At 40.5% G+C, this 144,179-nt stretch overlaps 1 protein-coding gene across 3 annotated transcripts; it reads left to right on the top strand.

Moving 5' to 3' along the window:
- The first annotated feature begins 25,678 nt into the window (after positions 1-25,678).
- LOC124555178 (CCR4-NOT transcription complex subunit 2) lies at positions 25,679-127,826 on the top strand. Of its 3 annotated transcripts, none has more exons than XM_047129007.1 (8): positions 25,679-25,844; positions 69,674-69,888; positions 104,888-105,010; positions 106,476-106,607; positions 108,365-108,601; positions 110,717-110,978; positions 123,234-123,341; positions 126,174-127,826. In XM_047129007.1, coding segments are annotated over exons 1-8 (1,305 nt in total). In that variant the 5' UTR covers positions 25,679-25,842; the 3' UTR covers positions 126,400-127,826. The 3 variants fall into 3 exon arrangements, with proteins under 3 accessions (XP_046984963.1, XP_046984964.1, XP_046984962.1); XM_047129008.1 differs by having other exon boundaries at positions 25,679-25,898; XM_047129006.1 differs by lacking the exon at positions 25,679-25,844 and adding an exon at positions 25,913-26,370.
- Positions 127,827-144,179: the final 16,353 nt, after the last annotated feature.

Below are 144,179 nucleotides of genomic sequence, written 5' to 3'. Positions count from 1 at the left end.
GAAATTAAAATCTGGTGAGATAGGAATGAATGTGCCTGTTCTGTTGTCAATAAATCCAGCAGAAGATCAGTTTAACGCTCCTTTGTTTGTTTTTCCTTGTGTAAAAACTGCAATGACTTAAAAAACGACGCTCCACTAGGAAGCACTTTTGCTGGACAGATGAGTTGGTGGATGACCAAAGATGGACTCCTGAAATGGATGAAAGTATTTTGAACATGTAAAGCCTACTGAGAAGAGCCCAGTGTTATTCATCAGAGATGTCCACTCTAGTCAGGAGGATCTTGACATAATCCTCTATTCGAAACAAAATCATATTCACATGATAAGTGTGCCACCTCACACTTTCCGTTAGGTGCAACCACTGGATTAGTCAATAATGAAACCATTTAACAATTCATATAATGAAACATACGATTTTTGTATGATGAAGTATCCTACATGAAACTAACCCTGAGAGATGGAGCTGGGCTGGTGAACTCTGCTCTTTCCAGAGTCTGCAGAATGGAATTAGCACAGTGTGTGTTCGAGAGCACTGGGATTTATCCACTGAATCGAAATGTGCGTTCTAACTTAGACTTTGTGGGTTTACAGATGAGCTAAACTCCAGAATCAGAAAAGTGACAAAAAACTCAAATTCCGACATCAACCAATCCCGATCACAAGGAACTTCATCAGTTAGCTAATATTTCAGACTTGCCTGATAGGCATGAGCCTGCTTCAGACAGTGCTGTCGATGAAAGCCCAAGGCTCAACTAGCCTTCAAAAGGGGGACCCTTTCACGCTTCCAAGTTGCCTGAGTCTCCAACCCAAACCTGTGGCCAACACCAAGCAGCAGCTACTTTGCTGTCACCCGAATACTCAACAGATATTGGCTGACATTCACCATTAGCAAACACTTCACGTGTAAAGCACAAAATAAGAGAAGCTCGCAATGTGAAGAGTGAGACCCTAACATCTACACCCTGCAAAAATATGCTTTTGGGGAGAAAAGCCCTTATCGAACAGAAGAAAACTACAGCACAGCTAATGGAGATAAAACAAAAAATAAAAAAAGCAGAAAGCCAGTGCTCGTAAAAATAACGCCGATAAGCAGAAAATTAAGCATCCCGAAACGAGGAACTGACTTCAAATGCAACAAAACTAGTTCCAAGAACACGACTTAAGTTTAATGGATGTAGCATTCCATCTTCTTCAAGCAACAGATCTCCATCTTTTTCAACTGTCCCAACATCTTCTTCACAGATCACAAACTATATAATCCGCATGAAGTATTTCGATGAAGACTGGATTGAGTGCAACACATGTGAAGGCTGATTTCATGAACAATCCGCCAATGTTGAGGACCCGCTCTTTTTTATCGCTGTGACTTGTGTAAGAATGAAAAATCCGAATTTTAATATCTAACTATTTTTTCCTTTTTACGTTTACTTTATGCTGTATTTCAAAGCCAAACAAAACTTTATTTTGTGTGTTTAAGAACTCTAGTAAGTAAACAGTTAGCATTAATGACACGTTCTGTTATTTAATATACCTCAAAAGACTAATTTTCTATAGTTTTTTGTCTGTCTGCTACCACCCTCCACTTGTAAGGACGCTTATTTCTGTTACCCTTTATTTATTTACAGAAATACATATTATTAGTTCTCACCTGTCAAATCACCTTTGTCTTGTTGTATACAGGGTGAAAAGTATTTAAACCGACAGACTCTGGGAGGTTGTAGGGGACATCGAAACAAATATTTTTCCCTAATGTCATTTTTTCCTATGAGGACTTGCGCGTCGATGAGGATGAAATGATGATGATTAGGACAACACAACACCCAGCCCCTGAGCGGAGAAAATCTCCGACCCAGCCGGGAATCGAACCCGGGCCCTTTGGATTGACAGTCTGTCGCGCTTACCACGCAGCTACCAGGGGCGGACAACTACTACTAACAGCGACGAACACTCCACCACCGGTTCTAAACACCGTCTGTACCTTTGTAAAAATTTCGGCAGAATTTATCTCTGGCTTCAGCCAGCTTTCTGTACCTATAACGATTTCAGCTTCGGTGCTTTCTATCAGCGCTTGAAGTTCCGGTACTTTACCAACGCAGCTTCGACAGTTTACAATTACAATACCGATTGCTGCTTGGTCCCCGCATGTCCTGACTTTGCCCCGCACCCGTTGAGGCTGTTGCCCTTTCTGTACTTTCCCAAGGCCATCTAACCTAAAAAACCGCCCAGCCCACGCCACACAACCCCTGCTACCCGTGTAGCCGCTTGTTGCGTGTAGTGGACTCCTGACCTATCCAGCGGAGCCCGAAACCCCACCACCCTATGGCGCAAGTCGAGGAATCTGCAGCCCACACGGTCGCAGAACCGTCTCAGCCTCAGATTCAGACCCTCCACTCGGCTCTGTACCAAAGGTCCGCAGTCAGTCCTGTCGACGATGCTGTAGATGGTGAGCTCTGCTTTCATCCCGCTAGCGAGACTGGCAGTCTTCACCAAATCAGATAGCCGCCGGAAGCCAGAGAGGATTTCCTCCGATCCATAGCGACACACATCATTGGTGCTGACATGAGCGACCACCTGCAGATGGGTGCACCCTGTACCCTTCATTGCATCTGGAAGGACCATTTCCACATCTGGAATGACTCCCCCCGGTATGCACACGGAGTGCACATTGGTTTTCTTCCCCTCTCTTGCTGCCATATCCCTAAGGGGCCCCATTACGCGCCTGACGTTGGAGCTCCCAACTACCAGTAAGCCCACCCTCTGCGACCGCCCAGATCTTGCAGACTGAGGGGGCAACCTCTGGAACAGGACAAGCAGCCATGTCCGGCCGAAGATCAGTATCAGCCTGAGACAGAGCCTGAAACCGGTTCGTCAGACAAACTGGAGAGGCCTTCCATTCAGCCCTCCGGAATGTCTTTCGCCCCCTGCCACACCTTGAGACAACCTCCCACTCTACCACAGGTGAGGGATCAGCCTCAATGCGGGCAGTATCCCGGGCAACCACAGTCGTAGTCCGATCGGGGGATGCGTGGGACGAGCTGGCCGTCCCCGACAAACCCCCATCCGGACCCCCACAGTCATGCCCATCGGCAACAGCCTCAAGCTGTGTGACCGAAGCCAACACTGCCTGAAGCTGGGAGCGAAGGGATGCCAACTCAGCCTGCATCCGAACACAGCAGTTGCAGTCCCTATCCATGCTAAAAACTGCTGTGCAAAGAACGTCTGAACTAATCTACAGAGAGCGCAAAAATCGACACAAAATTTAAACGGTTATTAAAATACAAGATTGCCTAGTAAATGCAGTAATGCTGCTACTTGCGCACTGCTGACACACTGCTCGGCGGCGGAAGGAGACTACGCAATTTTACACTATTCAGGTACTAAAACGCGATGCTACAACTCTCAAATACTATAATACGCCCGACATTTATGAATTAAACAATGCAAGTACCAAAAACACGCAAAGAAATTAAGAATTAAACTATATAGCAAATGAGTGAGCTAGGAGTATACGACTTGCTGCTGCAGCTGCTTATCCAACGGCGGCAGGGAGCACACTGGCTGTGACCAACCGACACTGGCCGTTCAAAACAAAAACAGAAGACAGACGACTACGCGAATTTACACTATTCAGGTACTAAAACGCGATGCTACAACTCTCAAATACTATAATACATCTAGTCTCTGCCCTTTTCCCTCTTTGCGCAGAATTACGGAATCCTCTAAATTACTCAGAGAATGATCAGCAAAAATTAAATGTTCTGTGAAGGTACTCTGTACAGTCTTAGACATAAAAACCAGCCATCGACCAGCCGCCACAGAGATCAAGTCAGAGTCGTTCACTTAAGGCAACACTGTAAGACGCGGACGTAAATGGAAGACATGCTGTTGCACTTCACGAAATGCTACAATGCTGTATCTGCTCATGGTCTACACTTAGGCGTCGCGTAATGTAGACATAATGTCTGGGGTTCGAGGTCCATACATGCAATACTTTTTAAAATCATACTTCGAGTGTCTGCTAAAGGTTTGTCTGATAGAACCTCAAAGATAATTCGCTTCACTGTATAACGAACCAGAAGCAAAAACAATTCCGTCAAACAGCTCGTGGCTGCATCAATATCAGAACAGTACACGCTCGAGATTTTACGTGCTCTACACTTGCTACCGGCCATATGCTAACCCCACCTAACGCCAGGCGCTGTCCGAAGAGGTGAACTGGGCGCGGCGCTACGACTATATTATCAATCGTCATTTTCTTACTAGTATTCATTTTGGAGTTACATATGCATTTTTCATGCTTGAAATTGATGAACGTTGTTCAAGTATTGGAAAACTGAGTCGAGACTGGAAAAAGGTCTAACATGTGAGACATACACTCAAGCGCCAAAGAAACGAGTATAGGCTTGTGTATTCAAATACAGAGACATGTGAACAACCAGAACACGGTGCTGCGGTCGGCAACGCCTTTATAAGATAAGTGTCTGGCGCAGTTGTTAATCGGTTACTGATGCTACAATGGCAGCTGATCAAGACTTAAGTGAGTCTCAACGTGGTGTTATAGTTAGCGCACGAGCGATGGGACACAGCATCTCTGAGGTAGCGATGAAGTGGGGATTTTCCCGTACGATCATTTCATGAGCCTACCATGAATATCAGGAATCCGGTAAAACATCAAATCTCCGACATCGTTGCGGCCGGAAAAAGATCCTGCAAGAATGGGAACAAAGATGACTAAAGAGAATTGTTTAACGTGACAGAAGCGCAGCACATTTCAGTGCTGGGCCATCCACAAGTGTCAGTGTGCGAACCATTCAACGAAACATGGTCGATGTGGGCTTTTCGAGCCGAAGGCCCACTCTTGTATCCTTGATGACTGTACGACACAAAGCTTTACGCCTCGCCTGCGCTCGTCAACACCGACATTGGGCTGTTGATGACTGGAAACATGTTGCCTGGTCGGACGAGTCTCGATTCAAATTGTCCCGAGCAGATGGACGTGCACGGGTATGGAGACAATCTCATGAATCCACAGACGCTGCATGTCGGCAGCGGAGTGTTCAAGCTGATGGGGGCTCTGTAATTGTGTGGGGCGTGAGCAGTTGGAGTGATATGGGACCCTGTTACGTCCATATACGATTCTGACAGGTGGCGTGTACGAAGGCATCCTGTCTGATCATTTGCATCCACATCCACTCATGTCCATTGTGCATTCCGGCGGACTTGAGCAATTCCAGCAGGACAATGCGACACCCCACACGTCCAGAATTGCTACAGAGTGGCTCCAAGAACACTCTTTTGAATTTAAACAGTACTGCTGGCCACCAAACTCCCCAGACATGAACATTATTTAACATATTTGGGATGCCTTGCAACATGCTGATCAGAAAAGGTCTCCACCCCTCATACTCTTACGGATCTATGAGCAGCCCTGCAGGATTCATGGTGTCAGTTTCCTCCAGTATTACTTCAGACATTAGTCGAGTCCATACTACCTCGTGTAGCGGCACCTGTGTGTGTTAGCGGGGCCCGTACACGATATAGGCAAGTGCACGAGTTTCTTTGGCTCTTCAGTGTATTATTCGCTATGGCTTTAATAGAGGGGTGACGGCAACAGAGACAGCTCTAAACCTTTTTATTGTGTATGGGGTGAGTGCTTTTGGGAAACCAAGACGTAAAATGATTTTCTCGTTTCAAGATAGATCGTTCTGGCATGAATGATTTTTCACTGTCAGGAAGTCTCAATAACAGACACATGTGATGAACTGCGACCATTTCAACGCTGTGCAACATTTGCATTCAATCGGCAAGGATCGAAAGTCGGGAGTAGGAATACTGCATGCTCTAATTCAAAGTAACAAAAGTCAAAGTGATGACTACTGCTGCATTTTTGCTTGAACTTCCATCATCAGTTCGCTCATTGAGAATTCCTAGGCAGTACTGTTACTGGTGATGTGTTATGATCCCTTTACGTTAACTTCTTAAGAAGAAATTAATGACTGAGCTCTAACAAACGATAAATATTCCAGCAAAGGACAGTCTCAACATTATATTTTGCATCCAGTGGTTCAAAAATGGTGTTGTGCTCTACGAACTCTTCCCTAGGGGTGTACCTAACTCAGCTGATATTTGTTGCTGGCAATTAAGACACCTTTCGATCGCAGTGTAAGAAGAACAATGATGGTTAATGGCTTGGTTTTTAGAAGTATAGCCTTCCGTAACAGCAATACAGTCGATCGTCTGATAATCAGCCAAGCATTGCTTTAAGATGCTCATCGGGAAAAAAAAACATCCATTATCTTTTCTCATTCTCACAAATCTCGCACTGCCATGTCACTGAGAAATCTCAGTCAGATGACGGCAATTAAGGAATGAATTGGTGCATATGTGTCCGAACCCTAAATTCTTGGTGGGTGTATTACGACTGAATTATACTTATCATAGAGAGCGCGTTCTTGAGGTCGTGGTTCGTGACAAGTGCAGCAATAAAAGCAGTGCCCAATTTCTTTATATTGGCTCACTGACCGGACTGCAGCAGATGCTACAATATAAACAGAAAGACATCATATTGGCTCTGACTGCAGTGTGCAGACATCACTACCTGCACGTTCGTCGAGCAACCAACGTTTAACTCTTTTCACAGATTCGATGAAGCAAGAGGAACCACCATCACGTCATTAGTTATCAGGATATTAACCAGCGATAGACTGTCCACTCACTTTTGATCCCAAGAAAAAAAGATTCATCACACAAAGTAAAATGGGGTGATACCAAGATTTACGCTTCATACAAAAAAAGAATTACGGAGCTTTTCTGCACTCACTATTATTACACAAGTAAATATTTTTTCTCAGAAGCATTTAACTCATTTTCGCATCTCATATCATAATACATGTTTTCGTTTGAAGAGAGAAAATAAAGAAATTAAGGTTCTTAAACAAAATATGATATGATATTCTTATCGTAGTCCCAATATGGAACTTTGCAAAAACCAGGGACTTCTGCATTCATTCGTCCAACAGGTGGTTTCCTTTGATGCATTACTACTGTTCGCAGATTCTTATTTAGGGACTTGTGGACATCGAGTCTTTCATCACAAAGAGCCTTTTGTTATTTTACTAATTACGGTATGGGGAACATGCAGCAAAGGGGAGTATCCCCTACAACAGCGAAGATCTTAGTGCATATCTGCATTCAGAAATCACTACCGGATGCCACAACTCTCTAAAATTCAGGCGACAGGCAACACAATTGTCACAACAGTTCAGATATAATTCCTTAAGTCGTCAGGAAATGGAATGAAAGTCAAATTAGCGTCGCATTCTGAATAATATGCAACATCTTCACAACAATTCTACATTATTCCGCTCTCGAATAGCGCACGAAAATGCTAACACTTATATCTTTCCGTGCGAGCTTGGCTTTCCCTTACTTTATTATGATGATCATTTCTCCCTACGTTGGTTGGCGCCAACAAAATATTTTCGCATTCGGAGGAGAAAGTTGGTGACTGAAATTTCCTAAGAGATCCCGCAGCAACGAGAAACGCTTAACTTTTAATGATGTCCACCCCAAATCCTGTATCATGTCCGTGGCACCCTCTCCCATATTTCTCGATAATACAAAACGAGCTACCCTTCTTTGAACTTTCTCGTCTCCGTTAATACTGTCTGGTAAGGATCCCACACCACATAGCAGTACTCTAAAACAGGACGGACAAGTGTAGTGTAGGCAGTCTCTTCAGTAAATCTGTTGCATCTTCTATGGGTTCTTCCAATAACAAGCAGTCTTTGGTTCGCCTTCCCCACAATATTTTGTGTGTGCTCTTTTCAATTTAAGTTGTTTGTAATTGTAATTCGTAGGTATTAAGTTGAATTTGTTGCCTTTAAATCTGACTGATTTATCGTATAACCTTTTAGTCCAAATGGCTCTGAGCACTATGGGACTCAACATCTTAGGTCATAAGTCCCCTAGAACTTAGAACTACTTAAACCTAACTAACCTAAGGACATCACACACATCCATGCCCGAGGCAGGATTCGAACCTGCGACCGTAGCAGTCGCGCGGTTCCGGACTGAGCGCCTAGAACCGCTAGACCACCGCGGCCGGCGAATTCAGTCTCCTGGAGGACATAATGCGGAACTTTTTCGCAATAGGAAATCATATTTTCCCTTTAACTGGCAAACCATAACTGATCACAATTTGTTAATAAGAGATATTGTCGATCGATGGCCGGACTCTGTGCACGACAGCAGTAATAGGTACCGAGGTACTTATATACACTTCTGCTTGTCGACGGAAAACAGCAAAGAAAAAATGTGATAAGAAATTAACTCACCAGCGATTATCTGTGCAATTTCATGTTTACTAACATCTTTGCGTCGCCAGGGCACGTTCCATTGCAATGTACAGATTTTACCGCGGTCAAATCCACGGTTGGCTGTCGACGGTTTGCTGAACAGCGATTAACGTTGGTGAACTGCAGAAACATTTTAAACACGATTTAATTTTAACCATGATCGCAGGACCTTGGTTATCATGCTTTTTGGCTGGGGTTGGTGCACTCGGCCATGAATGTTATTGCATCCCATATCATGAGATCAGTGTCAAAGTTGCGACAACTACACTTAAATTTACACTTCCTACCCATGCCCGTTAATTCTGTGTACCACAGGCGATACGTTGTTCCGGATTTTTCTGCTAGCGAAAGAACTGATATCTAGCTGCAGCTACTTGAACTTGCTGTCATAATATTTAGTTAACGCAGCGATCACTTGGTCATAGCTGAGTTCGTCGGGAGACGCAGTTGAGAATAGTTTTTTTATTAACCTAAATGCTGGGGACTTCGCAATCGAAAGAAAATATTGTAACTTCACAGTACCTTGAACATGATGAACTTGACAATGTGATTGGAACTGAGTCAGGTATTCAGTCCATTCCGTTTCTGTGTCCTTAAATTGCCGGAACGTTGGTTATCTGGTCGCGGCACGTGTTGGGCTGGTTGGTTGGTCGGCTGTGGTTGTGCGACCGATGCACCTTGTGCAACCAGTAGTTGTACTGTCCTCAGCAAGGCAGCAATTTGTTGGTTCTGAAACTCAAAAACATATGCTAGATCCATTACATTGGCTGTCAACGGCTGAGGCGTGGAGGCAATTGATGGAAGGGGCGGGGAATTCATGATTTACAAACTACGTTATATCAAAAAGCAAGCAATGCCTCTGAAAAGAGAAATTTGATTTGTTCTGCTACTCCCCTCCTGGAATACATGCAAGAACACAACAACAAACTAGCAAACACTTGAACACGATTATCTCTGCAAGCTAAAACAGAAGAGAAGCAAAAAAAGTCTTTGACCAAGTTGATTAACTTCGATCGCCACTGAATTATCCCCGTCGCCACTGTAGTATCCTGGTCGCCACTGTAGTGCCCTCGTTACCGCTGTAGAGCCTTGTACCTCAAGAAGCAATGGAGACGATGTTGTTATGGGTGGCTGGTATCCTTTTTCTACAACACAAATACACACGTGGATTAATACTGTTTTTTAATTACTTGTACTGGATACTTAACTTGAACGGAGTCCCTGATCATGGTACAAGTTTATCAGTAATAGTCCCCTTGCAGACAATATCGGTAATCTTGCTATTACACTAATCTGGTCGCTATGTACTGTTGTAGTCCAAGACGTGAACAGAGCCCACGCTACAGTTAACTGACAGACGCGAAACTGGAGTGTGAGTCAGTGAGGCCTTCCAGTCAGCGGCAGTAGCCTAAATACTTGCTGTCGAGAGAGTGTTAGTGGCACGTTGCTTGTCGGTGTGTCTCTGGCCTCTCTCGTGATAGGTGTGCTTGGTCCAGCACCTACTATTTATCTCCTCACTACATCTTTGCCGACCAGTGTGCTGGCGACAGCTTACACGAGCGCAGTATGTAATCGAGATGCCATGTTGATCCACATTCCATCTAACATGCGTTTTTATGAATAAATCTGTTATGATATTTATTTATTTATTTCGTATGAGTTCACAAGCCCCATGGTCTCCTTAATAATTTTATTTACTAATATGGGAGATAATTGGAGTAGTCTTGTAATGAAAAATACAGCATGTCATCTTCATTATCACTTCATACGACCACCTTTTATAGTCATTTGCACTGACATCCTTTTGTGCACACCGTGCGAGGTGGCGCAGTGGTTAGCACTCTGGACTCGCATTCGGGAGGACGACGGTTCAATCCCGTCTCCGGCCATCCTGATTTAGGTTTTCCGTGATTTCCCTAAATCGCTTCAGGCAAATGCCGGGATGGTTCCTTTGAAAGGGCACGGCCGATTTCCTTCCCCATCCTTCCCTCACCCGAGCTTGCGCTCCGTCTCTAATGACCTCGTTGTCGACGGGACGTTAAACACTAATATCCTCCTCCTCCTTTTGTGCATAGTTTTCATAGTAATGATGGTGAAGTGGTAATTCTGTGTCTTGGCATTGTTGAGAGGCTGAGACTGATTAGAGGGAACGTGTTCCAGCTTGACACTGCCTACTTCAATGGATCAGGCTGACAGACAAATTACATCAAATGGTTGTAGCGTCAGTAGTTGCTGCTAAAAAAAGGTCATTTTGCGTATTGTTTGATCACACCTCGTAGGTATACATCTCCAAGCACCTAACTGTCTTCCTGGCAAAGATGTAGATACCAGTAGTAGGAAATGTGTCGAGCAGACGAATGCATTGACCATTTAGAGCTCGTAAGCTGGTCACAAGAAGATTAAATCGCTTTTCGTTCCTTTGTGGCAATTGTCTACGCCATTTACTACGTTTTTCAATCCTTGACTTTAATGTCCTACGTTTCCAGCTTTTTCACAACACATTAACGGTGGTTTTATGGGACTATTGCCCTAATAGACTAGCTGCAAAACACCGTGAAAGAAATCAATTACTGATGAATACTTGGAAAGAAACTGCTTATCATGGCAGGGTGAGCTAAATGAAAGCAGTCTATTAATAATGAACATGCACCTCATAGAATAATTATTCACTGCCACCAAAGTCTGCACAGAAATACTAATTCTAATAAAAAACCTCACTGCAAAACACTACTTCATCAGATCTCATTAACCAAACCTTCCCTGAGTCACAATTTAAGAAATCCACCAAAATGAACCTGGAAACTAGTTTATAGGCTAACTGAAATTTCTCTGTCTCATAACACATTCATCAGAAACTCCAAACTTTTGCAACTATCTGAACAGTCACATGGGTGCACATTTATACCTTCACACCACTTCCACATCAAGCACACCAACAGTAAGAGATGCACTCTCATTTATATACAACAACACAAGAAAAAGAAACAATACAAGAAATGATCACACAATGTAGGCTTTCACAGCTGGTACAGACTTCACTTGAAACTACTGTGCTGACAGGCCATGCTCAACTTATAAAACTTTCTCCTAACGTTTCATCTCCGACTGCGGTAGACTTCTTCAGAGGTAAAGTGCTGAACTGTAACCAGAACACGAGTGAGAGCTGAATGTGAAGATAGTTTAGAGAGCATCCCATCCCATCACACGATGTCGGCTACGAGATTATCTCTGGTTATATCTGCTGGAAAAATATTCGGTACGCGTGAGATAATTTCGTTCACTGGAATCATGGGAAATAACAACGCAAGAACAAAATTCATATCAGTTCATTGGCAAATTAACAGACATGCACGTGGACCCACGTGATATCCGTGTTTATTTTGATGTCGTGTTGTTATTTACCATGATTCGAGTGAACGAAGTAATCTCATACATAGTGGGTATTTTTCCAGCAGATTTAGAGGAGTTATTCAGACACTTCCTCATCACAACCTACTTTCAGTACAATAATGCCTTTTACGAAAAGATTGACAGGGTGGCTATGGGCAGTCCTCTTAGACCGGCCATGGTCTATTTGTTTATAGAGATCTTTAAACAATGGGCATCGCAAAACACCAGTAAAAGACCAGGAAAGTGGTACCACCATGTCAATGATACTATTGTAGTATGAACACATAGTGCAGGCGGGTTGGATGCCTTTCCGGTACATCTCAACAATATCAATCCGAAAACCCATTTTAGTATGGAGACAGGGAATAATGGCCAACTCAGTTTTTTGGATGTGTCGTTGGGCTACATAGTTTGTAGAAAAGCCACACATACTGACAGTTACCTTCATAAAGATTCTAACCACCACACCAGACAAAAAGGAGGTGTGATTAAAACCTTGGTAGATAGCGCAGACAAAATCTGTGAACCAACTTATTTAAAAGATGAGGCTGAACCTCTCTGGTCGACATTCAAGAAGAATGGTTATTCTAACAAGGGCACAGATCGAGCATTTCGCCCTAGGGAGACGATAAGTGTCAATGAGGAACAATGGTCGCCCAAGGGGAAAGTTTTCCTACCATTCATTAGCAAAACTACAGATCGCATTGGGGAAGTGTTGAGCAAGCATGCTATGGAAACTACCTTCAGACCCACCAGGAAGATAAAAGTGTGTTTGAGATCGTCAAAAGATATACGATATCCTTCGGCTACACTGGATGTACACTACTGGCTATTAAACCTGCTACACCAAGAAGAAATGCAGGTGATAAACGGGTATTCATTGGACAAATATATTACACACGAACTGACATGTGATTACATTTTCACGCAATTTGGGTGCATAGATCCTGAGAAATCAGTACCCAGGACAACCACCTCTGGCCGTAATAACGGCCTTGATACACCTGGGCATTGAGTCAAACAGAGCTTGGATGGCGTGTACAGGTACAGCTGCCCATGCAGCTTTAACACGATACCACAGTTCATCAAGAGTAATGACTGGCGTATTGTGACGAGCCAGTTGCTCACGTACCAATGCGAGGCTGGCTCGTTTCTTGATTCTCTTAGCTGCTGCAGAATCGATGTGATGCATAACCTACAAAGAAGGTGGAGAACAAGACGAGGTCGCTTCTCAAGGACGCAGATTTACCGGAGGGTGACGCTAAGAAATTGTTACCTCAAGGTCCGGTACCGCCTAGACTATATGGACTCCCGAAGGTTCACAAAGAGGGGGTACCATTACGCCCCATTGTCAGCAACATCAGGGCACCTACATATTTGTTGGCCAAATACCTGACGGCAATATTAAGTCCTTATGTGGGTAACTGCCCTCATCACATCCGTAATTCCGTGGATTTTGTTAAACGCCTTGATAGCTTCAGGTTGGATGAGTCAGATATCATGGTGAGTTTTGACGTCGTTTGTTTGTTTACGAGGGTACCCCTGCGAGAGTCACTAGAATTGATTAGTCAGAAGTTTGACGAGAAGACCACTGAACTTTTTAGGCATGTCTTGAATTCCACGTATTTTCTTTTTAATGGAGAATACTACGAACAAACGGAGGGAGTCGCCATGGGTAGCCCACTCTCACCGGTGGTAGCGAATTTGTACATGGAGAACTTCGAGGAGGAAGCCCTGTCGTCATCCGAATAGAAATCTACTTGCTTTTTCCGTTACGTGGACGACACGTGCGTCATCTGGCCACATGGTATGGATAAACTCCTTGACTTCCCTACACATCTAAACTCCATACACCCCAACATCAAATTCACTATGGAGACTGAAACGGAGGGTAAATTACCTTTCCTTGACGCCTTGGTCAAGAGAAGGGCTGACGGCATCCTAGGTCATGGGGTGTATCGGAAGACAACGCACACTGTTCTGTATTTGCACGCAGACAGCTGGCACCACCCTTCACAGAGGAATGGGGTACTAAAAACTCTAGTACACAGGGGGCGCGCTATCTCTGATGCAGAGAGTCAACACCAGGAATTGGAACATCTGAGAACTGTATTTCGAAAAAATGGGTACTCAGAGTGGCAGATTCAACGTGCTCTCCGCACAACCACTACAGCACAACCTGTGGAGATGGATGAAATCACGAGGGAGGAGGTAGGCACTGCGTTTACTCCATATACAGGCGCACTCTCGGGGAAAATCGCCAGCATTTTGAAGAAACACCGGGTCGGAACTGTGTTTTGTGCTCCGAATAAAACTCGTGCACTGGTGGGGAGCGCCAAAGATGACCTCGGTTTGAGGAAGGCCGGCGTGTACCAGATTCCGTGTCAATTTGGTAAGTCGTATATTGGTCAGACGATGCGTACCGTCGAGGATCGATGCCGTGAACACCAGAGGCACACTCGACTGATGTATCCGAGCAAGTCGGCGGTCGCTGAACATTGTTTGTCGGAAAATCACGCTATGGAGTATGACCGCACGAGGATTCTGGCACAGACGTCGAGATACTGGGACAGCGTTGTTAAAGAGGCCATCGAAATTCGCACCAATGACGACCTCATAAACCGTGACTGTGGCTATAATCTCAGCAAGGCTTGGGAACCAGCGATTGGGTTAATCATGAGTAAATCGAGCAAACGTATAGTTGTGACGACCACGGCGGACAGAGGCATCACACCGACTTCATCTCAGACGCTGTCGCAATCTGTTCCACCGCGTGACCGTGGCGCGGGGCGCGGACGGCGGAGGGAGTGCGTCGCGGGCGGAGGGTATTTAAATCGGCCGCCGCAGCGACCGAACCCAGTTCCCCCTGAGCAGCCATAGCGTACGGATCTCCGTACCGGCACGTTCAGAGGAGCTCAGTCCGTCAGTTCACCTGATGATGGCGACAAGTATGATCGCCGAAATATTGTGCCCGTTGGACAATGTAGACTGGCAGTACACCTGTGGATATTTTGATTTCGTATGGAGATGGGATAGAGAGAGAACTTCATTCCGAGATGTGATGGCATATGAGTGGCTAGCAGTATCAAATACTTTAAAACTTATTCAGGTATGCCTAAAAGAACTTTGACGTGACTTACTTGCTGTTCTGGGATTATTTGTGTCTAATGGATCTGTTTTTTGACGAACTAGCGATCATTTGTTGATTTATGGGGAGTCTACTACCATTCTCATTATGCAGATTTAAATTGTCTTAACTACAATTGAAATTTTGTCAATTTGTATATTATACATTAAATTATTATGGGATCACCATTTATAGATGTTCTTTCATGTCAGTGATTGAATAAATTATCACTTTATTCAACACAGATTTGTGGTGCCGTCTACATCAACTTATTATCAGCAGAAAATGACCTTTTATTGGCATTTATTATTATTCATTTAATTGCAATTTGTGTTTATTTAAAATTTCACTTAACTTGCCACTACTTTAGCTGTTTAACCACAGGATTATAATCTGTAACTGCTACTTCACCCATCTTAGCTAATGATCATGAAAGCAAACGTAACCAGCTGGACCCTATGACAACATTGAGGCGTATTTTCTGAACAGAGACATGCATAGCCCAAATACTAACCAACCACTGGCTAAATTTTATATGTCACAAATACGGTTTCTAATCAGAAAATCTCATTAGAAAATCTATGTGTATGATTCAACGGTTGGACTGTCATAAATGGGGTTTTTCTCGTCCAGATTTGAATCTAACCCCTTTTTCAAATGCAAAGGTGATTTAAGTAGCATTACAAACATTTCGCGATGCAGGTCCAGAATCTGAAGCATAGTGGACAGTTTTGTGTGGGGGCTCTCACTTGACATTTTGTAGCAGTTGTGTGCGTATGAATGTATAGCAGAAGTTAGGAATGGAGAAAAGTAGATGTGAAATGGTATAAGAGGAAAGAAGATGGCAGCAACACGAAGGTGTGCTGACTATGAGACTTTGGCAGCCAGCAGTAGAGACATAGACAGCAGAGCAGATTTCATCATCAATTACAGCATCAGAGGGCTATGGGAGTGACTTTGAGATCTTCATTATCGACATCATCAACGGTTTCAAATGGCAGCAAGAATTTTACCTTCAGCTACAGCAGCACAGCAGAGGCAGTCAACATGACTGATAAGCTAAGTGCTAATGATGAAAGTATGAATATGTATGATTTCGCAGGGCTGCCATTGGGATTGGAGAATCTTATGATGAAACAGTCACCGGTTCTATGTGGGACAGAACAAGTTAGCAAGTCAGATAGTTCAATATCAGTGTAGGGAAGCAAATTTGGTTCAAGGTAGGAGTGGGAATGGATATTTTAAATGGTGTCATAAATAAATTCTCACCTTGAGGAAATGGTGCCAGTGTGGACTATCAGGAGATGGGGCTGTACTAGGCATGATCAGCACCTCAACGGGTTTGGGAAAGGGAGGTTGGTGGGTTTGACTAGTGAAAAGTATGGTGGGTGGATGTGGGAGCACACATGGCCAAATACCTGTTGCCATGAATAGGAGACTAGGCCTTTCTTAGTATAAACCAGGATAACATGCTCCCCCCCTGTTAACAGTATTTCAACCAGATTGGAGACTTTTACACTTTGTATGCGAAAAATAGAATGTACCACACTGGAGTGTGCAAGCTCAGAATGATCTATTATTCATTAAAATGTGCACTCCATTAAAAATAAAGTACATCATCTGGAAGACGAACTGCAATCTTTGAGCAGCACAGTAGCATGCATTACAGAGTACTGGTGTAGAGATGATGAACTGCAGCATACAGTGTTATCAACATATGAATGTGCAAAATGCTACTGTCAGTCTACCTTAAGGGGATATGCTCGTGAAAATGACCAAACATCTGAAAAAATGTTCTTGGTCTACAGAAAAGAGCATTTCTTGTTGATTTCAAAAATGTATAGTTTATGGACATTATCATTTTCCGTTTGTTCTAAAATTGAGGTTGAACGTAATGTTGCACAAGGGCCACACCCATCTGTCAGTTTGAAGTGCGTCGGAATACGTGATGCATTATTTTGTTCTTCCGTTTTTTTCCGTCGTTAGTTACAGATTGTTAATACAGGTATATTCTAAAAGGCACTGACTCCCAGAACCAAAGTACAGGCGTGTCTAGAAGGCTATGGTTCGAATATAAACAAAGATCTGAGAATATACGATTTCGGAATTTCATGTGCGTGTTGTTTTGTAGTTATTGTGTGTTGTTTTGTTCCTGTGTGTGTGTTTCCTGTGCTACAAATGCCGAGAGTAAAGAAATTTAGCCCCATACGAAAGTTTCGCGGCAACCAGTTCCAAACACAATCGAATAATACATATCAGTTGCTTCAAAAGTCACCCACAGAGACTGTGTCTACAGGCAGTGCTTATAGATGTAAACTTTCACTTTCTGAATGTAATAAGAACAAGCCTAGTATAATTGTGAGCAGCAGTAACGACTGAAATGTCATTGCGAACCTAAATATGCTGTCAAGACTTTTGAAGAGAGCCGTTAAATGTAAGTCCTGCAATTGTGAAGATAGTATTGACGTTTCTGAGGACATTTCAGCAAGGAAGGGTTTTTCAAGTCTGTTAGTGATTGCCTGTAGCTCGAGTAAGACACACAGTGATACTATGACATTGCCAGTAACTGATAATCGACATTACAGTGTAAATATTCAGCTTGATTCTGCGATTCGATGCATTGGTAGGGGAAGGAGAGCTTCTCAGACTTTTTGTGCAGAGATAGATTTGCCTCCACTTCCACTGAGGTTTGACAGATACAATAAATTAATACATTATGCTTTATGTGGTGTAAGTGAACATTCAATGAAAAGAGCAACAGAAAAAGCAGTAGCCTTGTCTGAGAATACAGACATTGTAGCAGCATTTGCTGGATCCTGGCAGAAGAAAGGTCATACTTCTCTGGATGAGGTTGTAACTGCCACATTTACTGAAACTGGTAAGATACTAAATTATGAATGTCTAACAAAGCACTGCCAGGGTTGTTTAAGTAAATTTATTGCCACCCATGTCTGTGTAAAGAACTTTGATGGCCCAATTGGAAACATGAAAACAAAAGGAGTTTTAAACATTTTTAGAAGATCACAGGTCAGTTGTGGTGTGAGGTATGTAGGTTACCTTGGCGATGGAGACTGTAAAGGACACACTACTGTTGTTAATGACAGACCATATGGGGACACTGACAGAGAAGCTAGAATGTGTTGGACATGTACAAAAAAGAATGGGATGTTGACTGAGAAAATTATGTAAAGACTTCAGTGGAAAAAAACTGTCAGACAGAAAACACAGAGGTGGTCCAGGTCGTCTTACAAAAAGTGAAACTGATTCTTTGACTCAATATTATGGACTAGCAATAAGGAGAAATCTAGGATATTTGGAGAACGTGAGATGAGCTGTTAGGGCAACATGGTTTCACAGGGTGTCAGCAGATGAAACCCCACAGCATTGTTTGTGTCCAAAAGGCGAAGATTCGTAGTGCAAGTACCGTTTGGGCAATGCTACAGGCATACAATATACCCACATGCATTCCTTACTACTTGCTGTAATGGAGGCAATTTGGCCTACATATATAGGGACCTGGCAAATAAAAATCTACTTACGAAATGTATGCATGGTCTCTGTCAGAATGCAAATGAAAGCTTCAGCAGCTGTATACTGGAGAGAATAGCCAGAACTGTATTTGTTGCGATGACAGTGCTGAATCTGGCACTGCAGCAGTTTGTTGATCATTTGAATGGTATACACCAGAACATAAGATTTACAGTGGAAATGGAGATGGATGGGAAGTTACCCTTCTTAGATGTGCTAGTGGAGCCAAAATCAGATGGACATCTCATACATTCTGTGTAAAGAAAACTGACACATACAGATTTATATCTAACCGCACATAGTTTTCACCACCCAGCTCAGAAGAGAGCTATGCTGAATACCTTGGTACACAGAGCAAGGACTATTTCGGACAAGGGTCATCTCAGCTCCGAGATTAACCATCTGACGACGGTATTCAGAAAAAATGAATATTCTGATCTTGATATCAGATCTACTGTGGCGAAGAAACCTAGGAAGGATGCTGTTAAAACAGATAAAAAGGACCAACACATCACACGGCTACCATTCTGCAGTGCAAGGACCAGCAAGATCGGTAGAGTCCGGAGCCGGCAGGGAATCAGACCAGTCTTCCGGCCACCCAGAAAGATTGAGGAAATGTTGTGACCCATGAAAGATAATCTCGGCCTGAGAGTACCGGGAATTTACAGCATTCCTTGCGAGTGTGGCAAAAATTATGTAGGCCAGTCTATAAGAACTGTTGCCGATCACTGTGTGGAACACCAGCGTCACCTGAAATACAGGTATTTGGAAAAATCGGCGGTGACTGAGCACAGTTTGTTAAATAAACATAAGATTCTGTTCGATGAAACAAGAATACTTGCTCATGCTTCAAACTATTAGGACTCTGTCATCAGGGAAGCAGTTGAAAATAGACTATATGAAAATAATTTCAACAATGACTCCAGATATGAACTTAGCAAAGCATGGAAGCGCACAATTGATAAAGAAAGAGTGCAGAGGAGACCTCTTAGATTCCTCGCAGTTCTGCACCTGTTGCAATGGATGGCACAGCAAGCAACGCTGGATAAAGTGCGCAAACAAAATCTATGGACATAGAGGCCACCACCTCCACATGCTCCGTTTTCACTGTGATGTCATCCAGCCAATGAGAAGCCATCCACTGCTTATAAAAGCAGAAGCCTCACCGGCCCACAACAGTCAGTTTTAGCCCTGAAAAAGATGACGGAGGTAGTCATCGAAAGCTCGGAATTTTATCCAAATTCGATACGGCAAGTAAACCAAGAACTTTTTATGCAACAATCAGCATAGCTAAACATTTTGAATTGTCAGCCACTGAAGCAACAAAGCTAGATTCTCATAAGAAGCTAAATATTTTGTGTGTTTACCACTCACCTAGTGGCGATGTGGATACCTTCTTCGAAAAATTAAGTGAAATCTTGGAAAGGGTCTCCACTGTTAAAACTAGGATAATAATATGTGGAGACATGAATGTTCATACAGTTGTTGAGGGTGAAGTTAGTAATAACTTCCTAAAAATTTTGAGCACATTTGGCACTTGGTATGGCACTTCTATAAGGGTTTCCAAAAGTTCAGCGTCAGTTTTAGTCCATATGGTTACGAATATTGACAGGAGAAATTGTAATGCACTTATTAGAGAGCTTGGCATTTCAGGTCATCACTGTCAAATCATAAAGCTAAAGATAAGTTCGGTGAAACCTAAAACACTGTAAGCCTATAAAAGGATTTTCTCATCTTATAAAATACATACTAGAGGAACAACTGTGGGTATTAGAAAGTACTCACAAGCACTTACATTTCTCAGTTCCTTGCAAAAGTACTGCACCAATCCACAGTTCCTTGAGTACTATCACAGGTATAAGAAAATAATCAGGGGGTACTACTTAAGGTAAAAAAACCTTCCATTATAAATTAATATATAACGCACAGAACTAAAAAAATTGGTGAGGGATGTTGTAAAACAGGGAACTGGGAAAGGAGGACACGAGTATAACAACATACAACTCAAAATGGGGACAGGATAAGAGAAAGTCCTCAGGAATTAGCAAATTTTGTAAATTATTACTCATCTGTATTGCGTAAAAGCTGCAGCTAAATTGTCCCAAAAGACATATAACACCCACAACGATTTATACAGCAAGCACAATCATGATGTTTCCTACAACAGATCTTGAAGTTAAGAAGACAGTACAACAATTAAAATTCAATGAACTGTGGGTAAAGCCCGACCAACAGCCATTACATGCATTGATCAAAAATGATAGTGCATTGAGAATGGATAGTTTTTAGCTGAAATCTAGATCTGCCAATAAAATTTCAAAAGGACGACTGATAGCTGGAATCTATTTTTTACAAATCTATATAAGTCGCTGCGTGTGACAGCCTTAGGAATGGAAAGTAACCTGAGAAAAAATATTCTTTCAGCAGGCACAGATGAGATTCCTCTCTCTGTTCTAAAAGCATGCATAGATCGCATGTAAGCCCCATTAACAAACATAATAAATGAATGCTTTAGTTCAGGTGTTTTCCCAGAGTACATAAAGTATGCAAGAGTAGTGTCCTTAGTTAAGCAAGGTAATGTGGAAAGCATTGAAAACTACAGGCCAGTTTAACTGCTGTCTTTATTCTCAAAAATAATTTAAGCTACCATAAAAGAGAGACTGGTAAGTTATGTGAACAAATACAATCTCTTTAATGAAGTACAGTTTGGTTTTAGAAGTAGGAAAAGTGCAACATCAGCCATTGCAGAGTTCACAAAAGTGGTACTTGAAGCTCTTTCTATGGATGATTGCGTTACAGGCATTTTCTTAGACTTCTCCAAGGCTTTTGACACTGTTGACCATAAAATACTACTGAGCAAGCCAGGAGCACTAGGTACAGTGAATGTTTGATTTCAGTTTTCGAAAACAGAATACAAAAGGTGAACAGCGCTCACATGTCTGTTGATGATAAATTTTCAGTAAAACAAACATCAGACAAGAAATATACAAACACAAGTGTTCCTCAAGTTACTGTATTCGATACAGTCCTGTCCATAATGCTTATCAATGACTTTCGATGTTGTGTAAGACATGGAGAAAAGTGTTCTTTGGTAATGACAGCAACATCATAGTCGCTAATAAAACATCAGAACTCCTATAAGGGAAAGTAAATGAAATTTACTATAAAGAGAATAAACAGTATGCAGTTCAGCATAAAGAGAGGAAGCAACTCTGTCACTTTAAGGATCGAAAATAAATCTGTGGGCACAAAGTCATTAGCGATGATCATTGTTTGTCAGTTAACATGCAGTAAACATAGAAAGGTACTAGCAAAAAGAATGTCATCATCATACTACGCTCTTAGGATGTTAGCATCAGTTTGTATCAGCCAATGCCTTGTGGTGGCATACTATTCCTACAGACACTCAGTTCATAGCTGTGCGATTCTTTTCTAGGGATCGAAGGCACAAATGTGGACCTGGTGTTTAAACAAAGAATACTTATTTACAGAATATCTCGCGCTAGAAGAATTGCAAAGAATGTTTTGGAATATTATCAGCAGTTTTTCGGTGTCTTCGAGCAACTATGCACTTAAGACCTTGAAAAAGAAGCATTAGTCACTTCTGCAGCTGTGTCTTTGCACAATTTTCTTAGACTAAATAAAGTGCCACAGTTTACTCACCATGTGACAGTTTTGATGTGGAAGATCCAGAAACAGGCAGGGTTCAGATGACAGTTGGAGGATGTCTCCGCAAAATAAATTTTCAGGCTGGCCGTTGTGGCCGAGCTGTTCTAGGCACTTCAGTCTGGAACCGCGCGACCTCTATGGTCGCAGGTTCGAATCCTGCCTCGGGCATGGATGTGTGTGATGTCCTTAGGTTGGTTAGGTTTAAGTAGCTCTAAGTTCTAGGGGACTGATGACCTCAGATATTAAGTCCCATAGTGCTCAGAGCCATTTGTACCAAATGTCTTCAGGGAAAGGGAGGCAATATGGGAAGAGCTGCAAAGAATACAAGGGATGAACTTGCAATCTATTTTGTGTCGGATGCTGGTAAAGCGAAATGACAAGAGAAATATGCATAAATAAATATCCAGCGAAAAGACAAATGTAATTAAAAACTTCTGAACAAAACCCTTGTAGCTTTAATCATTGACAGTATAAGCCTTTAATTTGCAAACTACTTTGTATCAGATGTTGACAAAGAGCTATGACAAGAGAAATACATAAATGTCTAACGAATTTACAAATGAGGTTACAAAATTTTCGACAAAAAATCTTACAGCTTCAGTTACACTAATGAATGACATTTTACTTACGATTGTAAATATTTTTCTCCCTGGCCTGTTCACGCCTTCCAAAATCTTCATATTCTCGTAAACTATCCATTTGGGAATCTAGATCTCAGTTGTCCCAGACCCACTTTTAGTTTTGACCATTTTACAATCTTCATGATTCTACTGTCTTTTCATATTTGTCCATTTCCTTTCACACTCCTCAAGTGGCACACCAACTTTATCCAAAATTTCTTTCAGCAAATCATTCCTTTTATATCTGTCTTTATATGCAGAATCAGATGGTTCCCACAGAGGTTTCCTCATTTCAGTTCTAACAAAAACTTAATTGTTAGATCTGTTGACCACTTGTAAGTTGCCATTGTCAAAAGAAACACAGCAGACGCTCTGGCATGTTTTTGCTCACTGACAATAAACTACAAACTCGAGACAAAACTTCCCTCAACTAGTCGTTGAAACTTGCTACTCCAGGCAACTGTTGAAAACTAAGCCAAACTTCGAGCTGAAACCAGTTGCCAACCAAGTTTGTTGGAGTTGGTTTTCAGTGTGAAGGTACCTTTAGTGTGAGTGGTAGTGAACAGTGGAATTATGTTTTACATAGAAAGTGACTAGAAACAGTCCAAGAGTCGTCTGGGGGTGTCTTCAGTGTGGGCAGTGAAGAAAAAGAGTTTTGTTTATATTGCAAGTTACATGAAACAATTTGTGTGTAAATGACGAAATTTTATTGATTAGAATTACAACAATGGACAGTGCAACCTTTAGGACACTGACTTCTATTTGGGAGGATGGAGGTGCTCTGTGCAGCTGTTCTGACTTGGGTTTTCCTGGCTCGCTAAGGCAAACACCTGGATGGTTCCTTAATCAAGACCACAGCCAACTACCCATCCTATCCCCATAGGCTAACTGTCCTATTCTCTTAAAACATGTTATGTATGCTGTGTGTTATATTTTGTCCCATTGATTGGCACTGTATTTCCTTGATATACCCTATGTCACTGTCAGATGATCCCTGGATGAATACATAAATAAATAAGTCGCTTCAAAGTGGCATGTAGTATACAGCACTAGATAAAATTACATGAAGACACATTTTTGTCTTCGTTATGTGCACAAACAATGAAAATCTTATGTTCTAATTTACATCTCATCACCTCTAGCATTAATGTCTATTCACACTGACCTTCATGGGACTAACATATTAAGGTGTATTCACACTATCTGCCATGTCACGGCATGTAAAGTCAATTTAAGTTGTGATCACAACTTACATGGTTGACCTCAACTGGTGTTTCACAGGAATTGTGACCTTTGCAAGATGATTTTCAACTGTTTTTATGAATGGAGTTTACACATGTACATGGATGCCGGAGTCCACATTCATATCAAAATGATATTTATTGGATGCAAATGGTTTGCAATTTACACAGATAGCTTGTATATTAGAGAAGGCAGACAGAAGTTCAAAACAATTCAAGAAAATGAGAGTGGATCAGAAAAATGTCATTGCCATCTATAAATGGGAATTTCTTTCACACACTATGTGAGTAGTTCGAGGAAGAGGAATCCGCATTTTATAATTATTTTAGAAAGTTGAAGTACTGGTTTTATCATTTGTTACATGGAAGTGCACCCATAATTACTAAAAGGAACACAGTATCATGAGTTGTAATCACTTCCCATGAATAACTGGTTTGTTTAAAATTAACTTGCCAGTCCAGTACAAATTTTGATGCAATAATCATATATCCCTCAATACCTTTCCCTTCGAGATTTATAGTTTATTTTTTGCATCTTGTATCTGGATTTCAATAGTTCAAGTGCATTATCTGTACTGGGGTTACTAGTGATATCACATAATAATGACCACTGACACTTGCAAAACCTTCACATAGAGTTTATAGAGTGCTACTTAACAATAAATACACCTACAAATAAATTCCACTTACTAATCAATCAGAGTCTACCCACAGTATTTTTTCACTTAGAGTTGCATCCAAATTGCAATCCATTTCATTGTAAATTACTGAATACTTTACCAGTATGTACAAAAACCCACTTTACAAATGTAGTAAATGGAAAGTAATTCAGTACTCTAATGTCACAGAATTCAGACTGCTTAAATTAATCTTTCGCCATCTTTTATTACATTATAAATTTTAACAAAACGAATAACGAAATGAAACAATTTATAACAAATACCAAACACAACGAACAACATCCATATCCATATTCCGTTTCATCGTGTATCATGAGGAAATGAGCTTGTTGGTCATGTGATCAATGGACGGATGATATCAGCCCATAAAAACTTTCTTCCCGAAAAACCATGACGGTGCCGTAACGTGACGAGATGGGACGGCCAGTGTAGATGTCGCCATTTGAAATGCATTGCACAATGTTTTGACGGGGCGTGACGTAACTGACAAGGTCTGTTTTCTGTTCCTTTATGAAATAAAATATAAATAAATAAAGAAGACAGAATTTTATTCAAGTATTTATTGTGATATATACATGTAACAGTAAAACCACTTTGTTCAAACTACATTATAAATGTAATGCTCTTCGAAAAGCACACTTCAACTTCTGTTACTATTTACTATGACTGTTCATTTATTTCGCTTACTTTGGAAATTATAACACTCAATATAAAGTTTTCGTTACCATGCACGCTGAAGTTTTCAGAATTTGAACACTTTTACACGTTATTACAAGTTATATTTCCAGAACAACCAATCTTACAGCACATTTGCGCCATCGGTAAATCATGTTTTTGATATATTCTCACATATGTAACTCTGTATATTGTTACTTACCATACTAGGTGTCACTGTTACAAAAGGTATTTCTAAAATTCCGTGCGTTCATGTTGCGGTACCATTCTACTCTTAACCTTTCCAAACGTTAAGTTACGCCGCTGACTTGTAGCTGCATCGTAGACTGTGGCTACATTAAATACCTTGCAGTGGGTGCAACGTATTTTGATCGTTGATCTTTGAAGTTGTTAACGTCCGCACTCAATTGTCTCTATGAAGCGCAACTGTTTGTGCTAGAGAAGCCAAAGCATTTTAAGTTAAAAGTGTTTGTGATAGTGAAATTGTGATCTCTACGAACTGAATTGTGCAGTGACACATTCCCGTAACGTGCCCAGTGTTCGACAGAACATAAAATGTGCGTTGCTGTAGTTGGAACATAAAGTTGTTTTTATATTTTAACTGCTAACATGTACGTTTTTAGTGCAACTAGTACATACACTGAGTTATACTGCCTATGTAGTGTTCCTATGAAGACGTGTGTATGAATAAGTGAGCGAAACATAATTGTTGAATGTTTCCTAGATATGTATCAGGACTCTATAAAGTATACGTATGTGACAAACGGTAGGGTGTTTAATGAATTGTACATTTGTGAATAGCACAAAAAATTCGCGGGTGAGAAGTTTATGCGTTAGACAACATCCCATAAACACGAATGCTTCAAAATTCATGGAATCAAAGGCATGGTGGGACGGGGTGGGTGGTAGAGAATTAGAAAATTGTTACAACCCTGTGCTAGAAACAGTGGAAAGTGTATATAGAAATCGCTTGAATATGTTAATTATGTTACGGCTTGCTGTTAAGATACCAGTTTTATAAAATTTTAAGGCGTCTACTGGTGTTATGGAAGAAACTAATATGACACCCAGGAACAAATTGCGGTAAGACAACTTGCAGATAAAATTGCTTAACACTGTTGATATGAGCAAATGAATAACTTCGCTATAAGAAGAACTTTGAGTACTATTTCGTGTATGCACTGCGGATTGGAAGATAACATTAAAAGTTATCATAAGGAAAAAGCTGAAATTAGTATGAACTAACCTAAAAACTGGTACATCTACCAAGAAAATATTGGAGAAACTTACATATCCATAGCACTGCACCTACTGCCCTTCTTATCCCATTATGTAGGTAACCTCTAGTGGTGGCAACTTGGATAGTATGGGACTAGTATTTAATGAGTTATTTTGTTTCTCTTGTTTTCGTTAGGGTTTCTAATCTATTCGTGGGAATGGTCTTCTAATAGACACGGAAGTGTCTTTTGTTCGTTCCAGTTTCTCGCAGCTGTTTCTCCCCTTTAATGGAATATAAGTGGATAATAAGTCAGCTGTGTCCAAGCCATTGTGATACAATTTGCCACGAAAAGTATGGCCCACCACACCATATCTGCCATCTGTTTCCCCTTGTCAATTACGAATACTACATAGTCACAACATAGTACACCATATTGTTAGGTAATTTAACTGCATATGTATCTTAAGACAAAGTTTTATAAGACACATTCGATAGATTATTATTTCTAGTCGGGGTGTACCGAAACGTTTCAACGTCTGTGTAAATTTCGAATTTTCTTATGGCTCCTGATAAATATTTCTGTAGTGCCTATCATTTCGAATTTCTGATAACAATACTTACTAACAGGTCAGGTAAGGGGATAAAATTCGTGGGATTTTGGTGAATGGAACGATGGTTCTCCTAAATTGCTCAAGGAAAATGTGGGATAATTCTTTTGAAAGAACACCTAGCCAATTTCCTTCCACAGTGTTAGTCCGTGCTCGTTTGGACCTCATTATTAGTGGGGCATTAAATATTAAAAATGAGCATTCGACGTACCTACCTAGCAAAACGCTTTACTTTCTTACTGCTCACGATTTCAAGCAAAATTAGTATGTTAGATGCGCCTCAGCAGAACTTGCAAACATTTAAACATTTTAATAACGTAAGTTAAAGTATCCAAAACACCAATATTATATGAATAATTAATTAAACTCTGCGATCAATATCAAAGGAGGGTGTGATATCAACCGGCCACTGTCCCAGCCTCTACAGATGTCAAATTGGGCTGGGATTTGTGGCATAGTGGGTGGGGGGGGGGGGGGGGGGGGGAATCGGCGGCAATCGGCGGCGGCGGTTGGTTTACGTGTCAGGGAAAATTCATGATTTCACTTTTTATATATTTAGAAGATATCTTACATAAATGGTATCGAAATTTTCATATTTTAGATCATCATTGTTAGAGGATACTACAGTGACTGCTATTTATATTCATTACAAACAGTCTGACCTTAACCCTACGCAAAAACTCGTATACAGGAACCATAAACAAACATCCTTAGCCCCCCCCCCCCCTCCCCTTACATGAAACTCACTGTATTAATTTATTGTGGGAAGCACAAGGGACATAAGTAAAAACAAACTAAAAGGAAAACAATACATTGATAATACTATGAAAAAAAATATTAAAGCTAGTTAGGTTTTCTTCTGCACACACAAATGCTACCAAAATTTTCATTGTTAACGAACACAGTTCTACAGTAATATAGCACAAATCTAAGAACCTATTCTTTTAAAGTGAATCGGTGAGAATACTTTCAACTTTCAGTTAAGAAATACATATAACAACTCTTAATGGACTGATAATCATTTGTGCACTTACACAAAAACAGCATATATTGCTGGCATATATGGCAAGAAATAAAAAGTAGTTAAATTGACTGCAACTGCAAAACAGCTTTTCCTGGTTTTACATAAATTTGCCCTAGACAACCAGTTTATTTATGACATTAGTCAAACTCCATGAATGCTGTGGACATGGGCCAAGTATGTGGAAATTAGTCAGAGCTGTATATTTTAATGTGGTAAATGAAATGACTTGATGCCATATTACATTGTTGTATTGCAGTTTATAAAATAACTCAAAACATTGATATAGTGTTTCTATGGAGATAATATTCAATGGATTAGGAGTAGTTGTCCAACAGTGTTCTTTAATCCTCTCTTAAACTCCACCAATCACCTAAAAGGCATTTGATATAGTCTGGCATGTTGTTGAATACACTTGTACCCCACCCGTATATCTGACTTTTTTGGATCAGTGTTAATCTGTTGAAGTGATTGTAGAGGTTGTCTTTTATTATTTTTGTATTGTTGTTTTCACTATTTTGATGAAAAAAGAAAATATTAATGACAAAGCACATTAATATATGGGATCTGTATATTTTTGGAATAGATCCCTACAGGGTGTCCTAGAAGTAATATCAGATATGGGTCATTGCGTGGTTATGTGCGTGGCTCTTCACAACAAATACTCTTACATTATAGTAGTCTGCATCTTCAGTAAGATGGGCAAGAAGTTGAAGCTGCTAATGATAAATACAGTTAACGTAAACAAATTTGAAATCTTTGTTGTGTGTGTGGTGTGACAAATAGGAACACTTTTTTGTCTTAAGATAACTAGAGATTTTATTAAAACTCTGGCCTCTTCGTCCATCAATTGCAGTGAAATACTGTTTTATTATAAATCAAATATTCACTTTTAGGACAACATATTATGAATTTCTCACAAACATGTATATCACATTTATATTCCAGTTTGAAAATTGTGTGTGTGTGTGTGTGTGTGTGTGTGTGTGTGTGTGTGTGTGTGTCTGTGTGTGGGGTGTGTGGGGGGGGGGGGGGGGGAAGAGGGATAAGAAGTTGGTATTAAATGGGAGAAACAAGATAATTTACCATTGAAATGAACATAAAACAATCATACAATTCAAGATACGACATTTAAAATGGGGGGAAACCAGGTGTGCAAATGTGCATGTATTACTTAAACGTAAGCTGGTATCTTATTGATCAAATTAGGAGTTTGTACATTCTTCACAATTACTGATACATCTTCCCACTACTTGTATTCATTTACTGGCCAAATCCAACACAAAATCCCCTGGCTCGGTGTTACTGTTTACTGGATGTGTACTACTACCACTACTATTGCTACTGCTGCTGCCGCTTCTGCTTGCTGATACATCCAGACTTCACTGGCTTCTCTTATTCAAAAGTTACATATACTTCCAACACTGCTTCCATAGTAGGCGCTGTCACATAATTAACGTAATGAATTGCTAGCTGCAACATGCAGAATACGTGTTTTGTTCGTTCTGCACATTTTAGCGATTTTGACAAACTCACGCCGCGGTGATGTTCTTCAGCACGCCAGTGTAGAAGTGTGCACAGAAGCAGCTAGGTGAAAACCCGTGCAATATGCACGTAAATTTGTATATATAAACCGACATAGGAATTTTCCTTTGAGTGAGACCTCGTGTACGACATCTGCCTATTGAAAGGTCGCATATTTTACTGTTCGCGTCGTTTCTGCACAATCTTTCGATGATTGTATCAATACCTTGTATTGTGATATACTGTGAATTTTCGAACATTAGCGAGTGTCGTGATGAACTCGCACTGTTATCAATTGCAGGCTTAAACTTGTGCTCTTTCATAACTTTTGAGAACAGAAGGCGAATCCTCGTTCAAAACAATCGTTCTAATTCCATTGTACTGTTATGTCAGAAATATGTTATTTTGATAATTTTCGGACGCTTACAAAGCTATATTTTCGTAAGTTACCGGTACGAGTGATTTGAATACGTAATTTATTTCGTAGCAAATCACCGTTTGTGGTTCAGTTCTGCCAACTAATACATCACCCTTGAACTTCATTGTTTATAAACGCAAATAAACGTGCGTTTTTGAGAATTTTCCGAAGCCACCATTGCCCTTTGCATAATCTGAGCTATTTGTAGCAAATCGGCGTTTCTGATTTAATTACTGTAGCAGATTCTCTAACTAACGTATTATGTTACATCTAGTTCTCCCTTAAAGAGGAATAGACCTATATATTATCTGCATTTATCGTAAATTAACACTGTTTCTGAGTGTGCTAACAACTATAATTAACCTCAAAACGTTTTAGGAAACTAGTAGTTTTTACCACAGGTTTTTGTGTTGTGTTAATGGAAATCCTATTTTGTCTATTTGCTTCAGTTCTTATGGGGAATTAGCAACTTTTTAGCCCAACAGATTGAAGGATAATCAGTGGGCTTAATTTAAACTTATTTGTTCACTACATTATAACACACAGCATCAGCAGGACTGAACCAGATACTTAGAACATTCTATGACAAGCTAGGTTGCGTCTTCCTGGACATATGCCATAGAGTTGAGAACTGTAGGTTCCCCCTAAATGTTTGAGGTTTGCACTACACATCAGAACGTGCTACTCAGGTAGCCGATTGTGTGTGGTGTGCATGCAAAGGTTTGTCAGATTGGGCGACTCTCCATCAAATCCACATGATGATAGTTGTAGGAAACCCAGATGTATCAGTGCAAGATTGAAAGACATGTCTCCCACAGATGAGAGTATGAAAATCCTACTGCTAAAATACCGAAGCATTCGCTACAAAGTGCCAGAAATTGAAGTGCTCATGGAAGAGCAGTGAAGCTGATTGAAACCTGAAATTGACAGCAGTGAGACTTTTGGAGAAAGTTTAAGTGCATATCAAAAGGATAGACAAATGGAAAATGGAGATGGTGTATTTGTCGCAGCAGAAAAGAATCTAAAGTCCACCGAGGTAGAAATTGAAGCCGCATGTGAGATTGTTTTGGAAAGACTTGATATCAGGGGTGGGCATAAACTAATTGGATCCTTCTATTGGCCACTACTCATCTCCTGATGTAACCAGAAACTTTTGAGAAAATCACTTTTACGCAAGTTCCACAATCATACTGTAATCATCGGTGAAGACTTTAATCGTCCGGCAATTCATTAGAGAAAATTACAGTTTGGTTAGTAGTGGGCGTGGAATAACATCCGTGAAACTTTACTAAATGCCTTCTCTGAAAGCTACCTAAAACAGATAGTTAGGTACCTCACTCATGAGGGAAATATATTCACTCTAATGGCCCCAAATAGACCTATCCACTTTGAGGATATCCACATATATACTGGTATCACTGACCATGAAATGTTTGTAGTAACAATGATTACCAAAGTACAAAGGACAACTAAATTAAGTTCAGTATATATGTTCAGTAAACTAGATAAAAATGTTGGTAGTGTCATATCTCCGTGAGAAACTTGAAACTTTTAGCACCGGGCAGGAGCATGTAGAGGAACTCTGGTTCAAATTTAAAAGAATAGTTGACCATGCACTGGATAGGTATGTACCCAGTAGAACAGTTCATAATGGGAAGGAACCTCCATGGTATACAGTAACTTCAAAGAAACAGATATTACTGTGTGATAAGTGTAAAAACAAAGTGTAGAGCTAGGGATAGAGATGCTGAATGAAACGCATTTGGCCATCAAGAGAGCAATGCGAGATGCTTTCAATGACTACCGTAGCAGAATATTGTCAAGTGATCTCACACAACCCAAAGAAATTGGGGTCATATGTAAAGGCTGTTAGTGGCACCAAAGTTAGTGTCCAGTCTGTTGTGAATGAGACAGGAACTGCAACTGACGGTAGCAAAGCTATAGCTGAAATACTTGACTCTGTTTCCAAATTTTACAAAGGAAAACCTAACAGAATTGTCCCAATTTAATCTTCATACCACTGAAAATACGAATGAAATAAGTATTAGTGTCAGTGGTGTTGACAAACAGCTGAAATTAAAATTGAACAAAGCTTCATGGCCTGATGGAATCCCTGTCAGATTCCAAACTGATTTTGTGGCTGAACTAGCCCCTCTCCTAACTGTAACCTATTGTAGATCCCTCAAATAAAAACACCATCTCCAGTGGCTCAGGTCACATCCGTCTACTAATAGAAGTCATCCACAAAATTGCCATCTAATGTCCTTTCATCGATTTGTTTTAGAATCTTAGGACATATTCTGAGTTCAAACATAATGAGGTGTCGTGAACAGAATGACCTCATCAATGCTAACCAGTATGGATTTTGAAAACACCGATCATGTGAAACCCAACTCTCACTTTTCTCACAAGAGACACTGAAAGCTTTGGATCAAGGTAGTCAGGTAGATGCTTTAGATATTGATTTCCAGAAAGCATATGACTCAGTACCACACCTACACTTATTGACAAAAGTACAATCATATGGAGTATAAAGTGAAATTTGCAACTGGATTGAGGACTTTTTGGTAGGGAGCATGCAACATGTTGTCGTGGATGGAGAGTCATCATCAGTAACTTCAGGTGTGCCACAGAGAAGTGTGTTGGGGCCCTTATTGTTCCAGTTGTATAGTAATGACCTTGCAGACAATGTTAATAGTAGAATCAGGCATTTTTGCAGGTAATGCAGTTATGTATTATTTGAAAGAATCTGCGTAAATATTCTGTCAGATATTGATAATATTTCAAAGTGGTACAGAGATTGGCAACTTGCTTTAAATGTTCAGAAATGTAAAGTTCTGCACTTCACAAAATGAAAAATGTAGTGTCCTATGACTATAATAGCAATGAGTCACTGTTGGAATCACAGCTCATACAAATACCTGGTTGTAACACTTTGTAAGGATATGAAATGGATTGATCACATAGGTTCAGTCATAGGTGAAGCAAGTGGTAGACTTCGGTCTGTGGGAAGAATACTGGGGATGTGCAATCAGTCTATAAAGGAGACTGCTTACAAATCACTCGTGCGAGCGGTTCTAGAATATTCCTCAGGTGTGTGGGGCCCGTACCACATAGTCCTAACAGGGGATATTGAATGTCTACAGAGAAGGGCAGGACGAATGGTCACAGGTTTGTTTAATCTGTGGGTGAGCATCACAGATATACTGAAGGAACTGAACTGGAAGAATCTTGAAGGTAGATGTAAAGTATATTGAGAAAGTATGTTAACAAAGTTTCATGAACCAGCTTTAAGTGGTTACTCTAGGAATGTACTACACCACCATATGTATCGCTCACATAGGGGTCATGAAGATAAGATAAGATTAGAATAATTACTGCATGCACAGATGCATTCAGGCAATCATTCTTCCTGTCTCTGTACCTGAATGGAACAGAAGAAACCCTTATAACTGCTTCCATGGGACATACTCTCTGCTGTGCATATCAGTGTTTTGCAATGTGTAGATGTATGAAGGGATAGAATAGTTTGTACGTTTTTCCAGCATCCATGCAGAAATGATTGTGATGATTTTAACTTCTGCAATTGTGAAAAGCAATGTTACACTTCTTAAATTCAGTTTTGCACATTTACAGAATTCGTATGGCATGTTTACTAACTCTTGATGTGATTTCATACCCACTAAACAGTTCCTTTCAAAGTTCCTTCCACACCGTCAAGTGCCCCTTTGCCATGGGAAGTACCAAAAAGAAAATTCCAGTTAGTAGAAATATTAGTCAGACTGAAAATATGAAAGATTAGGCAGTATAAAGTGATTCTTGAACTGTGCAACGCAGTCATAGGAAGATATTTTGATGTACTGAACATTTTTTTCCCCCCACTCTTGAAGGGTTTTAAGGAATGTCTAAACACTATATTTGCTATCTGACAAGTCATCACTTATAATGACATCATTGTGGATAATACCACATTTTAACCAAGCAGCAGTAGGGAAAATAGTAGTCTGTTGCTGATGCCAATGAGCACTTTGAATTTGATCTTGGCTCACAGTGATGCAGTTTTCCACAAAATCAACCTGAAAAACTGCATCAAGATTTACAAATGTTCTGTTCACATTTTTAAAGTGCCAAGACTGCTTTCTTTCACATAACACTGTAGTTTGAATGCTGGCAATTGCATCTGTATCTGTCACAGAGTCAGATACAAATCAAGTTTCCATTTCAATTCTGGGCTGTCCATCAACATCTTTCCATTGAGGGCATTTTATTTCACTATGAATTGTTTCATCATCACTGAAGATATTTTATACAGAGTTACAGTTGCATCTTTCACACCTGTCTGACATGCACTCTGTTTTCTGGATCAAATACAAGGAGGGCTATTAATTCTTGAATCCTGTGTAGGAGTACTCCTGTTTGTTTCTCTCTATTTTCCACCAAAAACTGCATATATTAGCGCTGTATCTCCATACGCATGTATTATGGAGCATAGAGGAAACAAGAAATATAAGTGGTGCGTGAAGCTATTTTTTTAATGGCAAGGTCAGGGCATTATTCATAAACTCTTCATGGGTTTCAGCAGTGTTCATCATCGTTGGTTTCTGCACCACTAATTTCTTTCCAGCTTTGGCCTTTTGTATGGTAACTTTGACCTTTTTACCTGATTCTGTCGTGCTAATGTCATCACAAAGATAAAACTATATCACATTAGCTTTCGTTTCTTCATTGACTCTTACATCCCTTTTTGAATCTACAAGCTAGTCAGCTTTTTCACAAGTTCTTGTACCTTGTCGACAAACAATTTTGCTACCACTGTTTTACATTACCTTGAGTCATTTGGCAAACCTCTCTCCACTTTACAACTGCTTTCCGTAGTAATCTGCTACTCCTATAGGAAGTCTTTTGTGAAAATGCTTTCTGGCTAATGATTTTAGCTTATATCTGTGCCACTTCTCTTCTATCTTATCATGCTCTTTCTTGAGTTTTTACTTCTTACTGTCAGTTTGAAGTGCTTATTTTTCTTTCATACTTCATAATATAAACATTATGGCTTATTTTGATTGATATTTGGCATACTTCACAGGATCATGTCATCTCTCAGTAGATGACATTCTTAGACTGAGAAATTGTTTAGACACCTCCAAATAAAGAAATAACTGTTTAATTTACATAGTGTTAATTTCCCTTTACTGAGCAGTTCCACAATGATGAAACTGAAATACCTATAAAAAATAAAATAATGAAGTTTTTTCCAAATAAGTTGCTTAATAGTGGTAATGGATCTTCTGCTGTAGAAAATTTGTTATTACAGCTACTTTGAACTATTCTAATTTTTTGGTATAGAGGGTTCTTTCTCATGGACTGACCCTATATTTCTTATAACACTCTTCTCAAAATACTATCCCTGTGAGGCATTTTCCTATAAAATGATTTCATGACTCATTAGTTGGAAATATGAGGAATAAAAAAGTTCTTGCAAGCCTAGCCTAACTAGGTGCTTCATTAATTACAAGTAGTGCATTTTCCGATTAAGGTTATGATCTATCTGTAGCACCCAAATTTTAACACTTCCACCTTTTATTTCATTGTTTGAATGACTATTTTATAGTTTGTGGAATTGTGTGAAAGAAGTACAGAATGCTACGTACTGAGTCTTGTCAAAATTTGAAGATAAACTATTAGACTTGGCTCATCTGTTGATGTTCTCTAACTATTGATTAGATGCCCTTTCAGTAAGAGGGTTGGTAGTACTTTTATCCCACTACTTGTATGATCTGCAAATGGTCAAAATTTGTATCATCTGACAATAGAAATGATAAATCATTTGTGTGTATCAAAAACACAGGACCCGACATAGAACCCTGCAGTACACAATATCGGATGGCTTCAAATACTGTGTGCCTATTGTTACATGATTGACATGGAACTTGTAAATTCAGTGTTCTGTCCTGTAGATAAAATAAAAAACCATGCCCTTGCTATAAATTAAATTTCATAATATTTTAACGTTTGTACAAGGGTTTCGTTGTTGCACAGTTAAAGGTCTTTGCCAAGTCACAAAATACTGCAATTGCTAGTAATTTGACTCACTGTAGTATATCTTCTGTCAAGATAAATGTAGCTTGCTCAGTTGACAGTTCTTTTTTTACTAACAATCGTTTTTCTGTATGAAGTGTTTATATATTCTGCTGTACAAAATCTTCTGAAACTTTTTGAAACTACAGGCAATAATGAGAGAGTTGGTTATTTTTACCAATGTTTTATCTCATTTTTGTTGAATGGCTTAACATCATGTTTCTTTGTCTGTGATGGTACGATTATGAAAAGATTTACTATATAAGTAACTTAATGGATTACATAGTTCAACTGAAACAATTAGATTAATTTAGTACCGATTTCATAACAACAGATTGAACAACAATTTTAAGTGTTGGAAATTTTGAAACCTACTTTTGGAGATCTAAAATGTGGTTCAGTTCTGTCAAATTATTTATGCGTTTCTAAGAAACTATAGCCTATGAATTGAAGGAATGTCCAAACCTAAATTATCTGTTACTGACAGCAAAAAGTTAAGAGGATGTGTCTGTAATTTTGGGACAATCTTGAATCAGTTCATTATGTCTTAAAAGAAATCACCATTTTCTTAATTTTTGTTCCTTTATCATTTTTTACTGTGTTGCAAATAGTTCTTATCTTGTTGCTGGAGGAACTATTTTTTCTTATAATTATTTTGGTGCTCTGACTGTTTACAATTTTGTTATAAAATTTGTAATGAGATTTATCCCTGTCATGTGTGTCCCTCCATGCTAAGTAGTCTCCTCTTAGTTTTGCCTGATAGTTTGATTACTTTTGTGATCCAGGGCAAACATAGGTTGATTTGTTATACAATGATTTTTCATAGTAATATATGACTATATGAAAGAAAACATTATATTTTTAGTTGACACCAGGTGTGTTGTCTGCACTTTCACCTGTGTATATCTGGCAGATACTTCTTGAATTTCTTACTTTTCGATTTATTACTTTTGGCATTTTCTAATTCTATTTATTTATGCTCTGTCCCTCGTATTAAACATCAGTAGTTGACAGTTGCGATCTGTTAGACCCTTACATACAGGAGTTACACTTCAATTTCAGTCTCCGTTTGTACAAATATTATCAATTCCAGTTTTCATATCTCGTTTTAAATTGTATGGTTGCAGTTAGATCACAAGAAATTGCAAGGGATTCAAGTACATCATGAGAATAAGAGATTATATGAAATGGTAAGGTTCTCGAATACAACTTAAGAATACAGGAGTGGACAAAAATACTGAAACACTGAAAACCTAACACATTACCATGCCTAATACAGTGTAGAAAAAACCATTGGCATTTAAAACAGGTTCCAGTTATCTCAGACTTGATAAGTGCTAGTCCTGTATAGCTTTTTCAGGGAAATCTTGTGCCTTCATTCGTACAAAATAGTGACGAGTTCAGGTAACAACAATGGAAATGCCTGGTGATCATGCATCCTTCTTTGTAAAGTAGACCACAAAAACTGAATAATATTGAGACTTGGTGACTGGCAGCCAGGGGAGACGTGGCAATTCATACTTGTGATAACCAAACCAATCTCGGATGATGAGAGCTGCCTGAACAGGGTCTCTTGTCATCTTGGAACACAGCATCACCATAGGGGAGCAAACATTGTACTGTGGGGTGGACCTGTTCAGCTAAAATGGTCACACAGTCCTTGGAAGTAATGCGACCTTGCAGAGTACACATGGAGCCCGTGGAATTCCACACTGAGGCTGCACAAATCGTCATAGAATACCACCATGTTTCGCTCTTGGGACATAAACATAGCCAGAAGCTGCAAACGAGTGTGAAAACACTCACCCAAACAAATGGCTTTCTCTCATTGAGCCACAGTCCAGGTTTTATAGCTTCAGTGCCGTGTTTTCCTGTTATGGGCATTAGCATAACAGATGAGTGGTTTTGGAATTCCAGCTTGCTCTGCAATTCCCTGTTTATGGAATTCCCTGTGTGGTGTTAACGAATGTGACATTTGGTTCTACAGTGACTGCTTTTTCACAACAATCCTTTTCAGTGACCATTTGTCATGATCACTCAACACACAATTTCTTCTGTGTTGTGACTTAGCAAATAATGTTCTCCCACTTTTCAAATATGGGTATATATCTTCAGTAAGGTGCTACTTGGAACACCAAACAACCAAACACTTAAACTACCTTGGTGATGGAATCACCAACTATATGAACACCACCAATTTTCCCATGTTCGAATTCACAGCTCCAACATACTGCACTCAGTACTACATAGAACGTTCTGACCACAACTGATATAATATGTTGAGTACTTTGCTCCATTGCGGTTTGTGGTTAGATATGACAGCACAACCCACAGACTTGGCTAGCATATAAATTTTTGTTCAAGCATGCATTTCTCATGGCGTTTCCTTATTTTTGCCCAACCCCCTCGAGTAGGCTGTATGCCTTAATAATTAAACTCTCCTCTTTTTATTACCTCAGTCTATTTGTCAGTTAAGATGTTTAATAACGCATGAAAAGTTTTCATAAATAACTCAAAATTCCCAGATGGAGTACTGTGAATTATGACTTTCCATGAAACTCTATTTATAAACACAAGCATTTCAAAAATGCAGACCACAGCAACATGTGAAGATATCAGTGTTTCGTGTTTGTGTCTGTTTTAGTATAAGTGGCTACTCATTTCTCCAATCCTGATCTGCAGTAACTGGATACTAAATTAATCTATACATACTCAGGATTCGTATATTATTGGTCACATGATGTTCAGAAACACAAATTACATGGGCATGATTAGTATGTTACTGACCATCTGAACAAATCAGAATTTCGAATTATTATTTTTTTTCATCCAGTATTTTAGTGCAGTTTATGTGCTTTAACCTTATTTTTCCTTTCACTTGTTTCTGGCTCAGAATTTTCCAATATATTTACTTCTTTTAAGACTGATCAGCTGAAATATGAATTTGCCCTAAAAATATGAATTTGCCCTAAAAATATGTTGCTCTCTCACCAGCCACCACAGGAATACTGCAGTGAATAGCATTGCCTAATATTAAAGTTTCCACTATTAGCCCATCCAGTTTCCCTTTCGTATTGAGGTTTAAGTTGTGACTCCTGAAGCCTCACCTGTCAATACCATCAACAGTAACCAAACCCTCTTTTTACCTGACAGAAGCAGTCAATCTAGTGCCATGTTCACATGACTTGAAGAGCTTTTTGATTGCTGCCAATCAGACCACCTCCAATTAATTCAAATTGAATATTTACATGGTTTTTTGCAGAAGCTATCTGTACCAGATCACTCTGTGCACTGTAGCCTTGATCTGTGTCACTACTGTTTACTGTGTTCTTCATTATCGCAAAATTATTCTCCTTTACAAAATCCTTGCAGAAAGAACATGTATCTTCCACCATTTAACTAAGCCACACATCTGAAGACATTTGAAGTTTGCGGCCTTCTACACATTTCTTAATTCTTCCAGCAACAACTGACTACACCTCTTCTCTGACTGCTACCAAAGAGTAGGTCTTCCCTCATAATTGCTACTTTCTCTGAAACTTTTAGTTTGTTACTGAAAGCCTGCTTCATGTTGATGACACTTCTACTGATACGGGCGAAGCTATTTTTTTTTTTTTTACCATTGACAAATCTATATGTCTCTTCTCTTTTTCTGGCCTCTGTTTCTCTCTACTGCTTTGCACTATCCTCCTCTCCTATAACCTTCACACATCCTTCATATCACTGTCCAGTTGGGTCATAATTTCTCTTTTCTGTTCCTCTGATTATGTTACGTTGTCTTGTGCACAGACTCAATATATGTAAATTTGCCCATCTTTGCTCAGCAAATATTTGAGTTCTGAAGACAAATGTAAATCAGAGAAATAGTGTATCCAGTTACTCAGCTAGACAGGATAAATAGAGCAAAATGTATAATAGGTGCTGTGGCAAACTATCTCGGTGGTTATAAATTCAAATGTCTTGGGTTCAATTCTCAATTGGTCCAAGGATTTCTTTCTGACATTTATCACATCTTTCACCTCTGAAAATGATTTTTATGTGTAAAAGAATTTCAAATTGCAGCACAATTCAGTGTCCACATTAAGCTGTATGTCTTACTATGACTGAGTGGATGAGAATAGGAAAAAGTTGTTCGCCAGTGAAAGCCTTTCTTTCCTTAGGGGAAAGATGCAGTTATATTTTGATACAGTCAATTTGCACTTTGACCATAATTGCTCCAGTGAGTAGAAGTGTGATAAAGGATAGTAAGAGGGAAGGTGACTCCATGTAGCTTTCATTAAAGCCGTCATTAAACCCAAGTTTTCCAGCCAGTCATTTCTGTAGGTATGGGAATAGGCAGAATCCAATTAGTCAAATTTGGCGAACAGTGTGGCTTCTGCAACAATCCACATGTCAGATGCATTTGTATAGTGAAGGTATGAGCTTTCTGTTTCTGCAGACAATCCTAAATGTGTTACTACAAAGAACACGTTTCTCATCAGTGAAGAATTCAAAACATTAGGCTTCACTGATTATCTGCTCACCTTGTAACAGTAAAATTTTGCATTTGAGAATTTCATTATCCCATTAACTGAATGGGCTTTCTTGGTGTAAAGTGACAATAGTTCTTTGTAAGTCACAAGCTACTGCATGCATTATGCTACATGCAAATTCAAAATTATTCTCCTTGAAGTGACATTATTTCACCTGTCTGCCATATCTTACATGCCAGGTAGAATAGCCTTGTCACAGTTTGTTCCCACAAGGATCTCAATAATTCTCAGCAAATATTATCAACTCTAAATGCTTTGTTTCAATGTAGATCTCCATGTTGTCAAACTCTTTTCGCTGATACATCACCCATCTCACCTTCATTTATATATTTCCTCTTCCTTTTCCATAATATTGCGTTCATGATTGTTTTCCTTTTATAGATACTTTTTGTATTCCTTCCACCTTTCAACCCACCCTCCCTCCCTTTGCTTAATACTGGCTTGCCATGTGGGTTCTTGATACTCATACATCTGCTTCTCTTTCCTCCAAAGTTTCTTTAATTGTCCCATATGCAGATCTATCCTCTCCATAGTGATGCATGGTTAAACGGTTTTCTATTTCTCCTCTGTCCGTTACTACTTTGCCATATTCCACTTTTGTCAGTCTCAGTTTTTAGGCATCTGGTTTTCCTTTCACCTGCTTAATTTGCAGCATTTTTATATTTTCCTTTTAAATCAGTTATATTCAGCAGACCTACCTCACATAGTATCCCAAGACTTTTACTGATTGTTGCCTTTTTGCCTATTGGACCCTCTGGTGCATTCACTATTTAAGATCTCGGAGCTACACATTCACCTTCTATCGTTAGCCTTCCCCCTGTTAATGTCAATTGTTGCCTAATACTCCCTTTGAATCTTTCAACAACTAGTCCTTCTTTCAATTTATCCAGATCTCATCTCCTCAGTTTGTTTTAATCTGCAGTTCATAACCAATAAATTATGATCACCATCATATAATCTAACTGAAACCTACTGGTGTCTCCAAGGATGTCCATCTATGCTGCATTGTTTCATGATTACATTATAAACAATGCAAAATTCTACTAGGCAGCTTCCACCTCCCATTCTTCTTTTTCCATGAATTTTCTCCAACTATTTATTTGTCTCTTCCTTTTTCTACTGTTGAGTGCACCCTCCAGCACAGTTATATTTTCATCTCTGTTAGCGATCTGAATAATTTGTATTATCTCATCACCCTTTCTTTCAGTCTCTTCATCTGCAGAGCTAGTAGGCCTGCAAACTAGTGCTGCTGTGGTGATTGTTGGCTTTGTGTCTGTTTTGGGTGTAATAATTGATTCCCCATGCTATTCATAGTTGTTAACCTACATTCCTATTTGTTTGTTAATTATTAGACCTACTCCTGCATTAATCCTATTCAACTTTGTGATGATAACCCTATACCTGTCCTACCAGAAGTCCTATTCGTCTCGCCACAACATTTCATTAATTACCACTGTATCTGATTTCAATCTATCCACTTCTCTTTTTGAATTTGCAAAACTACCTACCCAATTAACTGATGTAACATTTCATGCTCCAATCTGTAGAGCACAAGATTTGATTCTCGTGATTTTCTGTGTGGTGGAGGTCAGAGTCCAAGTAAGGCAAGTACTGATAGGTGTCGATATTACTGAACCATTAGTACAACAACTCATGGATGTAAAATACTGACATGAATTACTGGTACTTACTGTTAAATGAAAAGACTGGTAGTAGCCAACTTTGGGATAGATCTGTCAGAGTTCCAAGGAAATGTAGGAAAATAAAAGGCAAAACTGACCCTTCAACTTATTGTAGACAGTAAACCGACGATAGGCAACCGTATGTTTATAACAACTCATGTGGAAGCCAGATTGCAGTTCAAAAATGCGAAACGTGTTGAAGGGAAGCAGTTATTGGAAAGGTAGTGGCACAGGGCTGTAGCTGAGCCCCATGTTGTTTAATCTGTACAAAGAGTAAACTGTAAAGAAAACCAAAGAGAAAATTGAAAAAAGTAATCAAAATTCAGCAATAAAAAATTAAAACTTTGAGGTTTGCTGATGACATTGTTTTTATGTCAGCAACATCAAATGGCTTTGATAATGAGTTGAACAGAATGGATAGTCTCCAGAATGAGATTTTCTCTCTGCAGCGGAGTGTGCGCTGATATGAAACTTCCTGGCAGATTAAAACTGTGTGCCCGACAGAGACTCGAACTCGGGACCTTTGCCTTTCGCGGGCAAGTGCTCTACCATCTGAGCTACTGAAGCACAACTCACGCCCGGTAGTCAAAGCTTTACTTCTGCCAGTATCTCGTCTCCTTGTAAAGCTGTGAGTACCGGGCATGAGTCGTGCTTCGGTAGCTCAGATGGTAGAGCACTTTCCCGCGAAAGGCAAAGGTCCCGAGTTCGAGTATCGGTCGGGCACACAGGTTTAATCTGCCATTAAGTTTCAGAATGGATAGTGTCATGAAAAGACACTAAGAAAAGTAAAACAATGGAAATGAAATAAAATGCAGTCTGGTGGTGCTGCTGAGAGAATTATACTAAGAAATATGTCGCCAGCAGTAGTAGTTATGTTTGGCCAGCAGAATAAGTGACAATGGCAGATGTAGACTCTCAGTATCAAGAAAAACTTTTATGAATGAGAGAGATTTAATAATGCAGTGAACCTGTGCCCCTTCAAACCCCTCTTGAAGCTGTGGCTGTCGGGATAAGAATGACACAGGAAATAACTTGTCTGCAATGTATATCTTCCTCCAGATGGTGCAGTACCCCTGAACACATTGGCTGTACTGATTGATCAGCTCCCTAAACCCTTCCTACTTGTGGGGTGGCGCCGTGCTTACAGGCTCAGGCAGAAATGTCGAAAATTTACTGTCACAACTTAACCTCTGCCTCTTAAATGCAGGTGCCCCCACACATATCAGTGTGTCATATGGCACATATTTGGCCATTGATCTCTCGGTTTGCAGTCCTGGCCTTCTCCCCTCTATCCGCTGGAGAGCACATGATGACCTGTGTGGTAGTGATTACATCCCCATCTTCTTGTCACTGCCCCGGCGTCAGCCCCCACGGACACCTGCCCAGATGGGCTTTAAACAAGGCAGACTTGAATGCTTTCACCTCTGGTGTCACGGTAATATCGATATGGTGGTTGAGCAGGTAACTACAATGATTGTTTCTGTGCATAAAACATGATCCCTCATTATTTAGGGTGCCCCTGCAAAAGACAGTCCCTTAGTGGTCACCGGAAGTTGCTGAGGCAGTTAAGGAGTGTGGGCGAGCTATACAGCGGCATAAGCAGCACCCTTCCCTGGAGCACCTCATAGCCTTTAAATGGCTCTGTGCCCGTGTTTGCCAACTTATCAAAAGATGGAAACGGGAGTGTTGGGAGAGATAACGTCTCTACCATTAGGTGCCATATGTCACCAAGTCTGGGCAAAGATCAAACTTGTTTTTGGGTACCAGACCCCCAACAGGTGTTCCTGGTGTTAACATAAATGGCGTGTCATCTACCAATGCAAACGCGATTGCCGAGCACTTTGCTGAGCGTGATGTTTGACCCTCTGCGTCGGAGAATTACCCCCCAGCATTTCGCACTCTCAAATGGCGGCTGGAAGGGAAAGTCCTCTCGTACACTACACCCCACAGTGAACTCTGTAACGCCCCATTTACAGAGTGGGCGCCCCTCAGTGCCCTTGCACATTGCCCCAACACAGCTCCTGGGCTATATCAGATCCACAGTCAAATGATTTAACATGTCTCATCTGGCTACAAGCGAAATCTCCTCGTGACCTTCAACTGGATCTGGTGCAATGACGTCTTTCCATCGCACTGGCGGGTGAGCACCATCGTACCAGTGCTCAAACCTGGCAAAAACCCGCTTGATGTGGATAGCTATTGGCCCATCAGCCTCACCAACATTCTTTGTAAGCTACTGGAATGTATAGTGTGTCAGCTGTTGGGTTGGGTCCTGGAGTCGCGTGGCCTAGGCTCCGTGCCAGTGCAGTTTCCACCTGGGTCACTCTACCACTGATAATGTTGTGTCCCTCATGTCTGCCATCCTAACAGCCTTTGATGCCAACACGTGGTTCCCATTTTATTTTTTACTAACATAAAGCATACAGTAAGACCTGGCGACGTCATATCCTTGCCTTATTATGTGGGTGGGGTTTCCGAGGCCCACTCCTGATTTTTATCCAGAATTCCCTGTCGCTTCGTACTTCCCATGTCCAAGTTGGCGCCTCCCATAGTTCGCCCCATATCCAGGAGAATGGGGTCCCGCAGGGCTCTGTATTGAGTCTCTCTCTCTATTTTTAATGGCCATTAATGGTCTAGCAGCAGCTGTAGGGCCGTCTGTCTCACCCGATTTGTATGCAGATGTCGTCTGCTCTTCATACTGCTCCATCAGTACTGGTGTTGCTGAGCGGTGCAAACAGGGAGCCATCCACAAGATGCTGTCATGGACTCTAGCCCACGGCTTCCAGTTTTAGGTCGCAAAGTCATGTGTTAAGCACTTCTGTCAGCTTTGTACCGTTCATCCAAAACCAGAACTTTAACTTACTGATCATCCCCTCACTGTAGTGGAGACATACCGATTTTTAGGACTGGTTTTTTGTCACCCGATTGACTTGGCTTTCTCACCTTTGTCAGTTTATGCGGAAGTGCTGGCAGCACCTCAATGCCCTTCGCTGCCTGAGCAATACCAACTGGGATGAAGATTGCTCTACACTGCCACAGCTCCACAGAGCACTTGTTCAATGCCGTCTTGACTATGGGAGTCTGGTTTATGGTTCGGCGGCACCCTCAGCATTGCATTTACTCAACCCGTGCATCACTGTGGCATTTTACTAGCGACGGGAGCTTTTACGACGAGTCCAGTGACCAGTGTCCTGGCGGAGGCTGGAGTCCATTGCAGGTCAGGCAAGCGCAACTGCTCACCAGTTACATTGCACATGTTCGTAGTTATTCTGTGCATTCGAATTACTGTCTCCTTTTCCCACCCACAGCGGTTCATCTCCCGCATTGGTGGCCCAGGTGAGGGTTGAAAATTGCAGTTTGCATCCAGTCTCTTCTGTCTGAAGTGGATTCCTTGCCTTTACCACCTATAATTGAGGTCCATTCGCATACACCTCCATGGTGTGCATCTAGGCCGCGGCTTCGCCTGGACGTTTCACGTGGCCCAAAGGACTTGATCACTTCCTCTCTATCCTTGACATGGACCGAGGCCATGAAGTGGTTTACACCGACAGCTCGATGGCTGATGGTCACGCCAGCTACACTTATGTCCATGGTGGACATATTGAACAGCATTCCTTGCCCGATGGCTGCAGTGTTTTCACTGCAGAGCTGGTGGCTATATCTCGTGCTCTTGAGCACATTAGCTCATGCCCTGAGGAGTCACTTCTTCTGTGTATTGACTGCTTGAGCAGCCTACAAGCTATCGACCAATGCTACCGCCGTCATCCTTTGGTAGCGACCATCCAAGAGTCCATCAATGCCCTGGAATGATCCAGTTGTTCAGTGGTGTTTGTCTGGACCCCAGGTCCCATCGGAATCCCAGGCAATGAACTTGCTGGCAGGCTGGCCAAACAGGCTATGCAGAAACCGCTTATGAAGATCAGCATACCAATAACTGACCTGCGTTCGTTTTTACACCGCTAGGTTTTTCGGCTTTGGGAGACGGAATGGCTTAATCTCAGTACGCACAACAAACTGCGTGCCATTAAGGAGACTATGAATGTGTGGCAGTCCTCCATGCGGGGGGCCCCCCATTGGCCACACATTACGACCCACGGCTGCCTCCTGCACCTTGAAGACCTGCCTCAATGTTGATGCGGCGCCCGTTTGACAGTGGCCCACTTTCTGGTGCACTGTCCAACTTCTACTGCCCTGCAGCAAAATCTTTGGTTACCGAACTCGTTGCCACTAATTTTATCTGAACACTCCTCATTGGCTGATTTAGTTTTACATTTTATTCGCGAGGGTGGATTTTATCATTTGATCTAAGTTTTTGCCCATGTTCTTTGTCCCTCTGTGTCCTCCACCCTAGTGCTTTTAGGGTGGAGGTTTTAATGTGTTGCAGAGTGGCTGGAGTCTCCTTTTTATTCTCATGGTCAGCCAGCCATGGTAATCGGTTTTGTTTTTTTAATCTCTTCTGCCTGTTTCTTGTGTTTCTGTGGTTTTCTTCTCCCCTTTCTTCCATTTAAGTATTTGTTGCCCTTCCACTGTTCTTGTGGTTTTTCCTTTCTCTCAGTTTTATTTTGTCAGTTTCGCGTGTTTTATTCTCACCCTTGTGGCTTTGTTTTATTCAGAACAACGGACCATTGACCTAGCAGTTTGGTCCCTTCCCCCCTATTTTAAACAAACAAACCAACCATCCATTGATAATGGTTAGAAGTTTTTGATATCCATGTGTGGAGAGTCCAAAACAGGACTCTCCCACTTCCCTACTGAACACACAGGACTGCATTCCCCAGACAGGCATCAGTGCCCAGCTGCTTCCACATTCTTCTATGACAATTGTTAGGCATCAGATAAATCCTGCACTTGTGAAGAGAACCCTGTGCCACTGATCCGGGTTCCATTCAGAGTGATTTCTAGGCCATCTCCACACAACACCGTAATTGTGAAGGGTTTGCTTGAAATAGGTACCTAAGGGTCAAACTGGTGTCATATAGATGATTGTGGGTTGTTTGAGTTGACACGTGCCTCCCAAGTGGCTCCAAAAGGGCAACACACAGCTGTTGTGTTCTCACATAATGCTTGCACCGTAATTTGTGCATACCAATCATTAGCTAGCAGTGGGCCTACCACTGTGAGGCCTGTCTTCGAATGTTTTGTGTTGGCAATAGAGGTTAAATAATTAGTTGATGTAACTATGGTGTATGCCAGTTTGGCAGACAACTTCCCATCCTGAAAACCCTTCTTCTTGGAAATTGACTTGAGTGCTGTGATGATGGACCGGACAGTGTGCGTGAGCCTCATTGTCCTGCTCACAGCTCTATTGAACTGCAATGTGGATTCAGATTTATTCTGACCTCCATTACATAAAGATTTTCTATGTTCAAAGGAGTAATGAGGAAGAGGTTTTCAATCAATTAACCAGATTCAAGTCACGAGGATGGCTTGAAACTTGAAATTGTGCGTGGCATAGGAAGTCATTTTTCCTGTTAACCATTTGTGAATATGACACACACTGTGTGGCTTACGGAGTTTTGGTGTAGATGTGTATAAACAGTGCCACTGAGATATAAAAGATGTCACTGATGGGGTCTACTGGCAATTAATGTAATTTATGTTTTTTAAATTTTATTTTAAAGAACACGAACTCACGGAACTCTGTGTGTGGGTATAAACAGTGATATATCTTAACTAACTTGGTCCTAAAAGGTTATTGCCCATCTACAAGTTAATACATGTTTGGCACTGAGTGAGCCAGCCATTATACTATCACAAGTCTAACCAACCACTCATTCCCAACTTTGTTTAGCGGTAAACGTCAATTTTACTGCACCTTTGGATGCACTCATCAGCAGCCACTGTCGGAGTGGAGTTGATTGTGGTTCCATAACAATCGTACAAATTAGACATTGGTGGTGCAAATTTAAGGAGCGATCCCATCAGAAACGCTGTCCATATTATAAGTTCAGGGACTATTCCCATCTGCCTGTGAATGTAAAATAAATCTGATATCTTGCTTTTAGGCATTTTGTCATATGTAGTTGTCTCCTTGAAATATACGAGGGTTGGAACTTATAGTGGCATCTATTTATTCACAACCGATACAAAAAAGTTAAATGTTGGCACCTGTTCCTGTCCTTCAAAGTAGTCGCCAGCAATGTGGGAGCCTGTTCTGTTGATGGTGTAATTGGAACGGTCTACTGCCTGTCAAATCTCTGGAACAGTTCTGAAGCAAATGCTACGAAGTGGTTCCTTCATCTTCGGAATCAAATCGAAGTCACAAGGACTTAAGTCTGGGGAGTATGGTGGATGGTACAGTACCTCCCAGTCTCATCGACTGAACAGAGCGGTCACAGCTTATGCTGTATGCGCCCGCAAATTGCCATGCAAAATGATGGGTGGGTTGCGCAGAAAGTGTGACCATTTCTTTCGCAAAGCTGGTCACAGGTGATGCTCCAGAGTAATAATGTCCATTGGCGGTCTGCTGTGGAGGAACGTAATGTGTTAGGATAACACCATCATAGTCATGCACGAGAATCACCACAACTTTAGACCGCTCCATTCACACCATCAACAGAACAGGCTCTGCTAATGGTATACTACACCTTCCACATCACTGGCAACGGGTTATATACAATGCTGGTGACAACTTCGAAGGACAGTAACAGGTGCAAACATGTAACTCTTTTGTATCGGTTGTGAATAAATAGTTGCCACTATTTAAGTTCCAGCCCTCGTTGAAACATGTTAGCTGTGAGATTAATTGGTCTATTTTCACTTAGGAAAAAGATGATAATTTCTGTGAAGCACTTTTTTCTTATTAATAATTGAAATATACCTAGGAGAAAATTTTCTTACCAGTACCTCAGTGCCCATGTTTTATTGTACTTAGCATGTGATGCACTAAGGCTGCTACTCAAAAATAAGTTCTGCAACTAATTATACATATGTTTTCAGAAACATTGCCTTTACAAATGGTACATTGCTACTTCGCCAAGTATTGCTCCATCAGTCTTTTAGTCTTCTTACTTTCACTGATAAAGAATATGGAGCTCAAGAGAAAATTCAGTTTGTATCATTCACAAAGAAATATCTTGTACAGTACAGTACTATATGATACTTCATTCAACCTGGGATCATTTTACAGCTCCATAAGATTTGAACATCTTGTCTAGGCAGGTATGAGCATACATATATTTTATGAAATGAGTAACACGAATGATAACTTTAATGCAGTTTGTTTACTGACTGGTATCAGTTCAGGACCATGTTGATGGTAGTCAAATATGCAAGTAACATTACATAATATACAACTACTATGTGAAATGCAGGCATTAATCTCTACAGAATTGTTTTGTAGTGATTAGCGCCTTCATTTCACGTAGTTACTTTGTTCAGAATTGTTATGCTTGACTTAAGTTACATACAATGGGTTTTGAAAAATGTATATGTAATGTTGGTTCTATAATTGCATATTTGTCCACCATGAACGTGGTCCTCGACTAAAGCTGGTCAGTAAATAAACCACATTAAAGTCAATATTTGTGTTATGCATTTTGTACAGGGTATAAGAGTTGCCTGCTTAATAAAAGAGAAAACATGTCCTATAGACAGATGTACAAATGAGTTTACTTAGGATAAGCATTTGTTGATAAAGGTGTTGTTGAAGAAACTATACAGCATTTGTACGAATTAATTTAGAAAAACTTAAATCAGAATGGCCAGACAGAACAAGGACATCCACCTCCCAAATCTGGGTTTAATGTCTTACAAATGCACTACTTCATTTATACCTGAGATACAATTTTCTATTTGAACAAATCAGCTCAATAACATGAAAAGAGTTATTCACTGTTCATGTAGTTAATTTGAGAATTTATGTTTCATTTGAGATTCTTCTGGGAATTGTACAATTCACTATTGTCAGGAGACTGTAGCATGAACAGTTGGTAATCTGTATTTAGTTACTGAAGGTGTGGGTCATTTTCCTTGGCCATCAGTTTCTTGCTATCAAGTTATGTAATTCAAATTGGTAAAGATACCTCTTCCATTCACTAAACTCAATAGCCTCATGTAGTAGTATTAGTAGTAGGTAAGTGTCACAATAGTGTTCTTTGTCAAGTCACTGGTAGAAAGGAAAAACAGAAAAGTAGGGCAGTTTAAAATTAATTAATTAATATGCACATAAAAAAGTTTTGCATAACCTTGGTTCTGAGATTTCCAGAACTTGTATAGAAAATTGGAATAGAGATCAACATAAACATCATTTCTGCCCTTTTTCTTGCTCTTGAAAACCACACATTGCGTGTTGTACCACCATACAGTGAGACCTTGACAGATGGTTGTCCAGATTGCTGTACACATCGGTACCTCTGATAACCAGCATCACATCCTATTGCATTGATGCATGCCTGTATTTGTCGTGGCATACTATCCACAAATTCATCAAGGCACTTTTGGTCCAGATTGTCCCACTCCTTAACAGCGATTCGGTGTAGATCCCTCAGAGTGGTTGGTGGGTCACATTGTCCATAAACATCCCTCTTCAGTCCATCCCAGGCATGTTCAACTGGGTTTATGTATGGAGAACATGCTGGCCACTCTAGTCAAGCGATGTTATTCTGAAGGAAGTCATTCACAAGATGTGCACGATGGGGGTGCAAATTGTCGTCCATGAAGGAATGCCTCGCCAATATGCTGCTGCCGATATGGTTGCACTATCAGTTGGAGGACAGCATCCACGTATCATGCAGCCTCTACGGCAGCACCTTCCGTGACCACCAGCGGTGTACATTGGCCCCACATAATGCCACCCCAAAACAGCAGGGAACCTCCACCTTGCTGCTCTCCCTGAAGAGTGTGTCTAAGGTATTCAGCCTGGCCGGGTTGCCTCCAAATATGCCTCCGACAATTGTCTGGTTGAAGGCATATGCGACACTCATCGGTGAAGAGAACGTGAAGCCAATCCTGAGCAGTCCATTTGGCATGTTGTTGGGCCCGTATTTACCACGCTGCACGGTGTCGTGGTTGCAAAGATGGACTTCGCCGTGGATGTCAGGAGTGAAGTTGTACATCATGCAGCCTATTGCTCACAATTTGAGTCGTAACAAGACGTCCTGCGGCTGCACAAAAAGTGTGATTCAACATGGTGGCATTGTGGTCAGGGTTCCTCCAAGCCATAATCCGTAGGTAGTGGTCATCCACTGCAGTAGTAGCCATTGGGCAATAACATATTGTGATAGGCACTTTAAATTAGCAGTGTCAGCTAATAGCTTCTATTTTACTTGTCAATTCACAAGAAGGAGAGTTAAATTTTTTGTTTGTCTTCTTGACTCTCCTTACTTCATATGGTTTTCCTCCATGAAGGGAACTAAGGAATATTGGGATTGAGATTGCTTTAAAGTTTTATCATATTTTTGTGAAGATTGTTTACACTTATCGTTCTCAGATAATGTGCAACATGAAGTGATGTGAATAGCGTCATCACATAGTGCTTGATATTTTCTTTTAATGGTCGGACTTGTAAAATATCTGATCAGAGTATGTACCCTCATACTCGCTTAATGGAGTGCTGTCTCCACATTTAAATTATCATTAGTCTGGTAATCTTGCTGTTTTGGAGGCCAAAAAGAAGTGAGTCAGCTTCATTCATGTTCTAAATGTGAATGTCCACTTGTATCTCCATTGCCTGTATTCCTTGATGGCACCCTGTCCCACATTATAAAACTTTCTAAATATCAGATACAGAACAGTTTACTGAAACTTTATAACTGTAATGATTGATTCAGGCTGGAAAATATTTGAAATTATGAGAGACATTTTTGGGGCTAAAAATTGTTTTCATTAATTATTTTATTATGATCTGATTGTGCCTACTGATCAGTTTCTAAATGTGTGTATTAGCATTTTACATTGTGTGCCAACCAGTGAACTCTCCGCTGTCTTATTTATTTGCTGTTAGATTCAGACTGACTTTTCCTATTCTTCTTACTGAGTGAGGTGGCGCAGGGGTAAGACATTGGACTTCTAATCATTATGATGCCATTTCAGATCCATGTCCAAACATCCAGATTTGGGTTTTCCATGATTTCCCTAACTTGCTTCAGTCAAATGGCTCTTTTGAGGGGGGCACAGCCAATTTCTTTCCCATTCTTCCCCAATCTGAGCTTGAACTCCTTCTCAAACAGTGTTTTGAAGTAAGCGTTTTGGACTTTTTCACTTATTCATTGAAAATGTTAAAGCCACATTGTGTCACTAAGGTAATTTACCTGCTCTTTTGGCAAAAATGGACTTACAGTGTACCGTGGCCTTTCCATTGCATGTTGATATTGGTAACTGCTGCCATGCTGAATGGTTGGCAGTGGAATGGTGAATCATGAGAGTTATTGGTAGCCACTCAAAATGCTCATTTCTAATTTTCTATGGCTCATAAATAAAATTATCTGGTGTTTTGTTTTATTAGGTTTAGAGTTTAAACACATCAGAATTTTTGGTGAAATCTGCAAGAAGAGATACTAGTAGATTATTGCAATGACAAATGTATATCTTAGTTTACACTACACAGCAATCTAAGACAGCAATCTTGTCTTCACATTGAGATTTGTTAGCTTCTCTAATGCTCAACCAAATTGTCACCTTCTATCCTAAGCTACGCTTCAGGCTTCACCACCGGTGGATCTGCAGTGCATCTAGTTTACTAAGATTCATTCGTTGGCTTTGCCAACTTACAACCAAATTGTCAGATTCTAGCCCAGCCTAGACTTCAGGCTTCACTACAGGTTAGCCAGTGTGCGCATTTAGTTTTCGTCCCCATCTCCATATAAAAAACAAATCAATTCCCATACTCTACCAAAAGAAATCATTATACTCTGTGGTTCTCATTGGCTGCTGTGTACTATCACGCAGTTGGACATGACCAACGGGAACAGCTCATCAACAGCAGTATGCAGTGTAAAAGGCTGGTACACCAAAAGTGCACTTCGGCTGCTCTTGTTAATGATTTAGTATTGGCCACTGGCATACTGTAATATGAATTTTCCATTACAGTTTTAGAACAGTGTAAATTATCAGAACTTTTCCATAATACTTTGTGTTTTAAAATTTAGTGGAAAAGGTTTTCACCGGGTTATAAAACGTTTATTTTCGCAATGAATTAAGCGGTGTTTTAATACTCCTTGTTGATTTTTATTGCTGCAAATAAACCCTGAAATATTTTACTTTTTATTGCACAAAATCACATACTTCTTTGCGGTGTTTTAAATAGTACAAGTAAATGAGCTGTTAAAGAACTAAATTTTACATTCTGAAAAATTATAGTATATCTGTAGGAAGCAAATTTTCACATAAAACTAAATTCCAGAGTTTAAATGCACACGTAAAAATTGCACTCAACAGGTACGAAAAGAAAGTATGCAAAACTGACATTCAGTACTGGAATCTACTTTTTTTTACCACCGATCACAGCTTTTGATTTTAACTAACACTTAAAGTATTTTATTGAAGAAACAAAGGTCCACATCACCATTGTCCTGAAGTACTTCCTCAGAATGACACTCTTGTTTACTAATTGCATTGTGACTGTTGGCTATTGCTAAATTGTCTTATTTTTTATCTGTTTGTTGATCTATATTGCTGACATCATCCTCCATCCACTGACAAACAATTTCATGAAACTGAGGATTCTTAAAAATTGACACGTTCATAGGAACAGATTTTGTACAGTTCTGAAGAAAACAGGTAGGAAGTTAATAAACTGTAATCTAGGAAACCCAAACGTGTCAGCAACAAAGAAAGAAATCGATAATGCGACAGACAATAAAACATTGTAGGGTTGGCGATTTAAGCAGGATTGGAGGTTAGAGGGAGGGGGTGTTTATGAAGCAATCTTCCAGAAATGACGGAGGGGGGGGGGGGGGTTCATAAATTCTTGCCCACACTGAGAGATCACACCTCATGAATTAAGGGCTTAAAAGCATTTTATCTACCAAACAAAAATGAAGCATGTATACAAGGAATATAGGGACAGTTGCAATGGAGCAAATGCACAATTGGCACAAAGCAAAAGCATAAGATAAAACAGGTAAGCAGACGCTAATCAAATTTTGAGATGTCAATAGGGCAGTGCTTTGTGAAGCCTTAAATAATTGCTATATCAAAATCTTATCGCAGGGCCTACCCCAAACCACCATCAATTTTTGGTTATGTAGAAAATGTAAGTGGACCAAAAATTGACACATGACCAAAACAGAAATTAGCAAAACAGAAGCGGAAATGTAAAATTCTGCTTTCAAATATTCGGCTGCAACAGAAAAGTGCCACCGTTTGACTGTTGTACTACTGCATAGATGTGTTTTAATAATCAATACCAGTGCCGGTGTGAAGCAACTATAATTGGCAAAATACGGCATACAGAAACATCGAATTATTAGGGACCTGGAAAAATTGGGGAATTTCAGGAATTTGATAAAGTCTCAGGGAATTGCATGTTTTTAACCTAGCATCGAAATTGAATTTTATTAAGTTTTATAAATCACAAATTTTACTTATTATGTCAAAGAGTGTTAATTACATGATGAAAAGGAAAGTTGCCACTCACCATATAACGGAGATGCTGAGTCGCAGATAAGCACAACAAAAAGACTGTCACAAATACAGCTTTTGGCCAGTAAGGCCTTCGTCAAAAAAACACGCGCGCACACACACACACACACACACACACACACACACACACACACACACACACACACAACTGTAATCTTGGGCAACACTCAGTGTGGCCTCATTTACCCAAGACTACAGTCGCACATGCCTCTCTGTGTGTCTCTCTCTGTCTGTGTGTGTGTGTGTGTGTGTGTGTGTGTGTGTGTGTGTGTGTGTGTGTGTGGGTGAGTGGGGGGGGGGGGGGTAGGTCTATTTTTGATGAAGGCCTTATTGGCCAAAAGCCTTATTTGTGACAGTATTTCTGTTGTGCCTATGTGTGACATCTTCGCTATATGGTGAGTGGCAACTTTCCTTTTCATAATATTGTTACATTCCATCCTGGATTTTCCATTGTTTGAAAGTGTGTTAATTTATGAATAATAATCCATATAAATTATCAATGTTAAAAAAACTGCGGTTAAACTACAGGTTGTTGTTGTTGTTGTTGTTGTTGTTGTCTTCAGTCCTGAGACTGGTTTGATGCAGCTCTCTATGCTACTTTATCCTGTGCAAGCTTCTTCATCTCCCAGTACGTACTGCAGCCTATATCCTTCTGAATCTGCTTAGTGTATTCATCTCTTGGTCTCCCTCTAAGATTTTTACCCTCCACGCTGCCTTCCAATACTAAATTGGTGATCCCTTGATGCCTCAGAACATGCCCTACCAACCGATCCCTTCTTCTAGTCAAGTTGTGCCACAAACTTCTCTTCTCCCCAATCCTATTCAGTACCTCCTCATTAGTTATGTGATCTATCCATCTAATCTTCAGCATTCTTCTGTAGCACCACATTTCGAAAGCTTCTATTCTCTTCTTGTCCAAACTATTTATCGTCCATGTTTCACTTCCATACATGGCTACACTCCATACAAATACTTCCAGAAACTACTTCCTGACTCTTACATCTATACTTGATGTTAACAAATTTCTCTTGTTCAGAAACGCTTTCCTTGCCATTGCCAGTCTAAATTTTATATCCTCTCTACTTCGACCATCATCAGTTATTTTGCTCCCCAAATAGCAAAACGCCTTTACCACTTTAAGTGTATCATTTCCCAATCTAATTCCCTCAACATCATCCAACTTAATACTACAGCTTATGGCTGGTATATAGCTCAACTGAGAGAAAAGAGTAGTCATTGTTGTGGTATGCTCCCCACCCCTCTCCAACCCCACCTCTCACTCACCATTAGTCAGGAGCTACTTCATACCATCTTCCTCCACACACCTGGAATTATCAGGGATTTTTTCCCCCTCCAAGTTCGAGTAGCCACCCTGGCAGAGCACCTATCAGATGCTATGCTGAATTAGAAAGTGAATTTGTGCTATTTTAACTATAATTTACTGCAGAGCCCTTGAACAGAAAAGCATTTGCAATAATTGTAAGAGCTCCCACTTCTCCCCCAAACAGATGAAAGAACTTCTCCACAAAATTACCATGTTATACAGTTCACTTCTTTTTCTGACAGGATTCTAGAACATATTCATAGTTCAACAATGATCTAAGTGCAACAAACTGAATTTGTCCATTAAAACAGTGTATATGACAAAAGCCCTGTAAAAACCTAATTTATACTCTTATCACAATCTCTTAGAAAAGCCAGGGATAGAGGTAATCAGGTGAATTCAGCACTCTAGACTTTTGAAAAACTGTTGATTCAATATCACGCTCATGCCTGCTAAAGAACATGACTTTACACAACATGTCTAGCTAGGTTTTTGTAACTTGCAAACTTACATGTAGTGACAAAAATACTACTTAATACCACAATAGAGGCAGTGCTGACACACGTACAGATGTAGAATTCACCCTTTGCAATATTTCTTCCCAATCCCGAGAGAGAAATGACCTAATGTGAAACCGAGTTAATCTCCTAGCTCTAGCTCCACCATTTCCTTAATGGGTGATTTTAATGCTCATATTTTTTTATGGGGCAGCTCTAAGACCTCTGTCAGTGCTAAACATTAAATCAGGTGTTTTTAAATTTTTACATTTACATACTGAATAATGGCTAACCCACCCATTTTAGTTCAGGACACAGACCCTTTTCAATCATAGAGCATACAGTCTGTAGTGGTAGTTTCTACTCTTTTACTCAGTGGAAGGTTGGTGACTGCATCTGTGATGGTCACTGATACTGAACTAGATGTCTCCTGCATTGGATTCTTAATACTAATGGCTGTCGTGCTTTTAGCACTTATGTAACACTTGATATTGAAGGGACCCTCAGACACAACCCCGAAGATCTTGCACTCAGCCAAACTAGTGATACCATTATCCCCAGGGAGGAGATCCTCACAACCATAAATTGTTATGAAATGGAATTCCAGCATGTTAGTGCCATATGTTGAAAGATGCTCACATCACCTTTAAATGTCTGAGCCAGAGCCCACTGCCTCATAAAAAGACAAAAAAGGAATGCTGTGAAAGTTTCGTATCCATTATCAGAACTTGTCCCCTCTCTCTCTCTCTCTCTCTCTCTCTCTCTCTCTCTCTCTCTCTCTCTCTCTCTGTATAACACCCCTTTTTTCTAAATTAGAACTGCTTGGCACACTTACAATGTGCAAAAATAAGGCTGAAAGACCTGATAGAATAAATAATCAAATGTTACTCCATCTAACTATAAAGTGCAAGCACATGCACTTGCTATTTCTAAGCAAATCTGGCTTTAGGGAAAGTTCCCTTCTCAGTGGATGGCAAGTATGATTATCCCAGTTTTGAAACCAGGGAATCCCCCACAGGAAGTAGATAGCCACAGACCGATCTCTCTTCTCCGTGGCCTTTACAAACTGTTTTAGCATACTGTAAGCTGACAACTGTGCTGCACCCTAGAGATGAATGGCCTCTTGTTTAACTCACAGTGTGGATTTTGGAAGGGCCAGTCTCCTAGTAATCATCTACTCTGCCCAAAGTCTTGGGTTTAATCATCGTCAGCTTCTCATCACGGTCTTCTTTGACCTGTATAAAGCCTATGGTGTGATGTGGCACCCCCATATCCTCTCCACCGTACACGAGTGAGACTATTTTGGCTCCTCCCAATTTTCATCCAAAATTTTCTTACTCGGCGAGTCTTCAAAAGCCTGAGTAAAAATTATCCTACAGTGCTTCCCACATATAGAAAAATGGAGTGCACTGTCCTGAGTGTGACCATCTTCTAAGTCTGACTGGTGAACAATATTGAACATTTAACAAATAGCATACTTTTTAATTTATGGGCCTTATTTTTCATGACTTTTGATGCACTTCGGTGGTTTGTAATTTCTGTAAAAGACAAAGGTATATTACAAAAACTGAACGAACTATAAACATTTTTACCTTAAAGGACCATAGTTGGTCATTCTAACTTAAAAGGTGTTTTTTACATTTCATATCTGTAAAGGTACAACAATGGATTTTTTCATCCACTTAGTTTCATTGTTGTGATCTCGTTCCCTCTCTCTTTACACATTTTGCTTTATTTCAAAGAAGGGTGGATATACTTTAGTTGCTGGTCTCCTGTCAGTACGCTGTTGTCCTCTGCAGAAGTGTAGCGTTCCTTCTCATCATTATGACGCACCAGAATTACTGAATTATTTGAACAGTTTACCAGAAGATTCTGAAGGAGAAGATATTTTTGAATGTGATGAGTTGGCTGATAAAGATTACACAGAATATTCAGCCCCACAAAACAGAACAAGGGGAATCGTCAGTCAGAAGATGAATATTCAGAACCTGTACAACACGTATGACTAACCCAGTGCTTACCAGTTCAATTCCAGTGGCACCACAAATTCCGGCTCTCAGCTGAGGGCCGAGGAAGGGGTGGGGTGGGGTTGGGGTGGGGGTCGGGGGTGGGGGGGGGGGGGGGGGGAGGGGGAGAGAGAGAGACCGGGGGGCGCGCATCCGGAAGTTGGTAGTGCAGAGACTGCAGCTGACGGAACAGTGTGGACTCGAATTGCACCAGGTCATGCACGATTCCAGTAAATTTGGAGTTGATATTCTGGACCAGATGTCTCGTCTGTACACTGTCAAGTTTCGCTGCCGTGACGTGATGACTGGGTGTTGTGTGATGTCCTTAGGTTAGTTAGTTCTAAGTTCTAGGGGACTGGTGACCATAGGTGTTAAGTCCCATAGTGCTCAGAGCCATTTGGCTGCCGTGATGGCCTATGCATGTGTTTTTCAGCGTCCTAGACCTTGCTGGAATCAATGCCTGGATCCTTTGCAGAGAGACAACAGGAGGAAAAGTTATCCGGCAAATGTTTCTTTTCAAATTAGCAGAAAAACTCTCCTCTCTGTATGTACAGTCGAGGATAGGACCTGTGTATACATTCACTGCAACCACTGAAATACGTAAGATATTGGTATGGAAGACATGCCATGTGGGAGGATACAAAAGTTCGAACAAAACTAAAAATTGTGTGGAATGAAAGAAATTCGTATTTGGTGCATCATGTGCTGGAAGTGTTCAGCATGTGTGTGCGAGTTGTTCTGACAAAGGTGATGGCTTTGATTAAAAAACTGTCATAGAGAAGCAATTATTTCGTCATAGTTACAGCTATTGATTGTGTATTTACAACGTATTCTGTAATCGATCTCCTTTATTTAATTAAATATACTTTCTGTAGAAATTTTTGATTATAATGCATTTGCACAACAAGCATAAAGTGCTACTGACCTAGAGAGAGACTCCGTTCTGAGAACTTAAGAAGTAAAACCGAAAATAAAGAAGAAAACCTTCACCAGTCAAAATGACCAGTAGTGGTCCTACTAGGCAGTTCACTAATGCTGACCCACATAGTGATCAGTGTACTCCCAGAGGCAGTGGGATCTATAGTCTCACTTTCCTTATACATTGACGTCTGCATCTGCAATAGTTCTTTAAAAATGAGGGTCACTGAGTGACAACTACAGGTCTGTATAAGGAAAGCAGAATATTGGCCTCATACACATGGTTTCCAGTTTCTTCACTACCGTGATTTGCATTATGCATTTTTACCGATGCAGAATTGTTCATCTGCACCCAAAGTCTACCTATGTAACAAGCTGCTAAATATTGGTCAAGACATACTGCTTTTTAGGAGTCATATTTTCTGTTAACTTGGTTATGTAATATGACAGTGTAAAGCTCTCATTTTATCATGTTTATGTTATAGAAGCCTGACCTTTGGATCCCCAACACCATCAACAGTATACTTCTAGAACTGATCCACCAATGTGGGGTCACACTTGTGACTGGTGCTTTCCAAACGAGCCTTGTGGGCAGTCTCCTGGTTGGGGTAGGGATTCCCCACTTATGGATTAGGTGCCATTACTTCTAACAAAGCTGTTTACATCATCTGTTTGGTGATACTGATATAGGACGTCCACAAAAGTGGCTGTGTTTGTGTCCCAGTAGTGACCTCGTTGTAGTTTATTAGTTCCAACTTCTGCTTACCTCTATTCAGTGCTCTCACACACACAAACACCTCCACTGTGTATGGCGTATGCACAAATTCGCCTGGGCCTTGGTCTTGGCTCACTGAGTGTGACAGACCACTCTGTTTTTCTGCCAATTGTTTTTGGTCTTGGTGAGTACCCTGATTCAGATATCATTTATACAGAAGCTAAAGATTGGAATGGCTATGTCTTCCCTCACACCAGGACTAATGAGATACAGTCCCTGCCCGGCACACACATTTATATCAGAATTGGTGGCAATTTTGCATGCCCTTCACTACATCTGCCACCCAGTCACGAGTCTCTTCAAATTTGCAGTTATTCCTATGGTCCATTGGCGGCACAAATATAAAATCTCAACCATAGGAAGTCAGTGGTACTCCTGACTCACAATCGCACAATGATTGTGGGGAATTAACTCGTGGAATGGCTCATCAGGATTCCAGGAAAGATGCTCTGAGAATAAAGATACTGGCATCCAATATGCTACCAAAATTGTATCAACAAATCTTAGTGGCCTGGAACAGTAAGTGGAGTGTCACAGCCACAATCAATAAGTTACAGACTATAAAAAAGTCTAAGACTGTGTAGAGGTCTTTTCGTAGGCTATCTCACTGTAAATCTGCAATCCACTGCTTCCTCCATATTGGTCACATCATTCTGACCGATGGATACAGCCTGCAGAAAGCTGTCCACCTCATAGTTGTGGCACTCTTCTGACATTCACTCATACCCTGTTGGAGTACCTCAGCTTAACTGCTGCACAGTGAACTTCATAACTGGCTGAGACCCAGCCTAAAATTCTGGCTGATAATGTTTGTGGTAGAGTAGATTGTATACTTTTATCAGCATCTTTAATTGTTGTTGTCTTCCTGTTGGTTGGACAAGGGAGGGGGTCAGCTACCGCCACACAGTTAGCTCTGGGGGATCTCCAGTTGTCCCCATATGGGGAGCTGGTTTGACCCTGACACCCTAAGAAAGTTTCATTTTTCTTAAGTTTTCTTTGTAAGAAGATAACAAAATTGGCAACTATTGATCTGGTATAGTGGGCAGCAGAACCCAGTTGGGAGGGGGGGGGGGGGGGACTAAAATCTTGAAGGCCTACTTATTGTTGAGCTTTCTGTGTACTGGTCCTGTGGAGATTGTGGAAATTATGCTCATAACAGCATCCCCAGCATCTTCACTGTATTTGGAAGAGACTGTAATATGTAGTATGAAAAGTAAATTCTACTTTATATTTTATGGTGACTCACATTGAGTGGTTATTGATATAAAATGATAAAGAAAGAAGATAATAAATTTAAGAAATCAGAAGCTGGGCAACTGATAAAATCAAATTAAAAAATGGCCATTGAGTATGAGAGAAATGGAAAATACACACCTCACCAAGGACATAACGATGTTGTTGCAGTGAAATGAGAGGGATGTGAATTATTATTTGTTTCACCAAACAATAAATTTAAAAAACTGCAACATCACTTCCATATAGTCAACTGTTTGTTAATTGTGACTCTTCAGTTTCTCCCGGTGTGTTTCTTGCTTGAACAGTCCACGGGTGTACTGCTGGTCCATAGTGTCCAACGGGCACAATATGTCGCCATCGTCTGGTGCACTGACGAAATGAGCTCCTGAGGGTGGGCAGCCATCTCAAATCCCCTCCCCCAGCAAGGTGTTCTCTCTGCGGTGCGCGCCCGCGGCCAAATGTCGGCAGTCACTGAGATGCTGGTGTCAGCATATGTGGTGGCGTCGGTGTAATTGCCTCATCCACCCTGGTCGCCCATTCGTTTTCTTTGCTGTGTGTCTTTTTAATTAGACTCAATGCTGGCCCCCATGCCTTGCTGAGGTTATAGCCACAATCTCGGTTGATGGGTCCGTTCCTGGTATGAATTTCGATAGCCTCTCGAACGACGCTGTCCTAGCATTTAGATGTCTGTGCCAAGACCGAAGTATGTTGGTAGTCCATTTCATGATTTTCGGACAAACAGTGCTCTGTGACCGCTGACTTGTTGGGATACCGAAGTCGAGTGCACCTCTGATGTTCTCGGCAACGATCTTCAATGGTGCGCACTGTCTGTCCAATATGTCTTCCCACACTGACACGGAATCTGGTTTATGCCAGCCTTCCGCAAACCGAGATTGTGTTTGACACTTCCCAATGATGCTCATGTTTTATTGGGTGGGCAAAAGACAGTTCCTACTCAGTGTTTCCTCAATATTTGTCCTATTTTCCTCGATAGTGCACTAGTATACAGTATATAGGCAGTGGCTCCCTCTTCCTCCATGACTTCTTCCATCTCCACATGCTGTACTGTAGAGGTGGGTGGAGAGTGATCTGCCATTCCAAGTACCCATTTTTCCAGAATACAGTTTCGAGGTGTTCCCGCTCGTGGGCAGACACTCTGCATCAGAGGTGGTGCGTGCCCTGTGCACCAGTGTTTTTAGCACCCCATTCCTCTGCGAAGGGTGGTGGCAGCTATCCGCATGCGAATGCGGGTCAGTCTATCCGCATGCAAATACAGGTCGGTGTGCATTTTTTTCCTGTATGACCCATGGCTCAGAGTGCCATCTGCTCTTCTTTCGACCATGACATCCAGGAATGGTAATCTTCTTTCTGCTTTGGTCTCCATAGTGAATTTGATGTTCAGATATGTGGAGTTCAGGTGTGTAAGGAAGTCTAGGAGCTTGTTCCTTCCATGGGGTCAGATCATGAACGTGTCATCCACATAACGGAGAAAATGAGTAGGTTTCCATTTGGATGATACCAAAGCTTCCTCCTCAAAGCACTCCATATAGAAATTTGTGGCCACAGGCGAGAGTGGGCTCCCCATCGCGACCCTTCTGTTTATTCATAGTATTCTCCATTAAATAGAAAATACGTGGAGGTCAGAGCGTGCCTTAAAAGGTCAGTCGTCTTCTCGTCAAATTTCTGTGCAGTAAGCTCAGCTGACACTCAAAGAGGGAACCTGGTGAATAATGAAACGTCAAAACCCTCCAGGATATCCAAGTCTTTCAGCTTGAAGTTATCGAAGTTTTACGAAATCCACAGGATTATGAACGTGATGAGGGCATTTACCCACATAAGGGCTTAGTAATTTGGCCAGCAAATATGTAGGTGCCCTAATGTTGCTGACAATTGGGCAACAGTACCCCTTCTTTGTGGACTTAAGGGAGTCCATAAAATCTGCCAGCCAGTGTGGCCGAGAGGTTCTAGGCGCTACAGTCAGGAACCGCGCGACCGCTACAGTCGCAGGTTTGAATCCTGCCTTGGGCATGGATGTGTGTGATGTGCTTAGGTTAGTTGGGTTTAAGTAGTTCTAAGTTCTAGGGGACTAATGACCTCAGAAATTAAGTCCCTTAGTTCTCAGAGCCATTTGAACTATAAAGTCTTGGCGGTACAGGTCCTCGAACTGTCAATTTCTTGGCGACACCCTCTGGTAAATCCATGCCCTTGAGAAGAGCCCTAGTCTTGTTCTCCCCCTTCCTTGTGGGGCCAGCGTTGATCTTCGTGTAAGATTCGTCATTTAGCAGGCTCTGCTTCTTCTCAGTGTAGTCCTTATGGGAAAAACAACCATAGCATTGCCTTTGTCAGCCGGTAAGACAACAATCTCAGGGTTCTCTTTCAGGTCTCGAATGGCTGCCCTCTCCCTGTCAGTAATATTAGACTTGATTGGTTTAGTTCTCATCAGAGCATGGCAGGTTTCCCAGCATACTTCAGCTGCACTGACAATGTCTGCTACCGGTGTGAACCTAGGCGTGGGAGCAAAATTAAGTTCCTTCTCCAGAACAGAAACTGCATCTTCAGTCAGCTCAATGTCCATGAGATTGATGACCATCTTGCGGGAGGCCTCCAGCGATGGTTTGCCAGGGAGAGGTAATTTAGATATCTGACGTCCCAAGGCCTTATTATGTGCAGAATTGGTGGTCAACCAGGTAACACAATCAGTCCAGTCCCAGGTCCTGGAATTAAAATGATTGCTTAGTTGTAGATGTAGTTTAAGTATTTCCTGGGTGTTGTAATCAAAGCTGCGTCTGGTAAAGTGCACCATCTCACAAACCAAGGTGAGACCACGCTTCTGCTGCAGAATCGATGTGATACGTGACCTTAGCAAAGTTTGGCACAATGTGATCGGTATGACATCTCTTCAGAAAAGCAAGAGCACTCAGCAAACGCCTTCTTCAGTGGTGCAGCTTGTCGAATTTCTTCATGATGTGATACATCTCCTCCCTGTAAAGGTATATGATGTGATTCTTCAGTTTCTCCTGGCGTATTTCTTGCTCGGACAGTCCACGGATGTACTGCTGGTCCACAGTGTTAAACGAGCACAACGTTGAGTCTAATTAAAAAGATGCTCAGCAAAGGAAAAAAAATGGGTGACCAGGATGGACGAGGCAATTACACCGATGCCACCACAGATGCCGACGCCAGCGTGTCAACGACCGCTGACGTGCGGCTGCGGGGCGGACCGCGGAGACAACGCCTCACAGGGGGAGGGGATTAAAGACACGGCCGCCTGCCCTCAGGAGTTCAGTTCATCAGTGCACCTTATGATGGCAACATGTCTGGTCGTCAAAATATTGTGCCTGTTGGACACTACGGACCCGCAGTAGACCTGTGGACTGTTCGAGCAAGAAATACACCGGGATAAACTGAAGACTCACGTAGTATACCTCTACGGGGATGAGATGTATCGCAGCATGAAAAAATTTGACAACCTACACCACCGAAGGAGCCATTTGCTGAGTGCTCTTACTTTTCTGAAGAGATGTTGTGGCAATCAGGTTGTGCCAAACTTTGCTAAGGTCAGACGGAAATTCATAGAGTAAAAGAGAAGTAATATCCCGTTCCCCAAGGAAGTGTTATAGGCCCTCTATTATTCCTGGTCTATAATAACGATATAGGAGACAATCTTAGTAGCTGTCTTAGGTTGTTCGCAGATGATGCTGTCATTTGCCATCTTGTAAAGTCATCAGATGACCAAAACAAATTGCAAAATGATTTAGATAAAATATCTGTGTGGTGTGAAATGTGGCAATTAACTCTGAATAAAGAAAAGTGTGAAGTTATTCACATGAGTACTAAAAGAAATAGGCTAAATTTCGATTGCACAATAAGTCTCACAAATCTAAAGGCTGTTAATTCAACAAAATGCTTAGGGATTAAAATTACAAATAACCTAAATTGGAACGATCACGTAGATAATGTTGTGGGCAGAGCAAGCAAGACTATGATTCTTTGGCAGTCTCAGAAGGTGCAACAGGTCTACTAAAGAGAGTGCTATTCTGGAGTACTATTGTGCAGTGTGTGATCCGCATCTTGTGGTACTGATGGATGACATCAAAAAAGTACAAAGAAGGACAGCTCGTTTTGTATTATCACAAAATGGCGGGGGTGGGAGTGCCACAGACATGATACATGAATTGGAGTGGCGATCATTAAAATAAAGGCATTTTTTGTTAGGACAGGATCTTCTCATGGAATTTGAATCACCAGTTTCCTCCTCAGATTGCGAAAACATTCTGTTGGCATCCATCTACATAGGGAGAAATGATCATGACGATAAAGTAAGAGAAGTTGGGGCTCGCACAGAAAAATTTGAGTGCTTGTTTTTCTTGCGCGCTGTTAGGGCGTGGAACGGTAGAGAGATAGCTTGAAGGTGGTTCATTGAACCCCCTACCAGGCACTTTATTGTGAATAGCAGAGTAATCATGTAGATGTAGATATATGTAAGTCACATCACTGATGAAAATGTGTGTGAGATCATGGCAGATGGTCTTTTAAGAGGACTGTGATGAAAAATAAGATGACAGCTGCAAAAGTCACTACAGAACTGAATGTCACACTTTCAAACCCTGTCAGCATAAAAACATGAAAGAAGCTCCATAAATAAGGAAATGAAGGGCAACCTGGAATTCCAATACTGATAACCTCACTGTTAAGTGCCCATAACTCCTGGAATTCCAAAACATCAGTGATGTAAATGCCCATAACAGGAAAACAAAGCTATAAAACCTTGGACTATGGAGTAGTGGAAGAAAGTAATTTGGTTGGATGAGCCTTTTTCACAGTTTCCAGCTTCAGGCTGAGCTTAGATCTGGCATACGCTGTCCTGTGCCTACGATTCAAACTGCATGCTACGAAGAGTAAAATATGGTGGGAGTTCTGTGATGGTGTGCAGTCAGATTGTGTTATTCCACGAGCTCTGTGTTTACTCTGCAGGCCAGCTTATTGCCAAGGATTATGTGACTTCTGGCTAATCAGATCCATCCTACGGTACAATATTTGTTTCCCAATGTTGATGCTGTGTTCCAACATGACAGGGACACTGTTCACACAACTTGCATCATGCAGGACTGGCTTGATGAGCATAAGGATGAATTGACACCTCTCCCCTGGCCGCCACTGTCAACAGATCTCATTATTATTGAACTGTAGTGATCTACTTTGGAAAGAAGGGCATATGATTGCTATCCCCCTCCACCACTGCTACCTGAACTTGCCACTATTTTATAGTTCGAATTCTATAAGATTCCCTCAGAAATCATACAGGACTTGTATTTAACCATTCTGAGACAGCTGTTTTGAATACCAGTGGTTTTCCCACACTGAATTAGATGTGGTAATGTATAGTTTTTGGTATTTCCAAATTTTTCTCCAAGCGCCCCGCCCCCTTCCCCACCCCATGTACACTCTACTGAATGTTGCCATGGCTGTCTTTTGTTGAGTTCACGTAATTGCTATAGGTTAAGTAAATAGTTGAAATTGTAAATGGATTATAAATCTGAAAAAAGTCCATTATGGTAATTAGTCTAAAGCATGTTGTAATGAGGGGGTGGTGTGGTCACTTTAATCACACATTTTGTAGGAATGTGTATACTTCTCCTTGTCATATTCTGGATTTAATTGGACTCCATGAATGAAGATCACCACCTGTCCTGATTACATGGTTGTCAATGAATAGTGGCTTAAAGTATGTACAACAGACTGGAAAGCCACAATTGTTTGAAGAAGAAAACAGCATCTACATATTACAGAAGTTCACAATCACAACTGATGCCCTACTGAAATGTGGTTATATTTTAAGAATAAAACTATTGAAACTGAATTTCTGCTCATTATATTGCAAATAATGTTAGCCATGCTGTCACAGTTGTTGGGTATCTGTGCACACTTCACATCATGCTGGATTTTGTAACTAGAAGAAAGTTTGAGCTTTGACTGTGGGCTAACAGATGGCAGCACAACTTCCAGATGGAACTGGAAGGCTGTGTTGCTTTAGGCGTGTGTAAAAGATCTCAACAAAAACTGTTTGTAATTGTGTAGTGAATCGGAAGGCATCAAAATTCAGAATTATGCTGCTAGATTAGTTACTGGCATATTCGGGCCACACCACTTACAAAAACTGATGACAACTGGGAGAGGGGTGTTTTGACCACATGCCCCTCCATGTCAACATCCAGTGATACCTAAGAGCCGAGGATGACACGGCAGTCGGTCAGTGCTGTTGGGCCTTCAAAGTCTGTTTGGACAGTCTGTTTGTTTTAGATTCAATCTAAATGTGAGAATTACGGAAATGCTCCATGAACTCAAATGGGAATCCTTTGAAGGAAGAAGACATTCATTTTGCAAAGTACTATTGAGAAAGTTTAGAAAACCGACATTTGCAACACACTGAAGAATGATCCTACAGGCACCAACATACGTTTTGCATAAAGACCACAGAGATGAGAAATAAGGGGTCATATGGACTCCATTTGTGAGTGGAATGGGAAAGGGAATGTCTTGCACTGGTACAAGGTACCTTTTACCAGCACCATATTGTGCCTTGTTGAGTATGTATCATAATTGTAGATGTAGGTGCATCCACCTTTTGTCATTGATTGACCAACATTATTTCACTTGTGTGAGACATTAAAATATGTGCTTTTATTGCCTCATTACCAGCTCTGTGTAGAAAATTACTCTCTTTCTTGCTGCAAATGATGATCCCACTGTTTAGTGCAGATTTAAGAAAGCCAGTCATCATAGCTACCAGTTGTTTAACTGTCAAACACTGTTCCTTTTCAACCTTGGGCACCTCAGACATGTAACTGATCTCACCATGTCAACAAGATTGCAATTCTATGGTAAGATTATTCCCACTGTAGTACAATACCAACTACCTAGCCATCTTTGTCAAGTGTCAACCCATTTCCTGGCTTGTGAGATTACTCATTGAATCCTATTTTGAGTGCACTTGGGTGCATTGGACAATACCTTTCCACTGACAGTGTTAGTTGCATTAGCTTTAAATAAGCTGTGTGTTCAGTTGCACGAAAGTTTAACATACCCCTGCAGACCGTATAGATAGAATACCACTTTACATCCTTTCCATTACTGTAATGAAAGTAGTATTATTTGGTACTAAACTCTTTATTACCTGGATGTTGAATGCAGGTTATTGTATATGATAAGACATACCACTTCTGATAGAATGTATGAACTGATTATTTAACGAAGCTCTGAGATATGAGATTCCTTTTGGTCTCAAATAATTTACATATAGCAACAGTTATATATTAGAGAGATTAAGTTCTTTTCCTTTTGCAGTAATTAAATTACACGTGACTGAATACTGCAATTAAATTGCACATGACTGAATAATGCACAAGTTCCATGTACTACCCTGAGCATAAGTGTGAGCTGGTAAATCAGAGAGTAAAGAAACAGTTCTGAGAAAAGATTATGAAAATGAGGTGCTAGTAAAAATAATAGATTACATGCATTTGTGTATTGATTGGATGTAGTTTATTGGTATTTTGAATGAGATCTTTCGTTTGCTGATTTTCAAGATTTTGCTAGTAAAACTCAATGTTATGCATATAATAGTACACAATACTTGGAGGAAACCCACATCTATAATCTGATCAATTTGACAATCCATGTATTTACTACAAACACAAGTATCATACGAAAAGTTTGAATTGCAGGTCATTAGTTCATTGCGTATACCATAGATTATACTGTATTTGTAATAAGTGTTGTTAAATGGCCCACAAAGTAACGTATTTTTAGTGTATATTTGCCTAAACGTGTACTTACATTAAGTGTAATTGTGATTTTAAATGTTCACGCAAAATATATATTTTCTGTTCAAATTCCTCTGTGTATTAGGAGGAATTATCAATCAGAAATAATTACAATGATCTCAAGTGATGAGGGTGGTGTCTTTCAGGGGTTCGAATTCGATGGGAATGGGTAGCTTCAGCATACAAGGACGTACCTATGGCTCACAAGGATCAATAAACAACTTCCATTCTGTGTTCAATGGTGGCGGTGATACCGGTTCGCCACCTGTGCTTGATTTATCGGAGTTTCCCTCTCTGACCAACAGAGGGCAACCTGAGCCCGTACCTCAGCCAAGTCCGATGCAGAGCAAACAAACATATGGTAAGTTGGTAACAACACTTTCAGTGAATTTGAAAAATGTTGATATTGATTTTGTATTTACAGTCCAACATAGATTTTGTAATTGTTAATATTCTGTTTGCAATAAATGTTACCTGGTGACATCTGGTACTACTACTACCACCACCACCAAAATGTATCTCTCTCTCTCTCTCTCTCTCTCTCTCTCTCTCTCTCTCTCTCTCTCTGTGTGTGTGTGTGTGTGTGTGTGTGTGTGTGTGTGTGTGTGTGTGTGTGTGTGTGTGTGTGTGTGTCAAGTAGTGCATCAGTACCAGATTCCACGACCAGGGGCGCGAGCGTAGTTAAAACGCCTACTGGTGTGGAGTGTTCTTGCTGTGTGTTTTGGCTGCAAGTGATTGGCATAAATTCCACAGATTATTGATGATGATCATCATCATCATCATCATCATCAGATGATTTACTACCAGAAAGTTGCTGCACCACCTCATTTCCTCACAGAAGTTAGAGGTTTCCTCAGTAATCACTTCCCACGTCCATGGATTGGCCTTGAAGGACAAATCATGTGGCCACCTTGCTCCCCAGACTTGACACCACAGGATTTCTTTCTCTTGGGTTTCATTAAAGACTGTGTGTATGTTCCTCCCCTACCAAACAATTTAGCCAACCTGAAGAATCGAATCCACACTGCTGTTGCAAAAGTTCTGCCCGATCTGCTGCAATGAATGTGGGAAGAAATTGATTACCAGGGGGATGTCTGCCACATCACAAATGATGCATACTCACATTGAACCAAAGTCACACTTGACACTTCTATGTGAAACTTGAAGTTGTTTGCTACAAGATGACACATCTACTGATTCTATTAAGTTATCTCGATAAATTTCCATATCATTCCACTATTGTTAAGTCCTTTTCAACTCACTATGTATGGCATCTCTATAAATGACATGAGTTCACAGAACACATAATAATGTATCTATAACTTTTAAAAAAATCAAAGAAATTAAAAAACATTGGATTATGAAATTGCAGAATGTAAGTAACAAAGGAAATGATGACAATAATAAACAAAAACCTTAGGATTTTACTTTCTCTCACAAATATTAATAATGGGCAAGGAAAGGGGATGATGGCAGTGATTACCCATTAGTGGCAACCATACTGGCATCTTCCTTTTTTTTTCTGAAAGCCCAAAACAGGAAGGCTGGATCACATAAAATATCTGAATTTGGTTCAGTTGAACAGTTTTCCTATTTTCTCAATTAATTATAGGAATTAGAAAAAACTGTTGATCCAGGGGAGATTTCAGTATGATTGACTGTAACAAGTTAAAGCTGTACACTGAACCATGATTTGTTTGAACTCTGATCGCGACTTTTTGTGGGTAGTGTGCTATTAATGCAAAAGGCAGGGATCCAGGTTTGAATCCATTTCACATATATGGTGCACAGTCACACTCTTATAGATGTAACCACAATGAAACAGATTGGCAAAGTAAGAAATATAGTTCAGACTTAGGCACTAGGTTTCTCGTCAGTTGATGATCCTGGCCTACTCCAAGCAACCTTCAAAGCTCAAATCGCATTACATAAGTGGTAAGCACATCAAACACACAGATTGTGATACCCCATGGCATCAAATAACCAGAGCACTCACAACTGATGGCAAAATCTGGGAACTTGCTGCTAAAATCACTGCTCTCCATGGTAGACATGCTTCTATTAGCACAATCTGTTAGAAAACCTCCTGTCCCATGGCTGATTACTGCATGTCATCAAATAATGAAGGATAGTGATATTGCTCATAGACATTTCAAGGTGAACATGAACTTCAGGAAGAATACAGAAAGCTATGAAGTCAGTTACACATATGCCTTTGCAATGCCATAACCAGCATGCTTATGACCTTGTATGCAGCCAAGACTCTATACAAGAATCTTTGTAGCTTGGGTGTCGAAAAGACAAAATCAGAAACTGCTTTTCGGTTCTCAACTGATTAACTGAATGATTTCTTCTCTGCACCCGCCAACCCCAGTGCAATGAAGAATTACCCCTCACAAGAATCCACAAACTACGTAACTAATCATGGCACTTTCCACTTAGAACATGTAACAATAACTAAAACGCAAAAATCTATGACGACAATTTCATTTGAAGTGTTAGCGTAACTGTGATCAAGAATGACACTGATAACCTAGTACCTGTCTTAACTGACACACTTAATTTTTCTCTTGTGAATGAAGTGTATCCCACTCCATGGACTAAAGCAGTCTGAGCTATCCATAAGAGGAAAAATACACAACCTCCTTGTGATTACTGACCAATTAGGTTATTATCTCCTGTTTTTGAAGCCCTGGACTATGTTGTTCATGACCAAGTCATTGAACACTAGAATGAATTCAGCCATTTTGACAAGTATGTCTGGCTTTTGTAAACACCATAGCACAAACACTGCACTAATTAAGGTAACTGATGATCTGGAATATGCCATGTAAAACTGTGAGACCACAGTATTTGTGCTAGCAAAGCTTTTGGCACTGCTAACTTTAAACTAAATGCAAAACAGTCCATAATTATCTTAAGTTCAGAGTTTTGTAAACAATTGCTTTCTATGCTGCTCGACGGTGTTCTGATAGTGTACAGAAAACAGCAAAGAATGTGGGTGTAACTTTGGATTAGGCTCTCAGTTGGGCAGAGAATAACATTGCCATGTGCAAGAATACTTTTTCAGTACTTTTTTCCACAGGATATGAAGCATAAACTCATGCAAGCACTCATTCTTCTGAACTTACATTGCAGTGATGTAATTCAACATAGCATGAGTAATGAAAACACTAGACAGTTAGGACCAACCATGAATACTTGTGTACGTTACAAGGGCAACATTCATCAGTATGATAATGTCTGCTTCATAGGCACAGTCAGGGTGGTTGCTGCCAGACATGTTACATCATTACCACACACTGTCTGCTTCATGGGTCCTCAGTGCATAAACAACTCAGTACCTCACATCAGAGTTTTTAAATACCTTACATGTGCCATCATAATCAAAACACAAGGCCCCACTTTTCTAGTACCCTTGCTGAGTCCATTCATGAAATAAAAAACGTTTGTAAACTCCTTTGCTGTTGTGCTCTCTGGCTCAAGTTGTCCTGCATTCTACACACAGTTAAATGTCCTGTTGCTTTTAAGAAGTTGAAGCACTTCCTTCCATCATCTTCATTATATTTTCCTCAGAAACTAATGTATATGGCAAACCGTGTGTTACCGTGTTTCTCTTTCCCTCCTTCCTTCGCCTCTTTCTCTGACCCCTATTGCTGCTAGTATCCTTAATTAAAAGCAGACTGTATTGTAAGTTTTAATTGTTGTACCTGTCGTGTATCAATACAAACTCTGTCTGTCTGTGTGTGTGTGTGTGTGTGTGTGTGCCCCTTTTTTTTTTTTTTTTTTTTTTTTTTTTTTTTTTTTTTTTTTTAACTTGATATCTTTGGGAAATAATTCACTGGTGATTGTTCCTTTCTGGGAACCATTCATTTTTACTTGTTAAAGATTCCTTTTTTATCTAATTGTGAATCTTATATGTATTTTACACATCTCATTTCTACAGTGAATAGAGCCCAACTATGGGGAGGGGGGTACTGTAGACATTCTCAGAAAGCATCATGTCAGTCAGGTGATGTGACAGGCTAGTGATTGTGAGTCAGGTACAGAGCAGGCTGCATGGGAGTACAGGATTTCGTAACCCGTTCACAACCCAGCACAGACCACCTCAGTTGTCATTCACTTTCAGGGGGAGCTTCTAGTTACAGCAAGTTTCTAGTTATATCCTAGCACTGGCATTACTAGCATGAGGTAACTAGAAGTAAATTGTCATCTGTGAAACATTAGTGTCGACATTTACTGTAATTCTTTGTGTACTTCTCTGTGCCACAGGAGCTTCCCCATTAACATGTGAGCAGTGGTGAGTTCTGCATCTACATTGATATTCCGCAAGCCGCTGTACGGTGTGTGGCGGAGGGTTCCCTGTACCACTACTCGTCATTTCCATTCCTGTTCCACTTGCCAATAGAGTGAGCAAAAAAGACTGCCTATATTTCTCCATATGAGCCCTAATTTCTCATATTTTATCTTCATTGTCCTTATGCACAATGTATGTTGGCGGCAGTAGAATCATTCAGCAATCAGCTTCAAATGCCAGTGACCTCCATAGTATTTCTTGAAAAGAGTGTCGCCTTCCATCCAAGGATTCCCATTTGAGTTCTCGAAGCATCTCCATAACACTTCCGTGTTGTTCAACTCTACCGGTAACAAACCTAGCAGCCCACCTCTGAATTGCTTCAATGTCTTTCTTCAATCCAACGTGGTACGACTCCCAAACACTCTACCAGTGCTCAAGAATAGGTGCATTAGCTTCATATATGTGGACTCCTTTACAGGTGAACCACTCCTGGGTAAAATTCTCCAAATAAATGGAAGTCGGTCATTCGCCGTTCCTACCACAGTTCTCACATGCTTGCGCCACCTCATATCACTGTGCAATGTTACACCCAGATATTTAAATGACTTGACACTGTCAAGCAGGACACTAGTAACACAGTATCCAAACACTATGGGTTTCATCTTCATACTCATTCACATTTATGGCTAGCTGCCATTCATTACACAAACTGGAAATTTTGTCCAAGTCATCTTGTATTTCCTACAGTCAATCAACTTAGACACCTTACCGTACATCACGGCATCATCAGCAAACAACCACAGACTGCTGCCCACTCTGTCTGTGAAATCACTTGTATATATAGAGAACAGCAGCAGTCCTATCGCACTTCCCTGGGGGCACTCCTGAAAGAACTGTTCTCTATGAACACTCACCATTGAGGACAACATACTGGGTTCTATTACTTAAGAAGTCTTCAAGCCACTCACATATCTGTGTACTTATTCAATATCCTCGTACCTTCGTTAAGTCTGCAGTGGGGCACCATGTCAAATGCTTTCCAGAAATCTAGAAATATGGAATCAGCCTGTTGCTTACTCCCCATGTAGTTTGTCATAAATAACAGTGAAAGACAGCTCTGATTACCCTGCATGTCAGGATCAGGAGATAATGAACCGCTAATGCTTAAATGCGTTTTTGTACCAATTCGTTTAACGTTACCTAAGGAGGAAGCAAATTGTCTCACACCCCAAAAGTGTTGACAGATTTACTTTTTTAAAATATATTTACAAATTCATTGTCATACTAGCTTACTACCTATGCCCATCTTTAAAACTCGAAATATGTTTCATTTTAGTTAGTACTTAGAGGTTTTATTTTGTAGGAAACTGAGTCCACATTTTGCATTTTTGTAATATTTCCTGCTTTTAAGTTCACCACTTGCTCCATCATGATGGAGTTTTTAAAGCCAAACTAGACGTTTTCCCCCTGTGGGTCCAGGGGTAAGAATAGGCCCGAGGTATTCCTGCCTGTCATAAGAGGCAACTGAAAGTAGTTTCACACGTTTCGGCCTTTATGTGATGGTCCCCTGTAGGATTTGACCTGCATTCTTCAAAATTTTCCCGAAGAGCGAGCCAAATGGGGAAGGGTGCCTTACATGGTGCATCGTGTCCATCATGCTTTGAGATCTTTAGCCCACTTACTCATCGTCGCATTTCAGTCCCGCTCATTCTCCATCTCTTGGGCAAGGACACCTTCCTGAGTGCGTTTTACACCTTGCACTAAGCAGTGTCTTTTTCTGTGTCGACAATGGCCATGGACTTCTTTGCACCTGATACCCAGCACGGTAGCCAGTCCGTTGTGGTGGGGCCGCCATGTACCCTGTTGGTTGTAGCCCCCTGACCACACAAGGATGATGCCCGCGCCGTTAACTCCGCACGTATGCCAAGGGATAGGTGCCCATCCTCCTGGGGCATCAGGACTCCCGGCAATGGCCATCCTGCCAGGTGGCCTTTGCTGCAGCTGGGTGGTGCCTGTGGGGAGGGCCTCTCGTCAGAGTGGATGGCATCAGGGCGGATGACACACGGTGAAGTGTAGTCCATCATCTCTTACTGGTGGTGAAACACCAGCAGTCTCTAAGCGTTCACGAGCTCAATTCAATGCACAGAAGTAAGACACCAAATCGTTCCCCTCCCTGGCCACACCATGGGAGGAATGTCAGACTAAGGATGGCAGCGGATGTTATTCGCCCCATTACCTTGTATATTAGAGAGCTGATGGGGATCTTTAATCACGACGAAGCCTCAGTTTTTTTGTTGAGCATTTAGAGGACAAGTTGGGGAGGTGGAGGGCTTATCCAAAATGAGATCTGGGTCAGTCTTGATCAAAACAGCATCCTCTGCCCAGTCACAGACGTTACACGCTTGTGACAAGCTGGGGGATGTTTCTGTAACCATCACGCCACATAAGAGCTTAAATATGGTCCAGGGTATCATGTTTCACAGGGACCTTCTTTTGCAGTCTGACGATGAGCTGCGCGCCAATTTAGAGCGTCGAGGAGTACATTTCGTCTAGCGTGTCCACTGGGGTCCGAGGGATAATCAGGTTGCCACTGGTACATTCATCTTGGCCTTCGAGGGTGATACATTGCCCAAGAAGATCAAGGTGATAGTCTACCACTGTGATGTAAAGCCCTATATCCCTCCCCTGATGCAGTGCTTTAAGTGCTGGAAATTCGGTCAAATGTCTTCCCGCTGTACTTCCAGCATCACATGTCGAGATTGCGGACGCCCATCACATCCCAATACTCGATGTGCCCCACCTCCCATCTGTGTCAACTGCAGAGAGCACCATTCACCTTCCTCGCCAGACTGCAGAATTCTCCAGAAAGAAAGGAAAATCATCGAACACAAGAACCTGGACTGACTGACTGACTGACTGACTTACACTGAGGCTAAGAGAAAATTGGAATGCCTGCATTCTGTAACGTATGACGTCGTCTTACGCTGCCGCGACAACAGTTTTGGCACCATCAGCTCCGCCAACCCCAGTCACCTAGCCGGAAGACTACACCTGCCCTCTTGATAGTGGGGGCAGTTCCCTCCCTGTTGCTCCTGCACCACCTACTTCAACAATAACACCCCCCCTTCCCCCCAACCATTGGGGACGTCCACCCCCATTTCTAAGCCGGAAAAGTGTAAGTCTTCTTTGGCTTTTCTCGCTAGGAAGGGATACCTTGGGTCACTCCCTTCCCAGGTTTCTGCTAGTGGGACACCAGTGGCTGACCAGCTCAAAAGCAGCTGGTCGTAAAGCTTTACGCTCATCCTCAGGCTTGGAGACTGAGCCAGTGAAGCCCTCCCAGCCAGGAAAACCCAAGGAGCAGGGAGAGAAATCCAAAAAGAAGATCCCTAAGACCAAGGAATTTGCGGTGGCGCCCACAACACCACTACCTACAAGCTCTGCGTCTGAGGATGGGGTGGAGATTCTGGCATCCGCTAAGGACCTCGATCTCGCCAGAGCCTCAGACACAATGGATATAGCCTGCTCAAGTAAAAAGTCGGTGGCAGCAGGTGACCCTGAGGTGTAAACTGGAATTGAGGTGGTTTTTTCCACCGCATGACTGAGCTACGGCAACTGTTAAGCTTTACACCAGCTATCTGCATTGCCCTCCAGGAAACCTGGTTCCCGGCAATGCGGACCTGTTCCCTTCACGGCTGTAAAGGATATTACACGAACTATAGTGACCATAACAGTGTCACGTGGAGTTTGTGTTTATGTCCTAAACCCAGTCTGTAGTGACACTGTGCCCCTTAAAACCCCTCCTGAGGCTGTTACTGTCAGAATAGGGACGATGCAGGAAATAGCCTTTAAATGGCTTCGTGCCAGCATTTGCCAACTTGTCAAACGACAGAAGCAGGAGTGTTTGGAGAGACACATCTTGACCATTGGGTGCCATAAGTCACCTTCCCAAGTCTGGGCAGAGATCAAACATATTTTCGGGTACCAGACCCCAACAGGTGTTCCCAGTGTTACCATAAATGGTGTGTTATCTACAGACTCAAACGCAAAGGCCGAGCACTATGCTAAGCACTTTGCTTTTTGCGCTCTCAAATGGTGGCTGGAAGGGCAAGTCCTCTCATTCACTACACGCCACAGTGAATCCTACAGTGCCCCATTTACAGAGTGGGAGCTCCTCAGTGCCTTTGCACATTGCTCAGACACAGCTCCCAGGCCTGATCGGATCCACAGCCAGATAATTAAACATCTCTCATGTGACTGCAAGCGACATACCCTCATCATATTCAACCGTATCTGGTCTGATGGCATTTTTCCATCACAATGGCAGGAGAGCACCATCATTCTGGTGCAAAAACTCGGTAAAAACCCGCTTGATGTGGATAGCTATTGACCCATCAGCCTCATCAATGTTCTTTGTAAGCTGCTGGAACGTAAGGTGTGTCGGCAGTTGGGTTGGGTCCAGGAGTCACGTGGCCTACTGGCTCCATGTCACAGCAGCTTCTGCCAGGGTCCCTCTACCACTGATAATCTTGTCACTTGAATCTGCCATCCAAACAGCCTTTTCCACAAGCCAACACCTGGTTGCCATCTTTTTTTACTTATGTAAAGCATATGACATGAACTGGCGACATCATATCCTTGCCACATTGTATTAGTGGGGTCTCTGGGGCCCGCTCCCAATTTTTAGCCAAAGTTTCATGTCGCTGTGTACTTTCCGTGTCCAAGTTGGTGCCTCCCATAGTTCCATCCATACCCAGGAGAATGGAGTCCCGCAGGGCTTTGTATTGAGTGTCTCTCTATTTTTAATGGCCATTAATGGTCTAGCAGCAGTTGTAGGGCCGTCCATCTCACCTTCTCTGTATGTAGATGATTTCTGCATTTCATACTGCTGCTCCAATACTGGTGTTGCTGAGCGCCGCATATAGGGAGCCATCCACAAGGCACAGTCATGGGCTCTAGCCCATGGCTTGCAGTTTTCTGCCATGAAGATATGTCGTGGCGTTGGCGTCGTACCATTCATCTGGAACCAGCACGTTACCTTAATGACAATCCACTCGCTGTAGTGGAGACATATCAATTCTTAGGTCTGGTTTTGGACGCTCATTTGACTTGGCTTCCTCATCTTCGTCAGCTTAAACGCAAGTGTTTGTAGCACCTCAATGCCCTCCGCTGACTGAGCAACAGCAACTGGGGTGCAGATTGCTCCACACAGCTGCCGCTCTACAAAGCCCTTGTTCAGTCCCGCCTTGACTATGGTAGTGTGATTTATGGTTTGGCAACGCACTCAGCATTGCGTTTGCTTGACCCATTGCAGCATTGCAGAGTTAGGCTAGCGTCAGGAGCTTTTAGGACAAGTCCGATGACAAGTGTACTGGTGGAGGCTGGAGTCCCTCCATTGAAGTTCAGACATGCACAACTGCTCGCCAATTACGTTTCACACATTCATAGCTCTCCTGAACACCCTAATTACTGTCTTCTTTTCCCAGCCATGGCAGTTCACCTTCACCATGGGTGGCCCAGATCAGGGCTAATGACTGAGGTTCATGTGCGATTGCTTCTGTCTGGAGTTCTTCCCTTCACCCCCTCTCCTCTAGGTCCATTCATGTACACCTCCATGGTGTAGCTGTAGGCTGAAGCTTCGCCTGGACCTTCTGCGTGGCCCTAAGGACTCTGTTAACCCTGTGGCTTTCCGCTGCCACTTCCTCTTGATTCTTGAAATGTTCTGGGGCTTTGAAGTGGTTCACTAAGACGGCTCAATGGCTGATGGTAATGTTGGCTCCGCCTTTGTTCACAGAGGCCATATTGAACAGCATTCCTTGCCCGATGGCTGCAGTGTATTCACTGCAGAGCTGGTGGCCATACCTCGTGCGCTTCAGTATATCTATTCATGTCCCAAGGAATCATTTCTTCTGTGTACTGGCTTCTTGAGCAGCCTACAAGCTATCGACATGTGCTACCCTTGCCATCCTTTGGTGGCGTCCATCCAGGAGTCCACCTATGCCCTGGAACAGTCCTGTCATTCAGTGGTGTTTGTGTGGACCCCAGGACACGTTGGCATCCCAGGCAACGAACTTGCCGATAGGCTGGCCAAACAGGCTATGCGGAAACCACTTCTGGAGATGGGCATCTCTGAACCTGACCTGCGTTCTGACATACACCGCAGGGTTTTTCAGCTTTGGGAGAGGGACTGGCATAACAGTACGCACAACAAACTGTGTGCCATTAAGGAGACTACGAATGTGCGCAAGTGTTCCATGCGGGCCTCTCGCAGGGAATCAGTTGTCCTCTGCTGGCTCCGCATTGGCCATGCTTGGGCAACCCTTACCTATTGCGCCGTGAAGACCTGCCTCAGTGTCGGTGCAGTGTCCGGTTGACAGTGGCCCATATTCTGGTGCACTGTCCCACTTTGACTGCCCAGTGACGAAATCTTGGGTTCCCGGACTCGTTGCTGCTCATTTTATCTAACAGTGCCTCATTGGCTAATTTAGTTATGCATTTTATTCATGAGGGTAGGTTTTATCATTTGATCTAAGTTTTAGCGCATGTCCTTTGTCCCTCTGTGTCCTCCACCCTAGTGCTTTTAGGGTGGAGGTTTTAATGTGTTGCCGAGTGGCTGGCTTTTCCTTTTTATCCTTGTGGTTGGCCAGCCACTGTAATCTGCTTTCTTGTTTTACTCTCTTCTGTTTCCAGCATCTGTTGTTTCCTTTCCCTCTTTTATTCCTTTTAGTGTTTGTTGCCTTTCCTTCATTCTTGTGGTTATTCCTTTTTCTTCGTTTTGTGTTATATGTCTCGTCTGTTCTATTCTCAAACTTGTGGCATTGTTTTATTAGGAAGAAGGGACCGATGACCTCATAGTTTGGTCCCTTCCCCCTCTTTTAAAACAACCTACCAACCAATCACCAAGCCAAGGAGAAATTTTGTCTGAGTCATTGTTATCCTCCTACAGTCACTCGATTATGCCTTCCTGTACACCACAGCATCAGCTAGCAGGCACAGATTGCTGCTCACCCTGTCAGCCAGATCATTTATGTACATAGAGAAGGCAAGTGGTCCTGTCACTTTCCTGGAGCACTCATGATGATATCGTTGTCTCCAATGAACACTCGCCATTGAGGATGCTGCTGCTAGGGTCCTGAAATATTCTGTGATTACTGTACTCAAGCAGAGATATATTTGTGAAGTTACACTGTCAGAAGCATAAGTTTGCTTTGTCAGACATTTATTGATGATGAATCCAAATCTTGTTCATTGCCATAAATTACAGTGCATATGTGATTAACTTAACAGCACTATGATATGCTCATTACCACCACGTCAGATGATGCACCCATAAGAATGGTACTAAAACATGTATATGTCAGAGTACTGATATAAAAAAAGCCGAAACTTTAAGTTCGTGGGAGGTGTGACCTGAAATCCAGTTTTGTGGATACACAGCACACACTGTAACAATTCTAATGACAACTGATAGCTGTTCTACCATTTTGAAAACTCTGTAACAACTTGTCATGCTGCTCCTATATAATAAGCAGCATTCCCCCAAAGTACCAAATATGGAACCCCACAATAGCTGCATCATCATGGCTTTCTACCATGTCACACTAGCATTTGTATTCTATATGTAATTTCCTGTCATGCATTCATAAATTTTCAGTCAATCTTCATATATTTAGTCATCAGAGTACTGCAAAAGTGTTTTCAAGTGGCTCAGTTAATAAGGGTATTACTCACAAAAGGCAAAGACCTGGATTGTAGTCTCCAGCAAGCACACACTGTGAATTAGATTACACTGTAGAATATAACTTTCTAAGTTGTGGGATTGAAAGCATTGCTTGATTATAATGGATTATTCTTCAAGAAAAGCAAGCATAAAATGTTTCTATTCTCATCTAACATAGTATTCCAATTACACACACACACACACACACACACACACACACACACACACACACTCTCTCTCTCTCTCTCTCTCTCTCTCTCTCTCTCTCTCTCTCTCTCTCTCTCTCTCTCTCTCACTCGAACCTCCGACGGGGGTAGCTGCACAGACCATTACGAGGCACCTCAGACCGCGCTGCTACCCCCACATGGCACTCGTAGAAAAACTTGTTTTATGGAATTGACTTTATACACAACTGCTTTGAACTGTTCTTAACAAACAGAATACAGAAGGTTGTGCTGAATAATTCAAATCTGTTGGAAGGAAGGAGAAAAAACTGTAGTAAATGGGAAGAAATATCAAAGGCAGTCCCACAAGATTGAATTTTGGGTCTAGTCCTATTCCTTAGTGTGTGTGTGTGTGTGTGTGTGTGTGTGTGTGTGTGTGTGTTTTGTCCATAGCGTAAGTTAGTATAAGTCAGATTAAGTAGTGTGTAGGCTTGGGAGCTGATGACCTCAGCAGTTTGGTCCCGTAAGACCTTACCACAAATTTCCAATTTCTAAGAGTGATCTACACAATCAAATGCCTAGAAAAGATCACAAAAAATCCCCAACTGGCAATATTTTATTATTTAGTGCTTTTAATATTTGGTGAGTGCATGTGTACATAGCATTATCAACCAAGCAAACCTTCTGGAAGCCAAACTGTACACGCCAAGTACATTATTTCTGTTTAAATGTAAGACTACCCTTGAGTATATTACTTTTTCGAATATTTTGGAAAATTGGATGTACAGCGGAATCGGTAGAATAGTAGATTGATAATCTGGTGCAGTTAGTCTCACTTTATTCAATTTGAAGTACCTACATCTCATAATTGTCAAATTCGTCGTCATTTTCTTATGAATAACACACGTCGTCTTGTTTCTAGTTACATATTGCACGCAAAATTATGCTTTCATTTCAAATATTAATTCTTAATTATCAATATTTTATCAAATATTGTTAATAAAGGTTGCTTAAATTTAAAAAATCATAACAATTTAATTTTTTACAACAAAAATGGAAAACCAGATACTCTTCATTTGGACTAGGTCCATTGTTTTATACCACAGATGTAGTCTCACACGAACCACTGATAAGTGTCTTACTAACATGAAAACAATCATTTTCACAGCATAGAGCACACAATACAAATGCTGCATTTTTACATTTGCCACTGTACCTTTACATTATGAACCCAACAGAACTTATCTGGAGCCAAGAAATAGCAAGACTACTAAGCTGCTAGATGTACTGTAATTTATGCACACAGCTTTTTTTTACCTGTCACTCCTGAACGCTGTCTAGTTATAGAATGGCACATCGTAAAAGAAGCAGAGAAAATACGGGACCTGGATGGCTTCGTGGGTTCTGTTGTTGATAAACTCTTTATCAACATAGCAGATGACAGTTCCAGACTGAAATGTGTTTCTCGGATTCGGATAAGGGAGCAGCTAGGAGATAACCAGACGACTGACTGTAACTAATATCTCGATGGCTTCAGAATTCAACAATATGATGAAATCTCTGCAGTATGCTTTTGCATCACACACAGCTCACTCAGGAAAATTACCCTGTGTTTAAGTTAGGAATTGTCATCACTCTTGTTTGTAATTGGAATACTATGTTACATGAGAATAGAAACATTTTATGCTTTCTGTCTGATCACCTAAGAAGTGTGCCATAGGGCTGGAGTTACGCCGAATGTTATTTCATTCTCTTTAAAAATTAAATGACATTTGAAGCTATATTGTTTGTCCGCTAGTCTCTTTTTCTACATCTGAACTGCAACCGCTCACATAATTGCAGGTTAGGTTATATGGACCAGCTGGCTGGTCAGTGCTGTCAAAGTTAAATGCACAAGTAAAGCTATTGTCCCACATTATCTCTCTCTCTCTCTCTCTCTCTCTCTCTCTGTCTGTCTGTCTGTCTGTGTGTGTGTGTGTGTGTGTGTGTGTGTGTGTGTGTGTGTGTGTGTAACACAACATAAAATGTGTCCTTACGATCCAATCTTACTTCACTGCACTGGATGCACCTCTGCTTCTGCTCTACGTGAAACGAAATCCATTGAGATTCGAACAAACGTGGAAGAATACATGGTGTGATGTTTACATTAGATTTATTCTTATGATGAACACAGTATACTACTACTTTGTATTGACGTAAGCCCTATTGCATTTGTGTACTCTTGGCAGAACATGTTGTGTTGTGTTTCTGAGTGGATAAGACATGTATGTGCATACCACTAACCCAGAAACAAATGTACATTAAATGTGTTCTACCTTGGAAACTTCTTGGCAGTTCTTTGCTTCAAGTGAACGTTCCTGTCATCTCTCTGCATATTGCCCTCCTGGGGTGCCCTGTATATATATGTACGGCGGCCTTCGACTTAACAAGCACAATTTTTGGCATACTATACTAGTATTATAAAAAATCCTATTAGAGAGAAAGCAACAGAAGAGATTTCTTAATGATGTTTTTCAAAGAATTATTAAGTGGAACTCTGAAAATTGATTCTCCTCATATTTTGGAAAAAACACTAATTTCTGTATATCATAATTAATGTAGCACATGAACAGGAGTCAGTAAACAGGATAGAATGTGCCATTTAAACTTGAACTGTAACAACCATAATATTGAGCTTCTCAAACAGTTAAGCTACTTCTGTTCTTCATATAACTGCTAGTCTTAGAAACAAATGAATTAAGCTCAGAGCATATTTTGCTTATTTCCATTCAGTAATATCTTACGGAATGATTTTCTGGGATAGTTCATCATTTAGAAACTATTATTGATTGCACAAAAGGGAGTAGGTAAGAATAATGTGTGTTTACTCACAATCATCATGTAGGTACCTCCCCAAGGAGTTAACTGCGCCATCATAGTGCATATATTCACTAATGAAATTCATGGTAAATAATCTATCACAGCCGGCCAAAGTGGCCGTGCGGTTAAAGGTGCTGCAGCCTGGAACCGCAAGACCGCTACGGTCGCAGGTTCGAATCCTGCCTCAGGCATGGATGTTTGTGATGTCCTTAGGTTAGTTAGGTTTAACTAGTTCTCAGTTCTAGGGGACTAATGACCTCAGCAGTTGAGTCCCATAGTGCTCAGCCATTTGAATCATTTTGAATCTATCACAATTTTAGAACAAAAATTATGTTCATCCCTGTAACACAAAGAGGGAAAAAATAACCTTTATTACTATGTATACATTGTGAAGAGGGTGTGGACAGGAAAGGACTGAGCAGCCTTAACATTCAAGCTATTTGGAATGGAGCATAGTGGTTCATTAGTGTTAGTTTAAAATGGTGTGGACCATTTCATTATTCAAGGATGTGAAAAAATTCATATACTCGAGCAGACATTAGATTTAAATAATTTCCTCTTTGGAGATAAAAGTAACTATATTGTGCCGTAGCCTATGACTTCTTATAACAGTCTTAAAATTTCTGAATAAATAGCAGACAACAAATGTAACACAAAACGTGTTATCGATTGCTGGTTCTGGTACTTGAAACAGCATCCTAAAATACCCCAATCAAACACGAGATTTGTGACAAAGAAGAGTATTTTATCATACATTTCTGCAGTATGGTTACATGTTATGGACGAAGACTTAAGATTTCCGTAAGTGGAGGAGGTGGAGTGAAATGTTTTTGAGAGGGTGACAAAGAATGCAAGAATAACAGAAGACTCTCAGAACTAAATACATTAGCTTTTTTTTTATACTGAAGTAATTTATGTTATCATCTTGGCTTATAAGATAAAGCTGGCCTTTCCAATAGGCCATTTAGGTTCAATATATACATTTAGACTATCTAGCAGTATTTTTAGAATTCGAACCAAAGAAATTTGTAACAATTAGGTGACCCATGAATACACATGCCGCAAAACCGCCCACGCCCTTAATCTGACTAGAACTGGTGACCTACTTTTTACTATCATGGCACTTAACACCACTTAGCCACTGGCACCAAGCAGTAGAGGTTGCTAATCTACTTATTACCATGAGGGAATGTCCCAGTAACAATATTTAAATTGAGAATAAAGGTGTAATACCTTTTTACTCTGGAAAGTATTCCATTATGTTGTGGTGCAGTGGTTCAGTGGTAGAATGGCAGAATAAGGATTCAAGGCTCTCGGAGTTTGATCCCTGGTGAGTTGTAGGATTTTACGTGACTTGTATAACTTCTGTCACCTATAGTAATATTCATTATTGTGAAAAATACTGAGTTGAGTTGCACCATAGATTTATGATGGATGCTGCAATTTATCCAAAACATATTGACAATAATATGCTTGTGGTGCACATTGTTCGCTATGGAATTGGATCTCTGCTACTAGTTGTCTTCTTTTGTGTTCCACATGCAAATAAAGTGTGCGATAGACTGTTTATATGCTTTCATATAAACCGTAATTTGTCGTATCTTATCTTTGTGGTTCATATGCGAAACGTATGTTGGTGGCCGTAGGATCGTTCTGCAATAAGCTTCAAATGCCGGTTCTCTAAATTTTCTCAATAGTGTTCCTCGAAAAGAACTTTGGCTTCCCTCCAGGGATCACCATGTGAGTTCTTGAAGCACCTCTGTAACACTTGCGTGTTGCTAGGACCTACTGGTAACAAATCTAGTGGCCCATCTCTGAATTGCTTCAATGCCTTCCTTTAATCTGGCCCGATGCGGATGCCAAACACACAACATAGGTCACGCTAGCGTCTTATATGCAGTCACCTTTACCTCCCAGTAAACCGAAGTTGACCATTTGCCTTCCCTATCACAATCCTCACATGCTCGTTCCATTTCATATCACTTCGCAACATTGTTTAGGTATTAATAGGTATGACTGTGTCAAGCTGGACACTGCTAATGCTGTGTCCAAACATTACAGGTTTGTTTTTCCTACTCATTCGCATTAACTTAAATTATTCTGTGTTTAGAGCCAGCTGCCATTCATTACTCCAACTAGAAATTTTGTCTTAGTCATCTGGTATCATTCCACAGTCAGTCATCTTCAACACCTTCCCGTACACCACAGCATCATCAACAAACAACCGCAGATTGCTGCCCGTCCTGTCCACAGTATCATTTATGTATACAGAAAATGGTAGCAGATCAATAGCACTTCCCTTGCAGTCGAAGACAACGTATTTAGTTCTATTACAAGTCTTCGAGCCACCCAAACATCTGGCAACTTATTCCATATGCTCGTACCTTTAACAGTCTGCAGTGAGGCAGCATATCAAATGCTTTTTGGAAAGCTATAAATATGGAATCACCCTGTTGCCCTTCATCCATATTCAACAGTATTTCATATGAGAAAAGGGCAATCTGAGTTATCTGAAACTGTGCTGATTCGTGGAGCCAAGTATGCAATTTCTGACTACATACTTGTGATGGATTTCAGCTCACAAGTAACAGCTCACCAAAAAGAGCCTCTCAGTTCCCTGATAAACCACATCACTTCAATCAAGGTTTTTTTTTTTTATTCACAATATCCACTGTTAGCCCCAGGCAGAGCTTCATTGAAAGTGTTGACAGTCAGTCTGCATCCACTGTCACATTTGTGAGAACAACTTTAAATAACAGCATCTTACCTATCTGTTGCCAATTTCAAAAACGTTGTGGCCATGAAAAGCAGCTTAAGGGCTTCCATTATTGTGGTCTGTACAGTATTCATTCATTGTCGGCTGTAGAGTGCCGAATTTTAAAATATCGATGTGACTTTGGGTTCCAGCGCCTTGAGTAACTGCATTTGATATTAGGAGATGATTTTCTTACACTGGCATTGGAGCATGTCTTGTTACCCGCAAATGGCGACTACTGAAGAAATTGTGTGTGTCACATTTGGAGACAAGTTGCACGATTCACTCCCAATGCACAGTCTACCGCACCATGCATCCTAAAGCTTTTGAACGTTAACGTCGAGCGAGTTAAGTTCAGTATGCTGCTGAACACTCAGAAACGATGCGACTTGTGCGTACGGTACGTGTGCCCCAATGTGCAACACACGATCACAACGCGCTTCGCCGGCAGTTGTCGGCTGTTTCTGGTTCGTAAATCACACAGTTTACAAAATGGGCACGCATAAAATACCTACGTTGACCCAACTGAAACGCACATTTCCTCCATTGTGATATTCTAGGCATGTTGTTCTGTCTATAGTACCATATGCATAAACATACCTGAACATCCGTGGTCATGCCTGCTTACCTGGGTAGTAACGTGCTTGCCTCCCATGCACTGGGCCTGGGTTCGATTTCCGGCTGGGTTGGAGATTTTCTCCGCTTAGGGACTGGGTATCGTGTTGTCATCATCGGCAGCAAGTCGCCCAATGTAGCGCCGACTGAAATAAGACTTGCAGTTTGCAGCCGAACCCGAATGGGACCTCTCGACCAACAATGCCATACGATAATTTCATTTCATTTCAAGGCAAAAAGGAAAGTACCACGTCCAGTCAATATGGACATCGGCTTACAAAAGTTCGATTGCAAATAGCGCAATACAAATTTACAATAGTTCTCCAAATAACATAAAAATTATTTCACCATTCTCACTTTTCAGTAAAACCCTAACATCATACTTACTTGATCACTGCTCCTGTTCAGCAACAGAATCTTCACATGTTAATTACAAAACTTAAAAGAAAGGAGGGCAAAATATCTTAATGCAAGCTGTTCTATACATTAAGCCAATCGAACACTCACTTCTCAAAGAGCGCACTTATATTTACGTAACTTCAAAGTTATGGTATATATTCTTATATAAACTAATAAAGTATCAGAATCCATTAAAACGCGAAAGTTAGAAAAAGATGAACGCGAAACACCAACCCATCACCCTCTTCGTTATGAATCTGTGACGCTACTAATTACGCTGACCCCGAGCACAAACACGTGTCGCGATACCTAACGTCTTAGGCTACGGTCACAGTGGCACAAATGTCAGCTTATGCCGCCGACAACAGACATCGGCCGATCTTTTCAAATCAGTACGCCACTATGAGCGAGCTCATACTGTAGACGATCTCATCATCCAAACATGTACACTTCAGACGACAATCGGTGATATTCGAATCAGTTTTTCTTCAGTCAAATCGCCCTATGTTCTCTCATATGGGCTGTGAGAATCTGATAAATTTAATGTAAGAAAGAGTGAGTTTGTGCATCCTGAGGATAAAAATAACATAATCGGGATATGGTTCAGAATCTATGAACTACACACGTTTATTGGCAACAACAAATAGAGAAAATCCTTTTCGAATATTTTAGGTGTATATTATAACCTCAAAAAATTAATTCGTTACAGTGAGGAGAATGGCGTATCTTCTGTTACTGTAGTAGGTCTTTTTGGGTTGTTGTAGGTGGACATTAGCTGCCTATAAACTATCATCACTGCCTACTGGCGTTTTTATTCCAGTAGAGTGATGATTCTGTTACATGAAGTGATTTGCATATGTGATGGTGTGCGCGCCCACTTTTCAGTGCTTTGCGTGTTCATAGTATCTTATTTTAACCTTTATCTTTCACACGTATGCTAAATGAGTCATTGAAGGTTAATTAACGTATGTCTGCACAACTTCAAATAACTTGATCAAAACACAGTTTGTAATCTTGCTTTTTCAAGGTCACCACTAATCATCTTGAGTATGTAAAGTCGAAGACACACACAGTACGTGGAAAACTTTCGGATAACGAAAGCTAATTTCGAGTACTTGTAGAGATGTGATCCGATCATTGTTAAAAACCAGATACTCACACTTAAGATGCAGTTGTGGCTCGAGTAAAACTAGACGTGACACGCCAGTATTTGACATCTGGCCCATACGTTTTTCCAGTGTTCAGGCCTGTACCTCGTTGTACCACGTTCTGAAAAATACATTTTCAAAGTTTTTCTGTGATATGCTGGATGCTATATACGATGCCCTAAAGGCTAATTAAAAAGGTAATATCTTCACTCTTGCACCACTAATACTACTAAATGTGAGATTTATTCTTTAGCGAATTTTGAAGCTGTGCTTTGGGCAAGTACACTAAAAAGACACTGATATACATGATTTCCTTCGTTAACTGCAGCACTCACCCTGAAATAATACTGCCACTACTAAGTGTTTAAAGACCATTGAAGTTTCCAGTACTAGATTCTGATTATCTGAATATTCCGACAGTATTGCATTAATTTTCACCATTTTTACAGTAAAGTAAGCTGCAATGAAACCACAGATCTTTTATTAATAAAATAATTGTTGCTTACTCAGAGATAAAATTTATCCGCGCATTTTACCACGTAACTTACCCATCATGTGCTCATAGCGTCATTGGCAAAACACCAAGTTCACAGCCTACCACTCTAGCATAATAAACCGTACTCGGAACAACGTATTTGGGAGAGATCCTTAAGGCGTGTCATTGGAAAGTACATATTCTCATAATATACACGTATAAATACGAACAACATCAAGAATGCCATTTTAAATTCTAAGATAGTGGGTCTTTCTGACACTAATATTTGGCAGGGGAAGGAAAGTGGTGCCAAAATTTTAGCGTTCCCAACTTTAGTGGCATGGCGTTTTTCCCTTCGTCTCATATATTCGTAAAACTTGTGTGGTAATTCCAATAACTGACGGCAGAGTGTACAATACTCGCCACGTTCTTTTAGAGACAGACATAGCTTATTTTCTTGCATTTTGCGTCTTTTTAATAGCAAACGCCACACTGCAGTACTCATCTCCAAGCACAGAGGAGTCGTGGTATCCATCCCACCCTTGGAGTAAAAATCTAACCTACCTTATACATAAAATAGAGTGTAACCTAACCACCATGACCCAGCCACAAACTGACGAAGCAGGTCGGACGCACCGTGACAAAGCGGTCGGCCGATGTTACCAGTGATGGGAGTCCGACGACCGTTGTCGATGCCACTGTGAACGCAGCCCTTCCGTCTCCTGAAATCTGTAATCGTAGGAATGTTACTGACTGAAATTTAATTATAGAAAATTGTATCAAGGACGGTGCTTTTCTTTTATGGATCCTCAATGTGGCACTGCCTCTCATAATAAGCAAGTTACAATAATTCTTTCACCACGAATATGACGTTTATCGTCATTTTATTATAACGAATCATACAATTAAAGACGGGTTTTCGAGAGATCGCGTCAATTTGCTAGTCCTCTGAAACGGGATACCTAATATAGACTTCAACACAATGCCAATATGGCGCCTCACAGCTCTCTTGAAAGGTGGTGACGTGAATATGACGTAGGTGGCGTTCTGCCATCTCATTGGACAACGTTGAAACGCACGTTCAGAATACCGGACGTGCTGGATATTACTCAGCACTTTCTGGAAGATTCTTCAACGTGCTGTTCCACGATGAAACGTCGGAATCTCGGCACGCTCGAGATTTGGCTGCTTGGTCCGCGTGCGGACGGCTTAAGTGGCTCAACATTGTTTCTGAATTGTAAGATGAATGTTTTCCTCTAAGGATAGTTTATTCTCAATGCCTACCATACCGTTAAAACGGAAAACTGAGTGCTCAACATTTGGAGCTTTTTCATAATATTTGTAGTAGATTTTAAGTCTGAGAGTAAAAATTGACATTCATTGTCATAGGTAGTGATAAAAAGTTATTTCATCAGTTTTTTACACACACACACACACACACACACACACACACACACACACACACACACACACACACACCCCTATGAAGAGCTTTTTTCTTAGTGGGTTTAAAGGCACTTACCTTCAAGTATGACGGTTATTAATTGTTTTGAGTGAGATTTAATTTTGTCTGTTGAACAGTTACAGTGATTGTTAGACTGCAGAGCTTGGCGGCAGTAGAAAGTGACATTGTCTGTTGCGATGCTGATTTGAACTTCGCTTTCTACTTATTGGCACGAGTCTGTGTCAACCATCTTACGCTTACAACTGCTGCCAACTCTAGTGATCTAACAGCTGTAGCTCTATAGTGGCATGGCGAACTCGTGTTAGGTCTATCAGCTGAAAAATAGTGTAATGAGTGTGTTTGAACATGAACGACTCTGTGATATGCTTTCACATTACTTCTGTGTGTAACTGATACTGTAGCTGCTGATTATCTTCATGCACACGTGCCTAAAGTGGCATTGTTGTGTGGCAGTCCTTCCTGCTTTCTCTACACCTCACACTCTACTGAGATCAAAGTAGCACTGGAAACTTTTATCCACTTCTACCAATATCCTTGTGGCATAGTTTGATTCGAAATAAGGGACTGATGACCTGGCAGTTTGGTCCCTTCCCCTCCCTTTTTAAACCAACCAACCAATCTATCAATATCTATGGAGTGGGACTTTGGTGTTGAGATCACTAAAACTTGAGATAACAGGAGTATGACTTAGACAGTGTAGTGATTACCAAAAACTTGAATGGTTTTAATGCTTTATATTAGTGTCTCACAGTTGCATTGCTTGGAACACCCATAGGCGTTCACAAAGGGATGCAATAGGTGGCACTTGGATCCCCTCACCCCCCTCCTTGCAACCTGGAGTACAGATTTTATTCATGTACTGAGTGAATAACTGTCAATTAATTCTCTGCAATATGATGAAGAGTTGGTGTCACCTGTTCAACTTAGTTCATGTGGCATAACCTGTCTTGAAACTGATCAACCCATTTATATTAAATTTGACTCGTCCATTCAGTATGAAGGTTGGGTGTCAGTGCTTCAATAAACCATAAATACTATGATTGTAACAGCCTTTTAAATGCATTAAAATAATGGTAATGCTCCAGAAGACAGCACCGTTGGTGAAAATACAGTTTAAGAGCAAAAATACTTCAATTATAGTGACATAATTACTGTGACCACAGGGCTTGCTGTATGGGGAGCACACAAAGAAGCCATCTGATAGTTAGGAATGCCTAAATCTATAATTTTGCTTTTGGGTTCATATTTCTTTTCAGTAACAGTGCCCGAGGGCTGCCGATCTTTTCCTTGATATGCCACACCTACAAATTATGCCTTAAAACACACAGTTTTGAGAGTATTTTCAAATTATAAGGAGCAGTGAAATGAAAACTGAACACCCACCACAATGAGACCATGGAACGGTTCTGTTCAAAAGTAATCACCACACAAGGTAAGACATTTATTCCACTGGGAGAAGAGAGATTGACTCCTGTTTCATAGAACATGGTCGGCCACTGAAGGATCCACACACACACACACACACACACACACACACACACACACCTACTCTTGTACTTCCTCGTCCAACTGAAACTGATGTCCACACGTCTTTCTTCAGGTTGCCAAAGATATATCACATGGTGAAAGATCTGACCAGTACAGAGGATTTTGCAGTGTTTCCTAACCAAGTCGTGCATCGTCGTCCAACAGGATGATTGTCAGACGGCATTCTGGGTGTTTTAACTTCGTGACACATCGAAGTTTCTGCAAAATGTCTTCGTAGCACTGCAGATTGATTGTGATTTCATGCTAGAGGAACACAATGAGCAGAGGACAGGTCAGCCTAACACCAGAACTTGCGTGAACAGCTTTGTATTTCTGTGCCAGGTGAGGTGTGGGAGGTTTCCACTAACAACTTTGCCATTTGCGCTCGGGCTGTTGGAATGTTGTCGGTCAGAATCATCTGTTGCACAATAATGCTGGCCCCAACACTGCCAATCAAACGAAGGCTACACTTCAGCGGTTTGGTTAGGAAACATTTCAGCATCCTCTGTACAGTCTTGTGATTTTCACATCTTCAGAAACCTGAAGAGACATGCATTGGACAACGAAGTGCAAGAATTGGTGCAGTTGTGGATCCGTCAGTGGCCAACCACATGCTACAAAGCAGAAATTGTCTCGTCTCCCGTGGGATAAATGTCTCAATGCTTATGGTGATCTTTTGAATGGAACCATTCTGTGGTCTCATTGTGATCAGTTTTCATTTGACTGCCCCTCATATGTTCATCCAGAAAACGGTAAAAATTGATAAGGTGGTGAAGGAAAGTGTAAACTGTTGAATATGGCAAAATCGTATAAATCCAGTATGGCAGACCCCTTCCCCCCCCCCCCCCCTTTTTCCTTCCCCCATAATCCAGTAACAGTGCAGATTGTTCAGTGGAATGTTGTTGTTGTTGTTGTTGTCTTCAGTCCTGAGACTGGTTTGATGCAGCTCTCCATGCTACTCTATCCTGTGCAAGCTTCTTCATCTCCCAGTACCTACTGCAGCCTAAATCCTTCTGAATCTGCTTAGTGTATTCATCTCTTGGTCTCCCTCTACGATTTTTACCCTCCACGCTGCCCTCCAATGCTAAATTTGTGATCCCTTGATGCCTCAGAACATGTCCTACCAACCGATTCCTTCTTCTAGTCAAGTTGTGCCACATACTCCTCTTCTCCCCAATTCTATTCAATACTTCATCATTAGTTATATGATCTACCCATCTAATCTTCAGCATTCTTCTGTAGCACCACATTTTGAAAGCTTCTATTCTCTTCTTGTCCAAACTAGTTATCGTCCCTGTTTCACATCCATACATGGCTACACTCCATACAAATACTTTCAGAAACGACTTCCTGACACTTAAATTAATACTCAATGTTAACAAATTTCTCTTCTTCAGAAATGCTTTCCTTGCCATTGCCAGTCTACATTTTATATCCTCTCTACTTCGACCATCATCAGTTATTTTACTCCCTAAATAGCAAAACTCCTTTACTACTTTAAGTGTCTCATTTCCTAATCTAATTCCCTCAGCATCACCTGACTTAATTCGACTACATTCCATTATCCTCATTTTGCTTTTGTTGATGTTCATCTTATATCCTCCTTTCAAGACACTATCCTTTCCGCTCAACTGCTCTCCCAAGTCTTTTGCTGTCTCTGACATAATTACAATGTCATCGGCAAACCTCAAAGTTTTTATTTCTTCTCCATGGATTTTAATACCTACTCCAAATTTTTCTTTTGTTTCCTTCACCGCTTGCTCAATATACAGATTGAATAACATCGGGGAAAGGCTACAACCCTGTCTCACTCCCTTCCCAACCACTCCTTCCCTTTCATGTCCCTTGACTCTTATAACTGCCATCTGGTTTCTGTACAAATCGTAAATAGCCTTTTGCTACCTGTATTTTACCCCTGCCACCTTCAGAATTTGAAAGAGAGTATTCCAGTCAACATTGTCAAAAGCTTTCTCTAAGTCTACAAATGCTAGAAACGTAGGTTTGCCTTTCCTTAATCTGTTTTCTAAGCTAAGTCGTAGGGTCAGTATTGCCTCACGTGTTCCAATATTTCTACAGAATCCAAACTGATCTTCCCCGAGGTCGGCTTCTACTAGTTTTTCCATTAGTCTGTAAAGAATTCACGTTAGTATTTTGCAGCTGTGGCTTATTAAACTGATTGTTCGGTAATTTTCACATCTGCCAACACCTGCTTTCTTTGTGATTGGAATTATTACATTCTTCTTGAAGTCTGAGGGAATTTTGCCTGTCTCATACATCTTGCTCACCAGATGGTGGAGTTTTGTCAGGACTGGCTCTCCCAAGGCTATCAGTAGTTCTAATGGAATGTTGTCTACTCCCGGGGCCTTGTTTCAACTTAGGTCTTTCAGTGCTCTATCAAACTCTTCACGCAGTATCGTATCTCACATTTCATCTTCATCTACATCCTCTTCCATTTCCATAATATTGTCCTCAAGTACATCACCCTTGTATAGACCCTCTATATACTCCTTCCACCTTTCTACTTTCCCTTCTTTGCTTAGAACTGGGTTTCCATCTGAGCTCTTGATATTCATACAAGTGGTTCTCTTTTCTCCAAAGGTCTCTTTAAATTTCCTGTAGGCTGTATCTATCTTACCCGTAGTGAGATAAACCTCTACATCCTCTACATTTGTCCTCTAGCCATCCCTGCTTAGCCGTTTTGCACTTCCTGTCGATCATGTTAAGAGGAGGAAATCTCCCACAGGGCTGACAACACTCACACCTTGCACTACAATCTGACCACTTACTGTGATTGAAATGATGCGAAGAAGTACCAAGCTTTTGTGAAAGCATGTTACAGTGATGTTCATGGTCATGTATGATACTTATTTCTAGCTATGCATATGAAATTAATGTCACAGCCCAAGGTCAAGCAGTTCACTGCTTTATGGCTAGTGCAGTGGCTCTTAGTGTCAGCACATGTAGATTGGCAGACATCTCGAAATCTTTCAAATTCTATTGACAAATTCTGAGAAATACTGAGGGGAGGGCATTGCTTCAAGAAAGCTGTATGGTATGGTCACATAACTCAAATTCCATGGCACTTAGCATACAGAGTGAGAAACTGCAAGGTTACTTGATGCAAACATTTATGTATGATGTGAATCAAGTGCTTGGATGGCCACTACGTACTGGGTTGGTGCATAAGTTTGAAAGGTTTTCCATCAGTTCAATAAACACAACAGGTACACCAAGGGACTTTAGTCATCAATAATGTATTCTCCTTCACTATTTACAACAGTTCGCAAACACTGGGGTAATCTTTTTATTCTGCAACTGTAAGAGATCATGTGGCTGGAACTTGAACTTGTAGAGTCATGTCCAGAGCGCATTTTCGCCTGGAGAGGTTGTTAGAGTGTGGAAAAGGTGAAAAATCTGAGGATTCAAGATCAGGTGTATAAGATGGGTGTGGAATGACTTCCCAATCCAACTCCTATATAGTTTTCTTCATCAGTCTAGCTGAATACAGGTGTGTGTTGTCATGGAGTAGCATTGCTTCACTCAGTCTTCCTGGTCGTTGTTCTTGGATTGTGTAGGCAAGAGGAATCAGTCGTTGACAGTAATTGTCAGCAGTGATGGTTACATCTTGGGGAAGCAATTTGTATTACACCACACCATCGCTGTTCCGGCAGATGCATAATATTACCTTTTGTGGGTGTGCTCAGGGCTTTGTATGAGTTGCTGCTGCTTTGTTTGGGCTCAACCATTCCTTTCTTTCTGTATGTTAGCATAAAGATACCATTTCTCATTACCAGTAACAATACACAACAGGAATGGTCAATGTTGTTCCTGAGCCAACTGTTGATGAGCAAGCAGAGGTGCACACATGGCTGCCCCCAATATTTGTGATTTGGCTTAGAGAATGGGGTACCAATGTAACCAATTTTTGAACCTTCAACAATGCAAGCATATGTCACGTAATGGAAGAATGATCACAGCTCATCAAATTTACCAGTTTTTTAGTACACTGACCTATATTGTTGTGGATTAATGCATTTAAACAATGTTCATCAAACCCCAAAGATCTTCCTGAATGTGGAGAATCCCTAATGTCAAAATGATTCTCTGTATAATGAGAGAACCATTTTCCTGCCGTGCTCTGTCCAATGGCATTGACCCCATACATTGTGCAAATGCTTCTGACTGCCTCCGTGCTGTTACCCCCCTATTAAACTCAAACAGAAGAATGCTGGAAATGTTCTGATTTCTCCACTTGACACTCCAGTCAAATCGCAATATGTAACCACAAACAGTAAAAAAATGACATTTGATAAACACATAGCAACCTGAATACCAACATGCAAAACAAAAATGCTGTGAACTTGCACATCAATGTAATAAGTATATATAACGTAATCGGATAAATAAAAAAAATCTCACCAAGTGGCAGCAGGAGAACACACACATTTAAAAAATGTCTTATGTGTGCAAGCTTGCGTTACCAGTGCCGCCGCCTCCTTTCAGAAGGGTTGAATGGGAAGGAAGAGGAATGAAGAAAAAGGACTGGAGAGGTTTAGGTAAAGGAGTATAGTTTGGAAAATTCACTCAGAACCCTAGGTAATGATACTTATCGAATGGGAATACTGGTAGTTGGGGACTGCACTGCCGAGATTTGAAAACTCCGAGAGCATAAAGGTGGAAGACAGTGTAATAGGCAAGTCAGACATCAGTGCAAAAACATTATGCATGAGTTAATAAGAGTAGAAAGCTAAGTGCATTGTATGTAACAGAGGTGGAAGGGGGTGGTAAAAAGTAGACAGGTCAGTCAGAAATTGAAAGATGTAGAAAGCTAAAATGGGGTGAAGAAAGGAGTAAATCTAAGATGGAATAAATTAATCTAAATTAAGGCTAGGTGGGTGGCGAGAACCAAGGACATGTTGTAGCACTAGGTCCCACCCGAGGAGTTCTGTGAGACTGGAAGAATCCAGATGGACCGTGTGGTGAAACAAGCACCAAGGTCATGACTGTCATGTTGTAGAGGACACTCTGCAACAGGATACTGTGTATTGCCAGTATACACCCTGTGCCTACGCCCTTTCATCCTCATAACTTTGTGGTAGTCATGCTGTTGTAAAAGGCCTAACATTGTTTATGTACACAACATGCTGTTTCACAGGTGGCTCTCCCTTTGATAATACATATTTTGCCAGTTATAGGGCTGGTGTAGGTGGTGGTAGGAGGGCACATAGGGCCAGCCTTGCAGTGGGAACTGTCACAGTGGTAGGAGCCATAGGGTAGGGAGTTGGGTGCAGGAGGAGCAAAGGGTGTGACAAGGATATTGCAGGGATTGGGAGGGCGATAAAAAGCTATTCTAGGTATCATCATCAAAATCTCAGACAGAATGGACCTCATTTCAGGGCATGATTTTAAGAAGTAGCTGATTGATAACATTAAAGACAAGGATAATCTGATTGACAGGTGGTGTTCTCCGAATCTGCTGCTGCCTTCCCCCTCCCCCCCCCCTCCACCCCCCCTCTCCTGGGATGACAGAATTTGGAAATAAATTACTGCATTGATGGCAGTATCAGGCTTTTAGTTTATCAGTTGTTAATGGTGAATTAGATGGAAGCTAATGTATTTGTCTTGGGGCTGCCATGACCTGAATGTGCTCAGATTCACTTAAGTGAGGTGTTCACCTGTGTGGTGAGAGAGGAAGCTCTGTTAGTTACATGCTCCACAGATCATTTGAACCATGTGGAATGAGTTACAGAAGTGTATATGTGATTAGTGTTAACATTAATCATTTTTTTAGTCCTGCTCATGCAACAACACTTAGAAACAAATGATTATTTACAGTATACTAATTTTTAAAGAGAAATTCCTCCATGGAATAGGAGGAGTTGCCCAGGAGAAAAGATTTTGGGTTATATTTGAATCTTCCATTGCTGCATGTCGAGCATTTTTTGGTTCTGGGCAAATGATCAAAACTTTCTTTCTGCATATTTAACTCCTTTCTGAGCCCTCTTAGTGTTGTATGGATGGACATCATTATTCTAAAATTGTGATGAATCATTTACAATGAACACACATTATTCATACTGCTCACTTTTGTGCAATCAATACTTAATTTCTGAGTGATGAGTTACGCTAGAAAATTATTCTGTAAGATATTACTGAGTGAAAATATGCTTGGAGGATAATACGTTAGTTTCAGAGGCTAGCTATTATATGAAGAACAAAAATAGCTTAACTTAAGTGTTTGAGAAGATGGATATCGTGCTTGTGCCAGTTGGTTTTCATTGATAAGTAGACCCAATCATATGGAGCATTCTACCCAGTTTACTGACACCTGTTCATGGGTTACATCAGTTGTTGGTATGATTCTGTTTGTTGTGCGGAACTGAATGTAGTGGTTTTTTCTCAAAATTTACGGAGAGCCGATTTTCAGAGAACCACTTAATAATTCTTTGGAAAACATGATTAACAGTCTTTTCTGTGGCTTTCTCTTCTGTGGATTTACCAATGGCGCAAAACAGTTATTGGAAACTATGTTGATGAGCGTCTATAACTCACCTAGCAATTCTTGAGACACATTGTATACAGTAGAGTCCCATTAATCCGAACTAATTGGGGCCGGACCTTGTTCGAATTACCGATTTGTTCGGATTAGCCGGAATTACAGTGACGAGTTTCTAGAATGAAGTATACCAAGCAGATAAGTAGGTACAGCATGGTAACAAATGGGAACAACTGTGGAAACAGTGATTCACTCTGACTCCCTGCCCTTGTTGTTGTGCATTGTTGAGACCTTTGTAGTGTCTGAGGTCAGTTCATTGCCAGTTGGCTCACAAAGCGCTTGGTTATGTTAGTTATTGATCGCTGGCATGCGTAACAGTTGTGTTCATTCAGGTGTAGTGGTGTACGTATTTTTGTCATGAGTAAATGGAAACATGCAACATCTACTCTCAAAGAAAAACTGAATGCTTTGAAGCGGATAGACAATGGTGAAAATGTCTCTAAACTGGCAACGGAACTAGATGTTGGTAAAGCAACCATTTGTGATTGGAAGAAGAACCAAGTGAAGCCTGAACAGTCCTATGCAACGTCTTCGGGAAATACACTTGAAACACGGCAGAATTTAAAACAGTTCCAGTATGATAAAGTGGATGAACCTCTTTTCCTTTGGTTTATGCAGGAAAGAGAAAGGGGAGCTCCTTTGAGTGGAGCACTGGTGTAGGAGAAGGCTGTTTACCTGAACAAGTTAATGAATGGTGATGAGTCTTTTAGTGCAAGTACGGGTTGTTTGGACAGATTCAAAAAACGTCATAGATTCCGTCAGCTAAGCTTTCTTCTGACCGTGATGCAGCGAAGGAATACTTCGGTGAGTTTGAAAAAATAAGAGGGGGAAAGTATTCTCCCCAACAAATTTATAACACTGACGAGACTGGCCTTCATTTTAGGGCACTGCCAACAGAAAGCTTGGCATCAAAAGCAAAAGACCATGCTCCTGGTTTTAAAATGTGCAACGATCGTGAGACTTTATTAGCGTGCAGCAACGCTGCTGGTAATCAAAAGCTGCTTTTAATGCTGATCGGCAGACGGCTAGGCCCAGAGCTTTTAAAAACTGCAACAAGAAGTCCCTGCACATATATTATCACAACCAGAAAAAAGCATGGATGGATGGTAAACTGTTCAAAGAATGGTTTCAGGGCCAGTTTGTTCTCTCTGTTTGACGGTTTTCTAAGGAAAATCATTTGCGTCCCCATGCGATCCTTTTGATTGATAACACGCCATCTCACCCAAGCACTGAGGAATTATGTGATGAAGAAATTTTGGCGAAGTTTTTGCCGCCAAATGCTACACCACTTCTACAGCTGGTGGACCAGGGCGTACTGCAAACATTAGAACTGATTTACGGAAAACAATTTTTAAGAATGCTGATCAAAGATGATAACATTCCTTTAGTGGACAAAATAAAAAGGACCAATGTGAATGATGTTGTTTATTGGGACGCTGAGGCATGACAGAATATTTCAGAAAATACTCTGAGAAAATCGTGGAGAAAACGGTGGACATCTCTTGAATATCAGGACAACCTAGTTGCAAATGAAGAGGAAAATCTACTATAAATGATACAATCCCTGGATGTGAAGAAGCTAGTGAAGGAAATGTAGATGAGTGGATGGCAGCAGATGGGGCATGTGTGGAGAACCGTACTGATGCTGATTTAGTTGCTGCTGTGACTCGAGACCAGGAAGAAGGGACTGCTGTGATGGAAGTGACAATGAGCCTGAAAGCGACAAAGGAGAGCTGGTGCCATGCAGTGACACGCAGAAGCCCTTGACCTCACGCTACATCATTTGGAGCAACAGCCCACTGCTACACCTGCTGATTTGATGTTTGAGACTATGGTGCAATTATGCATCATATAACAGACTGTCTTCATTACACCAAAAAACAATGACTGAGTTTTTGTCATCTAAAAAGTAGGGATAAAATTTCCACTGTATTTTTGGAGGTTTGACAGCTTTTCTTTCATTGTTATGCATTGTTTAAACCTAATGTTTTCTTGCTGCCAATTTTTCTAATACATGTTTACTGTACTGTGTAAATTAAAATAGTGTGTACGTACAGCAGTTCACCACACAGTTTCCCATAGACTAACATTTTTTATGTTCAGATGAACTGAACATTCAGATTAGCGGGACTCTGCTGTACTATCTTCACAGACACTTATATTGGGCCCTTGTGGACCACCAAGTTTAGATGAATAGGTTGCTCGATCTAAGTGATGTAGAACAATAGGAATTTGCAGCTAAGTTCATAACCTCCTGTTATGTGAATCATATCAGTGGCAAATTCAAAAGAGCCTACATAAATGTCTGATATTGATGCTACTGTGACACACTGTTTGATACCCCTATAAATTTTTTCCAGTTCTGTTTGTATGGTAATCAATTAGCTTGCTGTTGTTCATCCTAATTGTATATGTTAACCTTATTCAAAATTATCACTTTCCGAATGGCTCTCACTATATCCATTCAATCAAAGGTAGAATGTAACATCCAGTGCATTGCACCACGTGCGAGATTTTCTCCTGCTTGGTCAGTGATGAGACATAGTGTTCAGATATTTTGGCATTGCGAACTTTCTAAAGACTTGAAGCTAAGTATTGCACTGTCATTTTTTATTTTCCCTGGGAATCGTATGCTGGCATACTGTATGTTGCAGTGCTAGTGGAGTTGAGAAACTTTTACATGTGGCCAAATAATGACTTCTGTGGGATCATACCAAATTCTTCTGTTGTTAAGAAGGAATGAGCCCAGTTACATCAATCACAAATTTTATCTTTGCATTTCAGGTTAAATCTCTCTCATATCTGTTGCAACACAAATCTTTGAAATGGTTAGTGGAGCCATTTAAAAGCACAGAAAAGTGTCTCTCTCATGGATGACTCAAATGACCCACCAGATTTTGCAGTTTGTGTGCTACATATTTTATTTTGCCATATTGTATTGGGTAACATGATATCAGTTAGCTGGGATCTAGTCTACCTTGTGCACATTAGGTACTTTATATATCTTCTTGTATTATGAAAGAACCAACAAGGAATTCAGTCTTATTCTTTGTGTGATTATTTGTTAAGGAATGACCTTTTTAGTACTTATCTCACCATCTCCCAGTCATAATTTTCACTTCTCTCATCTGTAACAGTTTTTTTGTAGGACCAGCAGAAAACAGGTACCAGTAAGGGAGTTGCAGCAGGTGTCAAATAAAACATTCTATTTTCTGTCCAAAATATGTTGCGAGGAGTAAAACCACCTTTTTGGGCTGGGCTTCAAAAAGAAGTTAATTCCAATTTTTATCATAAAATGAGCTAGGTGTTAAAGGCCAAGAGCATTGTTGCTTTGAGCTTGTTAGTGTGTTCTTTTGATTGGGTTGTAAAATTGTCCATGTTGACCTAATCCATAGCAAAAAGTTTCTTCACTATGAAACTGCAGCTACATAAACAGCAAAAAAAAAAAAATGTTCTGGTTACTATGTAGTTGCAGAAACAAAATTAGTCTGTGTGCAAAACTTAAGAACAAAACTTTAACATTAATATGACATGTCACTATCAAGTAACATAGCTTAATGAAACTTGGCTCTCACATAGAAAGAACAGCTACAGTATAGTGCAGAAGGTAACTGAAAGAAATAGACATTACTCTTTTATTCGAAGACAGTAATTACACTGAAGTCACCACGATTCGTGCTTGTCGCCTGTATGTTACAAAAGGTGGGTCTTGGTTTTTAACTGATTGCAGTGCATGCTCTGAAATGTGCTCCCATTCTTCCCATAAGGTGAGTAAGAGTGCTTGTGGTAGGATGTTCCATTACTCCACCACCACCACGGTTGATGTCTGCAGGTTGGTCTTTGGTGCACATATGGATGTGCTGCAGTTTGTCTCCACAATACATTTATGGGATTTAAGTTAGGAGAATGGACAGGCTAGTCCATTCATCAAATACCCTCTTGTTCCAAGAGCTGCTCCATCGGTGCTGTTTGAGTCACATAATCCATAAAAATGCACCCCTGAAAAGACACACACGGGGAAGGAGTACAGTTTCGCAATACCATTGGCTGGTGAGTGTACCACGCTCAAAGATGGGATTTGTTTGCCCACATCGTTACACCTGTACGATGTTTAACATTGTTTCTCTGTGCATTAAGTGTTGCCACCTCTCACCATATGAGGGTACATAATAGCACCCAGGCACATTGTCAAACATGGTCATTTTTGTAGTGCAGGTGCTATGGTGTGGGCAGGCATAATGCTGCATGCGCATACAGACTTCTAGATCTTTGAAAGTGGTAAATTCACTGGCCATTGGTATTGTGGCACTGTACTTCTTCCCTGTGGGCATCTGTTTAAGCATGCATTTGGCCCTGACTTCAGTTTTGTGGGTGACAATGTGCAAGCATGTTGAACAGCGCAGGTGAAGGAGCTCTTGGAATGAGAGGATATTCAGTGAGTGGACTTAGCCTGTTCATTGCAACTTCAGTGCCACCAAGCATGTGTGAGATGCATTGGGGAGACGTATTGCAGCATGTCCACATGCACAGACAGCCATGGAACGGTTGCCAATTGCTCTAGAGGAGGGATGGACTGCCTGGCCACAGGAATCCCCTACCAACCTTGTGCCCAACATGGGAACACATCGCAGAGCATGCATTACTATCCATGGTATCACATATCCTGTTAAGAACCATGTTCTGCTGTTTGTAAAGTCTAGGGGACCATCATGAATTGCATCGAGTACACTGGAATTAGTGTCTTAAAATAAGTGTCATTCTGTTCACCACATTGCATATTTCTTTCACTTACCTACTGTACTATACTGTATTAGTTCAGTCTAGGTGTGGTTAAAGTTTCATTGAGCTGTGTTACATGGCAATGTTATGCGAAAGTTACTTTCGTCCGTAAGTTTTGTCCAGGAGCATAATGCAATTTTAGCTTTGGAATAAGATTCCTTTTCCCCAGCAAGAAATAGCAACTGAGACTCCTCATGGATACCAGCTGATGACTGGACTTGGAGGAAATAAATACTGAAAATTCTGTCTTGTTGTGTCACTTGACCGGGTACTTTGGGTGGCTATTTTTGCAACTCCAAAGTAACGTTGTCTCTTACTAAGGTTTTTCCTGTTGTATGCCGCTTGAAAGAACCTTATTTTGGAAAGTATTTTGTGCTTATGTCAGCTGTCACTTGGTAAGCAGGCGATTTTTTTTTTTTTTTTTTTTTTTTTTTTTGTCTTTGACTGTTTATTAAACATGTTAGTTTTAGATGTTTGTTTATTTATTTATAGTTGCAAGATAGTGTTAGTTACCATATTACAGTGTTACAGTGCAAACTATGAATAGGTGTTAGTATTTGTAACTAATTCTGTGTCTAATTTATTTTTATTTTCTGTTTACTAGGTAGGCCACTTAGGGCGGCATTAAATCCTACCAAGAGCTCACATACTGATAACAGTCCAGCGTTGATGCGCCATAGTCCAGAGGTTAACACAGGTGGAGCAACGAGATTACACAAGCCAAAAGGTTTGTCAGATGGCATTATTACAACTGTGTCTGGAGTCTCTTTATTCTTGTTTGTGGCATTAGTTCCCCCCCCCCCCCCCCCCCCCCCCCCCCCCCCCCCCCCCCCCCCCGGTTGTCATTTCTGAAACATTTGTAATTATATTAGTGATTTGTGAGACAGTTGATCCTGGAGGCACAAAATATAAGTAAACTTTTGTTTCTACCTTGAAACTAGGTTCATGTTATTGTACGAGGCATGTTTTTCAAGTAAGGTCTATTTTGCTGTAGACACTAGTAGTTTGCTCGCATACCGCAAGAGCGCGTGCACCGTGTACCAGCATGCCTCAGGAAAAACTGTGCTCAATTTCAGCACTGTAGCTAACCTGTACGGTTCTGTTCTCTGCTTTCAAAACTTTTAAGACTATCAACGCCCGCCGCATGTGAGGTTCGCTCAATGATGTGGTTTTTGTCAGCAAGGAACCTGTCTGCTGCAGAAATTCATCAACAGATTTGCGAAGTGTACGGTGATACTGTTACGAGTGAAAGCAAAGTGCGTAAGTGGGTACAAGAATTTAAAGGTGGCCGTGACATTGTCCATGATGAGGACTGCTCCGGTCGCCCTTGTTTGATTACAGACGATTCGGTGGCTTCAGTTGAAGCAAGGATTCGTGAGAACAGGCGCTTTGCAATAAAAGGTCTCGCAAACAGATTTCCTGACATGTCGAAATCAGTGCTTTACAGCATTGTTTCTGAACACCTAAAGTTTAGGAAACTATGCTCCCATTGGGTCCTGAAACTCCTAACAGAGGACCACAAATATCAAAGATTTCAGTGTGCGATCAAGTTCTTGACTTGTTACCATGAAGAAGGTGACAGCTTCTTGAGTCGGATTATAACTGGAGATGAAACATGGGTTTTGCATATCACGTCCAAATCGAAGCAACAGCGCATGGAATGGAGACACATACACTTGCCTGTAAAGGTGAAGACCAAACACTCTGTCCCACCGCAAAATCATGACGTCGGTGTTCGGGGATAGGCATGGTGTTTTGTTGGTTGACTTCTTGCAACGAGGAACCACTATCACTGCGGAAGCATACTGCGGAATTCTCAGAAAGCTACGTAGATTGATTGGCAACAAAAGATGCAGCATACTGACAAAGGTAATTTTCCTTCTCCATAACAATGCAAGACCTCACACTGCAGGTCATACCCGCGATTTATTGGACAGTTTTGGCTGGGAATTTTTAGACCACCCACCCTACAGTCCTGGAAGTTCACCATTTTTTTTGTATTAAAGGACTTTTTTGTTAATGGCATCATTAGTATGCTGTCTGATTGTGCAGTTGACTATCTGATAATCTGCACCAGAAAATATTATCTTCCTTTAGTTTTATGCATTTTTCAACTTTTTTTCTAAAACCAAAGATAAAATGTACACAAAGATAACATATATGCAGCAAAGTTTCCAACTATTCTGTTTCAGGGGCACGACCAGTCAGATCGACAATAAATCCATCCAAAAATTGTCACTCTGAGCACATTCCAGGCCTCACCTCTCAGAGCCAGGACATCGACATGGGAAGAGCATCTGCAAGTAGACTGTTGAAAAACCAAGGTATTGTGAAATGAATGCCATTTTCCATAATTTGTTGGTAATAAGCGGAATTGTTTCCAAGTTTTATTTTTACTGATAATAATTCTTTTCATTTTGTGTTAGCTAAATTTCTGGCTATTAAATGTAAATTATCATTTCCAGTGTGCAATCAGAGTGCAGGTATTAAAAATCTTGACGTTACCAGCCTAGTTACAGCTATAGTCATTACCTTGTGCGTGTTATTAATTCTGAAAGTTCGAGACTAAATTGCAATGGAGGGCAATTAGCAAATTGGAGGCACTTTAAACTTCGGCAGAGGTGATCAGCTGGTGACTGCATTCTTCAGTTCACAAACTGTGGAAACAGTTTCTGACTACAGATTTGACATGCATTAAGTTCACCAGGGGATGGCCAAGGGTTACTACACAAACTGGTGACTGGTATTAGGTGCCATGCACTTAGAGGGATGGGATTCGAACATCACTCCAACTACATCTGCCCTCGAACTACATCTGCCCTTGCTATATCCAATGAGCAACTTACACTGTCAAGTATTATGTGCAGATGGCATCATAAACATGATATCTTTGCAGAGCGATCATCCTTGCATTTACTGCGCCATAAAGGGTAACTCTTACTGACAGGTTGCCAACGTGTATACTGGAATGCATTCCAATGGAGGACCATTCTCTTTAGAGACATGTACTGGTTTAGCTTGCAAAGTGACGACAGATATGGTTTGATTTGGTGAAAAAGCCAGAAGCCATTATACATCATGCAATTCATGAAAGTGATGCTGTTGGGTCAGGTAGTGTCTGTAATGGGATGTAAACATATTTATTTGAATACAATGACCTCTTAAAGTGTGACAGTAAGATTTCACTATTCTGTTGAGATGAGATTATTTATTTGTATTGATGATCTTATGGTTCTACAAGGTAACACCTGAATGATCTCACAGACTTCATTCATGGAGAATTATCTTCTACAGAAAAACGTTCAGTGAATAAAGTGGTAAACTTGATCTCCAGCTCCAGTCTTGTAGAGCATATTTTTGGGTGCTCTTGGTAGGCATTTTGGTGCTTGCAGTCCTCCTCCTCAGAACCGTATCACATTGAGAACAACTTTGCAAGTAGAATGGCATTCACACCTAGTGTAGCTGACGCACACTTATTTAAATCATCACAAATTACTACCGCGTTTGGTCGCACAGTGGTTAGCACACTGGACTCGCATTCAGGTGGACAACTGCTCAAACCTTCATCCGGTCATCCTGACTTAGGTTTTCCGCAATTTCCCTAAATCACTTCAGGCAAATGCTGGGATGGTTCCCGTGAAAGGGCACGGCTAATGTCCTTCCCTGATCTGATGGGGCTGATGACCTCTTGGTTCGGTCCCCTCCCCTCAAATATACCAATCAACCAATAGTTGTGTTGCTTATGAAGACTGTCACACTCCATGTTAATGATATTTGTGTTAGCTGCACAGGTGCATACATTATTTACTTTCCTAATGCTATCTAAGTTCAAACATAACTTCTTTATTTGCAACTGTGTTTTCGTAATTGTTAGGCTGTACCAAGTGAGTGGTTCAGTTACATGAATTAAATTTATTTTTATTTATTTATTTTTTTTTTAGTTCTTTTATTTATGGAAACCAATATCGAGTGGGACTAGAAAATGGATTTGTCACAACCCTTGGTTCAATAGTATGTATTTTCATTATTGCTTATCATCTAGTGTACCGAATGTGTCTGATATTATTTTTTTTCCTTGTAGTAACTGTGGTGAAGGCACCACCATCAGAAACAAATGAATTTACAATGAGCTCGGAGGACTTCCCTGCACTGCCTGGTACTCAGAGGACAGAAGGACCATCTCCCGGTGGAAGTTTATCAGTGGAAAAGAATCTCTCTGTATCGAATTCAGATATTGGACAAGAAACAACTGTTGGAAATAGGGCACCTGGTGCTGAGAAGTCGCAGACCAAAAGAGGAATACAAACATCCCCTGATGGTAAGCCGAATTTGCCATCAGTTGTATTTTCTTGAGCAAATTAATACTCAAGTGCTGGCTTTGATCTGATTTATGCACTCTAGTCGGATGGTTCTACTGTTAGAGCCTTGTTTTTGATAACACAAAGGTCCAGGATCCCAAAGTGCAGGTCCAGTACACGGTCAAAATCTATAAACAAGGCTAAAGTACTACTCTTCTTGTGTAGGGTACACAGTATTCAGATGCCTTTCCTGAGATGAATTGTATTCCCAAAATTCACCATATTGTTGAGGAAAGTCTATTTAAGATAGGGGCATGTAAAGGCAAAGTGGCAAGAGTACAAGGCGTTAAATAACATTTTGTTTGTAAGTAATACATCTCTGAAAAACAAGGTAGTGAAAGTCCAATTTCTGTAGCTTAGACTTGAGACAATATTTGTTATATCTGCACACTGCTTAATTTGGGGAATAAATGTGGCAGTCTTGCTGCAGCCCATGGCTGATGCATGCATTGTCAAAAGAGCACATGTTCATTTAACACCACGTAAATCAGTCATAGTCTGGAGCAGGACTGTCATTCTTTTACGAATGAAACTGTGTGAATTACAGATATGATCTTAAATCGAAACTGCAGAAGTTAGACTTCCACCATTTTATGTCAGGTATGGAAATTGTGTAACATAAATAGGTAAGAAGTTCCCCTGATTATAGAGAATCACAAAGAGTTGGTGGAACACGACCTATTAAGATTGATCTGTAGTTATTTTACAACATTTAAACAAAAAATTTTGTAAATTGGTGAATGAACCTCCTCAGTTTTAGTGGTGGTGATGCAGGAAGGGGTACATGAAATGAGAATGTGAATGTAAATACTAGATCTTCTACTTTGATGTAAGTAGTGTAAAATCAGAATGTCTTTCATAGCAAAGTATAATAATGCATGGAAAGTTCAGGTTGAAAATTATTCGTAATTTAGGAATAAAGGAGATGACTCATCAAAAGCCACAAGCACTGTGTCGTCGATAGACACCCAAGTATGATGATTCCATCAGGATTTGCGTTTGGTCTTTGACACATCATATATTGTATATCTGAGGTAGATGGGAGATAGTGTCATAGTGTGAAATCAAATCTGTGTTGGCCTCCAGTTTGAACTCAAAACCCTGTTGCCCTTGTTGTGGACTGAAAATACAGCAAAGATGGCCTATTGAATTTCATATTCTGAAGTAGATGCTGCAACCAGCTCTCTCTACAGCAGTATCATTAATGATCACTACATCTGTGTATACATTTGTTTGCAGTTTTTTTATTATTTTAGTGTGCACAATTGGTATATCAACAATGTAAGGAAAAGGATTGATTGCTACTCACCATAAAGGTGGCATGTTGAGCTGCAGACAGGCACAGTGTAAAGACTGAAAGACTGTTGCACATTTTCAGTTTTCAGCCAAAGCCTTCTTCGGAAAAGCACCCCCTCCCTCCCCCCCAAACACACACACACACACACACACACACACACACACACACACACACACACACACGTGCGACTGGCAGCTCGGACTGGAATGTGGTCAGAGTTGCTGAAGATGGCTGTTGTGTGTGTGTGTGTGTGTGTGTGTGTGTGTGTGTGTGTGTGTGTGTGTGTGTGTTTTCTTTTGAAAAACTATTATCTATGACACAAAAAATACATTGTGCCCTAAATTTTCTATGACAGGAAATACTGCAAAAATCTTGTAAAATGTATTAAAGCAGCATAAGCCCAGAAAAATTGGATATAGATACTGAAGGATTTTGATATGTCAGTATTTGTTACAGCTGTGCTGTGACTCCAGACTTTAATTACTGGAATTATTTACTAAGTTTTCTGTTTTGATAAGTTTTTATCAGTAAAGAAGGAAAAGGTTATTGAGTACAAATTTTATGATTATTACAGGCACATATAAGTATTTGTTACTTGTTTGTAATTCATTGTTTTGTGTAATAATTGATGATGAATTAAGAGGACATTTCAAGTTTGTTCTGGACATTTTAAATTATCATTGATGTAATTAATTGTTCAGAAATGAAGTTTGTAATCTACTGTTGTCATGTTTTACTAAATGGTATACTTATAATTTCGCATTGTAATTTATTTTAGGTAAAGTGACGAGGATTCCGGGAAGTATGGTCAAGGACCAATTTGGTATGGTTGGTCTTCTAACATTTATTAGGGCCGCAGAAACAGATCCTAATTTGGTTTCCTTAGCCCTGGGTCAAGATTTGACAGCACTTGGTTTGAATTTGAATTCACCTGACAATCTGTACCCTAACTTTGGAGGGCCGTGGGCAGAAACACCGTGCCGACCTCAGGATATTGATTTCCATGTGCCTCCTGAATATCTTATTAACCCTAATATAAGGTGAGGCACTACAATTTTACTTTTATCTTACAGATTTCATATCTTTAATACACTTTGAAAATTCTCAGTCAGTACATATGATTGTTTTCAGTTGAAAGAAAAATAAATTCTGTTTCTAGTTTGCACTGCTGCGTTTTGTGGTATTTCCATTTCAGTTACTTTAGGTACTGCTGTGTGAGATCTTTTGTTTGTAAATTTATTCTTCTTGTCTTAGAAGACATGGGGAGATTAAAAGCAACCCGTATTAATAGACCTTAACCAACCTTAATGAAAGCAGTTCATTTAATTGCAAAGACACTATGATATTCTGTTGCATTTTTTTGACATTTAACTGATACCTCTCTAATGACGGATGGGAGAAATGAATGCTTGTCTTAATGGTGTTGATTTAGGGTCAAATCAAGACACCCATTCGAGTCAGTTTTGTTGATCCGTTACTGTACATAATATGTTAATTGCTTGTATTTCATGTAGACGTATTTCATTCCTTCACTACAGTTCAATTAGTCTCCACCCCTCACATTTTCCTTGGCAGATCTGGACTGACTGGCTGCTTGCTTTCTTCGAAGAACTCCCACCTTGTGAAGAGAAGAGCTGGGGGGTGGGGGAACAAAAACTTGAAATATATGCAGTGACATTACCTTGTGCAGGTTATATATAGTTGTGTACTTGCTCCTTTTTTAGCTTAAGCAAGAGTCGTTCAGGGATACTGGATATAGTTTTTCCGTGTAGTATTATGTTTATTAATTTCATTGTTGTTCTGAAGCTGCAGTGGAGTGTTACCCATTTCATCAGTGTTTAAGAACTATATGAGTCTGTTCCTCCTATCCCTTATTGTTCAGATAGTAAAAAGAAGTGTACATTTAAACCACACAGAAATTTCTAATTATCTAATTACTTTCTTTCATAGATTGATTACTGCAATGTTAAATTATTAAGGTTACAGAATTAAAATGTAGTGACTCCTCTCCCTCCCCAAGATTGGCAATTATAGTTAAAGCAGATTTAGCTGTTAACACTTCTATTTTGCAAGACATTCTAGTTTTTCACACTTACATTCCTGTCATAATATACTCTCCCTCCCCCCCCCCCCCCCCTCCTCCCTGCCTCTGAAGATGGGGAGGGGGAGGTGGTGGGGGTAGGAGGTGAAAACTCAGAGAATTATACTTTGATTTTGATTGACGGTACTCATTGACTTTCTTGCAGTAGAAAAATGAATAAACTGTGGAATTTTGAATTTTAAGCTCTTTACAAAGGTTAAGTTTATCACAAGAGAGTTACAGTATTCTCTTCTACACATCTTTGTTTCCATAACATTTGTATCATCAGTGAAAATAACCAGGCAAACACTGTTTTAGGTGATACAAAGCTCATTCATATATACCAGGAAGAATAGAGACCTCATTATTAAACATTGTAAAACATTCCTTGCAATTTACTCTCAAAGATGAGAGGGGTAACATTCCATTGCATGGGTGAATTACTTAGTATAACTTTCTGCATACTTTTTTATTGAATAAAACAAAAGCAGTAAAGTATTGCAATATTATGCAATATAACTTGACTAACAGATCGTCATTCGCCCCATTAAATGCTTTGGTTGGTTCATAAAAATTCCAAGTGGCCGTGTAGTATCATTTAAGGATGTTATTATACAGTCATTCAATGTAACACTGGTTATTAAAGTGATACTTCAGCCAATTGAAGCATCACAGTAAACAAAGGTACTTAATAATCTTTAACAATGTTATTTTCTGAAAATTGTTTGAAAATTATGTAGTGACTAGAAGTTAACTATCGGCAACTGTATAAAAACATCTGCTATAGTGGAACCAAACAGTAATATACTTGTAAGTCTGAGAAATTAGCCAGTATCAGTGATGATTCACTGTGCCAGAGAACATTACATATTGTATGGCAACAACTTAGAGTATAATGTGGGAGGTTAGAAGTTTTACAAACACTATGCAAACTTTAATTTGTGGGGACCTGACAAGTGTAATTCTTTCATTAAATTTTTCCAAGTAATCATTCTTGCACAACACTTGCCCTACAGGATACCCCTATGCTCCACAATTAGTGCTCTCCCCCTCTCCCCCTCTCCCCCTCTCCCCCTCTCCCCCTCTCCCCCTCTCCCCCTCTCCCCCTCTCCCCCTCTCCCCCTCTCCCCCTCTCCCCCTCTCCCCCTCTCCCCCTCTCCCCCTCTCCCCCTCTCCCCCTCTCCCCCTCTCCCCCTCTCCCCCTCTCCCCCTCTCCCCCTCTCCCCCTCTCCCCCTCTCCCCCTCTCCCCCTCTCCCCCTCTCCCCCTCTCCCCCTCTCCCCCTCTCCCCCTCTCCCCCTCTCCCCCTCTCCCCCTCTCACCCTCTCACCCTCTCACCCTCTCACCCTCTCACCCTCTCACCCTCTCACCCTCTCACCCTCTCACCCTCTCACCCTCTCACCCTCTCACCCTCTCACCCTCTCACCCTCTCACCCTCTCACCCTCTCACCCTCTCACCCTCTCACCCTCTCACCCTCTCACCCTCTCACCTCGCCCACCTCGCCCCCCTGACTGTCCCCCTCCCACACGCGCGCAATGAGCAGTGTACATATGGATCATGTTATAACAATTTAAAACACTAGTGACCTGCCATGGCTACACACGGACAGCACTAAGTATCTACAGCCAAACAACTGGTAGCAATAATTTTCTTCATGGGGCAGTTATAAAAAAATCAGGGAACAACGTTAGGTTATTGGATATTATCACTTTCACATAAATTATGTAAGCAACACATGCCTCTTGCCGTAAGGATAGCAGAGGCTATTTTGTCCCACTACTAGTCATTTCCCTTCCTGTTGCACTTGCAAACAGAGCAAGGGGAAAATGTCTATATGCCTCCGTATGAGCCCTGATTTCTTGCATCTTATCTTCGGGATCCTTACGCGAAATGTATTTAGATGTTAGTAGCATTGGTCTGCAGTCAGCTTCAAATGCCAGTTATCTGAATTATTTAGATAGTGTTCCTTAAAAAAATGTCTCCTTCCCTCCAGACATTCCCATTTGAGGTCACAAAGCATTTCTGTAATACTTGCGTGTTGATTGAACCTGCAGGTAAAAAGTCTAGAAGCCTACCTCAGAATATCTTCACTGTCTTATTTCAATCTGACGTGGTGGGGGTCCCAAATAATCAAGCAGTACTCAAGAAAAGGTCACTCTAGTGTTCTATATGCGGTCTCCTTTACAGACGAATCAGACTTAACTAAAATTCTCCCAATAAACTGAACTCTACCATTCACCTTCCCCAATACAATCCTTAGATGCACGTTCCATTTCATATCGCTTTGCCATGTTGTGCCTAGATTTTTAATCGAACTGACTGTGTCAAATAACATATTACTAATTCTGTAGTTGAACATTATGGGATTTATTTATATATTTATTTGTTTGTTGTTTTCCCTACTCATCTGTGTCAGCTTCATTTTCCCACGTTTAGGGCTAGCTGCTAGTCATCTCACCAACTAGAAATTTTGTCTCACCTTTTGTCCTCCTACAGTCACTCACCACCACCACCACCACCACCACCACCACCACAACCACAGCATCATCAGCAAATATCCACATATTGTGCTCACTCGGTCCAGCAGATCATTTACATATGTCGAGAGTAGTAGTGGTCCGATCACACTTTTCTGTGGCACTCTTGACAATACTCATGTCTCTAACGAACACTTGCTATCGAGGACAGCGTACTGGGTCCTGTTAATTAAGAAGTCTTAGAGCCACTCTCATATTGAGGAACCTATTCTCTTTGCTTATACCTTTAAGTCTGCAATGGGGCACAGTGTCAAATACCTGACGGTAATCGAGGGACATGGACTCTACTGGTTGCTCTTCATCCTTTGTTTGCAGGGTGCAATGTGGGAAAAGGGCATGCTGAGTTTCAGATGTGTGCTGCTTTCTAAAACTTTGTTGATTTGTGAACAGTAGCTTTCCCGTCTCGAGGAACTTTATTATATTCAAACTGAGAATATGTTCCAGAATTCTGCAGCAAACTGATGTTAAGGATGTGAGTCCGTAATTTTGTGCATCTGTTCTTTTGCTCTTCTTACATACAGGAGCTGCCTTTGCTTTTTCCCAGTCGCTTAGGACCTTGCAGTGGGGGAGAGATTTGTGATAAATGCAAGCTAAGTAAGAGGCCCCTGCCATAGTGTATTCTTTGTAAAATGGAATTGGGTTTCCATCTCTGCCTGGTGCCTTATTTCTTTTCAACTTTTTCAGTTGCTTCTCGACATCTGGGATGCCTATTACTGTGTCCTCCATGTGGGAGTCTGTGCAATGATCAAACAATGACATAATCCTCCTGTGTGAATGATTTCTTAAACACAAAATTTTAAACTTCAGCTTTCGTTTTGCTATCTTCTGTTGTCACACCAGTGTGGCCAATGATCGACTGGATAGAAGCCTTCGGCCTGCTTAGCAGGTTTATATGGGACCAGAATTTTCTCAGGTTCTCAGCTAGGCCCTTTGCTAAGGTATGACAGTGGTGGTTGTATGCTTTACGCACTGATCTGTTTACAGATGCACATGTGCACAAATCTCTACCAACTTTTGTGTATCGTCATTTGCACATTCTCTTTCAGACCGAGAGTGCAACAATCTTCTTCCTCAGCATTTTCCAAATTTTGTTATTAAACCATTGTGGTTTTTTCCAACTTCAATCCACTTACTTGGCACATACTTCTCCAGAGCATGATTTACAATCCATTTAAACTTTGCTTACAATTCTGCTACTTGAATCATACCGAAACTAAATGATGTCTGTTCATTGTCTAAGTGGGATACTAGAAGTGTTTCATCTGCTGTTTCTAGCATACATACTCACAAAGACTTTTTGATCGATTTGTTAACTTTTGTAACCTTCATCGCTGTATCATCATGGTCACTAAACCCTGTTTCTATACTGACACTCTCGATAAGATCAGACCTGTTTGTAGCAACAATGTCTAAAATGTTTCCATTGTTCTGTGGGACACCTCGAGGGGTCGCCTCTCAACCCCACAGGCTCTGCTGCCGAGGCCCTTCCAGTGGACCCGACGCAGGGAATTGCCCTTACTGCAGGGTGGAGGGTGGATGGTAACACGTTCACATTACTTGAGGTGGAGTGCCAATCTGGCAAGGCTGGCTGTTTGGCCTTGCTCTTTCCTCCTTTGAGTGGACAGGTGGCCACTACCTAAGCAGGCACACAGAGAGATGGAATTTTTAGTTATGGGAGCTCCAGTGCTAGGCATGTTATGGAACCTCATAGGGAAACAGTGTTCAGGAACAGAAAGAAAGCCAATGTGCACCCTGGGGTAAGTTGTGGCTCGCATCGGCACCAGTGGGTTCGTAGGCCGTCCTCAGTTCAAATTGGTGACTGGCAGAAGTAGTGAAGGCTGCTGGCCTCGTTACATGCTGAAGCAGCAGCCTGAAGACAGCAACTGCAACCAAAGGTGCCTTCAGCTGTTGATGAACCGAGGCCAGAAAGACTTCAGTACATTTTATGTGGAGAACTCTCAGAAAGTTGTGTGCAAAATGGATGCTGCATTTGTTGAATACCGACCAAAAGGAAACGCGAAATCTGTAAGCAATGTGTTAACTATTATAAAACAAATCCAATTTATTCTGTTGTCAAATTGTTACTGCTGGTAAGATGTGGGGCCACCACTTAACACCAACAATGAAAAAAAAAAGATAAAAAATGTGCCTTGCACAAAAATTATGAAATCACCCAAAAACTAGACTCAAAAATTGACTGTAAAATAAAACAACTTTTTCTCATCCCTCGGTACAACATGGGTTGTCAGTAGTCAAAACTTGTAGAAATAGATCACTAGTTGAGCTTTGAGGAGATGCAAATCAGTTCTCTAATCTGCACTGAGAGCAGCTCAGATTCATTGAAGATCGCAGATTCAGATTCATTGAAGATCGCAGATTTGGGAGCATCTTCAAGAGAAGCAAGGCACATTTGAATCCTGCTGCCTGTTTTTTAGCTGTTATTTATGGACGGCTAGGCTCCTGATAAATCTTCACTGAGTTGGACTAATATACATAGGTGAAATGTATATCAAACTGTTATGTGGGTGGTGACCTGTGTTTTCAGGGATACAAGGGTAAAATATACACAACTCTTCAGAATTACTTGGATGGGGAAAAGAGAGTGTGAGAGGAGATGATGTGGCACCCTCCGACTTCCATTTATTTCCACACGCAAAATTCTGGAAAAAGTTGTGTGTCCAGTGGATATTGTGCCATCCATAGATGGGTGCATACAGACCTTTAAGAATCAGACATCAGAGATGAAAACATTGGACCCAGAACATTTACCCAAAAAAAGTCCTATGTTGTTCACTGTTTAAATACCTGATCTAGAAAAATATAAATACTGTAATACTTGCTGCTGTTTCTTACTTGGTGAAATGGAAATTGTGTAGGGTCCTGTTCTATGCATTGATTATCAGTTGTTGCAGTATTTGACTATGCCTTCATTAGCAGACAAAGTAGTGTGAAAATAGAGTTGAAATGGGTAATGTAAGAGAAACAGCAAGTAAATACAAACTATGCTCTGATGAGAAGTGTAGATATAAAATGATTCAGCTCAACAAAGTAAAAAGGAGTAAGTGAAATGCTCTTAAGTTGTTCTTCAGTATTTGAAAAGGAAAATGAAGGAAAACTGTTTCATGAATGTTGTTAGCCAACAAAGGAGAAAGACACCACCAAGAATTTGAATTTAAGTGAAATTACTGTATGAAGTGAAGTGGAACGGGAAAAAACTGTTAAGAGGCTGTACGAGAATGCAAGCTTTATTGGCAGATTTTACATACCTTATTAGCAACCAATACTGTTAGGAGCTTCTCTCAATGCAAATTAGCAAACTGATTTGCTTCTTCTCAAAGCTTAGCTTGTGGTCTCTTTCTACCAGTTTCAGCTATTACATGACACGTTATACCTAGAGCCAAGAAAAAATTGATTCACTTACGGACAATTTTTGGGCCTGCTGTTTGCCAGTTTAAATTTTATTATATATATATATATATATCATCATCATCAGCTAATTGGAAACAAATCGGAGTGTGACAAGCCATAGATGTCACAAGAAACCAACCAAAGCAAAGGTATACCTTCTTGCACTCAGTGTTAAAAGTTACTAAAACATATTATTAAAAATTAACTCTAGACATAGAAATAGAATAAATATTCCCTCTAAGTGAGCAAGGGTGTAATGAAAACATGAAAAATAATATCTCAGAACCAATAATGCTAAGATTTAAACAGTATACTAACATAAATTGACATACTAGTGCAGGTGCTATTGTGGAACCTTTTCTAGTGCATGTATACTGTGACTAAAATTATCAGCAAAAGCTTACCATAAATTGAGAAAAAAAAGAAAAAAACTGCACTTCCAGTAATGAAAGTGTACCATCACAGGCTCCAACTAGTGTATGTGTAAAGTAGCAGATTATTAGCAGTGTGTCCAAGAGTGGTACCAATGTCGGCAGAAATGTAATTGTCGTCAGCTGGTTATTGTTATGTTATACAGCAGTTCAGCCATGATTGACAGCAGTGCAGCTATGATTGAATCAGTGAAGTTCTATGAACATCTTAAGAGTGGAACAGGGAAATCCCAGTTGTTAATTGTGTCTTCGTGGACATACAAAAGTACGATTCGCTTAACAGCTAGGTTAAATCACTGAAATCTGGATGATAGAGGAACTGCAATGACTACAAGTTTTTGAAGAGATATGAAGCGCTAGAGTTGAGAGGAATAATGAAATTACTACAACCTGTTACTGAAGAAGGCAAGCTTAACTACTTTGTTTATAATGAAGAACTATACAAGGATCATGTAATGACTGGCCATGGTGGATGCAACTGAATGCTAATATACTTAGTCAAAGAACCATAATATAACGTACAGAGATGTCCGGATTTATCTTAGCTTATGTGAGCCATGTTTACAAAAACAAAAAGTCAGAAGAAAGGAATATTAGTGAAATCTGTGCTGTTCAAAGAGTTAAATTCCAAATATCAAGCTGATCTCGTAAACTTCCAATCGCAATCGGATAGAGACTATAAATTTGTAATGGTTTATCAATACTTTCTCACTAAATTCATTGTTCTCAGGCCACTGTAGTACGAAACAGCTTAATATTGTTAAGTGCTCCCACACTGTTGCAGTCGGACAATAGTCGAGAGTTCATTAACAAAATAATGAGTGCTTAACTGAACTATTACCTAATGTTAAGATTGTGCACAGTAAACCTGGACACAGCCACAGCTATAGCCATAGCCAAGGCAACGTAGACTGAGCAAATCAAGACATAGAAAATATACTACCTACATTAATGCTGGAGCACAACACCATTGAGTGGGGCTGTGCACTAAGGTTTGTGCAGTTAATGAAGAACAGTGCTGCACATTTTGGAATTAAGCAATGTTTGTATGCGCTCCTAATCATGGTTTGTCTTCATAAAGTCTACCTCCTGAAGCATTGGTGAACATTCACTCCGAGGACAACTTTGAAAATATAATTGAGTGAGTGTTGGCAGCAAGAAAGGGAATGGAACTTTTTTGGATAATTATCGTAGCAAATTGTCGGTGCAAGAGGATGATATACCAACAGGAACAGAGATTGAGAACAGAGAGAAAGTGTTTATTACAGACTGTAATGAATACTACCTGACTGGTTTAGGCGAGTCCACTCGTACTGTTAAAAAAACAAAGAACTGAGGTGTAAAAGTGCTTAGAAGGGCAATCGTAAAGAATGCAACTGTGCTCAAATTGTCATTTTCCACAGTGGAAAATGACTGTATGGTGAGCTTTCCAGTTCCTGACTTTGATTGAGCAAGAGGAGATGTAAGGTTGATCTTGGGTGTTTCTCTCGAGACAACTGCTGATGGCTTGTACTGAATCAGGATGAGAGATGATGTGCTGAGCCAACCTTACCCAAGGTAATAAATTGATTGTTTCTAAATATTTCAGGAAGGGACAATACAATACTTAACTGTGACTATGATTGCAACATTATTTTGTTTTCAGGTCCCAGTTCAGTACTTGCACTCTCAGAATAATCTCAGAGGAGGTTGTTCCAGCAGTGAAAATTATTGCCCTGTGGACAGTTGCAATGCCTCAGTCAACAGGGAGTGGCCAGGGATTCTTTAAATGCAACTGCCAGTACAAATGTCAGACTTGGCGATGGTTTTGCAAAGAGAAAAAGTGGTATACAACTCTTCAAGTGCCATGGTGCACGACCATGCTGCAATAAATGAATTTTATATGTGATATGACTATGTTTTCAAATTGCAGTTCATAAAATGCAACTTTCAAAATGTGACTGTTTTGTTATTGCAACCATCTTTCACATTCCTAATCTCCTGGCAGTACAGGTATACCTAGCGAATGTGTATTGTGTGGCAAAACTGGAATCAATAGTACACTTTCACAAAAGTGGTCATTGAAGGTTCACCATTACCTGTGATGGTATACCTTTCCTGAAACACCCACATCTATTATATCACATATTTAAGCATATATTTATCCTATTACTCCGTCTAGAGCATATTTTTTTAATGTGCTTCAATAACTTTCAACACAGAATTCATGAAGCTATGTATGTTTTGGCTTGTTATTCATAACAGACATATATGGTTTGTTACTCTTTGTTTACAATTAGCTGATGAAAAGTTATAACTGTGCTTACACATCTGACAGCACCTCTTGAGCATGGATACCTGTTGTTCTTTTGATGTTGAGTGGTTTTGATGAAGCTGTATTATTTTATTGGCGTATTGATGTGACATGCCATGATATGTAAATAATATAATGTTCCTAAGTATTAGGCTATAATACCTCATGTGTAATTGGTTGCACTATATGCATTTCCGGTTGTTTCGTGCTTGTATGCTGTATACAGATAGTCTGATGATTTTTAACCACAGCTGGTAGTGACAACAAAGGACACAGCTGCTTGTCATACATTTTACAAAATGTTTCACAGCTGTTGGCAATAGCATTCCAAAAAAGTAACTTTTTATCTAATCTTTTTGCTTTACTGTGTTAGGTTGAAAAATAAAGTATACACAAGTTACATTATGTTTATTGACATCACACATTACATCTAGTTATATTATAGAAGAAAAAGAACATTAACACCAACTCTTTTAAATTAAATCATGTAAAGAAGAAATTATTCAGCATTTATATATTTGAAATTTTTTCAAAAGAAAGTGTTGTCATAACTTCAATGTTCGTTTCGGAGATATTATGCTACTGATCCCTCAAGGCATCACTATTGTGTGAAAACAACTGGCTGGAGTCTATATTTAAACGTGGAATACAAACTGCCGTGACAATTTCGACATTTCCTATTGGCATGAAAAGTTTCTTTTCTGCCAAATTATGAAAGGATTTGCATCCCTTCAGAATATGTTAACTTCTAAGACCTGCTATTCGGGCCATAGGCATAAGGAGAACATTGAGAGAAGCATTCAGTAAGTCTGAAATTAAATTTTGGCAACCGATCTAACTAAAAACTCTAAGAGGTTTTGATCTTACATAAAATCAGTATCCAGTTCGAAATCCTTAGAGAAGACCAAAATACTAATTTCGGTCTTCCGAAATTACTTCACTGTGGAAGAGTGTAAAGCAGTCCCTGCTTTTGATCACTGTAAGGACAGTAGAATAACAGATATTGAGACAGTCGACGGCGGAATAGAAAAGCATCTACGGTCTCTTAGTAGTGGAAAGGCATCAGGACCAGGTGAGATACCTGCAAGATTCAACAACGTTATGCAAAAGAACTTACTCCCCTTCTAGGAGCAGTTCATTGTAGATTGCAGGAGCAATGAAGAGTACCTAATGACTGGAAGAAAGCGCAGGCTATTCCTTTTTTCTGGAAGGATCATAGGAGAGATACAAATACAGGTAATTAAGGTCTATACTGTGGACACCAGTATGGATTTGCGGAATGACCTACAGAGGATCAATCAATGGTGTAGAGTCTAGAGTTGACCCTGAACGTGAGTAAATGTAACACATAGCATATACATAGGAAAAGAAATCCATTACTGTACAACTATACTATTGATGATAAATTTCTGGAAACAGTAGCTACTGTAAAATATCTAGTGGTAACTGTCAAGAGTGACTTTAAGTGGAATGGGCACATAAAAAAGTAGTAGGGGAAGCAGATGCCAGACTAAGATTTGTGCGAAGACTTTTAAGGACATGCAACTAACCCACAAAGGTTGGAGGTTTACAAGACACTTGTCCCACACATTCTCGAGTATTGTTCATCAGTCTGAGATCCTTACCAGCTAGGACTGATAGAAAAGATAGGGAAGATCTAATGAAGAATGGCATGTTTCATCACGAGTTTGTTCTGTCGGCATGAGAGCTTTATAGAGATGCTCAGCAAACTCCAGTTACAGACGTTGCAAGAGAAGTTATGCATCGCAGAGAGGTTTACTATTAAAATATCAAGAAAGCATCTTCCAGGAAGAGTCAGACAACATATTACTTTCTCCCACAAACATCTCGTGAAGTGACCAAAATGAGAAAATTCGAGAAATTAGAGCTAATATGCAGGCTTACCAACAGTCGTTCTTTCCAGTCACCATTCCCAAGTGGAACAGCTGCTGAGGTGACTTTGGATTCAACTGAGAACATGTACACACACACACACACACACACACACACACACACACACACACACACACACACACACACACTCCTTTCCCTTTATAACACATTCATCCATGTCACTTTTTGCCACGACTTCCAATACACACTGTAGACAAATTTTGCCGTGGTTTGTGTCACTTGGGGCTTAAACTGACTCTGATGGTAGCAGGAGTGGTGAACATCAGTATCAAAAATGTTTGAAGCAAAACTGGGTTACATTCCTGGAACTAAGAAAGTTGCACCTAAGCAGCCAACTGTCAAATTTGTGTAAGCTGAGCCTTCAGTAGAAGCTGAATAAAATTGATCATAATTCTGTATAATGGTCTTCTGTAGTTTGTAATAAGGTGGGAAATAAAGTTAGTAGGTAGTATATAGTGTGGTGTAAGATAGTGAAAAACCCACCTATATTATCTGTTAAACTGGCAGTTGATGGCAAAAAATATTGCAGTGAACTATAGCAATTATGGTGTAAGTTTTTACCATCTCACACAGTCTGCCAATCATTTGCAATCTTAATTGACATTTCATATAATCTTTCATTTTGTTTTCAGAGACAAACTGGGTCCAGTGAAATTGAACCGGTACAAAGATGACTTGTTGTTTTATATGTTTTATACAAACATTGGTGATGTGGCACAGTTGGCTGCAGCAACAGAGTTGTAAGTATTGTTGTTGTCATACGAGTTATCTATTGTAAAGTAGTTGGTTAGGAGACCAGAACATTTTTTAACAGAATTCTTATTTTGATTTTGTATTATTTTAAATCAGTAAGAACCACCACACTATTGGTATGTTACAGTATGTGTGTGCTACAAACCTACGGCATGGATTTAAACACCTCATAATGTTTTGTGCCATACCGCATCTGCTGTAACAAGTGAAGTGTTTTAACCGCAACATTGCATACCCTTCAAATGAGTCCATCTCTTAATCCACCAGCCAATATCCTTTTAAATACAATCAATTCTTAAGCATGTATTGAGAGCGGTGAAGTTTAAAGAGCTTTGTAATTGCAATAATTTAAGTCATATTGCAGTTTTTGAGATTAGCATTATCCTGAAATATGGTAATTGATAAAAAAATATTATACTGATTACTGACTACATACAGTTTTCCAATTTTCAGCACTATATATGAACTTTAGATTGATAATGGTAGTTATAGCTGGATCTCCACAAAGACTAATAACTTTTACGTGAAACAGTATTTGATTGAAAATATCCAAATTGACACCAGGGACAAAAATTTTCAGGCATATTCATTGTCGTTCTGCAGATTGTCGGTAGACGTGTTAGCAGGCTAGTCTCTTAGTAAAAGAGTTCAACGAAATGTTCCTTTGGCATCATACCAGTTCTGAAGTGTTAGGAAAAACCAGTGTCCATTGTTCACAGAAAATCTGTCTATACTGTCTTGAGTTAAGTAGACTCCATCATTATGTTGCTGATTTTTTGACGATGTGACAGTGTACTAACAAGGGAACCTCCCCATCGCACCCCCCTCAGATTTAGTTATAAGTTGGCACAGTGGATAGGCCTTGAAAAACTGAAAACAGATCAATTGAGAAAACAGGAAGAAGTTGTGTGGATCTGTGAAAAAATAAGCAAAATATACAAACTGAGTAGTCAATGGGCCACATAAGCACCATAATGGACTATGTGAGATTAGGAGCGCCGTGGTAGCGTGAGCAGCTGGAGAACAAGAGGTCCTTGGTTCAAGTCTTCCCTCGACTGAAAATTTTACTTCCTTTATTTTTGCATAGTTATTATCTGTCCGTTCGTTCATTGACATCTCTGTTCACTGTAATAAGTTTAGTGTCTGTGTTTTGTGACCGCATCGCAAAACCGTGCGATTAGTAGACGAAAGGACGTGCCTCTCCAATGGGAACAGAAAACATTTGTCGCAAGGTCATAGGTCAACCGATTCCTCCACAGGAAAAAACATCTGATATATTCTATACGACACTGGTGACGGCATGTGCGTCACATGACAGGAATATATTATCGACCCACCTAACTTGTACACTTGGCGAATGGGTAAAAAGATTCTTCTACCTTGCCCGATTTAGGTTTTCTTGTGGATGTGATAATCACTCCCAAAAAAGTGATGAAAACATAAGAGTTTGTCACATAAACTGAAAATAAAAAATTAAACTTTTCACTCGATGGAAGATTTGAACCTAGGACCTTTCGTTCTGCAGCTGCTCACGAGACCACGGCGCTCCTGCGTGCCTATCTTCCCTTGAACTACTCAGTTTGTATATTTTGCTTATTTTTTCACAGTTCCACACAACTTCTTCCTGTTTTCTCAATTGATCTGTGTTCAGTTTTTCAAGGCCTATCCACTGTGCCAACTTATAACTAAATCTGAGGGGGGTGCGATGGGGAGGTTCCCTTGTAAGTAGGACACAGTGCCTTGTCCTTTATGCACCATCAAATAATGAATAGTCATTCAGTACTCTGCAGACAGGAGCAATTACCCATTGTCACCACAAACAATAACACTGGATACCCAGTCAGTCGTGGAAATGTTATGGCTTTGAGGAAATATTACCTGTGAGCATTTAATGAGTTCCTCCCTCTACTTACTGTTTTCCTTCAATTTACGATGACCAGACAGTGGATATACTGTTTGAGCTCAATCATATTCCACTAGTGCAATTAGACAGTGGATATTGATGAGTGGGTTGTGATGGCCAATTTGTACAATAGCTATTTCTTTCTTGTCATTTATAATAATACAAGGCTATAGTGTCTCTTTGTTGATACACCTAGCTTTTTGGTGCATGATTCACATTGGACTCTCACATGGGAGAAGTGAAGTTCAAAATTCTGCCCAGCTATCCTACTGTGGTTTCTCTAATTGATTAAGGTGAGTGCCGCGATGGTTCCTTTTCAAAAGGACGTGACCATTTTCCTTCCTGATCCTTGTCCAGTCCCATCTTCTGCATGGTTTCTAATTACCTTACTGTTGACAGGATGTTAAACCCTTCCCTTCATTCCTTCATGTGTGCGACCTTCAGTTGAATACAGAATGCTTTTCTTTATGGCTGTACTTCTGGCTGAGCCTTATGTGTGGAAATTTCTGAATAAAATTTCATTTGTCCCATATTCAAAGTTGGCTATAACACACTTTCTTTTACAAAGTGTGATGTGACTCAAGAAGCACTCTATCAGTCTGAAGTTTGACCTTCACTCTTCTAAGGCCATTTAATATGTGACATCAGTGTAGCCACGAGGATAGTTTGTTACATAGCTGCTATGTGAATTTTATTTTAAAGATCCTCCTCTTTCAAGGAGATGCTATTTTCACAAACAACATGCTATAATAAAGTTCCCATTTGTGATTTTCCATAAGTGATTGTCAGTTTTTGACTTGATTGTATAATATATTTCCAACAGATAACAGTAACATGCTAAAAATATATTTAATTTTTGTCTCGGTGTGGTGAAATTAATTGTAGAGCTAACATGTTACTATTTTGATTATTGTAGGTACAACAGGGAGTGGCGGTATCACACAGAAGAGAAGGTTTGGATTACACAAGCACCAGGAATGGGAGCTGTTGAAAAGACTTCGACATACGAACGTGGTACATACTTCTTTTTTGATGCACAAAATTGGCGAAAAGTGGCTAAGGAATTTCACCTTGACTACAATAAGCTGGAGGGCAGACCTCAAATGCCATCAACGATTAATCAGTCCCAAACTGTCATGTAATTTCGTTTTATAAATATATATTTTTGAATAAAATATGCAAAAATAGTAATATATGTGGACACTGTAAGTATGCAAGAGAAAATGAAGTAAGAGGCACAGCAAAAGCGGATTTCTATTTTCTGAGTACGTTTTTATCTTTTAATGTCACATTCTACATGATTCGTCGGGTGTGGCTCTCAGCGTAACATTGCCAGAAGTGTACTGTGTAATACATAATTGTATTTACAAGAGTAGTGATCTGCAGACTGGTATCATGTTCAACAAAAGGAAGAAAGGACTTATTTTCCTTCAGTTATGTTGTCAATAATTTGATTAGTTCAGTTTTGTATGTTTTGTTTTATTTCATTTCTTAATTGTGTTGTTTGTATGAGAACCTGTTTACAACATTCATGTATATGTACATATTGTATGTCGAGCTGTCTCTAAAATTTGAGACAGCCAGAATCGTGAACTTATTATATGCATTTAAATGGTTATTGTTATGAAGAATCCTGAATATTTTATTTTTCCCTTGTAACATAGATTTTTTTTACATATCTTTACTGTAACTTCTACTTATGTGACTGACCTGCTTTAATCAAGCTAATATCTGAAACACAAGCAGAGACAGTAGTCATGTGCTTTTAGATTTGGATTGTGCACATGATACTGTTTAAGTTCTACTGTAACATCTGACACTCTTCCTCATTGTTGCTACATACATTCTTTGTCTGTGCCTGATGAACTATAAATTTTATTTGGCAATCCAAAATGTGTGTGGAGGGCCTTCATTTTGACATAATATCAAAATTTCACTTCTAATTTATTGTTTCGCATCACAGTGGAAATAATATTTAGTTTGTGTGCCTTCCAAAGCCTACTTTTGAAGCAGATTTTCAAAAACCACTCAGGTACAAAACATCTTTAATTATTCAGTTTTGATGACTTTGCCTGGAAGAATATCTGCTGTTCTATTATGACAATATTATGAAAAGGAAAGATTGCTACTCCCTGTATCACGGAGACATTGAATCGCAGACATACACAACAGACTGCCATACTTGTTAAGCTTTTGGCCAAAAGGCCTTTTTCTAAAGTAAAAACACCATGCAAGCACAACTTGCATATGCAAATGATGATTGTCTCTGGAAACTGAGGCCTCAGTGGCCAGACACCGTGGTCGCCTGCACAAGGGTGTGTGTGTGTGTGTGTGTGTGTGTGTGTGTGTGTGTGTGTGTGTGTGTGTGTGTGTGTGTGTTTACATTAAAGGAAGGCCTTTTGGCCAAAATCAAAATCTTTTCATTGTGTATGTCTGCATCTCAACAGCTCCTCTATATGCTGAGTAGCAATCTATCCTTTGCATAATATTCTCATTATTCCATCCTGGATTTTTCATTGTTTGCTGTTCTAGAATTGTTCACTACTGTTGGTATTTTTCACTTTTTACCTGTGCTAATTTTTTTTTTGGGAGGGGGGGGGGGGGGTTGTAATGCATTCAGTTGTTTGTAAAGCTCAGTACAAAAATGAGGTAACAGTTGCTTAAAATATCAGTCAAGTCACTTTCATATCTTTACATGCAGAAATTATTCCTGTAAATTGAGTGCTCGCTCTTTGCACCACTACCACCAACAACAACAACAACAACAACAACGCAGTGCTCTGGTGCCTTACTAAGGACTCAATGGTGCACATGTCATCTTAAACTTCCCAATGACAGGGAAGACAGTCACCATGTTTGTGAATTATACGGCTGTGTAACAGTATTCTGCCGTGCTACTGTATTTATGAAATAGTTATTTGAGATGGAAAAAACCCTGTCAAATTTTACATATCTGAGCAAAGAAAAGTGCCTAAAATGGGCCACTGCTCCGCATACTCAGCCTGCTCCACACATTCAGTCTTTTCTACATGGCACAATAATATCAAGGAGATCTTAAACTGTCTTGATATATCAGTAATGGGGTTATCCTACACAAAACCATTTTAGCTTGCAGGTTAACAATGTGGCCATCTTCAACACGGAAAATACCTATACCGTGAAAAGTTTTTTGAGTTTTTTGTGTACAATGCCACCATCCATACCGTGGAAATATGGTGGTAAACATTTGGTGACAAAACTAAAGTGCCTGTTTTTAAATTTAAGATATTATATATGTTCATAAACTACAGGTAATAAAGTAAATGGTCACTCTTTACAACCACCTCTAACCGTGAAGTTTCAACTAGTAAAAAATCTACAAAAAATATACCAGTATTTAACTATTGGAAGTTATAGTGATGCTATTGTTATTGAAATACTGCAGCCTGTAGCTGTGCTCTCTCTCTCTCTCTCTCTCTCTCTCTCTCTCTCTCTCTCTCTCTCTGCGCCCGTCCCCCTCTCCCTCCCCCTCTTTTCGACCCCCAACCCTCCCTCACATTATCTGTAACAGTATCTCTTGACTGCAACTGTTGTCTTTTTGATTTTTATGTCTGGTTATGGTAATTATGTTAAATTATCTTGAACATCCGTAATTATGTGATGAGTGTTTAATACAGATAAAATAATTTTTGTTATATGGGATGTTTTGTGTGATGTGGATTTATTGTGTTGTTACTTATATGTATTATGTCTGTCACAGGTAGTTTACCTGTAACTGTGGAGTTACTGATCTCTTCCCATTGGCTATCATTTTCATTGGCTTACTTTTTTTCCCTTTGACCTATCTTGCACATCTAGTACTAAGCAGCTATGTGAGTTTATTCTCACATTTTTAATGTTTAATAAATACCTTTGCATATGGCTGTTGAACTATTGTGAGATTATACAATTTGCACACTTTTTATTTTTGTCTTAAATACGTCAATGTAGCAGGCGCAAAGGATTATTATTGGACAGTGTGTGGTGTTTAACAGTGTTCTGTGCAAAAAAAAAAATTAATGAAGAAGCAGTTTCCAATCCATCACAGATACCATCTACACCTCCTGGTGGAAGCACTTGCAGATTTGTCTAAAAGTAACTTTGGTGGATGCATATGTGTTAAGAATAGCACATGGTCATGAGGGAGGTGAAGCTACTCCTCACTTTGTGTGGCAAACCTTACTTATTGTGAAACTTACTCAGAAAAGTATTTTGCATCCCTCTAGAAATAGCAAAAAAAAGTGTGCAAATAGTACTGGTGACACTCCTTATTAAATTTGAATGTTGAAGAATGTTTCATTTAATGTGAAGATTAAGTAGGATGCACATGTGATGTCTATAATATGCATTAGGTAAAAAAGTTATGCTATTGATATAATGGTACCAATGGTTTATTGAAGTGACCTAACTTTTGTCATGTACCTTAAAAATTTTGTTACTATTCATCAGATGACTGTATTAGGCATTGATCCCTCTTTGATCATGTTATTTGTAGTGCATTCCTTTGCCAACTCAGTGTTCTTGTGTTATCGATTTAGTGAATGCTTCCTGTGTTGTTCTGTGCTTATGTTACCTGTTGTCAGTCGATCATTGACAATAAGTTACACATCACAATATAAAACATTACTTGTAATAAATCTGTTGAATCCTATAATCATAATGGGTAGACTAAGTAATTATGATTGTTTCTAGTCGTGGTGTGTAGTTACAATATCCATTACAGTACTGCAAATCAAAAAGACAACAGAGAAGTGGTTATCTACGAAGCAGCATAGGAATCAGTATTAAGTTTATTTGGAAAATAATGAGACACACAGGATTCTCGCCACCAGCAACATAACTTCATTGGAGTCGTCATATAGAGTTTGAAGTTTTCAGTTACAGCTTGAATTGTGTGTCTGAAATAATGCTTGTAATGCCACACACTATTAGCACTCAAAAATGTTTAGGTTTATGTTGGCCATCCACAGTGTTCACTAATTTGTGTCAATAGTGTTGATAGTTTACTGCAAAATTGTTGCGTAATTTTATGTCAACCAGTCCTTAAATTTTGTAAGAATCTGGGCAATGATTTTCTGTACTTCAGACACACATTAAGAAGAAATTAGCCACTCTCAAAATCAGTCATGTTTTATCTTTATTTGTTTATACACACACTGGTGTTAACATAAGTGATACATAACTTGTATAAAAGAAATTACATGACCCAGTTTCATTCTCAATAAATAATTAAGATTTTTAAACAAAACTAATTGACCACAAAAAGAACTGTGCAGCTTGTGACAAGTTTGTACAAGCCCTATTAGATTTTTACAGGAATGTTGACACTTTGATAGTAAGTTTTCAATATTAAAATAGTCACTCAAACAAGTATGTAACTCAGTGTCAATTTTCAGTGACAATTGTAAAATGTTTTACTGCAACACTCTTACTTGTGAAAAGCATCAACATGAAAGGTGAAAAGACATATTCTTCTCATCATCCCCATTCTATCATTCAAGCTAGAATGGGTGATGTTTTGAGTAATAGTGGCAGACAGTGATTTTGTAGAGTGTAGTTATGAAGAAAGTGACAGAGGTGCACCAAAATGCATGGGGACTATAATGGGGAAAAATACAGTATTTGAACTAGAACATCATGACAGTTTCTCTGCAAACATAGATCAAAAAGGTAGATAAGGAAAAAATGAATGTAAAAATAATTGTGTAAGTTTAATAACATACACTTCATTGTTAGAAATCTGCTGTGCACAGTATTTGGTGAACAGTAAATTACCAAAATTTATATGTTTTTAGTAAATACAAATATTTTTTAAAATGGACGTTTTGTTTCTTGTATCATACCATTCACGAAGTTCTTAAGTGCTGGAGGCAACTTCTTTTGAAGTTATTAAATGTCCATGATGTGAATGTGTAACACACGAATTTCCTATTTTTGCCTCATGGTCAGTATAGGTTGCAGATAGACCAATGTTTTACAGTATCCTCAAAACTCACTGATTGCAAGATGATGTCAAATTGGGAATAATATCCTATAAATGAGAGGGTGCTAGTATCAGTAGAGGGAATATTCGTGATTCATCAGAACACTGGTGATTTGGATCGGGGAGAGAGGGGGTTGAATGTATTTTAATTGGTTAGCAGGGCAATGGAACACCTGATAGAAAGGCTAGCTCTTGTTTACCAAAAGAGTACTGACAAGCTACTACTCTATGCTGGTGGGGCATTGATGTAAGCACAAGATGTGACATTTACCTAATCAAGTGCCTCCAAAGTAGTGATAAAAACACTCCACATCTTCTCACCTGTGACCATCGGCAGATAAATAGCTGTGAACAGGTAAGGTATGATATGGACAACTGTTGTAGCATTTTTTGCTGACAGTTTGGTAATGACATAATGTGACAAGATGGCTGCATTTTGCCAGTTTTCTGCAGTCTTACATTAAAACATGGGAATGAATGCACACACAGCTTTTTAGAAGGGCTTGCTGCCATTTAGAAATAAAAAAAAGGACTTGAACCACTTACTGCAGAAAGGCAACATGCCTATATTTCCTAGTTTTACACCGGAATCAAAATAGTGAATAAAACCTGTTTATTGCAGTTTCTCTCTTGGCTTGAATTTCTTTCATGTAAAAGTCAAGTATGGTATAAAGGGAAAGAGGGGGACAACTTTTTTGTTGTTGGACATGTTCCCTTCCTGCAGTAAAGTGGAGTTTCAAATTAATTTTAGGGTTGCATTACTTGTTTTAAAACAGAAATGAACATATAAAAATCTTTTATTGTAAGAAACCTTGTTAAATATTTCTGAGTAACAATTTACGTATTTCATGGTTGCATTACTCGGTTATCTTCAACTACATAACAAGATGCCATTGTTGTCAGCCATGATGTGACTGAATTCCAAAACAGCATCTTGTGTTAAGGGATGTAGACCAAAGATTTCTCAATGTCATCCATTTTGTGGTTATGTAGAAGCAGTACAGATACATAGGATTCCTTTGAAGGGCATTCCAAATGTTGTAAGACTTTCCTAAGCATAAACGTGTCCAACAAGCCAGCAATATTCGTGTTACATGTAACACTATACCAATTTTCAGTTGGGAAGGTAATCTCAACGATATTTTGAAATATTGAGGACTTGTTTCAGATATCTGGGAATTACTTTACCATACAGATCATTGCTAAGGTAGGTTATTTTACAGAATGTTGGCCACCAGCAACTATTGTCAATAAAAGAATCCACCTATATTTGAAAAATGGTGAACTTAAGTTTTTTCGAGAATGGTTTAAGAGTTCAGTGACATCTACCGTGTAGTATCTTTCATCTCTTCCCCCCACCATATCACAAAATAGTTCCATATCTGCAGTGAACAAAAAATTGACAGCGTTATCAGACCTATGTCGTCATGCAAACAGGTTTTCTTTCTGCGGTAAACAATGCATTGATCCACTCTGAACCATAATCGTCACAAACTAAATTTTATAAATTTTGGACTAGTTGCCTTTCTGCAGTAAGCAGTTCATTTTTTCTTTACTTGTACTCATAATTTACTTGATTTATAGCCAACAATTACCATGTGCTTTATTTAAATACGAAATGATTCAAACCGAGCAAGTTGGTGCAGTGGTACACTGTACCGGCATCTGGGAGGGCAGAGATTCAAATCTCTGCTTGGCCATAGTCTTTCAGGTTATTTAAAACAGCTTAAAGGTAATGCCAGTATGGTTTCATTGCAAAAGTCGCAGCCAGTTACCTTCCTCATCTGTCCACAATCTGAATTTTTGCTCAGTTTCTAATGGTCTGGTTGTCAACAGTACGTGAAACCCTAATCAGCCTTCCCTCATTGCACATTGCTGAAATCTGTACATCATGCAATTTACAAAAAGCACAAGTTAATTGAAATCGATCTATTGATCCAAACTGAAAAATTGTAAATTGTTGGTATGCATCAGTTTTTGGTTTTCTGGGATAACAAGCAACATTAATGTGACACATATGCTGATATGTCCTACAACTCATTACTACTTCAACCGAATTGTTGCTTTGTCCTCTCACTTAACATTTCAACCTCTTTGATCACCATATGGCATGAGAAATTACTTGCTTTTAGAAAATGGAGAAAGTTGGCTGCATTTTCTTTTTCTGTCACAAATCAAACAAAATTCACATGGCTTGTTCAATATTAAAAAAAATGCTTGATATATCTTGTGACCAAGAACTTGTGGTAAAAAAGGACTGCACTGAAACTTAAAACTATACATTAGTGTGAAAGATAATTATAATAAACAGTTTTGGATTTGGGTTGTGTTTAAATGTTACTGAGAACAATTGACACCACCTGAGACTTGTGATATTTATTTATTAAAAATAAAATAGGGGGTCAATCCAGAAAAATTATGAAAAATGCCACTCTTATAATACAGTGACTGGAATTAAAACCACAACACTTTAATTTCTTTCAAACAAAAATTTTACAAAATTTAAATTCCAGTCACTTTTATAAGACCAATGTACTATTTTATGGTAAAATATAGTTTTATGGTAAAATATAGTTTTATGGTTCAATCAAGATCTCTAGGTATGAAAAAAGATGATTATAAACAAATGAAGCAAGTAACACGAATGGATTCACACTTAAAGCAAATTTTTGATAAAGCTCATGAAGGTGATGCACCATTTCGGTTTTGTACCCTTTACAGATCTTTGTTCACATCTTACCTTCTCTAGCATCAGTCACACCATCCAACATTTCACAAATGCTCCTGTTTAATGTCCTCTTGAGGAATCATCTCCCACCCTTTGAGGCCTCCCGTAGGTCCTGTAAGGTCTCTGAATAGTGTTGATGGGCACTTCTTCGCAGCTTGTCCATTACATGCTCAATTGGATTCAAATCATCGCTTCGAGCAGGCCAAGCTGTGCGTAATATGAATCTCCATTTCGTCTAATAACTCTTGTACAGTTTTTGCAACATATGTGCGTGCATTAGTGTAAACCCATCACCAATAAATGGAGTGAAAGGCACAACACACTTCTAAAGGATTTTTTCTATGTACCAATGTTATGTAAGGTTCCTGTGGTCCATGAAAGATCATATCTGCACTTGCTGTCGTACTGATTGCTGCTCACCCTGAAAAGAGACCCTAGGTGATTAAGTGAAAGGGAAATATCTTTCCTTGGGCTTTCACCAGATCATCTCTGTACCATCAAATGATTGCAGTCCAGATCGTGACTCTTCAGTGAGCAACACTTGTTCCCATTTTTGTACACTCCAGCTACAATAACCCCCTTCTGAAAAGTAGTAGAGCTGTGCAATGCTCTCTGGTGAGTGCTGATGTTGTAGCAGTTCTTCAGGACTGAAGATTATCTTCTTTGGTTGGTTCCTCACTAACACTGCCCCACTCGAACTTGGTCAGTTTTGTGCTTCAGTGGCAGTGATCTGAAGGTTCACGTGAAAGTGAAGTTGGTCATCTCTTGCTGATGTTGCTCTTCTTGGGCATAATCCTGTTTCCTTGCATTGCCTCCAGTTTCCCTGTAACTTCTTACTGTTCTGGAAATTGGGGAAGGTATAGTCCTCAACATTTCTGCTACAAAATGCATGCTGCGACCATCTTCCACCAAAACAACAGCTTTTGCAAGATGTTTTGGGTTTAATGGCATGCTTATTCCAGAAATTTGAATATCGTAATTGTAGAAATGTCATACAAATGTGTGTGATTGAAGTGGGAACAATACAGGGTATAACAATAAGTTCCACAAGAGTGGAAAAGATTATTGCCCCATGTCAAGTTATATGTTTTTCAGGTGGCACAAATGATTAAGGCAAGTGCAATAAATGATAGACACTCCATTGTTAGCTCACAAGGCAATCCCGATAATGTAACAGTAACATACCTGTTCTTAAAATATAGGGTAATGTGCTATACTCCAATCAAATGGAGAATTAAACAAGTGCTATACAGCTAATAGTAACAAATAAGTTCTGCATACTTGCAAATATAATGGTCTCAAAAGAATACTCTTTTTGTGAACTACCTACTCACACCTGATGGGTCATTTAAGAGACTACATGAACAATATTAGAAATTTAGTTTTCAGTGTTAGTCGATTGCTGCTATCTCCAGACTTTGAAAGACCAAATTCTTGTTCTCTATGGCTTTATATTATTGGTGTATTGTTCTGCAGTTTTGTGTACTTCCGGGAAGCGCACAATTTTGTTTTACTGAAGTGCTTGTGACAAAAGCTTCAGTGTTGGTTTAGCCATTGTGTCTACCACTTTAAAGCGTTTAGTATATCAAATGCTGGTAAACTCCATAGCCACAGGTGTCCTTGATCAAAACTTGCTGGCCCACATGTACTCCTGGGAGATTTTATATTAATTTTTGGTGTTTACTATTTCTTTTTTGTATAGCTAGAGAAGTGGCAATGCTTAAAATGGAAGAAGGAATTTCTGGTCCATCTCAGTCCGAGATGAGATGTCTTCTATTGATGAGAAAATTAAAATATTACATTGTTTTCACAGCAATCTGACATTTGGTTAGATGTTTGAGATGAGGAATTATGAAAGTCAACATGATGAACCCCCAAAAGCAAATGACAGGGGTTGTGTAAATTTTCCAAGAGTATCTAACATGAAAGAAGGAAACTATTAGTTACATTGCTATTATCGTTTCCTTCATAGTGGTGACCAGCCTGTGAGCTGCTCTTGCTCTGATTCTTCAGTCTCTCCAGGTGTCATTTTTGACCCCTCTTCCCCCCCCCCCCTCCCCCCATCTCCCCACCCCCCACCTCTGAGGGTGGAGGGCGGGCTGTCTGAGGTCATGCTGGCCATAGGGGTTTGACATATTTATTTTTTTATTACTATTTATTTTTCTGGCAAGTGCTTTTGTCATTTATGGTTTATAAATTTATTACAACAAGTATTACAGTATATTCCTTTTTTTAAGGTTTTAGTAATGCTATTTTAGTATACTGTAACTTTTAATAAAAACAAGACATATATATATATATATAAAAAAAAAAATAGAAAGGTAGTATGAGAAAGGATATATACATAAGAAGGTTGGAGACAAGTGAGGTATAATTTATAAGTAATTTGGTAGTATTGACATGGTATGTTTCAAGGGTGATTTTCTTGATCATTATACACATATTTCAGTAGTCTGTTGTAGACATCAGATTCTCAGCGTAGTTGCTTTACAATGTGTTTTGAATATAATAGTATACATTTAGAAGTGCTGGCGCATCTCTTCCTTAGGTATTTTCAATTGAACTTTTTAATTGTCAATTGATCCTGAGAGGGGGTGTTCGGTATTGTCATCTAGGTGAGAGGTGAGTTGGTGTTGTGTTTTCGATTAGGAGGGTTAGGACGAGATCAGGGAATGTTTTGGGCTATTGTGCATGAGGGTGGTATGTATTTGTATTTAGGTTTTCTGTTTTCTCTTCCATTTATGGTGAGAATATCCTCCATGTCTGGCCTCGTGTGGAGCAGGTTTTTGCCATATCTCACCCTGAGATTGGCCATTCTGGTTTGCAGTGGTTCTATACCTGTGGTTGCGTACACTTCTTGCTGTGGATTGTGGTAGGTTGTTTGGTGATGCTGCGTATAAGTCTTCTTTCTGTTTTGAGGAGCTTTTCCATGATGTGGGCCTGCATTCTGCCGAGTGGGGCGACTGCCTACTCCAGTATTGGTCTTAATAAATGTTTTATACATATGTAGAGCTGTTTCATTGCTGCGGTCATGGAAGCATCCTATCTGAGTTGTGGTTTGTTTAGTAAGTGATTCAGGTGTGTTTTCCAGTTAAGGTGTCAGTCTAGATGTACTCCTAGGTATCTGGCTGAGTTGTTGAGTGTGAGGGGCGTGTTCCATAGTGATAGTTCAATGTCCCTGTTGTCTTGCTGTCATTTTTTTTCTTCAAATGTCTGTGTTGGAAGAGAACTGTTTGTGTTTTGTTGTGGTTGGGACAAATTCGGCATTTGGTCATCCATTGCTCTAGTTGTGTGAAGCAGTTGTTCGTCTTTAATTGTACGGTAGTTATTTTCAGTTCTGTGTACCAGTAGGCTGTGTCGTATGCATACGCACCTACAGTTTGTGTCCTAACTGTTGGAATGTCAGTGGTATATAGTGTATACAGAAATGGGGATAGTATTCCTCCTTGGGGTACCCCTGCTTGTGGTATAAAAGTTCCAGAGTCCTATTTCAAATAGTTTATATAGCAGGCTGTTGTGCCACAGTTCATCAAAGGCATGCTCAATGTCCAGAAGGACAGTGAATGTGCAGTGTCCTTTGTTGAAACCTTTTGCTGTGCTGTCAGTCAGTTTCAGTTGGGGGTTGTTGGTCGAGTGTTTCTGTTGAAAACCTGCCTGTATTGGGGGGATTAATCCTTTGTCATGTGTGAATTTCCATATCCTGTCCATCTGTATGTGTTTGTATGTCTTTCTGATTATGTTAAGTAGTGACATTGGTGTTTATGAACAAGGGTCACTCCTGGGTTTGTCAGGTTTGGGAATCATGATTGTTGTACGGGTTTTCCAATTTGTCAGTATTATTTCATGATTCATGCAGAAGTTGTAGATGAGGGATGGTATAGGGATAAGGAGATGTTATGGGGCTTTCTGGAGGTGGAGTTGTCATATACAGTTTTCACCAGGGGCAGAGTTTCATCCTGTGTAGATTGCATCTTCTATTTTAGTCTCTGTTATGTCTTTAGTGAGGGCTAGCTGTTCTTCTGTTTCAGTTATGGGGGTTGCTAGTATTTGTGGCAGTTGGGATTCTACATGTTGCCTAAATTGTTTGTCAAATTTGTCATCAGCTGGGAATGAGTAAACTTCTTGTAACACCCATTTAAATGCTTCTGCCTGTTGTTCGTGGTCAGTCATTGGTTCATTGTTTACCAGCAGGGTGGACTGAGTCGACTTTCGTTGTCCTGTTAAAGTTTTGAATTTTTTCCAGAATTTTCTGCCCTCCCTGTAATTTAGTGGAGCACATGTATCGTCCCGTTGTTGTTGTCTGTGCGCTGAAGTAATTCTCTTGACCCTGGCATTTAGTCTCTTCACTGTCATTTTAGGTCTGGGTTGTCTCCTCGTCTCATTTGTCTTTGTAGTTGTTTTTTCTGTCAGATAAGGTTTAATGCTTCTGGGGGATGGAGGGTTTCCAGCAGTTTTCTATTGTTTTTGTGGGTATTACTTCAGTTATGGCTATTTGGATGGCCGATTCGAGACTATTGGCAACATGTTGTATGTCGTCTGGCTGTGCGATACTAATGGGGGTGGTTAGTTCTTCTGTTAGTATGTATTGACATTTGTTCCAGTCCGCATTTCTGTATAGCTTTTGGTTCTGCTGGTCGGGTGGTTGCTCGTGATGGAGTTGCCTATTTGTGGTTCTGTTAAGGTGTCGTCGATGTCTGGGCTGTAGTGGATGTGATCTGGGTTTGATGTGCCTTGGAAGCCTATGAATGATGGCTCGTTAATTAGTAGTCTGAGTATGAGTTCAGTAGTTTAGAGGTCGAATAGTAGCCAGCCGTTTCTATTGCCTAGTCTGTCTCCTACCATATGGTGTCTGGCGTTTAGATCTGCCAGTAGGATTGTGCGGTTTTGTGTCATGACATGTTTGATGAATTGTATTGGTAATGCTGTATGTGGTGGGTTGTATATACACGCTATTATGACGGTCCTCCTGTTCCTATATATGATTTTAATTATTATGGCCTCCAGTTATAGTTTGCATGTGGGAAAGCAAATGTCAGCTGCTATGGCATTGTTTACGTAAATTGCAGCGCCTCCCGTGCCCCGTCTTGCTTGTCTTTGCAGAAGATGGTGTATGTCGTGGAGCCACATTTGTCTCTGTCATGGAGCCATGTCTCTGCAATAGTGGCAGTGTGAATGTGTGTGTGAGAACAGATGGTTTAGTTTTAATCCCCTGCACATTTGCAAAGAGGAGATTTAGGTGGTTGCTTCTGTTCATGTTATCCATAGTGGTGTGTGTGTGTGTGTGTGGGGGGGGGGGGCAGTGTTTCTTACTTGTGTTGCTATCCTTCCCCTCTCAAGGACCTTTGAAACACTCAGTCGATAGTTTTTTTTTTTTTTTTTGCGTCCTCACATCAGTCTTGGAACATGTCAATCAATATGGTGGTCATCAGATGTATTAGATCGTTTTTCAAGACGATATGGTTAGCTGACATGGATTCGCTGTTCTCATCTTTCTTAGTAGGTGGGTGGTCCGGCCCGTCCATTGTCTTGATCGGGGCACAGACTTTGGTGCTAGTTGGTTCCTTGGTCATGCGAGGCCATTTGTACGATAAGGCAGAGTGCTCTCTTGAGCAGTTTGCGTGCTTTTCTTCCCTGAGGCTGCATTGTGAGAGATTATGTTGCCCTCCACATCTAGCACATTTAGCTCGTTCTGCGCATTTTGTGGTAGGATGCTTGATGGATAAACATCGGTCAGACTGCTGGTTGGGGAGAGAGAGTCATGTGGCGGTTCTGCCATTCTTCGTTTGAAGTCTATGTCAATGCCCTCTTTCAGTAGTTGATCGAATGTTTGTTGGTTGTGTGTTATGATCTGGAACTTTTTGGTTGGCAGTTTGTTTTTGCTGGAGATGATTCACCATGCTTTTTCCATACACACTCCTTGTTCTGGAATTTGTTTTTTGACATCCTCCTTGGGTGTGGTGACCGGTATCTTTTTGAGACTTACTGAGAGGGATGGTGTAGCTTTACGGTTGTGGTTGGTTCATGGTCCCCAAGGTTTTTGCCAGTGGACCTTGGCTGTGGGGTAGCCTTAATTTCGGAAGTTTCACTGTATTTCACCATCTGTCTCTTTTACCCTGAGCTCAAGGAACGCCTTCTGGAGTTTTGTGACTGTAAGGCTTTTGACATTATTCTTGATTATGCTTTTGCAGAATCAGCATTCTGTGGAGGTGAGCTTGTGTTGCAAGCCCATTATCACGTATGTGTGACAGACAAGGTCGTATAGGGAAAGTGAGCTGGTGATGGAGACATTCTGGCCTCTACTGTCTGGTGTTGGCGATGAGGGGGTGTCTGTGCTCTGGACCCTTTCTTCTTGCCTGGTCGGGGGTGGAGGGTTGTGATTTCTGTAGCTGTCCACGTTGTTGCGATGTCCTGATTTTTGTGTGTGGTCATACCAGAGGTGTGCCGTGCGCGTGCTTAGTTGGCACCTTGCCTGGCAGATGCCTCGCCCGAAGGTTTCCACAGGTTGTGCAGCCTATCTTTACACGTGCATGGGAAAAGGGGCTGGCTAGGCCACTGGCCTTGGCACAGAGAAGTCCCTAATCCCAGAGGTGACGGAACTATTCTGCCATACAACACTGGTGTACTGTGTGCCACGACAATTTTGCCACCACAGATTGGCAGCCGAGATTGACAATTTTGCTTTTCTTTTCTTTTTGTTGCAAGCGGCATAGAGGAATATGACAGCTTTGCTTCTTTGTGCAACACCGTCTGTGGTGTTGATCGGAGCGAGGAATTTGTGTAGTCGCTGTCCACGGGCCCTCTTCGGTCTTCTTTACCACTGACTTGCTTGTATGGCTGCTTTGACATGTTCAGAAGCTCACATAGTCGCCAGTCCCACTGCAACATACATCTGCTTCACCTGGCTGCTCTGCTTGGAATGATGAGATCCTGTTGTCGTGTTTGCATGACTGGGTTTGAGCCCATAATTACTGAAGATCTGGTGGACTTATCCTAATGCCTTCTGTGTAAGGTTGGGGATGCGAAGTGAGGGGTTTACCTACATGTGTATGTGTGTTTGTGAGTGTGTAATCACATAGTGTTTAATATGATAGATGGTATGTTATGCTCTGAAATGGCAAGTGATTGTGTTTGTTGGGTGTTTGTCGTTTACATGAAGGGGATCGGTACGTAGTGATAAAATGAGGTGGAATGGTATGTTTCCTGTTTTATTGTAAAATGATTATGTTCTGTTTGAATGATGGTGGTGATTGTTGTCATGTTAGTGTCATTGTTTATATGTGTGTTGGGGACAAACCAAAGTGCATCAGTGATAATCCTTAAAGCTTTGTTTTGCAGGACTTGCAATTTGTGAAGGTGAGTGTCTGCGGCCATGCCCCAGGTTTCACATTCATAAAGTATAGCCGGAAGTACCACCATCATCCAGATTAATAATTTTGCTTTAGTGGTCAGGCCATTGCCCTTGAGCAAAGGATACAACTGATAAATTCTAGCTGAACCCCTATTACATACATCTGTAATGTGGTGTTTCCACAGTAGCTTGTGGTCAAATTTCAATCCTAATTAGGTTACTGTGTCACACCAGGGGAGGTACCACCTGTCTCTAAGAGAGTTGATGATAGGGAGGTCTTCTTCTGGTAGTGAACATAATTGCATTGCATTTGTCGGAGTTAATTTTTATCTTCCAAATGTTGCACCATTGAGGAATTTCCGCCGGCTGGAGTGGCCGTGCGGTTCTAGGCGCTGCAGTCTGGAGCCGGGCGACCACTACGGTCGCAGGTTCGAATCCTGCCTCGGGCATGGATGTGTGCGATGTCCATAAGTTAGTTAGGTTTAATTAGTTCTAAGTTCTAGGCGACTGATGACCTCAGAAGTTAAGTCGCTTAGTGCTCAGAGCCATTTGAACCATTTGAGGAATTTCCTCACTGTCCCACTGGAGTCGCATGTCGATGTAATTGGGATTAGGATGGCTGGCATAGACAGCAGTGTCGTCAACGAAGAGAGCAAGATGAGTGTTGTCACGCTTTGGTATGTCATAAGTGTAGATCCTAGAGAGTATGGGCCCCAATACTGAGCCCTGTGGGAACTCTGTCTCCATTTGTTTAATGCTACAGTTACTTTTATATCCTATTTACTAAGAATGAAGCTATCATCTTAATGATGTGGAGGGGACATTCATATTGGTGGGGTTCGAATAGTATGCTTTCCTACCAGACATGGTCAAAAGCCTTTTCAATGTCCAAAAATACTGCACCTGTGCTGTGTCCCTTTGTCCTGGCCTTGCAGGCCTGCTCAACCACCCAGGTGGCATGGATTGTCGTGCCATGCCCAGCACGAAAGCCAAACTGATCTGGGATAATAATCTGCTTGTTGTTGAGGAAGGTGTGCAGTGAGGTAAGGATTAAGTGTTGCAATATTTTGCCTAGGAAGCTTAGGAGTGATACACATCTGTGGTTTTTGGGGAATAAGGGATTTTTACTGCGTTTGGGAATGGTGATTCCATGGCGTGGGGAAGTGGTTTTGCTCGAGACAGGAATTATAGATGAATGTGAGGTAATGTGGGAGGGAGGTTCTTGAGTTGCAGTGGCTTGACTCCGTCAGGGCCAGGGGATTTGGATGTGACAAGCCCTTTGATGGTTGAGCTGACTGACTGGCAGTATCTGGCTGGAACAAGGCCTGTGTGGCTTGCTTAGTAACCTTGATATGGTCCTTTCCACGATTTCTTCTTGGTCGTCGTCGATGTTATTATCTCTGAATTGAAGTTCTCTGGAGTCTGCCATGACCTCAGCCTTGTCCATGGCATCATACAATAGGCCGTATTCCCGTGCGGTGGCTTTATGGACCTGGCAGGTTCCGTCCGTGCCTTAGTGATTCTCCAGAACTTTTGTGGGTTGTTCTGGGTTGCTTGGAGTGTTTGTTCCGAGCAGATATTTCTGTGCTCAGCTAGGTGAACCCTGAGTCCATGAGCAAGGCTATTGGCACTCCTCCTGTCAGTGGGATCCTTGTAAGTCTGCCAACGTTTACGAAGGCGCCTTTTCGCACGTAAGAGCTCTTGAATGTCATCAGGAAGATCTTGCTTCCTGTTCATGTGGTGTGTTCTCGTAGCGGAGTTTTTGTAGCACAAATTTAAGATGTTAGTGACGTGGTCAACCTTGGCCTATGTGCCAGCCTATTCTTAACTAAAACTAGTGTGCCACCCCAGGATGGTCTAGTCTATAGCAACATTAATTCTTGATATGAAAGTTGTGATGAAGTTTGAGGTGTGTCTAACTTCCACCCCATTGTCATATAAAAAAATTTCTATTGCATGCTTTTCATGATGGATGCCATTGGCATTCTGGACTAATGTGATTAAGATGTCCGTGTGGTTACAGGCCATTGAAGAAAGACATGACGGCAGAAGCAATGATCATGATCTTGGAGAGGTTGTCTGGAGCAGACGTGAGTTGCTCCATTGTTGATTTGAATGCGGAAATGATTTTAGGCAAGTTGAAGTTGCTCAGAAGGCGAGCAATGTTGTGAGTCTGGTAGAGCATTGCCACTCCTCCTTGTGAGCTGGGGGTGTCACTCAGTGGTAGATTCCAGGCTGTCTGAGGTATCTCAGAGACCTGCTGTATAGTTTCCACAGTGGTGGCAGTGGTGGTAGTGGAGGTAGCGGCAGGTTTCTCTGCTGTTGCTCCTCAATTTTGTCTTAGTCTGCGATAATTTTGAGTGTGCAGAGTGGGTGCTGGGTTTGATGCAGCTGCCACTGTCACATTGTTCCTGGATCTCATGGCGTTTGGCTGTATGTTTCCCCTTGCAGTTTGCACACATAGGATCTTGTTTCTCTGTTTTTAGACGGAGGTTGGTGAAGTGGTTTCCACCGCACTTTACACAATGTTGCTCGACGTTACAGTTGCGAGGGTTATGATTAAACCTCTGGCACATATAACAATGAGATGGGCTGTCGTGTCTTTTGTAGGCTTCGATGTGGACCTTATGACAGACTAAGTTGGTTACTTCGTAGACATCATTGAAGTTCTCGCTTCAGACGATGCTGGCTATGAACTTGGGGCTTTTGTAGCCGTCTGGTTCGCGGTTCTTTATCCTACCTACTAGTTGGACATAGTATCCTAGCCTAACGAGATCCTGTTTGATGTCAGCTTCCTCCACGAATGGTGGAAACTTTTTGATGACGACTTTCACGATCTTTTTGA

The sequence above is a fragment of the Schistocerca americana genome, chromosome X (assembly GCF_021461395.2).
Source record: "Schistocerca americana isolate TAMUIC-IGC-003095 chromosome X, iqSchAmer2.1, whole genome shotgun sequence".
Lineage (NCBI taxonomy): Eukaryota > Metazoa > Arthropoda > Insecta > Orthoptera > Acrididae > Schistocerca > Schistocerca americana.
This window is presented reverse-complemented; position numbering and strand designations above follow the sequence as displayed.

Coding starts and splice junctions, on each gene's coding strand:
- LOC124555178 (XM_047129006.1), top strand. CDS start 26,333: ATGGAAGAAACTAATATGACACCCAGGAACAAATTGCG. Junction 69,889..104,887: donor GCAGAGCAAACAAACATATG/GTAAGTTGGTAA, acceptor TCTGTTTACTAG/GTAGGCCACTTAGGGCGGCA. Junction 105,011..106,475: donor GAGATTACACAAGCCAAAAG/GTTTGTCAGATG, acceptor ATTCTGTTTCAG/GGGCACGACCAGTCAGATCG.